Source organism: Centropristis striata, chromosome 21 (genome assembly GCF_030273125.1).
Source record: "Centropristis striata isolate RG_2023a ecotype Rhode Island chromosome 21, C.striata_1.0, whole genome shotgun sequence".
Classification (NCBI taxonomy): Eukaryota; Metazoa; Chordata; class Actinopteri; order Perciformes; family Serranidae; genus Centropristis; species Centropristis striata.
Window position 1 is genome coordinate 25,440,652 of NC_081537.1, and position 137,702 is coordinate 25,578,353.

At 36.9% G+C, this 137,702-nt stretch overlaps 5 protein-coding genes across 6 annotated transcripts; all 5 read left to right on the forward strand.

Moving 5' to 3' along the window:
- The first annotated feature begins 3,596 nt into the window (after nucleotides 1-3,596).
- On the forward strand, nucleotides 3,597-25,394 carry LOC131959411 (protein FAM171A2). Of its 2 annotated transcripts, none has more exons than XM_059324605.1 (8): nucleotides 3,597-3,760; nucleotides 10,663-10,890; nucleotides 12,511-12,603; nucleotides 13,625-13,783; nucleotides 16,096-16,275; nucleotides 17,442-17,555; nucleotides 18,295-18,442; nucleotides 18,600-25,394. In XM_059324605.1, the coding sequence occupies exons 1-8, from the start codon at nucleotides 3,664-3,666 to the stop codon at nucleotides 20,089-20,091; spliced, it is 2,511 nt and encodes an 836-aa protein (XP_059180588.1). In that variant the 5' UTR covers nucleotides 3,597-3,663; the 3' UTR covers nucleotides 20,092-25,394. The 2 variants fall into 2 exon arrangements, with proteins under 2 accessions (XP_059180588.1, XP_059180590.1); XM_059324607.1 differs by having other exon boundaries at nucleotides 18,295-18,421.
- Nucleotides 25,395-27,233: 1,839 nt separating this feature from the next.
- On the forward strand, nucleotides 27,234-48,888 carry grnb (granulin b). The gene is made up of 17 exons (XM_059324907.1): nucleotides 27,234-27,418; nucleotides 27,669-27,737; nucleotides 29,179-29,319; nucleotides 30,242-30,388; nucleotides 31,328-31,441; nucleotides 32,363-32,504; nucleotides 33,408-33,517; nucleotides 34,481-34,610; nucleotides 34,698-34,789; nucleotides 35,385-35,535; nucleotides 37,496-37,593; nucleotides 38,710-38,943; nucleotides 41,250-41,486; nucleotides 42,660-42,962; nucleotides 44,114-44,368; nucleotides 44,935-45,183; nucleotides 46,264-48,888. Exons 2-17 carry the CDS (start codon nucleotides 27,735-27,737, stop codon nucleotides 46,405-46,407), a joined length of 2,550 nt encoding a protein of 849 aa, XP_059180890.1. The 5' UTR covers nucleotides 27,234-27,418; nucleotides 27,669-27,734; the 3' UTR covers nucleotides 46,408-48,888.
- Nucleotides 48,889-56,727: 7,839 nt separating this feature from the next.
- On the forward strand, nucleotides 56,728-74,429 carry LOC131959126 (mitogen-activated protein kinase kinase kinase 14). The gene is made up of 14 exons (XM_059324232.1): nucleotides 56,728-56,818; nucleotides 57,699-57,774; nucleotides 58,475-59,291; nucleotides 61,050-61,184; nucleotides 61,283-61,412; nucleotides 62,470-62,598; nucleotides 64,886-64,990; nucleotides 66,599-66,762; nucleotides 66,842-66,992; nucleotides 68,971-69,489; nucleotides 70,837-70,943; nucleotides 71,590-71,710; nucleotides 71,948-72,048; nucleotides 74,074-74,429. The coding sequence occupies exons 1-14, from the start codon at nucleotides 56,728-56,730 to the stop codon at nucleotides 74,236-74,238; spliced, it is 2,811 nt and encodes a 936-aa protein (XP_059180215.1). The 3' UTR covers nucleotides 74,239-74,429.
- Nucleotides 74,430-86,226: 11,797 nt separating this feature from the next.
- Nucleotides 86,227-96,161, forward strand: arf2b (ADP-ribosylation factor 2b). The gene is made up of 5 exons (XM_059324569.1): nucleotides 86,227-86,359; nucleotides 89,725-89,882; nucleotides 90,925-91,035; nucleotides 93,481-93,605; nucleotides 94,304-96,161. The coding sequence occupies exons 2-5, from the start codon at nucleotides 89,735-89,737 to the stop codon at nucleotides 94,463-94,465; spliced, it is 546 nt and encodes a 181-aa protein (XP_059180552.1). The 5' UTR covers nucleotides 86,227-86,359; nucleotides 89,725-89,734; the 3' UTR covers nucleotides 94,466-96,161.
- A 1,609-nt stretch (nucleotides 96,162-97,770) lies between these two features.
- On the forward strand, nucleotides 97,771-123,186 carry grb7 (growth factor receptor bound protein 7). The gene is made up of 15 exons (XM_059325385.1): nucleotides 97,771-98,290; nucleotides 101,792-101,957; nucleotides 103,697-103,823; nucleotides 109,729-109,885; nucleotides 109,969-110,090; nucleotides 111,162-111,236; nucleotides 111,971-112,108; nucleotides 112,217-112,327; nucleotides 114,086-114,184; nucleotides 114,278-114,361; nucleotides 114,462-114,578; nucleotides 114,959-115,016; nucleotides 115,126-115,213; nucleotides 116,905-116,998; nucleotides 120,202-123,186. The coding sequence occupies exons 2-15, from the start codon at nucleotides 101,797-101,799 to the stop codon at nucleotides 120,346-120,348; spliced, it is 1,578 nt and encodes a 525-aa protein (XP_059181368.1). The 5' UTR covers nucleotides 97,771-98,290; nucleotides 101,792-101,796; the 3' UTR covers nucleotides 120,349-123,186.
- The last annotated feature ends 14,516 nt before the right edge of the window (nucleotides 123,187-137,702 follow it).

Sequence of the window (137,702 nt, forward strand, 5' to 3'; positions counted from 1 at the left end):
CATTAGAGCGATGACGTGTTGTTAAAGAACGTGTGGCCATAAATGTACTTCTGTCTGATTGAAACTATATTATGGTGTCTTTATATCAGACTAGATGCTAAATAAGTGCCTTTATATTCTTACCTTCCAGTCCATCAACATGTTTTCAGACCCAAACTGAATCTGTCTCATGCAACTAAAGGATTTATGTGATAAATGTGAAATTCCAGCGAGCTACAACTTTTTGGGAACGATAAATCTGCAAACACCTCCCGTTATTGCTGCCAGGAGGAAAATATTTGAGCAATATGACAATTTAATTAAATACTAAAAATGATAAATCTGAGGACCAGCTGCTGCAGCAGAGAAACCTGGACGAGTCTCTGATGTGAGAAACAGACCTCAGAGGAGAGTTCAGTCCACAAATAACTTCGAGATGCTGCTCTTCTTCAGCTGCCAAACAACAACAACAACAACAGGAGCTTTTTGTCCCTGAAGAGAGAAATAAACAAACAGAGACACATTTTAATGCATTTATTGTTAACTTTTCATTCTAAATACATCTGGGACAAAAGTAGCAACACAATGATTATAAAGTAGAGGTTCTGCATAGATTTTACTTTGCAAGCATAATTGTACTGTACTTTGATTTATTTAAAAAAGATATGTATTTTTTTTTTTAATGTTTGCAGGAAATATTTGCCCACACGTGACCAGGGTAATGAATGCCTAAAATATGAAATAAAATAAAATAAAATGAAATAAAATAAAATAAAATAAAATAGAATAAAATAAAATAAAATAAAATAAAATAAAATAAAATGAAATGAAATGGAATGGAATTGAATTGAATTGAATAAAATAAAATAAAATAAAATAAAATCAGATTAAATTAAATTAAATTAAATTGAATTGAATTGAATTGAATTGAGGTGAATTAAATTAAATGTCTCTCTGCTGTTAATTGCATAAATGCAAAACTCAAAAAGGCAGAAATATTGTAAGAAATATCAGATGAATGTGTCCATTTTTTTATTCCTGCTAAAATAATAAATAATATTGCACAGAGGAATGTTTCTCCACCAACTTGTGCCCACAAACTATTTCATTTACTCAGTTTACAGTTTATTTATTATCTCGTCTGTAAATTTAATCTGCACACGTAAAAGTTTTATTCGAATTAAAGCTCCGCTCTGCCAGGAAAAAACCTCTTCAGGAAAAATTCTCTTCAGGAAACCACAAATTAATTTATTTGTTTTCTGATCTTACAGTAGTCAAACTGAAATACTGAGAGTTTAAAATTACTGCGACAGCTAAATAAAATACTCTCTGCAGCACCGTGACGTTACCTCACTGCTCCAGATAATAACCACAGAATATGTGAAATTATTGGGCTTCTGATGAGTCAGCACGTCTTTACTTTAGTGAGTAAAAACTATGTATGAAAGAATTTAATGTCTTACAAACTGAAATATTGTGCATAAAATGCAAAACTCAAACAGGCAAAAATATTCTAAAAAAATATCAGAATTTCTTCTTGATAACAACTTTTAAATATATTTGGTTTGAATGCAGGACTTTATCTTGTAGAGGAGTATTTGTACTTTTATTTCAATAAAGGAATACTTGTTCCACCTCTTTTCAGCATGCAGGGAGAATTAATCTACTCAAAAAATATATTCATTTTTAAAATGTTTGCATATTTACCCACATTTGACCATGCAGTGTAATGTAAGGAGGCCTAAAAATAATAAATAAATAAAAAAATAAATAAAAATGCATGCAAATAAACAATGCAACTCAAGCTTATTAGTTCAAACAGATTTTATATATATATATATAACATTTATAATATTCATATTTTAATTTTATTTTATATATTTATTTATATATTTATTTTATAATATTTTATTTTAATAATATTTATATATATTAATATTTACATATAATATTTTTAAAAACATCAGAATTTCTTCTTGACCACCAATGATAAAATGAAAAACAACATGGTGGTGATTTTATTTCTGCAAAAACAATTAAAAAAAAAAAAATCATATTGTACAGAGGAAGGTTTCTCCAGCCAACTTGTGCCCATAAACTATTCAAATTCTCAGACTTTATTTACTCAGTTAACAGTTTATTTATTATCTCGTCTGTAAATTGAATCTGCACACATAAAAGTTTAAACGTTTTATTTTAATTAAAGCTCCACTCTGCCAGGAAAAATTCTCTTCAGGAAACCACAAATTAATTTATTTGTTTTCTGATCTTACAGTCGTCAAACTGAAATATTGTTCATAAAATGCAAAACTCAGACAGGCAGAAATATTTTGATAAATATCAGAATTTCTTCTGACCACATCTTTTACTCAATAAGGTTTTGAATGCAGGACTTTTAAACTTTGCAGTAAAGAATCTGAATACTTCTTCAGGTCAGCATGCAGGGAGAATGAATCTACTTAATATATATATATATATATATATATATATATATATATATATATATATATTAACATTTTTAAATGTTTGCATGAAATATTTGACCACATATGACCAGTGTAATATATGGGAGCCTTAAAATAAAATAAATAAATAAAATGTCTATGCATAAAATGCAAAACTCAATTAGGCAAAGATACTGCAGGATTTTATTCTTGCAAAAACAAAAACAAAATACTGTACAGAGGAATGTCTGCAGCAAATGTGCCATCAAACTGTTTGAATTCTCAGATTTTATTTATTTATCCTTTATACTGTTTGTTCATTATATTGCCTGTAAATTTCATCTGCACACATAAAAGTTTAAATGTTGATTGAGTAAAGCTCTGTTCTATTTTTTCTGAAGGTCAACCTGAAATATTCCAACATGCATAAAATTTAAAACTCAAACAGGCAAAAACTTAATACTTAAGTATGTTTGAATGCAGGACTTCATATATACTGTATATATAAAATATAAAATAAATATCAGAATTTTTCTTGGCAATCACTGATAAAATGAGAAAAATGTGTCGATTTTATTCCTGCTAAAAATTTAATTAATTTTAATTTAAAACTCAAACAGGCAAAAATATTCTTAGAAATATCAGATTTTTTTCTTGAAAATGACTTTAATAATAACAATAACAATAATGAATAAATAAATAAATAAATGTTTTCAATGCATGACTTGTACTTTTCTATTTTATGCATATTGCAATATGCATAACATTTAAAACTCAAACAGGCAAAAGTATTCTTAGAAATGTCAGATTTTTTTCTTGAAGACGACTTTATTATTATTATTATTATTATTATTATTATTATTATTAATAATAATATTAAATAAAATAAATAAATAAATAAATAAATAATAAGGTTTTCCATGCAGGACTTTTACTTTTCTTCCAGCACTAATTGAAATAAAGCAGAGGAAGTGTTTTTCAGAATAAGAGCCGCTGTTCCTCTGCAGCTCAGCAGAGGGAAACGTTGCACACTTTCCTCTCAGCTCAGACAATAAAAACAAGGCAGAGCCCACACACACACACACACACGCAGACGGCAGCAGCATCTCAGCTCTGCCTGTTCAAAGCCCGAGCTAAATGTCTGAGCAGTGAGCACACACACACACACACACACACACACACGCTGCAGGAGCATGGAGCCATGGCCGCCGAGCTGCTGGACTAGACATGTAGTTTAAGGATGCCAGCCAGCTTCTTGTCTCGTTTGCTGCTGTCCGTGTGGATCTGCGCGGTGCGGGAGGCGCTGGCCAAATCTCTGCCGGATCAGGGAGCCTCCGGTAAGCTCCGGGCCGTGCGGGGGGATGCAGCAGCAGCAGCAGCAGCAGCAGCACAATGAGGGATGGGAGTGGTTGCATTTTTATGGCTTTTGTCGACAAAAAGCGTCGATGTTTGCAGCGGAGCGCTCTGATCTCTGCAGCCTGACAGCAGACCGGCTCCAGGGCTCGTTTATTAACCAGATCCGCTTTATAATGTTGGTTTGAAGGTATATTATTATTACTATTATTAATATCCATGAGGGGATATACACAGTGCTACTGTACAGCTGTGAGATCAGTGAAGGCCTTAGATACAGACAGGCCTCCAACAACAGGCCGGACTGTTGTTTTTCTGCAACAAAGACAGTGGAAACATGAAATATGTGTTATTATTTGAGACAAAACTCACATTTCTGCATTCAAAAAGACCCAATAATATATTAGCATGAATAAACAGCATGCATGTCGTTGCAGCTGCAGCATTAAAGCTCCTGTGTTTATATTATGGTGTTTTTTGAGGGCATTATGTAATTAAATTGCATTATTTATGCTTCAAGCTATTTAGAGATGCATGGCTGGTCGCAGGCAGACAGCTGACTGTAACTGAGTACAAGTACTCTACTTTTACTTTCACTTTGTGATACTCTGTACTTGAACCGACTGAAAACTGGGCTGAAACCAATAATATAAAATCATTATTATGAGCCGATATTAACAGATTTATCAGTATGTATCACTATATGTTGTCTGATATTAAAGCTTTTATTTCCCACAATATGTAATGTGAGAAACAATGCTTCAGAAATAGTGTAAGCCATTTAGTTCATTTTTATTTATTTAAATTGGCAGAAATTGGTTAATATTAAACATTCAATTCTGATGTTTATTTAACTGATGATATATTTTTATTTATTATATTTTCAGCAGTTCACTCATTTTTATTTAGCTATATGTTTTATGTTTATTTAAATGTTTTTAGCATTTTGACTTTTACTAATAATTGTATTTTATTTATTACATTTTCAGTAATTTGATACTGATGACACAATTCACATGTTTATTAACCTATTTATTTTATTTAAATTTATTAAAATTGTAACCAATTCACTGATACTGTGCACACAATACTGATTTTTATTTAGCTTTTTCTAGCTATTTTTGATTATTTTATTTTTGTATTATTGTGCAAAGCTGCTTCCAATTCATATTTATTTTTTTTTATTTTTTTTTAGGAAACAGAGATTTATAACTGTTTACATATGATGTTCTTTGTACTTTCCTAGCATTCCTATAAAATTAAAAAAATCAAATAAATTAAAATAATATGAGACTAAAAAATAACAATAAAAAAAATAAATAATGAAGAAACAAAAAATATTTAATTGGACACAAATCTGTGCTTCTACGTGTCATTGAGTATTTTTTTAGGTCGTAGCATTTTTAAAAATAATCAACTTTAATTTGACAGTTTTAGTTACTTCACAGACAAGCAAAACATGATCAACTTTTAAAATATGATGTTTTTTAATGCTTAAACTACAAACTGTTTATGCAATTCCAGAACAACATGAACAAGATGTTTACACATTAATAATCTGAGAACGTATTAATGAACAGGATTCATTTTAATTCAACTTTTTTACCCTCTAAATATCTCTATCTGCTGATATTTCTTCTCTTTAGCCTGGTGTTTCTGCTGCTAATGAAGCATTTCTGTCTTCTGTTTGTCTGTTAAAGATAATTCAGATTAAACTGAATAGATTTTGCTTCCAGCTGCAGCTGCTGATTACATCGTCAGTTAATTTACACCTCGAGGCGTTTTACAACAATCAGCACTTCTTCTTCTCCAGAGCTGCAACAACTCGCAAAGAAATTATTGTCCAAAGAAATCTGCAGATTATCAAACAGCAGCAGCTTGACAAGCTGAGGAGTTACAGGATGAATCAGCTAACAGGAAACCGTCTAACGGGAAATATTCTCGTAATCCATTAAGAGTTTATGGTTTCTGGAGACACAAAAGATTGTTTCATGAGCTGGTCAATTCTGAGATATTTTTTTCATCTATATAGTGGAAAGAAAACATCCAAAATACACATTAAAGTGTTTATTTACTAAACTTTGTCTATTTGTGTCTGTAGATTTCTACCAAATTTAGCAAAAGTTACATAAACACAAAAGTTACAACATTAGATAACGCCTCATTTGCATATTTAAACATAAAATTTCAGAAAACCTGTAATACAGAAAATAATTATCTTAATATCAGTAATCAGTTGAGGAAGTTTCATGGTGATATCTATTTTAATTTAATTATTTTTAACTCTATTCACCTGTAGTGTCGTGCAAAATAATAAATAATGATAATAATATATTTTTTTCTCCACTTCAGCAGCGCTCACATTTATCAAACTTTCCAGTTTTATTTATATTTATATTGTGAATTTTCTGTACAGAGGGCTTTGTTCATAAATCTGATTTATACATCATTATTAATAAAAACATGGTGCAAGTTGTTTGATTTTTAATGTAGTGATATAGTGAGATATATGAAGTTCCCACTGTGAAAACTTTTGACTCAACAAAATGAAACAACAGTCTGGCTTTATCCAATGTTCAGATTTCTCTTCTGGAAATGTATGAAAATTTGCATATATTTAACAAGATATTGCCTGATTTGCATATTTAGATCTTTAACTTTTAGTCAACTTGTAACATGAAAAAAAGTTGTATTTTTGTAAGTCATCAACTGGAGAAGTTTTATTGTTTGTTTTGCTGTTTTTTTTTTTACCCCATTCACCTGCAGTATTACAATATATATCACATTTTACAATAAAATATTTTTTCTCCCCCTTTACGGCACTTACATACACAAAACTTCACAAATCCTGTAATCATTCATAGCCTGATTTATACAGAATTGTATTCCTAAAAAACATGGAGAATATAGATTTTTTATGGCTTTTGACTGATTGAAATTGAAAATTTAATTTTTAGGAAAACAAAATAATATTCTAGTCTTAATGTGAGTCATAAACTGGGGAAGTTTCATGGTGATAAATATTAATTTTAAAAAAATAATTCCAGCCTCTGGTGGTAAATAATCACTTGTGCTTAATTTTCACTTTTTTCTAGTATTTTTTAAACTGAAGAATTAATCAGTAACTCGAGAAAAACAGCAGATTCATGAATCAAAAATCATCAAAAATAACATAATAATCACATAACAATAATAATAATAATATCTGCAGCTTTGTTGGACTTGTATAAACCAGTGATGATGCAGCAGTAAAAAGATGCTCTTACTGTTTATTACATTTCAAGAAAAAGGACAAAACCTAAAAGCTGAATCACTGAATTCTCACAAACCTGCAGTATGAATGTGTGTTCTCAGGATTAATCTGGGCTCAGAGAGTTCTGGAGGTTTTAGTCTGAGCTGAATTTATATTCGTCTCTCTGAGACCTGATGGGACTCTCTGTGTTTCTGTCAATGGAGGAAACACACACACACACACACACACACACACACACATTCTTGTACTTCTATCTTTGTGAGGGCCCTCATTGGATTTTTCATTAGTTTTAGTTTTAATTTCGTTGCGATTTTTTGTTTTCAAATCAGTTAGTTCTAATTCGTTTTTTAAAGTGAGTTTGCTAGTTTTAGTTTAGTATTTATCTTTTGAAATGCTTTATTTTATTTTGTTTTTTAATTGTTTTGTTGTTAGTTTTATTTTTTTGTAATGGGGTATTTGTTGTGTGGGAGATAAAGAGGTCACAGTAAATTTTGCCTTTATTTCCTTTGTCTGATCCATCTTCATTATGGATGAAAAAAGTTGACAAAGACGAAAACGAAGGACATTTTCACTAAAATTTCAGTAAGTTTTAGTTTGTTTGTAACCTCACAATACAGTTTCAGTTTCAATTTTAAAACTCTCATTTTTATTTTTATTTCAGTTAACCATCACAACTAAATGCCCAACATTAACCCTAACATAAACCTACTTGTAACCTTTAACCCTTAAAACAAAGTCTGAAATCTCAAAAAAGCCTTTAAAGAAGTGAGGACCGGCCGAAATGTCCTCACTTTGCAAAAATGTCCTCACTCTGTTGGTTAAAAACGTGTTGTGGTCCTCACTATATAGGAAGTACAAGAACACACACACACACACACACACACACACACAGTGTTTATGATGAGAAAGCAGCTATTAGTGAGTGAAGTTTGTCACGAGGAGGCCGGAGGGCGAGGGAGGCTTCAGAGTGAGGGAGGGAGCAGAAACAACAAGCCAGCTTTTTGTGTTACCATGGCAACATCCCCAGCGTGACCCACATCCCGGCGTCCGAGAGCCGAGAGGAGAAACAAAATGTTCTGGGGCTGAAAAACACACAGAGAGGATGAAGAGCAGACACAGAAACATCATCATCATCATGATTATCCTACAAAACACAAGTCAGCACCAGAGAATCACCACGGAAACACTGACAGAGAGGCTGGGGGCGGGGCCTGTTCATTCCTATGGAAGTGGCACATGAAGCCTAAACAGTTTGACGTCTGTGTGTGAAATGAACCGGAGCTTCTACAGACGAGAGTTTAAACTGAAGCTGAATCGTTCTTGTTCCTTTAACCCTCCTGTTATGTTGTAGCTAATTTCAAAAAGCTTATTTTTTGTTACTAGGCAGGAAGTTTAAACCCATTTAACAATTCTAATCCGTTAATAGGGTGTCCTGTATTGCATTTAACTTGTTCTGACCATATTTCCTAAACAAATTAAAGTCACAATTTTGATATATGTTATGGAGTTGCTAACAAAAGGCAAACGTTTGTTTTTGTTTTTATTTACTATTGATTTATTCTTATTTTGTTACTCAAAAACAAATCTGAAAACTTAAACAGCACTATTAACGTCAAAATTTTTGATAAATGTTGTGGAGATGCAAAGAAAAAGGCAAATTTGTGTTTCTGTAAGCAAAAAATTTGTCTATTTTTTATTTTAAAATAAGAAATATCATAAACATAAATACCATAAACGCCCAATGTAGCGTTTATGTCACATCACAGATCTTTGACATTTAGGGGTAGAATTTTTTTTAAAACATTATAAAAAAAACATTGTCTGTGGTATATCCCCCATAATTTTCCTTTAACGATTACTGGGTCTGGGTTCTTATGGGTTAATAATTTCATTTAAAAATAGTTAAAAGTATTTTTCAGGGTGAAACTTCTTCTGCTTGGCTTAATAAGTGTAATCAACTGATGAAAATGGTTCATTTCACATATTTCCATGTTTATATTACATACAGTCACGGAAAAATATATCAGACCACCTTGTTTTCTTCAGTTTCTTGTTCATTTTAATGCCTGGTACAACTAAATAATAAAAGGCTTTTACTGTGGAGGCCAAATCGTTAAAAGAGACAACATATTTACCTCTTTATTGTTGTTATTTCTGATATTATGGCGTGTCTGGGTGACTTCTTATTGTTGATGTCCAGTGAATCAGACAGGGATTGTTCTTCTCTCCCCGGTTGGTCTGCGGTCGGCTGCTGGTAGTTTCACGCTGGTTTCTCGTCATTCTGAAGGTCGTTTAAGAGAAAGTGTTCGTGCTGCTGCATAACGATGTCGTCCTTGTGAGACAGCTGAGGGTGAATGGAAAAATTAAGCCAGAGTCTGCTTTAATACTGCAGTAAAATACTGTTTGTTTACTGCAAAACTGTCAGAAAAAGTCTCTTTGTTTTGTGCTGAAACAAGCTCAATTGATCATTTACAGATAATGAACAAAAACCTACAAATTTGATCATAATTTAAGTATTTTATGAAGTAAAAACTGCAAAATATTCACCAGATTTTATCTATCTATAGCCAAAAAATTTTATATTATATGGAAAATTCAACTCAAATTATTGAATGTTTTGAGGTAGTTTTGAGCAGGGCGGAAGTTGTTTAAGAGGTTTATGCAGAAAAAAGTAGAGAAAAATATTAATCTGTAAAGTTTTTATTGCGTTTTTTTGGAAGGGGTCGTAAATTAAAGTGGGCCCAGAGGGTTGACAAAAAACAAAAACTTTATTTTATTTTATAATTTAAGTACTTTATAAGGCAAAAACAGCAAAATATTCACCAGATTTGATCTATTTTATCTCATATCCAAGGCTAAGATAAAAACAAATGCCCTAGCCAAAAAATATCTATTATGTGGAAAATAACTCAATTTTTGTCTGTTTTTTATTCGTCCTCAAATTATTGAATGTTGGGTCGTTTTGAGCAGGATGGTCTATGCTGAAAAAAGTGGAAAAAATATTATTTTTGTAAAGGTTTTATCGGGTTTTTTTGGAAGTGAACATTTTCAGCCCAAAAGGGCCTGAAAGGGGAGTAAATTAAAGTGATCAGAGGGTTAACAAAAAACAATAACTTTGATTATAATTTAAGTATTTTATGAGGTATAAAATGCAAAATATTCACCAGATTTGATCTTTTTGATCTCATATCCAAGGCTGTGATAAAAACCAATGCCCCACCCAAAAAATATTTATTATATGGAAAATAACTTAATTTTTGTGTATTTTTTTCAGTGACATTCTGTAATCAAACTAGTATTTTAAGGGTTAAAATCCTCAAATTATTGAATGTTTGGTAGTTTTCTGCAGGACAGAAGTTGTTTAAGAGGTTTATGCAGGAAAAAGTAGAAAAAAGTATTAATCTGTATAAAATTTTATTACGTTTTTTTGGAAGGGTTAGTAAATTAAAGGGATCAGAGGGTTAACAAAAAACTATCTTTGATTATAATTTAAGTATTTTATAAGGCAAAAACAGCAAAATAATTACTTGATTTTATTTTGCAAAATTAGAGAATTTATTATAGATTTATTTTTAATGAATTACTATTATTAATATTATTAATATTATTATTACTGTATGTATTTTATTCCAGAGGTGCAGATTAAGGTCCAGGTGTTCGACAACAGCGACCTTTCGCCGCTGGCCGGCGCTCAGGTGGTCGTCCACGGCAACCAAAGCCTGCTGGCGTCCAGCACGGCGGGCAGCGATGGCGTCCTGAGGGTCAGCTTCCCGTACCGCACGGGATCATGGGTAATCATCACAGCCTCCAAACAGGACTACGTCACCAACTCGGTGCCCTGGCACTCCAGCCGCATCCCCCGTAAGTCCCTATGAGAAATAAAACACAGTTTATTACGCAGGAAGAGCTGAAAAATCTGCCCGTTAACAACGACCTGCTGCCGTCTGATTGGCTGCTGCAGCCTCTCACTCTGAACACAGAGATTCAAGAGTCAAGATGTTTATTTCGCTCTGTTTAGATGATTACAGACACATTACATACTTCAGCTGTGAAGAGCTGCTAAAAAAAATAATTGAAAAAATAATATTACAAAAAAGACAATAAAAATAAAATATAATAACAAAATATAAGACGCAAGAAACAATCATTAAAAAATAATTAATATAAAAATATATTTAAAATATAATGAAGTAAAATATGATATATATAATAATATAATAATATATAATATTATGATAATATAAAATAACACAAATATATGAAATATAACAACATTTTACATAAAAAGTAAAATAAAATATAGTAACAACATATAAGAACTAATACAAAAAATCTAACTATCATAACATATATAAAATAAAACATAATATAGTAACAAGAATGAGTTGATGAAAAAACAAAAAAAAAATATTCACAATATAAAAGATATATAACATATAATGACTTATTTAATATAATATATTAAATAATACATATTTATTATTATTATACTAAGTCACTCTTATATTTTCTTTTATAACAATTTTGTCTTCCTTAGAACTAAACCCAATAAAAAATATTACAATAAAAAAAACAACAATATAATTTTAACAATTAAACATATATAATAATTAAAATTCAAAGCTATATTGTCACGACTGGTTTAGTTACTTTACTTTAAGATTAAGATTTAAATTCTAATAGTAATATTGATGAAAGTCATACAATTTAATGGATTCAGCACAGTAAACGCCATAATAAGCAATTCATTGTTTTTAAAATCTGCAGTTAAATCCAGAGATTTCTCTTTGTAACAGCACAGAAAAACACAAATAGACGATAACGAGAAGTGGATAAACAGAGAGCCTTTAACCCTCTGGGCTCTGAGCCTATTTTGGCCGTTTTTGAATAATTTTGATTTTGCCCTTCATGTACCACATAAAAAATGTTTATTATACCCATATTTGGTATCCATTTTTCTTCACCTATATGATCTGACAATGATTTTCTCACTTTAACTTACTTGATCAACATATTGAGCCCAAAAATCATGAAATCCGAGTTGAAAAATGATACTTTTTACTACAATAAAAACCACAAATATGCTCAATGAACTGTTTTGGAACTTGAAAATGTAAACATAGTATACAAATATGAACATATAAAAAGGTAAAATTTAAATATAATAAAACTATATACAAAAAAAGTCCCATAAAAACATGTATATTTATAGGCGTTTTTTTTCCTTGTTAGCTGCAACTCTTCAAAACAAGCTATGTGGGAAATTACACAGAGAGCTACACAAACGCTCGTGTATTTCTGTACTATCAAATTAAAACTATCATATCTTTGGTTTTACATGACCTAGGAATGTCAGTGTTGAATGTTTTTTAGGTAAATGTCGTGTGATCTGATCAGGAAGCCACGATCACAGACCCCAGAGGGTTAAACTGAACTCCTGTTTCCACCTGAACGTTCTGTTTTTATTCTTTCTGTCTCCAGTGTACGCCTCAGTGAGCCTGTACCTGCTGGTCCAGAGACCTGGGACTCTCATCCTGTACGATGACGTGCTGCAGGTGCTCTCCGGCTCTCCAGGTGAAGACAGAAACACATTTATCTCTGCAGGAATCTGAATATTAAATCATAAATCGTGCATGCTCACTTACCCTGTCGTTCCTCCGGTCTGTGAGGGATTATTAGCTCACTCTGAGGAGTTTTAGCAGGCCAGTTTTTCAAATTTATGAATCTCAGCCGACAGTTTAGACGTGTTGTGAAGCAGTTGATCTATTTTTGGGATCTGAGAACTCAGTTTGACCCTTGAGCCGTTCTGCTGTCATCACCTCTGAGTGAGTGTGTCTGCAGCAGTGAGGACAGATTCACACCTCCTCCCTGTCTGTCTGTCTGTCCACTCAGCTCCATAGATCTCTCCGCACAACATTTGGATGACCCCAGTTATTTGCTGCTGCTGTGACCATGGCAACAGCTGCAGCTCAGCCTCACTCTCCTCCTCTATCTGTCTCTGTGACCCGTTTTCACCTTCTGAGGGATGAGACGTGGCGTGTTCGTGGTTGTTTTCATGTAACAAGGCTAATATAGAATATAGAATATTGTACAGAAATATTGCAAATAGGATAGTTAATATTTAGTTTTGATTTCTTGTATTATAATTTCCCAAAATCTGTATATATAGTTCTTACCTGACATGTTATTCTCTTTAGTCTGCTTGTGCTTGTGTTTCATTAAGCTCCTGTAATCCACATCATTTTTGTGTGTCCGTTTACTGTATATATATTGGGTCCTCGCGCGTACCTCTGCCCGTTTGTGACTGTTAATGGCAGAGGTAAGCTGCATTTCTTTCCTGTGTATGTCCGTTAATTGACCATTATGCTTAAATGTTGTTTTAAATGTCAAAATCTGTAATATACTTTTGTACATTTGCTTTGGAGCTGAAGTTGAGGGCAGGACTAACTGGAAATTGTTTTTGTTAATTGTATCTGTCAGGCTGTGAGAATAAACGGAGATCGCCTCCAACAGGAAAACTGGTCTGAGCGTCAATTTTACACAACGCAGAGTAGCCTCCACTGGTTACACTCAGACTGTTTGTTTGTTTCTGCAGGAGGTCGTAACCAGCCGCTGGTGCAGCTGCAGAGGAAGTCGCTGCAGCTGCCGTCCAACTCCAACTACACGGCGCTGTCGGCGGCGCTGACCACGGCCAGGACGCAGTACGAGATCGGAGGGTTCCCGTTTCTGCTCGGACAAGAGACCAACAGCTCAGGTGGGAAAATATCAGTCAATCAATCATACACATACAAGAGAAATGTAAAACAAAGTGCTTCACATACAAAAGGTAAAATAATAATAATAATAATAAAAAAACATAGAAACAAGCAAACACCCTCAAAAACAAACACAAACTGAGGGAGCTCCATCTCAATGTAGCAGGTTAGAAATTAATTAGATAAAATAAAATAAATAAAAATGAAGTAAGATAAAATAAAAACAAAAGTAAATAATAAAAATAATGATAATATAATAATAATAATATTAATCTTAATAATAACAATAAAAAGTAAAGAAAGCTAGATAAAAAAGATGAAAATAATAAATAATTAAAAAGTAGAGCATGATTTTATATATATATATATATATATATATATATATATATATATATATATATATATATACTAATGTATAATCAATCAATGTATCAATTATTCAATAAAAGAGAAGATGTTGTAACACTAAGATGCATGAGCAGAAAAATATTTTATTCAAGTAAAAGCCAAATTAAAACAATAAGAAATTAATTAGATACAATAAATAAAAATAAAGTAAGGCAAGATAAAATAAAAACAAAAGTAAATAGTAGTAGTAATAATAATAATAATAACAATAACAATATTAATAATACTAATATTAATGTTAATAATAACAATAACAATAAAAAGTTAAAAAAAAAGCTAGATAAAAAAGATGAAAATAATAAATAATTAAAAAGTAGAGCATGATTAAATATATATATATATATATATATATATATATATATATATTATATATAAACTAATAAATAATAGCAAATAAATTATTAGATAAAAGAGAAGATGTTGTAACACTAAGATGCATGAGCAGAAAAATATTTAAAAATGGTTCAAGTAAAAGCCAAACTAAAACAATAAGTCTTGAGTTTGCTCTTGGATGTATCTGCTGGTGGAAAGAAGTTTGTGGACAGCAGAAGCTGCGTCAGACCTTCCTGTTGTCCCTTATAATCTATTATTATCTATTATTGTTTTAATGATAAGACATATTTGATAGCATTTAATTGGATTGTTTTAAATAATTAATGTAAAGAACAATCTTAAATTGTAGAGTTTGTGGTTTTAACTGGACAGAGGTGTAAATTATTTAAAGTAAAGGCTGTAACGGAGGTGTCAAAATTATGCACGACTTTCAGATTTTAGCATCATTGTTAAAAAAAACACCCATCAATGACAGAAAATATTCTGTCAACGTGACCCCTGGTGGACAGATTTTTGTGTAATTTACAAGAACATCTAGTCCCTGAGTTTCTGTTGAAGGGAAATGTTTTTGTTGGAGCATATGAAGATATTTTAGACCATAGATCCGTCCTTGATGACCTCTTAGGAAGAAAAAAATAAAAAATAAATAATTTGCAGTAAATCCACAGTATGTTTTACAGGCTGCATGTTTAAGTGTCATACAACTCTACAAATTTAATTTCTTATTTAGTTTTTAAAATTATTATTATGCAATATTGGCTATTGCAATATTCACATATCCACACATGCAGTAGATGCAATATTTGTTTTAATAATTTTTTTTATTTCTTTTTTTTAGAAGCCTTGGCCTACAGGTCAAATTTACAGACATTAAAAAATGTATTTGTTTTGTAAAGATCCTGGCTAAAAAATTACACCAGGATCAATTCAATATATTTTTTTTTCAATGAAATGGAGAATATTGATGCAAAATGATCATTACTTCTAATATCGTGAATCATATCATGGTTGCAATATCTGTCAAAATAATTTCAATTAGATATTTTTTCAAAATCGTGCAGCCGTTCAATATCCTCCTGAGACCCGGAACAAGAATATGCTCAATAATTATGCTCTCTTTCAATAATCTTTTCTGCATCACACAGTTTTTTTTCTGAAGTTTTGAAAATAGTTAAAAATGTGTATTTTGAAAGGCTTAAAAAATTAAAATACAAGTGAGGCATTCTTGCCGAAAATCTATTTATATAAATGTCATTACAAAAGAAAAATAACATTAAAACAATTGAAATGACCTTTTTTCCTCTTAAATATCAACATCTTTGTCTGAAATCACTCCCTGTTTGCTCCCCAGTGCTCCGTGTTCACATGACATCATTTAATCTGCAGAATCTTCACATTTCAGTCACAGAATGATGATTCATGTTTACTGCTCACTGAGAGAAATACTCAGCATTTAATATTTACTAAAGAGAGAACGATGAAGTCATGCTTCAGCCTCAGAAGTGCTGACTCATCAGATCCTTTGACTGTACCGAGGCTGACGGAGTGACTCGTGCTGACTCGTCCTCAGGTGCAGAGACGGGGTGGACGGACCTGACGGCTCTGGCCGTGGTCAGCATCCAGTTGTTTGATAAAGACGGCAGCTCCATCCAGGTCTCTGATCCGATCCACGTCTCAGTTCCGCTGCCGTCTGACACCAGAAACAGGATGCCCACCAGCGTCCCCGCCTGGCTCTACCAGCCCAAGACTGGTAGGAATATCTATCTAATATCTACAGTAGTGGTCGACCGATACAGGTTTCTTAATGCCGATACCGATTATTTTGACATCAGTCTTAACCGATGCCCGATGTGTGCTGATGGTTTTTTTGGGCCGATATTGCCTTTTCTCCCTCCATTTACATGACAAAAACGACACAATGATAACAAATGTTGCACAAGTCTCAATTTAAACAAAAAAAGAAACATTTATTAACAAAACAAACAAAACATATTAACAGTTGGATAGCAAACAATGTGGATGTTGTTATAGGCCTCGAGGTGGTGGCGCCTCAGATGATCCACATATTTGATGTGTTTTTCTTTTTTCCGGTATCAGCAGCAGCTACAAGTAAAAAGCGCAAATATCAGCCCGATATATCGGTCTACCTCTAATCTACAGGCACAGAAATATATATTTTACTACGTTTTTATTATTGAGGTTTTAGATTTTCTTGTCAATGTTTAACTGAACACCAACAAGATGTTTCATGACGTGTTTTTTTGTTGTTGCTCTTTTTACATTTTACTCATTGTGGCCTTGTTTTTTTTACTACAATATAAAATCTATAAGTGCTGCAGCTCTATGGAATCATCACAATCATGGCTAAAAGTGGGAACAACTCAAACATGTCTTTGTGCAGAATAACACAGTTAGAATGACAGAAATCATACATACAAAAAAAAGTAAAATGGACAATTGAATTTCATTAATAATTTATTTTACAAAAATTGTATCCAATCTGAGTTTATCCAATTTTTTGTCATGTCACTGTTGGTTTCAGCTGAGTCATTAATGGCTTCACAGTTACACTAAAGAGAGCAGAATTCAATGTTTTTATAAGATCCATTTAGTGTAAAAGCTTTAATTTTGGCAAAGTTTAAATGAGACATGTAAAATAAAAAGATTTAGAAGAAATATCACGTTTCTGAGCTTAGATTTGCTTTTATTTTCATTAAAATCTGTAAAATTATTTCTTTTTCCTGAGAGAAGCATTCATCATAACTTATTTGTTCAAGCACGGTCAGAAATGTTGAAAATCAAACAATAATTTCTGTTTTTGCAGTTTCTGCCTGTGATAAAAGGCTTATTTTTCTCAGAGGGTTAAACTGTGTGCAGCATCAGGAATACCTGGTAATAATGAAGGTTTCCCTGCAGGCCTGTGGGTCAGGAACGGGACAGGCTACATCAAGAAGGACGGCTCTCAGTTCGTGTGGAACGTGGTGGTTCCTCAGATGGGATACTGGTTGGCTGCCTTCCCTTCTTCTGCAGGTACCTTCCTCTCCTGCTGGCTGTGTGTTTATCTGCAGTGTTTGACAGCAGATGTTCCTGTTGGTCCCCAGAGACACAAAACACAGAAAATCACACTGTAATGAAATGTGTTTACTTCTCAGAGCCACGTGTTAAAAGAATATAATGAAACTGTGAGAGGGGAAGGTTTTACCTGGTGATATTCTGGTGAAGATTCACATATGTGACATTTGTTCACTGAAATAGGTTAAATCACATAACAATAGAACATTCCTCTTGGCAGGATGAGGCTGATGATGTTCTGTACTTTTTTTGGTGTTAATATAATAATCCCCATAATAACAAATAGTGTTTTTTCTTCTCCCTGCAAGACATTGTTTTGCAATATGAAAAATTAGCCAACAGGAATTTTTGCAACCCTCTGCTGGGTTCTTCCCCTGGAGGAAAACTTTTTTGCATTTTATAGTTAAATGTATGATTCTGGTGCACATTTAGAGGAAAAAGCCACTGACACACAGATTTAAATCGACCTTGTCTTACTTGACATTGCATGTACTATGAATTTACTATTAGGCATGCAAACAATGCAATGTCCATCCTGAAGCAACCTATCATACAGCCTTATTTATGAGCTACTTTGACTTTTCTTCACCAGGAACCAAAGGGTTTGAGACTGAGTGGGGACGTCAGACAGTGTTGACAAAAAGGCAAAAACAAGAAATGATTCTTAGACGTCTTTCTGCTCTGATTTGTCTTGCAGGACTGGGTCTGTCCCATCCAGGCCTGAGGGACATCACCACCTACCACACCCTGTTCCTGCTGTCCATCCTGGGCTCTCTGGCCCTGCTGGTGCTCATCCTGCTCTGTGTGCTGCTCTACTACTGCAGGTGTGGGGAGCGTAGGCGCAGGTCTCACATTTAGGTTTCTATTCATAGCAAAAATGACAGAAATGCAACGGTGGTTTTGGTGGTGAAAAGTGCAAATTGTGGGTTCGGACTCTTCTAATCCCAGCAGTCAGCTGCTGTTTCTGTCGTTTCTAACCTTCAGTGTTTCTTTATATTTCAGACGGAAATGTTTGAAACCTCGCCGCCAGCAGGGGAAACCCCACGCCGTGAATCTGAACGGTGCCAAGAGAGACCAGGGCACGTCCACATCCCGCCTGAACCTGATCTGTGGAGGCCACGCCGAGTCCGACCCCTCCAACGACAAGTCTGAAATGTCTCCGTCCCGAGACTACCAGAGCTCCCGGGAGGACCTGACCAAACACGTCCCGGCTCACATGCTGCGACACGCCAAGGGAAAGAACGCGTCCGGCCCCCAGCGCGGCGAGAGCTTCCCCATGAAGGTGACCCGAGCCACCGAGACCAACAACCTGGACAACCCGCTGCTGCACGAAGACTACAACCGCAGCTACAGCCCCATGGAGGGCAAGGAGTCAGAGTACCACCGCCACCACAACGCCAACGACAACCGAGGGTACTCCTCCGACCCGCCGTCCCCGCCGCGCTTCCAGGGCTACGTGCCGAGCCAGTCCGACAAACCACCCGAGTACTCGGCCACGGCGGCGGACAGCCTCGCCCGGCCCACGTCCCTCAACACCCAACCGGGCCAGATCATCTTCTGCAGCTCCATCGACCAGATGAAGGAGAACATGTACCGCAGCATGGTGCCCACCCTCGTCATCCCGGCGCACTACATGCGTCTTCCCTCCGAGTTCTCCAAGGACGGCAAAGACGGGAAGGACCAGGACAAAGATGGCGCTCAGATGGGCGGCGGCCAGCAGCACCATCACCACCACATGAAACAAGGCCAGCAGCAGCAGGGCGGCTCCCAGGGCGACGACTCCGAGGACCCCAGCTGGGCGTCCGACTCGTCCGGCGGCCCCGTGACCATCCCGGTGCTCTTCAACGACTCCACCATGGCGCAGATGAATGGCGAGCTGCAGGCGCTGACGGAGAAGAAGCTGCTGGAGCTCGGCGTGAAGCAGCACCCGCGAGCGTGGTTCATCTCCCTGGACGGACGGAATAACGCCCATGTTCGCCACTCCTACATCGATGCTGGGAACGACCTCAGTGGTGGCGGTGGAGGCGGGATCGGCGGGTTCTTAAGTGGCCCCGGCAATGCGTCCCGAGACATCAACCTTGAGCCGCCGCTGGAATCCCAAGAGCGCAAATCAATGATGAACCGGAAGGGCAAAGACGAGCGCTGGGGGACGGGAGGGCGGAAGGGCCACGGCGTGAGCAGCAGCGGCGGGAAGTGCTACTCCAAGCTGGCGTACCCGGACCACAGCGAACCCAGCAGCAGCGAGGGCCGCCCCGTCTCGCCCGAGGAGAACTCCCTCACCCCGCTGCTGGACGAAGGCCCGTCGTCCCGAGGATCCACCATCCCGCGGAGAGGCCGCAGCCGCGTGAACAGCAGCCGCAGCAGCAACAGCGAGAACCGGCGCGACTCCATGACGAGCCCCGAGGACGACCCCGACGACAAGGACGAGAACAAGAAGAGCCCCTGGCAGAAGATCGAGGACCGGCCGCTCATGGTCTTCCACCCCAGGAAGTAAACTGACTTTGAATCATTTAAAAGAAAAAGGCGGGAATCTTTCCACACCAGTAGAAGCGAGATGTTTTCACCGAGAGAGATCACAATAAGCACAACCACGCTCCACCGGCTCGTCGTGTCGTTCGAGGTGCTCCGGTTCCTCTCGTCGTCTCACTGTCGCTTTAACCTCCCGAGATGATCTGTCATGTGCTGAAACGTATCCAGTTTATCGTGAATTCTGTCACCTACCACGCCACTGAACCATCGTCTGAGCCATGTATACACTGACTGTGGAAATAGCCATTTTATAGAGCAAAATATAAGAATAAAGCACTTACTAATGATTGGATAATTGAGGTTTTTATGGGACTGATGAGTTAGATTTCCTCTCTGGACTTGAAAGGCACAGATGAGCTCTGTTTGTTTCTCCCTGCTCCTAAACTCTCACCAGAATAAGTTTTCTTTACAGGAAACAGCTTCCCAGAGCGTGAACGTGTCGGGAACTTATCAGTTGTGCTGATTTTTCTCTAAAAGTTTCCTGAGCCCCTGTGACGGATTAATGCGATCTCTAGAGTCCAGCGTGCGACTTGCATTTTGCTCCTTCAGGGATGAACTTGATTTCCTCTCTCTCTCCTGTGCTGTGTTCATGTGTTCAAACTACTTATTCAGAAATGTTGAGCTTCATATTAACGTCATCCTTCTCTGTCGTTGAGTTATTGCCAAAATCTGGACTTTAAACACATTCTCACTCCAAACTGGTCAGATACAAACCATTTGTCAGCGTAAGATATGAAGAATTCTTCAGGGTCGGTCTCTTGTTACAGGCACAGTGGCTTTTCAAAATAAACTTGTGTATTCAAAGTAAACATACAGTTAGAAGGGTTCCCACAATCGTAAAAAAGGTGGAAAAAATCATGAAATTTCAAATCTAATCTCAAATTTAATCCTTGAAAGTTTTGGAAAAGTTGTTGAATTTATTTGTAAATAACTTAACGTATCTATAATATGCGTTGATGTGTAACAATGTTTACGTTTACCATTTCAATTTTTTTCTCACGTTCTGTCTCAGCCTCCTTTCTCAGTCGATAAAGATGCATTAAACATAAATGTTTGTGATGCTTCAAAAAGATGTTGAGAAAAAAAACATTAATAGCATAAATACTTACTTTACTGCATTGTTTTGCAGACTTGTTTCAATATGAGTATATGAGAAATTTTGTCTATTTATGGACCAAAAGTACTTGGTTATTGTTTAGAAATAACTTCAGGGTTCGGGTTGAATACCTGCTTCCATACTACTGGAAGCAGTCATGTAGGTGACGTAGAACATGATGTAAAATTACTTCTGCACACTTTAAACGGACTTTTGTGCTCTTTATACTACAAAAGTTGTTCCAAACGTCTAATAATGACTCGGATGGGTTTATATTAGGTGTGTTTCCATCCAACTCTTTTTATGCCATTTTAAATTTGTGCATAAAGAAACCTGTGTGGAAAAGCTGTGATTTCAATCAAAGTTTTTAAATATTGCAGAAAAGTTTTGACACTTTGCCATGGTGGAATAGTTTGTGCACTGATTAAGGAAAGTCTCCAGCCGGTTGTGCTCGTAGGCAATTTTTTATCTCACATTTCCTTCCAGTTGTCACCATTTGAAGTTCAACTGGCGCTCTTTTAATCATGTCATCTTGTTGTGCCCTCTTCTTCTTTAATGGTATGATGGTTTCCAAGGTTTTCTGACTGGATAAACTAACCTAAACAAGCATTCATTCCGTCAATATTCTTGAAATTCTAATCAAATTTGAGCTACATTTGGCTGTAAACCTGGCTGCTGGAGTTAATGTGAAGCCCCAGATGCTGGAGGCTTCCTTGTGTCTTACCTTAAACGGACTTTTGTGCTCTTTATATTACATCAGTTGCTCCAAATGTCTAATAATGACTGTTGGGTTTACATTAGGTGTTTCCATCCGACTGTTTAATGCACATTTTATATTTGTGCATAAAGAAACGTGTGGAAATGCTGTAATTTCAATCAAAGTTTTTAAATATTGCAGAAAACTTTTGACACTTTGCTGTGATGGAAGAGTTTATGCATTGATTAAGACAATATGTGACAAAATGCAATGAAAACAGATTTAGCTAATAACTGATGATGTGCATCAGGCTCTTACATTAGTCTCCAGCCGGTTGTGCTCGCAGGCTAATTATTGTGTCATATTTCCTTCCAGCTTCCAGTATTTGAGGTTCGACGGGCGCTTTTTTAATTATGTCATCTTGTTGCGCCTCTTCTTCTGATATAGTGTGTTGGTTTCCAAGGTTTTCTGCTTGGAGAATTGAACTACGAACTAAAACAAGAACATTTTCTTGAAATTCTTATCAAATTTGAGCTACATTTGGCTGTTAACCTGGCAGCTGAAATTAATGTAAAGCCCCGGACACTATAGGCTTCCTTGTGCTCTTGTATCTGACAATGAGTTTCCCTGCCGAAGTGTCTGTATCTGACAGGTTCGGAGTGAGAACGTGTCAGGACTTTCTGCCTTTCTCTCCTGTTGTTTATCGGTCGACAGAGACTTCTTTGCGATTTCTGCTGTGTAAATAGATTCCCAGACATTTGAAAGAAAGGTTGCATGCATATGAATGTATGAAATAAACCGAAGGCACCTAAAGCCCCCCACAGCTCTCCGGGTTCCTGCAGACAACTCCCACCCCACCCCCAATCGCCAAGAAACAGCGAGTCTAAACAGCAAAAGCACCACTTTACTTGAAGACTTGCCTGTTTAATATTCTACTGAGACCTACAGGGGTTGTTTCCCGACAGGGCCTGTACCACTTCTCTCCTGTAAGTGCCTTCTTTCCCAGAGGATCGGGTGATAGGCATGCAGGTCACTAACGAAGCACACTGCACTGTGGTGGGAACACGTCACTCTGGGGAGCATGCCTGCCAAAACTGACAACTTTTATTGCGGCTGTTGAGTCCTTTAATATCTTAATTTCTTGTATCTATCCTCTTTTTCACCAAACTTGTAAATGGTACGATGAACTATATGAGATTTTATGTGTATACAATGTGCATGTAACCTGTAGAATAGGGTGTTTTTAAATGAAAAGGTTTTTCTAAATTGATCCAGGATGTTTGGCACAAAAATGTGACGCACTGATGCATTGAATCGTGTTGCCAAAATGAACTCGGTTATTATGAAGGACGGAGGCTTCCAGAATCATAAATAAATAAATGATTCAATTAAATAATTTAATTCCATTAAAATTTACCAAAATAATATAAAAAATAAATGTAGCCATTCATTATAAATAATTTAAAAAAAATCAAAAGTGACACAAATTAATAATTAAATGTAATTAATATTTCAGTTTAATTTATTTCTTCTTGTATTGATCAGTAAATATATGTATTTATTTATTTTAATTTTTAATTTTGGTATTTATGTGTTAGTTTGAATAATTATTTTCCCGTCATTTATTAAATAAATATAAATAAATAAAATACAAAAATAAAATAGTATTAATAAATAAATAAATAAATAAATAAAAGGGATTTTTTAAATTAATTAAGTTAACTACAAATAAATAAAATTAAAAAAATAATATTCTTTTTAAGCTATATGGCTTACTGGCTTATTTAAAGAGCTTTTTTAAATTCATATTTATCTATATTCTGGCAGCTCCCGTCGTCCACAGGTTACATGAAGAAACACTGAACTTTTCTCTTAACCCAGTTCTAACAAAATTCACTTCCGGTCGTAAATGTTTACAGAGAACATACTGACCAACACGCATCTCCAACACGCATCACCATCAGGCATCAGCAACACGCATAACAAACACGCATCACCAACACGCATCACCAACAGACGTCACCAACAGACGTCACCAACACACATAACCCACAGACATAACCAACATACATCACCAACACACATCACCAACATGCATCACCAACACACATAACCCACAGACATAACCAACATACATCACCAACAGACGTCACCAACAGACGTCACCAACACACATAACCCACAGACATAACCAACAGACATCACCAACACACATCACCAACACGCTTCACCAACACACATCACCAACACGCTTCACCAACATGCATCACCAACATGCATCACCAACACATATTACCAACATACATCACCAACATACATCACCAACAGGCATCACCAACAGACATAACCACCAGACATTATCAACACGCATCACCAACATGCATCACCAACACACATTACCAACATACATCACCAACAGACATCACCAACACGCATCACCAACATGCATCACCCACACACATAACCAACAGACATCACCAAAATACATCACCAACAGGCATCACCAACAGACATAACCACCAGACATTACCAACACACATCACCAACATGCATCACCAACACATATTACCAACATACATCACCAACATACATCACCAACAGGCATCACCAACAGACATAACCACCAGACATTACCAACACGCATCACCAACAGGCATCACCAACACACATTACCAACATACATCACCAACATACATCACCAACAGACATCACCAACACGCATCACCAACATGCATCACCAACACACATAACCCACAGACATAACCCACACACATAACCAACAGACATCACCAACAGACATCACCAACACGCATCACCAACACGCATCACCAACACGCATCACCAACACGCATCACCAACACTCGTTGCCAACAGGCATCTACTACACGCATCACACTGCCTCCGACATCCAACAACTGTGACTGAATCACAACATCCTTCAGATAAAAGCTCACCACTGTAAAACTTGAAGATGTTTTTTGGTTTTCTTGGTTTGATTCTGAAGTGAAGGCTGTATAAAGGTCACGCTAACTCGTTGGTCCTTTCCACCACCTGCTTGCTGTTCATACGCCGTGTCAGTCGGTACAAACTGAACATGTGATGTAACTCAAAGTCTGAAGAATAACCATGACGCCATGAGGCGATTCCTACTGAACTGTCGTGTCCACTGCTGTAAATGTACATTTTACTGGGACCAGATATGGAATTATTATTATTCTGAGTTGTGCAATTGTGGCTTTCCTCGCTTGTTTTTGTTTTACATGAGATAATCTGTAATTTCTCGGTAGATTTTTGTGTGTTTTGGACGGAGATTTTACACAACAACTGAGAGGACACGGTCGATGTTAAAACAGTTTGTTGGAGTTTTGAGGACTGTAGATCATCTGCTTCATCAACCTGGTCAGGTGTTTGTAAACTGTAAATTGATTCTTTCTGTACATGAGACAAAATAGAAATAAATTTGTTCCCACGGTCAGTCAGTGTCTGTCATTTATTTTGTTTGAAAGAGAATAAAGCTATGTGTTGAGAAATTACTGAAATTAAACACAAGATAAACATAAAAAACAGCCAAAAGACCTGACAAAGTAAAGACTGATTTTAATAAATAATAGAACAGCAAAGTAAAGGCTGATTTTATTCAACAATAGTACAAAGGCTGACAGGATTATTTATGGGGAATGTGATCGTTTATATTCTCAGACAAAGGAGGCTAAGACAAGTTAATTTGTACATTTCAACAGGGCAGTTAACTGTAAATTGTTTGATGCTTTACATATTTTTTCATGCAAAAACATTTCATGATTACAGCTTCTCAAAAGCTACAACCTGATTTTCATCAATGTCATAAAATGAGCAATAACCACAATATTTAAGGTGCAGCAGAACTAAAATCCCCCGACACATAAATTAGATATTCATGGTAGAAGCTGCTACAGCTATTGTTTTGGGATAATCTGCTTTTTATGTAATTTATGTGATTTTTAGGCAAATATTAGACATATTTACCAACTCAAAAAGTGACTATTCTCATCATTTCTACTTTCTTCTCAACATTATATATATCAACTTTAAGATAAGATAAGATAAGATAAGATAAGACTTTATTAATTCCGCAGTGGGGAAATTTAGTTGTCACAGCAGACCAAGATACAGACACATAGATATAGAAAACAGAATAAATAATATTCCATACACATTATATACATACATTTCTGCTATTTGGCATTAATTATTGATATACATTTTTTGTGTTTGTTTGTTTTCCTTAGAGTACTTTTACTTTTTTTTAATTTTTTTTTTACTTTTTCAGCATGTTAAATAGGTTAAATAGGTTGGTGCATGTAGTATGAACATCAATGAATAAATATATTGAAATATATGCAGGGATATACACAGTATAGTATAGTTAAGTGATATGTGACATATATAATATAGAAAAAATACAGAAGGCCTAATATAGACCTAATGTCGTTGGATGTAAACAGAGATAATATATTCTCGAAGTGCATAATTATTTTTTTCCCCTCCTCTCACCACATATATCGTCACCCTGTTAAAATAATCGGCTAAGTCATTTTTTGTCAAAATTGTTATTTTTGCTTAAATCATCTCCTCATGAAAATCGCTTACATCCTCAGTTGATCAGATCATGTGATTTTACCCCTTTAAGAAAATGGCCTATGTCAAGTGTGTGACTTAAGCGGATTTATTATGCCTAAGTCAAAATAAAATGTGACCTATTTTTTGAACATGCCTTTGTGACTTAAGCAAGATATGGTAACACTTTATTTTGAAGGTGTCTACATAAGAGTGACATGGGCGTGTCATCAACATGACATAATACTTGTCATGTCATGTTTCTGACAGGCTTGTGTGACTCTTATGTAGACACCTTCAAAATAAAGTGTTACCATATCTTGCTTAAGTCACAAAGGCATGTTAAAAAAATTGCCTAAGTCATTTATTTCTCTTAAGTTACATAATTTACACACAGTGTCATTACTATGCCAACAGCCATCCTTTGTTACATCATTTTTGAGTGAAATGATCAATAAATGCCATGTGTTACACTTTTAGTGAAGTTTTTTGTGTTTCCTGCAAAACTTGAAAAAATTAGTTAGGCGATTATTTTTAACAGGGTGACGATATAGAAAAATACAGAAGGCCTAATATAGACCTAATGTGGTTGGATGTAAACAGAGATAATTTATTCTCGAAGTGCACAATTATTTTTCCCCCCTCCTCTCACCATATATATATTTTTTTTATCCTTTTTTTGTTTTGTTTGTTTTGTTTTGCAGAGAAATGGTGTACTGTGCCTTTAAGAGCAGCCTGCTGAGTCACGTGTGAGCACGTCATGTGATGGTTGAATTGTGAGTTAAAAAGAAGAAAGAACAGCTTCAGTCTTTATTTCTCTGTCCTCTGAATGTTCACCGGCCAGCAGCTGAAACTCTGCACATATATGTTGACCGGTTGGACTCATCGCACCGAACCTACCGGGTGAGAACAACCAACCGTTTTCAGTTAACCGTTAACAGTCATTCAAACCGGCTAGCCTTATTGTTAGCCACCTAGCATGCTAAGCTGACTTGTTTTTCTGTAGGTTAGCTCGTTTGACGTTTCATTTCTGTGACATTTAGCGAAAAGTTTCTAGTGTCAAGTTTTTATACGTCAAGTACGATATTTAACATGATACTGCTGAGTGTTTTATCATAGTATAATGCTGATTAACGATGTTTTTGTTTTATAGGTTGTAAGAGGAGTATGCAGCACAGAGCTGTTTGTTAATAACAAAACTACAAGTCACCTGCTAATAATGGTAAATACTCTCTCTGTTACACAAATGACTCATTATTAATATATAAACTACACAGATGGATAGTTACTGAGTGTATGCACTAAGTTACTATCCACCTATGTAGCTAATATATTAATGATGAGCAAAAATATGACGTTATTTCCATTTTCTGCCACTTTCCACCTCTTCTTCACTACATTTAAAGGGGAATATCACACTTTTTACTCCACTGTTAATTCATCTATTGCATTTATTTGATAACTTAAATTGGTTGGAAGGTTTTGATTAATAACACCATATCTAATGCACTCTGTAAGATGTTTTATTAATGCAGCAACTGATGATTATTTTTCATAATTTTCTGCATTGATTTTGTTATTAAAAATGTAAGAAAGTCGTGAAAAGTGTCTATCAGCTAAATATAAATATATTCATTTAAATATGAAATAATACAGAGAGATGTTGAAAATCTCCACATTTAAGAGGCTAAAAAAACAGGATTTCTGTATGAAAATGTACTTTTATGATTTATGGATTATTAAAATAGTTGGGGATTTTTTTTCTGTTTCTGTTACATGTATTAAAGATTACTATCATTATTTTTTTTCTATCATTTTTCATTTTTTATTTCATTCATCTTTCTTTTTTGTATTTTATAATTTATTCTGGTTTTGTGTTTTTATCACATTTAAATCTATTTTTTATTTCACCTGTTTTTACTATAATTACTCTTCTTAAAGCTCTTTAATGTTTATTTTCTTTAACTTTAATTTGAATTATTAATTTCTAATTGCATTTTTTTTTTCTTTTTCATTGATTTTGTGTAAAAGAAATTTTAGAAACATTACTTTTATGTTTTCTCTGGTTCTTTTGGTCTTCGCTATCAGCTTGTTATCAGCTTGGCGATCATCTGTAAAACACTTTGAGCTGCACTAACCTGTATGTAAAGGGCTGTAGCTGTACAAAGAAAGTAAAATTGATAAAGGGAATGGGAGATGAAGTCCCAATTGGTTTAATTCATGATGTGCCCAAAACACACACATGAATAAATTATACTAAATACAGTCTTTACTTTAGGACTATATTCTGCACCGTGTAACCAGAAAAAGTGGAGCTGGACTTGGACTTTTGGCCTTGTATACCACTTGTTTGGGGATTTGAAATGCCAAAGAGACGTGTGCTATATATATATGCATAAAGAGGACATGAACTTTACAAGAAGAATGTGTTTGTTCAGTGTGGAAATCCAGTTTATCAGAAAGAATTCTTGCTGAGCTGCTGTACATTCTTCTCTTTGTTCTCCTTCTCCGCAGCGACTTTAGTTTCTCTCAACATAAAAAAAATGCAGAAACCATAAAGATTAGATATATTTTACTGACAATAGTTCAGGATCTTTGTATGTTGCATCATGCTGCACTGCTGACTCTCCTCTCCTCTGTCTCCTCTCCTCTCTCCTGTTCAGAAGCTGCAGATGGGGCTGGTGTTTCTGGCTCTGCTGGGCCTGAGCTCAGCTCTGGTCTGTCCTGATGGAGGCATGTGTGAGGACAAAAACACCTGCTGCAAGAACGCTGTGGGAGGATACGGCTGCTGTCCACTGCCACATGTGAGTTAAAATACAATTTGCAGCTCATTTTATACACTGAGTTCAAGTTTCACTCACTAACATTATCACACATGAAGAACATTTAGGCTCATTGAACCCACAGGAGTCTCAGCTTTCTAGTCAGACCCGATTTATGCAGCTCACAGACTGTTTAGGGTCCCCAGGATGCACAAAGATTCACACAAAAGAGGACACAATAACACATTTTACTGCAGGAGAAACACTGCATGGGTTCTGACCCAAACAGCTTCTGATGAAGTGCATAAAGTGGACATGTCAGGTCTAAAAACAGCCCAAATATTTAATAAAGTATCATATGAAACAGAGAAGAAAAGCCAGGGGTCCTGCACAGGTTTTTGTCTTGTTGTCTCTCCCAATTTATGCAGCTCACAGACTGTTTAGGGAGCCCAGTGTGCACAAAGATTCACATACAAAAGGAAATGACAAATTTATAGTTTAGCTTGCAAAAAACTGCATAAAGTGCATGTGTGTAAACAGCATATATATATATATATATATATATATATATATATATATATATATATAATTTCTTTCTGATATCTTGATGGCTGAGGTAAAGTACTTCTTAGAAAATTGCCAACTTCTTATAAAAGTAGCAGGACCTGACTGATTTCCTTAGCTCTTCTAGTTTCATGTGATATCAGTATCTCTGCAGGCCGAAAGATAGGAAGTCGGCCGACAAGTTGACCGTAAAAAAACATTTATTTAAGTCAGAACGACAGCTGACAGATAAGATAAATCCGATAACAGCAGTTTTTTTAACTGCTGTGTCAAGAATTTCATTTTTGAGCAGCTGAAATTTCAACAATGACTTTCAGGGACATCGTGACCTGGATGACTGAGAATCTTCAGAAAATCTTTCCATCTCTCACGATCTCTTTCCTTTTGAAACCACCTGCAGGCCGAGTGTTGTTCAGACCATCTCCACTGCTGCTACGAGGGGACAATTTGTGACCTCGTCCACGCCAAGTGTGTGAATAAGACTGTTTCCCTGCCCTGGATGAGACGAGTTCCCTCCAAACAACAACAGGCCCTGCTCGTCCCTCAGGTAGCTCATCCAGTCAAAAGCTTCTTGTTCTCCTGTTTACCGTCTCTTCTGAGCTCATTAGACTTTAGTTTTGTAGGAAGTTTGAGCTGTTTGCACTAGAATCTATGCTGCATAAAGTTCATCCTTTAGACGTCTAAAGTGTGATTGTGATTGATTGAATGTAGGTCAAGTAACACATTCGACCCAAAGACTCCATTAAAACAGCTGCATTTGCACTTTGTTTGTTCTTATCTCTCTTTTTACTGGAATCTTACATAAAAACATGCACAATAAGCTTTTATTGAAGTGCACTTTTAGACCTTAACAAGTAAAGCGCAAAGTGCAAATTCAACTAAAGAAATGAGCAGAAAAAAAGCAGAAAGATGCATCAGAAAAGTGCATTGTGTGTAGTTTATATTTCTTAAAACTAAATACTAAAATAGCCCTGACTATACAGTCATGGAAGAAATTATTAGACTACCCTTTTTCTTCAGTTTCTTGTTCATTTTAATGCCTTAGAACAAGTTAAGATACATTTGTTAGGACAAATATAATGACAACAACAAAAATTGCCTTTCATTAATCTTTTTATTCCTCTTCTTTTTCATTATCTAATTTATCATTTATTATTATTATTATTATTTAGTTTACAATGTTAAGTTATCCACTATAAAACATATAGACATGTAGATATTTTGCAGTATAAAGACTATATGTAAACAATGTAAATGTCTAAAAAAATCCTGCTATGAACTTTAAAAAGAACTAAATACTAAAACGACTGAAATGTACGATATTTGTTGAATTATATTTGTATGAAATGAAATCCTGGATCTTTGTATTTTATCTTAATTCTACATGAATTTCTGCAGTCCTGGCATTCACATGTTTCTGTTTGTTCTGTGTGTGTGTGTGTGTGTGTGTGATTGGTATGCGTGGTGTGTGGTGTGTGTGCTGCAGCTCTTGGAGAGGGTAAAAGCGATCATTTGTCCTGACGGAGAGTCTGAGTGTCCGGATGAAACGACCTGCTGCCAGCTGCGGGACGCCTCCTGGGGCTGCTGTCCGTTAGAGAAGGTGACACACAGGAGCTGAAACACAAAACCAGAGAAACTCTCACTCAGAAACATCACATGGTGGAGCAGCGAGTAGAGCTTCTCCTCTAGCTGCTGTGCTGCCGCTTTATTATGCAAGACTAATTCTTCTTAGTTTATATTTAGAGCTGTTGCTTTGAGTTCGAGCTGTTCCATCACCAACTGGACAAGACAAGTATGTTTGAGGTTCAGGAATAACTTTCTTGTTCGAAATCAAGATATTTCTGCTTCTTTTAGTGGCTGAGCAACACATCAACTGGAAAAATGTATCAGCTGGAACTTAGCAATGTATCTGTCAGTCTGAAACTAACAAGAAACCTGCAGTACAGAAAGATATGTTGGACATAATTTGACATAATCACATAGTTTGTCAAGCAGAGAGCATTAATAATTTAGTTTTTTTAACTATTAATTGTTAATTGTTCCATTTGGTAAAATCTCGGTCACAAATCTTTGACCAAGAACAAATTTGATTGATTCTCAACATTTGTTTTTGTTATCTGTTCATGGTAATAAAACATTAAAAATGCAGTAAAATGACCCTAAAATATATATTTGCTTCATCAAAAATGTTGGTGTTGGTCATTTTTACTCGGTGCTTATTTGAAATACCAGCTGATCATTTTTTATTTTTTTTATTTACCTTTAGTCAGGTGGGAAATGGTTTTTATGTAATTTTACACACTCAACAGCTTCACTGTTCACAGAGCTCATGTTGAAGAGAAAAAAACATGTGAATGTCTAATATCTGCATCTATTTCTCTGCAAACAAATCTTTATTTTAACAAAAAGTTTACAATCTGGTCCTTCTAAATGATGGTTTTCTTGTCAGACATGTAATCCTCTCCCACTCTCAGCGCTCAGGCACACTGACAGTCTGAATTAATGTTCCTCTACCCGACAGGCGGTGTGCTGTGAAGATAAACTCCACTGCTGCCCTGAGGGAACAAAGTGTGATCTCGCCCACTCAAAGTGCACCTCGTCCTCCCTGCAGTCCGTCCCCATGCTGCAGAAACTCCCCGCCAGGAGGAGGAGCAACCAGTCAGGTGGGGAGTCTGTATGAACAGGGTTGTGTACTTTATGTTTTAAATGGCAAAAATATATTATTGACCACTGAAATCCTTGTGTCACTTTACAGTTATATGCTGATGATGCTGTACTAAAAATGAATAATTGATGATGATTTGTCTCTGCTCTTTAGGTTTCTATATATGCAGATGATGCTGTACTAATAACTAATGTTTCTTTCTCGGGTTTTCAGGTTTCTCTGTGTGCTGATGATACTGCATCTATAAATAATGATTAATTATGACTTTTCTTTGGTCTTCTCTGATGATGCTGTACTCATAACTACTGTTTCTTTCTTTGCTCATATTATATGCTGATGATGATCTACTAATAATTAATAATTTATTATGATTTGTCTCTGATTTAGGTCTCTATATATGCAGATGATGCTGTACTAATAGTTAATCACATTTCTTTCTCTGATTTTCAGCTTTCTGTGTATGCTAATTGCTAATTATGACTTTTCTCTGGTCTTTAGGTTTCTATACATGCTGATGATGCTGTACTGATAACTAATTAATTTCCTTATCTGCTCTTCATGTTTCTAATTATGTTATTGTACTAATGTTTCTTTCTCAGGGTTTCAGGTAATATACCTGACATCGTACTACAAATGAATTACTTTTTGATGATTTTTCTCAGGTTTCTATATATCCATGTCAATTTAATTATATGCTGATGATGCTGTACTAATAACTAATGATGAGTCTTTCTCTGGTCTTCATGTTTCTGTATATGCTGATGATATTGTACTAGTTACTAGTGATGTCTCCTTCTCTGGCCTGGTTTTTTGAATGCTGATGATGCACAACTAACTAATGTTTTTTCTCTGGTCTTCATGTTTCTTTATATGCTGATGTTTTTTCTTCATGCTCCTGCAGCTCTTCCAGTCGGCTCAGTGGCCTGTCCTGGAGGAAAAAGCAGCTGCCCTGAAACTTTCACATGTTGTCTGCTGACCAGTGGAGACTACGGCTGCTGCCCGTTCCCTCAGGTACATATCACCCTGTTTCAAAAATATATATTAATAGTAATTAGTTTGTTTATTGACAGAAACTTTTCATTTTCTGTTATCTTCTCTTTATGTCCTGCCAATATTCTCTGATTCAACTTGTTAAATGTGTATATTTGCTGTTTTTATGTTGGTATAATTTTGCTTTGGAATTTAATAATTTGCAATCACAATACATTGTATTGTATTGTACTGACATTGTAGTTGAAAAAGATTGGAAAAGTTATTTGCAGCTGTAAACACACTGTTTCATGAGAATAGGTTTTTCACTTAATGTGCATTTAAGATTACAGCCTCTTGTTGATTACTTTGAGTTAAAACAAAAACAACTTGTTAGTGGATGCTATAAAATCACAGCAGATTAAAGTAAAGTTTTACCAGGAAGCTTTTTTATTATATCTCATTTATATACACTTTATTTAAACTAGTAAGGATCTGAGGTTTCCCCTATTTACAGTGACGACAAGTACATTTACAGACGGTACAGAAATACAAATTCAAAATACAGATAACAGACAAGATCAGTAAATAAGTAAAAATGCAGTTTAAAATGACCAAAGCTACAAAACAGCTGCAGACAGTTGGAGGCAAGTCTACAATCAAGCTACGAAATTGAAAAACTGTTCTGGGCGTTCGGGGCATTAAAACAAAAGGCTGACTTTCCAAGTTCAGTCAGCACATTTAAATTAAATCTTCAAATCGTAACGTTCCAAACTGTTGTTTTTATTTCTCAGCTGCACAGAGATTCCCCAGGTCTATTTCCATTCAGGATGCAGAAACAGCAACTTAAATGTTTTTGTCTTTATGTGAATGAATAAAGGTTTATGATGTGAGACTGAAGCAAACACTCTCATACTGTATGTGCATATAAAGATGTTTTTTTGTGTCCTCAGCTACTAAAACTACAAACTTTAACCCTGTGTTTGCTGTGTGAACGGTGTGCAGGCCACGTGCTGCAGCGACCACCTCCACTGTTGCCCGGGCGACACGGTCTGTGACCTGGAACACAACGTCTGCAGGTCAGGAGAGACGAGCATGCCGCTGCTGGAGAAGATCGCTGCCGTACCGAACGATGGTGAGCAGTTATGACTGAAAATATACATTAAGGTTAAACTGTGTCCAAGAAACAAGTGATGATAATTTTTATCTCTCGTCCTGTCAGTTGTGTGTCCAGACGGAGAAACGGCGTGTCCCGACGAGACGACCTGCTGCCAGATGAACAACGGCACATTTGGCTGCTGTCCCATGCCCAATGTGAGTAATCTGGATACACACTGATGTCAGATCAGGACCTACAGTTTAGACTGCTCAGAGTCCTCTTCCCTCTGTGATTTTATTGGGGTTATTTTGGTTGAGTTCATGTGTATGTTCTAAAGATACAGTTGTGCTTTGGAAAAGATAAGCTGCACCACGAAAAACAAGCTTGACAAGTTTTGGAAAATCTGGAAGGTTTCCTGTAATTTCCTTGACAAAAATTATATTGAAGTAGATGGCTGGAATGATGAGCTGAACTGAAGATTTATTTCTCTTCATTTCTCTTGATTTAGTATACACATTTAGAGGTGTGTGTTGTGGTTATAAATGTCCCCCCCCCCCTTTTTATCTCTCTCTCTCTCTTTATTTCCCCAGTTATTTATTCATTCATTTTATTTTTATCATCATTATTGTTTATTATTTTTCTTGTATGTGCCTTCTTGTTCTATGTTGTTCGCCGTTTGTTTGTACATTAACAAAATGTGCAGTAAACATATGTTTTAAAAAAAGAATGTAGAACAGCTTTATTCCTGTTTCTGCTGACCTGCAGTGGATCATGAGTGTCCTCCCCTCTCTTCTCCTGTCTCGTCTTCAGGCCGTCTGCTGTTCAGATCACATCCACTGTTGTCCTGCAGGCACCCAGTGTGACGTCGTGCACAGCACCTGTAATTCCGCCCTGGGAGAGACGGCCGTGACCACAAAGATCCTCGCCACCGTGACAGAGCTGACGGTGGTACGGAGCAAAGGTCAGAGTCACCAGATAATAATCCAGCTTGTGTTTATGTTCTTCTTCCTGCAGCTGAATGCTTCAGTTTCACCTCAGAGGTTTTTTACCTTCCTCTGCTGAAAGTGGAAAGTTTCTATGTGCTCATTTTATAATCCCGTCTTCAGCGGTGAGCCAACAAACCTAATCTGTCACATCACAAATAGTTTGGAAGTCAATCCTCGTCCAATTTCCAACTTGCAAAGTGTGGAAACTTTAAGCCTCCTGAGCAAAAACACTTTGTAATAAAAAAAACCTGTCGTCTAGCAGTTCAACTTATATTTAGAGATGTTTAATGAAGGAAAAGGAGTTGATCTGTCATTTCAGAGATTTAACAAGATAATTCAACAAATAAACAAATTCATATTCAAAGTAGAGCAACTTAAACACATGATAAACATGTCTGAAGGGATCTTAGGATAAAAATTGACAGTTATTATTAAGTATTGTATATTAAATTTGTCTTTATTTGTTGTCTTTTTAGTCTAGCTTGTATCATTTTTTTGCTCTAATTTATTGTCTGGCCTGCACAAAATATTTCCAGATTTTTTAAAATTATTTTTTATCTGTTTTATTATTATTATTATTCTTATTATTATTATTATTATTATTATTATTATTATTATTATTATTATACATTTTATATGCCTTAAATTTTGTCTTTTTATTTAGTTTTCTTTAGCTTTAATCTTGAATTTATTATTATTTTTTTATTGTAAAGCAGCCTTGGGTTTCTTGAAAGGCCCTATTTAAAATGAAGATGTTATTAGAGTTAGTAGTAATAGTAAGCTTACAGTCAGTAAAGTAAAAAAAGTTTTTTTTAATATAAGGTTACTACCTCTTTATTGTGAACTTATTTGGGGGAATAAACACATAAAACCAGATCCTGAAATTGAGAAAGTCCATAAAAATGCAGAAAATACTTTTTTTTTTTTTTTTTTTTTTTTTTTAGGGTTCTTAGGGAAAGTTTTTAGTTTGTGTTCAGTGAACCTTAAGTACAATGTTTACTGAGTCAATGTGCTTAAAATCTGACTCAAATAAATTAAGTTTACAGTATCTGCTGTGGTACAACATGGGAAAGGTTTGAATTATCTGCATATGACATTGTAAATATCTGCCATATTTTCCATTTTATTCCTGTTATTTACTCTGAATCCCCACTAACGGTGCGTTCAGACCGGACGCGTAGCGAATATTTCGCGCGACAAGATTACATACAAAGTCAATGCAAACACGCGAATAGACGCGAATTTTTGCCGGCGGCGCGAATCGCGGGTTTCGCGCGACGCGAATGCCGCGATTGACGCGAATGTCGCGTGGCGAATGAAACAACGCGAATTCGCGTGAGTTCAATAAATTCAACTTTGGCGAAATATTCGCGTGACGCTGTGTCGGGACAGCCTATCAGCGTTGAGAGTCTGGACGACAGTGTCCGAGATACATACATGAGAGAGAGGAGAAAAGAGGCAGGAAGGAGGAGTGGGTCGGCAGGAGGGACAGGAAAAAGGTGGAAGTACTCTGCGGTCCTCTCTCCGTGCTGAGTGCGCCTCCGGATGATGTCACTCACCCAGACACGACGGCGTGTTTTCCGACGTATCTCGGACTTCCAGAGCAGGTACAGGGACGCTATGCTTGTCATGGTTGATGACAGAATGAAATGGAGGCAATTATTTGGCGCTAAATAGTCTCTTTGGCGAAAATTCGCGTCGCGTTTACTCGCGCGAGTGACGCAAATTAAATTCAATTCAATTCTTGCGCATCAACTCGCGCGAGTAACGCGACGCGAAAATTCGCTACGCGTCCGGTCTGAACACACGGTAAGAGTTTCCACCTTGAGTATTCCAGGAATCTTGCAGCCCTGATCACGAGTCCACCACAGCTAAAGGACTGTTACTCTGCTCTTTATTCTAAAGTTTATTCTCTGATGATAATGTTTGTTTCAGTCGCAGCCGTCCCCTGTAACGACTCTGTGGCGTGCGCCGACGGGAGCACCTGCTGCAAGTCAGCAGAGGGAGAATGGGCCTGCTGTCCACTGCCAAAGGTACCAGCACACACACACACACACACACACACACACACACACACACACACACACACACATTCCATCTGCAGAGATGTGTTTTTTATCTGTCAGTGACTTGGACAAACAGCCCGTCTAATCTCTGCTCTGTAACACTGAACACTGACAGAAAATGAGTTTTGTTGCAACACTTCAGTCAGTTAGATAAATGCAAACTTGTTTTCAGTCTCAGCACGTTTTCCAGTTTCCTTCTCCTCAGTGTGGAGGAGGAGGAGGAGGAGGAGGAGGAGGAGGAGGAGGAGGAGGAGGAGAGTTCTCCTGCAGAGGCCTGTCAGGATAACTCTTAGTCATGGTGTATATCCTGGGTTTCAGCATGAAACGATGTTAGATCGATTAATTGAACGACGACACAGTATTTGCCAACATCACAAAGTCTGCCACGGTACAGAACAAAATATGTTGTTGAACACCATTGTGCTTCTAGGGAATTTTTTTTATTTTCAAAAAAGAAAAATATATTAAATTGGAACCATTCATTATATTCCTAAAACATCATTATTTGTTGACCAAGTTTATGATGAAAGATTAAAGAAAGCCACAATCAGATGGTTGGCAAAAATGGTGATATGCATCGATGCAGTTGGATTCTTCACGATGAATCGATACATTGATGTATAGTTACACCCCTGTTTGTTGGATGATTTATTGTCCCAGAAATGACTGTAATATTATTGTAATTTTAACACCAATTTAGGTCACTTATACAGTATAATGAGAATATAGCAGGAATAAAATGCATGTACAGCCTTTCAAAGAGCAATTCACTTTTAATTCTTAAGAAAATTCACACGAGTGTGAAAAAAGTATTAAAATCTCCGCGATAAATAAAAAAAGAGAACAGAAGTGATGTTTTATTCCTGTTTGCTGTGAAAAAAGCTTCCAGCTCTTTTAATAGTTTGTAAAAACTGCTGATATTATCAAGGAAACACGACAGGAGACACTCAAGGTCAGACACACTTATCATGCTCATGTCCAGATATCTTACAATAAATGCATATTGTTATTATCCTGACAGGCTGCTCCTGCACAGATGCATGTTTTATTAGTGCTGAATATCAGATATTTGTGTCCCTGCAGGCCGTGTGCTGCGAGGACCACCAGCACTGCTGTCCCCACGGCACCACCTGTAACCTGGCCGCCTCCACCTGTGACGACCCGGCCGGTGGCAGCGTAATGCCGTGGCTCAGCAAAGTGCCCGCCCTCCCCTCGCCGGGAGAGAACAGCAAGTGTGACCGATCCACGTCCTGTCCCGGGAAATCCACCTGCTGCAAGACTGAGAGCGGAGGCTGGGCCTGCTGCCCCCTGACCCAGGTATTAACCCTGTGATGCACAACATGGGTCTAAAGCAGACCTGGGCATTGGGCGGCCCGCGGGCCACATCCGGCCCGTTGGCTGTCCTTGTCTGGCCCGCGTGAGTTTACCAAGAAATTAGAAATCAATATAACCGCAGTGCTTTTATTTTGAAAAAAAATAGCAAACATTATCATTAGCACTACAGCTAACAAGCACTTTTACTATAGTTAAGACAACAAATATAGCCACTAATATATATGGCAGCATAAAATACAAACCTGTCAGCCAGTCACTATAGAAGCCTTTTTCATACTTTTTATCAACTTTATATGAATTACGACGCACTCGTTATTATTTACCGTTCGTTTTTTCATTTAACCGTTCTACCGGTTATTTCCTGTCAATACCTTTCAAAATTAAAGCACCCGTTTTACACTGGACGACACCTTTTCAAAATAAAAGCATCACAACATTGTAAAACACCTTGAAAATGTACAAACATGAAAAACAAGCTATATAATACAAAAACATAAATAGGAACCTTACTAAAGGTCATTTACAGTTGTGTTTGAAATAAATGGAAAAGTGATACAGTGATTGGAGTATATACTACTTTTTACTGCTATATTTGATTTACTCTACATTAACAGTCTCATCATAACATGTGTTCCTATCAGTAGCAGCTCAAAACCAGATAATTTACTATATTTTATAAAGCGATTACATTAATATTGAGCAGAATTTAGTTCCGAGTTTTGGTCCGGCCCCCACAACCTTCGTGGTATTGGTCATGTGGCCCCTTGGGAAAATTAATTGCCCACCCCTGGTCTAAAGTGATCCGACTAAGTTTTTTTATTCTATATATTTGCAATAAATTAATTTCAGCATTCAGTATTGCAGGTTTTCCTCAAATAACTTGTTTGTGATCATCATACATCCTAATTTTTTGTTTTCATTTCTTACTTTTTGAATAAAAAAACTTTTTTTTTATCACTACGCTTTTAATGCACAAGGTCATTTTTGACCCATGTTGTGCATTAGAAGGTGTTTATATGTTGTCACTAATTTAAAACCTGACAAAGAAGACACAAATATTAACTATCCTATTTTGTTAAATTGGTGTTTTTCCAATGGAATTTATTATTTGGTGGCTCTAATAAGTCTCAAATGTTAAAATATGTGATTTTCCAATGTAATCTGGTGGTTCTAACAACTCTTTTAAAGTTAAACCTTCAAAATAAGACAAACATAGTTACACATATACTCAAATTGTTAATTTAGTGAATCACTTTTTGTATCACTATGCTTCTAATGCACAAGGTCATTTTTGACCCGTGTGTGTAAACTTGATGTAATAATATAAAAACTATTTTTCTTCATAAAGTATGAAAGGAAAAATGGATATAATGATCTGTTGTAATAAAAGAAAAACATATTCAGACACTCAGACAACATGAAATAACATGGGGAAATGAATGTGGGTCATTTTTGACCCATGTTGTGCATTAGAAGGTGTTTATATGTTGTGCATCAAAGGGTTAACAGCAGCAGAGAGACGAGGCTGCAGACTGTCAGCAGGTTATAAGAGGTTCAGGAGCAACTCTCGTCTGTGTTAGACAGACAGAGAGTCAGCAAAAGCTTGATGCATCCTGACAATATAAAATATTTTAATACTTAATCTTGCATAAATGTACACCTTGTTGCAAGTTAATTAGATTTATTAGGAGAAGCAGACTGAAAGGATGCCAATAGCGGGGAAGAAAACAACTCCCATGATCCTTTGCTACTTCATGACATCACCAAACTCCGTCTTTTGTTTTAATTTAGAGACCCCTCGCAGCAGAAAATTACATATTGTGCCTTTTTATTATCATTAACATTTTATCTACATATTAAAATATTGGATGCATGTTTAAAAACTGCATCAATATGTGAAATGTTCTTTTTAAACTAGTAGTTTTTAATTTATTTTTAGTGTGCTTAAGTGAAAGTTACATTCGTTAACTAGCTTTGATTTTAATTTAAATTAAAATGTAAGTACACAACATTTTAATGCAGAAATGTTACTTGTTGTACCTTTTTAAACCATCAGAACTTTAAATGAGTGCTTCCTGCAGGCGGCCTACATGTAGAACAACACTTATCACAGGTTCTTTTAGTTTTTATTATAGTTTTATTACAAACAAAACAGTAAAATAATATTCTTAAATAAGCATGAAAGTGAAAGTGAACATGCAGGTGTTTCACAGGGTTTGGTTTTGTGCTTCAGGAACCAGTAAAACCTCCTGTATGAGCCTGTATTGTTTGTTCCTGGTCCTCTCCAGGCCGTGTGCTGTGACGACCACGTCCACTGCTGCCCTCACGCCACCGTCTGCAACCTGCAGGCCGAGACGTGTGACGACCCGTCGGGGGTCTCCCCGTCGCTCCGCTGGCTGGAGAAGGAGCCGGCTCTGACCTCAGAGGTGGAGGACGAGAAGTGTGACAAGGAGACCATGTGTCCCGGAGGAACCACCTGCTGCAAGAAAGACTCTGGACAGTGGGCCTGCTGCCCCCTACCTCAGGTCAGGACTCCTCCTGCAGTGTGGATGTGGGGGGGATTTGGCTCTGCAGGTCAAAAGATCTGATTTCTGTGGGTGTGTTTGTTTACGTGTCAGCTGTAATCGAGGTGTAAGGAGTTATTCTAGGTCTCCAGGATATAAAAGTCCTGTTAGATAACTCACCGCTGAAGCACTTTGAACCAGGAGAGTTTCATCTCTAACTGAATAAAACAGCAATCATCAGAATAAAACATGAACTGTGAGAAAACCTCTTGTTCTTTGATTAAAAAGGAGAGAAATGGGCCCTCTGACACCATCCACCACAGCCACAAACTGTAAAAACAGAAGTTATCATCGAGTTTTATAATTTCTGTCGGCCGTTGTGCAAATACTTTATGTGAAGAACGCTTCCAACAGGAGAAGTAACCAAATTAAAGCTTAAAATTGTGATATTTCATTTAAATTTCGCCAAAAATGAACATTTTGCATTAACCTGATCCTGTAAAAAAAAAATTGATTCCGAAATGTAGATTAAAAAATGCATCGATTTCAGAATGAGTATTTGTATTTGCAAAGAGTTACCCAGTTCCTGCAGTTTGTATTCAGTTTAATCGGTCGGTAGGGTTTTCAAATCTTTGCATGAGGTTTTATAGCCTTTTTCACAGCATCTCACCTTTTTTTTTTTTTTTTTTTTTTTTAATGTTGCAGTGAAACACGATCTCACAGTGAGAAAAAATGTGAGGGGAGTAAAAAGTGCTCAGAAGCTGCTTGTTGGGGTTCAAAGGGTTAATGAAACTTGGAATAATGTGTCACTGTTTCCGTTCTTTTCTCCTTTTTCCCATCAGTCAGTGTGAGTAATGCTGCGTTCATGCCTGTGACTTGCATTTTTTTTGCATGATGACACTGACTGCAGAATCATTATTATTATATAACAAAGTAGAAATCATTGAAACTCATGTAATCAACCGGGAGAAAATCATTTAAACACCTCTTCAGCAGCAGCTCTTTCCTCTTCATGTGCTGATAATGGGAGACATGATGAACTGAAGGATCACAACAGATGTGTTTTTGTGTTTTTGGACGTAGAGCAGCAGGAATGTTTCAGTTCTGCAGGACATTCTTTGTCTCGTGTGTCATTTGTTGGAGGTCATGTTGCGTAAAATCTCTTCCATCTGTTATCTTCTTCTTCTTCTTTAGGCCGTGTGCTGTAACGACCAGGAGCACTGCTGTCCTAAAGGCTACAAATGCAACGTGGCGGAGCAGACGTGTGACAAGCCGGGCGCCCTGAGCCTGCCCTGGCTGCAGAAGATCCCAGCGCTGCAGAAGGTCCCGGCAACGCTGCAGAAGGTCCTGGCGCTGCAGCAGGAGCCCAGCAGGACCGTTTCCGCTCCAGCTTGGCCGGCCAGAAACATGTGTGACGCCCAGACCAGCTGCCCCCGAGACACGACCTGCTGCTTCATGGACGAGGAGCAGAAGTGGGGCTGCTGCCCTCTGCCGAACGTACGTCAATATTAAAGCCTTTTTATCTTTACAATAAGTTGCTCTGATGTTCTGAGAAAACAAAATTGTTTGCATCGTAAAACTGTATATTAATATTTTCCCATTTATAGTCAAATCTTTTATCATAACCACCAAATATGAATCCATTTTCCAGATTTAAAAAAATAATGTTTTATTGAATTAAATTTTTTGAACACTGAATGCTTGTGGAATTTTTTGTTCACAGCATGGAATATGTCAGTGATTTTAATTTTATGTTCAGATTTTTTTTTTTTTTCTTTTAACATCCACTTCCTAAAATGTCTTACAAAATACAGTTAAGATTATTTTCCACTTTTACAGTTAAACTCAAATGTTTAACCAACATCAGTCCTGATTAAAATGACCAATTTTTTTCAAATTTATTTTCAAATAAAATACAGAAAAACATTTTTTTCTCTCTACTAAATGCTAATTTGAGTTTTACAGTGATTTTTTTTTTTTTTAGCATTGCATTTTTTTGTGCCAGATTTTTAAAATTTTTAATCCCACTTGTTTCCTGAGAAGACAAAAATGCGTTCCTCTTAAAAGCAAATAAAAATTTTGATAACTTTAAAAATTTGCATTTCCAGGAGGAATTTTAAATGGAAAAAAAAGGTTACTTTTATTATTATTGTTATTATTATTATTATTACTATTATTATATAAAAAAAACAACAGGTTAACGATGATCACATGCAGGGATGGGCAACTGGAGGCCTCATACGGCCCGCACCCTCATTTGAGCATAAAATCTTTAAAAGTGAAGTGTAAAAATGCACAAAATTACTGCAATTAATGTTGGTCTGCTGTTCTTGCACTGAAAGAAAAAATCACAGTGAGTGTTTTTTTATTTGCTTCATACCTTTTGTATTCCCATTTATACTGTTATACATGCATTTGAGCATGAAATATGTTAAGCTGCTTTACTGTTAAAATATTTAAAATAGCAGTTTCATCATATCTGGTTAAGTGCACTGTCCTATATGTGGCCATGTGGTAGTGACGATGAAAAATTGTGGCCCCTTCCCAGCATTTAAGTTGCCCATCCCTGATCAAATGGTAGCAAAAAAAAAAGTATTAAATAAAAGGAAAAGATGAGTGTTGATAATTGAGAGTTGTTTTCTGTTCAGGCGGTCTGCTGTAAAGACGGGAACCACTGCTGCCCGAGCGGTCACACCTGTGAGCCTCACCGCTCCTCCTGCTCCAGGGCTCGCCACGAGGTCATCCCCTGGTTCACCAAAGTGAGCGCCACGACGGAGCCTAAAGCCACGCCCGGGCCGAGCGCCGTGACGGACGTCAAATGTGACGACAAGAGCAGCTGCGCCTCCGGGGCGACCTGCTGCAAACTGCAGACCGGAGAGTGGGGCTGCTGCCCGCTGGTCAAGGTCTGAACAACACTCACTCAGTGTTTATTATTATTATTATTATATTTCATATTTTAGTAACTGTGAGACACTCAGTGGATTTTGAAATTAAAGGAATAATCACAAATCAAATTTAAGTGACTGAACGCCTGATTTGTGTTTTCATACTTCCACTGTTGCTGTTTTTCTTTAAATGAAAATAGACAAAGTGAATTATTTTATGCGCAACAAAATTGATTTTGTTGCACAAAATTTTTTTTTTGCCAGAATAAAAAATAAGAAATATCACTTACAGCAAAACATCACGCCTCTCTTTAAGGTGTATTACAAATGATCTGTTTTTGTTCATTTTAAGATTAAATTAAAAAGAACAAATGCTGTAATACTATTCTATATATCTCTATTTCTATACTCTTTGAAAGGGTTTACTTGCATTATTCTGCTGTTATATGTATCATATCAGTGGCATAAATTGGTCCTAAAATTACAATAATATTGTATAAGTCAATAATTTCTTGGACAGCACATCATCCAACAGACATGCTGACGTTCTCTGCTCATATCAGGTTGTGAACTCTCGTCCTCAGGCGGTTTGCTGCGCCGACCACGAGCACTGCTGCCCTCAGGGCTACAGCTGCAACATGCAGACGGGAACGTGTGAGAAGAAGAGCGGCGATGAGCTCGTCCTCTCCCTCCCGCAGAGCAGAGTGGTACGGCCCGAGCCCAGAGACCCCGAGGACGTACCATGTGACAGCACGGGGGAGTTCCACTGCCCGAAGCACGAGACCTGCTGCAAGGTGTCTGCTGCAGCGTGGGCCTGCTGCCCCTCGCCACGGGTACGTCACACCATCACAGGAGAGGAACCCTCTGAAACACAACCAGACGCTTCACTGCAACATATAAATCTATAAGTCCGGCAGCTCTGTGGAATCAGCACAATCAGAACAAGTCAAACGTGTCTTTGTGCAGAATAATAACCAGAATAACCAAAAAAAACACACTAAATTATCAGAAAAGACAGAAAAAACAAACCAAATAAGACACAAAATTACCACAAAAACACAAAATTACAAAAAATGACACACCAAAAAAATTACAGAAAATTTTCAAAAGACACAAAATAACGAAAAAAGATGTTAAAATACCCCTAAAATATACAAAAATACCAAAAGACACAAAATTACCATAAAAAGACACAAAATTAACAAAATAAGACACAAAATTATCCAAAAAAGTTGTAAAAATGCGAAGACACAAAATTACCAATAAGGATACAAAGACGCAATATTGCAAAAAAAAGACCGTTTTCTCCACATATTCTCAGTAATGTCATGTTTCCAGCCTCTCCTGTCCTCTCCTCTCTGCTCTGTGTAAACAGATTTTCAGTGAGACAGTTGGTCTCAGCAGAATCAAGCATGTCTTCAGTGTCTTAGGAGCAGAATTTAATGTTTTTAACAGGATCTGGTTAGTACAAGCACTTTATTTTAAATGACACATGGAGAATAAAGAGATTCTGACACAAATATCAACATTTAACACAGGTTTTGGTCACTTTTTCTCACTGAAACTTTCATAACCTATCAAGGACCGTCGGAAAGGTCAAACTCTGATGATAATGTCTGTTTTTACAGTTAAACTGTGAATTTCTGGTGCTTGTTTTCAGTCCTGCCGGCTGGATTAATATTTGACCATTTTACAGTGAAACTTCCTGAGGAATGTGAACATTGTGTCACCTGATCCAAACAAACTGCAGCTTTCCTGTTTTCTGCCTCGTTGAACTCTGTGACCCATTTCAGAAATATATTATGTTGTATCATTCTTTCATGCATTTTTTTTTTTTTTTTTTAGAGCAATCAGTTGAATCAGATTTCTCTCTGCAGCTCATTTAGTCTAATGCTGCTCTCCGTCTCCTGCAGGCCGTCTGCTGCTCCGACTCCAGGCACTGCTGTCCCTTCGGCTTCTCCTGCGACCTGACGTCTGCAAGCTGCACCCAGACCCAGCTCACCTGGGACTCTCTGATCGGGGACAGAAAGAAAGACTTTGTCCCTCGTGGACTTTAATCCAGAACACACAAAAAGGTGCACAGATCTGCTTCCATCTAGATCCCATTACATCCATCTGCAGCTCAATAAGGGCTTTTATTCTCTCCACTCCCTGTTGGTTTCCTCATCCATGGAAGTGCATTTAACAAGCGTGTGTGTTTGTGTGTGTGTGTGTGTGTGTGTGTGTACACTCCAGAGTGTGTGTGTGTGTGTGGAGACGATTACAATGAAGTAGATGCACTTTGTAAGCAGGTGGTCAGGTGACAGGACGTGTTTTGTGTTGCATCATGATCTCAGTCCAGCTGCTGGATTTCAACATGTGAATGATAAAACCACGAGAACACTGGGAACATACTGTGTCTCCGACAGGACCCCTTTAGTGTTATTCTACAGTCATTGAAAATTTATTAGACCATTGTTTTCTTCAATTACGTGTTCAATTAAATGCCTGGTACAACTAAACTACATTTGTTTGGACAAATATAATGATAACAACAAAAATAGCTGATAAGAGATGATATCTAGACATTTCCATGGTTTTTCTTTATAATGATTTTGGTTATTTTAGCAGCTCTTAAATTAAACTTTTATGAGCTATTTTTGTTGTTATCATTGTATTTTTCCAAACAAATATACCTTTAGTTGTACCAGGGATTAAAATGAACAAGACATTGAAGAAAACAAGGGTGGTCTAATCATTTTTCCCATGACTGTAGATGATAAAACCATGACAACAGTGAGGACTTACTGTGTCTCTGAAAGGAAAACTTTAGTGTTATTCTATGTTTGTCTTCTTGTCGACACGTTCCAAGAACAGACCAACCATCAAAGTGTTACTGTGTCTCTATCTGACTCAAACCAGAGCCCACTTTAAACCTTTATATTTGTGACCTTTTAAAATAGGCCACAAATATATAGTTTAAGTTTATTTTCTGAGTGTGGGAAACGATTAAAAAAAATACAGCCATGGAAAAAATTATTAGACGACCTGTTTTCTTCAATTTCTTGTTCATTTTAATTGTTATTTGTTTGGAGAAATATAATGACAACATCAAAAATAGCTCATAAAAGTTTAATTTAAGAGCTGATATCTAGACATTTTCCATGGTTTTCTTGATGATGATTTTGGTTCCCACACCTGGAAGATAAAACTTAGTCAGGGAGCTTTTATTTCCCCGTTTGTTGTTTTTATTTGCAGGTGATTTGAAGGGTTGGTTTGTTTTTTTTTCTAGTGGGGTTGCATGACGTTCTCATCCATAAACCAGACTCCATTCACAAAAACAGTAATTTTACCTTTCTAGTCTACTGCTGCACCAATCAGTTAGTTTGTGTTATTGTTAGACTTTGGGGGTTTTAAAGCGTTAATTCAGCTTCACTAGAGATTTATGAGGCTTTGAGTCACCTGTTAGTGGATATATTCTCTGTTGGTTTTGGTCTTTTCATGGTATTTGTCGACTATAAGAATTTTTTTTTTATCCCACTTATTGTTCTTCTTTGAGTGCCCGGCTCCATTTCTGGACAAAAAGAAAAACATAAATGTCCTTGCAGCTTTACTGCAGGCAGAATGATAAAAATAACTCCTCACATCTGACTGAAGGAGTTTCTAATGATCGTTATATTCTTCAGAATTCTCTCTTCAGTTGTTGAATTATTTGCTTGTCTTTGTCGATTTTTATTTCATCATGTGTGATTGACTAAAGGGTCCAGGATAAACCGTGAAGACATATTTAATGTTGAACTGTTATAGAATTAGTTTCTTCTCATTTTTATCTTTAGGTTTTTTTTGCTATGCACTTAATTAAAGTGACTGAGTGTCGGACAGCTTGTGCCTTCTGTGATTCACCTTTTAGAGGAGCCGCTCGTTCACAATCAGTCCATCGATTTAAAGAAGTTTTTTGCTTTTGTGGATGTTTTGCACAGCTGAGGGTAGATTTCTGTAAATGCAGGCAGGAAATAAGAGCCGAGCACTTCTTATAGGGATAGTTTGGATGTTTTAAAGCGTGGTTGTATGAGGTATTTATCCAAAATGGCTCAGTTGTAGCCTAACTTTGGAGCATTACTTCACCCCCTTCTGACATGTTTGGTACCAAAACATTCATTAGATTACAGTCTCAGCTTTCCAGTCAGACCAGATTTATGCAGCTCACAGACTGTTTAGGGACCCCAGGATACATACAGACCACCAAAAAAAAAAACTAAAAAAAAACAACAAAAAAAAACCTCTGTCGTGAGGAAACATGGAGGCCAGAAACCTGAGACTCTGATCTGATTTTGAGGGTTTTTTCATGTTTCCATCCATTCTCACTGCAGCAGCTGATTCATGTCGTCATTGAGTGGTTTCTATCTTTGACAGATTGTATAAATCCTGCTCTTGAATTCTGTAACTGGGTGGAGTTTTTCTTTGAGGGACTTTCTAGGTCGCGAGCAAATTGTAATTTTATTAAATCCACTTTTTAATGAATAAAGATTGGATCCACCTAAGAATGACCTCACCATCCACATCCTGTTGTCACTGCTGCTTTTAGACTCTTGTCTTGGGTCATTTATGTGTTTCTTTTGCAATTTTTGGAGCCTTTTAAGGAAGATGTTACTCCAGGAAGGAAGAGAAGAGGAGAGAGAGTGAGGGGAGAGACATGAGAGTGAAATAAAGTTCTTCAAAATATCAGCTTGGGTTGATGTGATAATTAGATCCAGTGAGGTCATCCTTGAAGTTTATCAGTTGTCCACCAACACAGGACAGAGACACGAAGACTTCAGAGTTTTGGGCTATTTAGTCCGTTTTTGACCCCTTAGTCCTTTTATATAAACTTTAAAATGTTTACCATGTCATGTTGGTATAATTTTCTTCAGCACAACCTCACCTAAAATTGTTTTTTTTTACTCCAAATCTAACATCTAAGGTAAAAAAGAGGAGAACATCTAGTTCTATATGTTTATATACTAAATATATTTGACCTTATCTGCTAAACCAGAGCTGTAGAGGGAAACTAATGGCAGGAAACACGCTGCTGAAGGATTTATTTGGTGCTTTTGTGGACTTTCGTAGACTCCAGAGGATCACCACTTTATATTTTGTTTGCTTGATTTGTGCAAAAATAGAAATACTATTGTGGTTTTACAGGAACTTACACTTTTAGATTCTTGTCTTGGTTAATTTTTGTGTTTTGTTTTGTTTTTTAAATTTTTGGAGCCTTTTAAGGAAGATTTTAATCCAGGAAAGAAGAAGAGGGGGAGGGAGGAGGGAGAGTGGAATAAAGTTCTTCAAAATATCAGCCTGAGTTGATGTGATAATTAAACCCAGTGAGGTCATCCTTGAAGTTTATCAGTTGTCAGGATGTGCAGCAGTCACAGCCAGCCCACACACTTCCTCTGTATCCTCTTACCCCCTCCTCCTCCTCCTCCTCCTCCTCCTCCTCCTCCTGCTTCTGTAGCTTCTTAGTCATCAGAAAGTTGTTGTGACAACGGAGTAAATAAAGGAGAAGGGTGGAGACACTGTGGGGGGTTCTGTCCCACTTTGCTCTCTCTCTCTTTCCTGCCCTCTGCTGGTCAGAAACAAACACGTCGGCTCTTCTGAACACAATGAGCAACACATGTTTGAGCTCTAAATGAGGTCAGATCCTTCGGTCCTGTGAGGCTCCATTGTTCCAGGCTGCAGGACGGTTACTTCTGTGAAAGACCTTTAACAGACTCATGTCTTTGTGCTGCTGGAGTACAGAACAGAGCGCACTTTAAATTAATCTACATAGTTTATTTGACTCTCCAGCCTGGGAATTACGTCAGAAGTTAATGCAATTTAAATGTTTTAAATTTAAGGTCTTTATTTTTAGCATGTGCACAACAAATACAGAAGCAGTTGGTAGCAATCAAAATGTCACACACATAAATAAATGCTAGTAAAATAAAATAAAGTAATTCAATTTTAGCTCCTTACAATAAAATTGGGAGAAAGTCCGCTTTCCAGTCAGACCCGATTTATGCAGCTCACAGACTGTTTAGGGACCCCAGGATGCACAAAGATTCACATACAAGAGGACACAACAACACATTTACTGCAGGAGAAACACTGCATGGTTTCTGTCCCAAACAGCTTCTGATAAAGTGCATAAAGTGGGCATGTCACATCTAAAAACAGCACAAATATTTAATAAAGTATCATATGAAACAGAGAAGAGAAGCAGCCAGGGCTCCTGCACAGAGTTTTGTGTTGTTGTCTTTCCTGATTTATGCAGCTCACAGACTGTTTAGGGACCCCAGGATGCAGAAACATTTACATATAATAGGGCAAAATAACACATTTATAGCTGATGAGAAGGGATTTCTGCTCTAACTGCATGAGATTAGCATAAAGTGGGCATGTCTCTAAAGACATCTCAAGATCAGAGGTCAGGCTGAAAATGACTAAATTGTAGCTACATTGTAGCTTGTACTGTTTCGCTTTGTCATCAGATTTTGAGGATTACGTTTTTTACTCCCCGTGAATATTTGTAAATGTTGGTTCCAAATCTATCATCGAAGAGGTAAAATGAGGAGAGCATCTAGTTCTATATTTTTATACTAAATATATTTGACGTTATCTCCAAAGCCAGAGCTGTAGAGAGAAACTGATGGCAGGAAACGCTGCTGAAGCTTTTACAGCGCTTTCGTGGACTCCAGAGGATCACCACGTTATATTTTGTTTGTTGAATTTGCGCAAAAATAAAAATACTTTTGTGGGGTAACAGAAAGTTACACATTTGAGTATGAACTGTAATTACTCCCAGCTAGTTCCAGGCTTTATGCTAAGCTAAGCTAACCTACTATTTGCTTTCATATAGCTTCACATTTACAGGAAAGACATGAGAGTGTTGATCTTCTCCTCGAACTCAAAAATATCAAACTATCCACCAACCAGCAAGTGGATAAGAGGTAGTTTAATCGTCTTTATCAGCATGAATTATGAAGTATTAATGAGTGTTTGTGAGTAAATAAAGACGCTGTTTCTAACCTCTGGGAGGATTTTCAGCTCTATGTTTAGCAGAACTGACCCACCAACAGCTCAGAGCAAAGAAGTGACAAAAATCTTTGACGTGTGAGCAAACTGTGTGTTCAGCCTCACGATTGGTCTACAGCTGATCCATTCACATGTTGCCAGGGAGAGACACACACTCACACACACACACACATACACACACACACACACACACACACACACACACACACACACACACAAAAACACACTCCCTCCCTGCTCTGGTATTCTGTTAATTCCCAGAGGAATGTTTAGATTCTGGGCGTCTCTGAGTGGGACAGATTGTTGGTGGACAGGAAGTCAAACAAGAGTTAACAGGTGTTATCACTGTTTTTTATTTATTCTAGGAGATGTACACTTTAAATCGTAATATTATATACATTAATCAAACTCAATCTAGGAAAAAAAAGTGCATTTCTGATTGATATTCTTTAAAATATTCACTCTTAGAAGTTTTTAAGGATTCAAACCTGTACATTTCTGAGAGCAAAAACTATTGTGATTGGTGTTCACTCAGGTGAAAAGTTTTTTTTTTTCAATGAATTACATAATAACTACATTAAGTACTTAATAAATGTGCTATTTCAGAACAGTTTGTATCTATAAAATACACCAAACCCCCCCCCCCCCCCCCACATTTTGAGTTTAGAAATCACATCTTTCTTACGATTAAATTATGTTTTGTTTTAATTGGAAGTATTTATTTACATATATTTAATTATAACTTGTGTGTCAAACACGTTGATGATTCTTAAGAAACAATGAAAGCTAAAAGAAATTGAAAAGATTTATATCATAACCCACAGACCAGATTTGCAAAAATCCTCCAGCCCATATAACCCAATGGGCCGTTTGTTCCCACACACAAACTTATCTCCCTCACTGCTGGCAGGAGATCGTCACGTCATTATAGCTGAACCTAACGGTCGCTGTTTAAAACACGTCACATTGTGTTTAGACATCAAAAATAAACATTTTTGGGAGACTAAAAAACTAAAGAGTCAGTCAAAGTCCTGTTTGTTTGTCCCATCCAGTCGAATTTGAGCAGACTTTGTTGTTCTTTACACTCCGTTTTTGTCGCTTCATAACTACAGCCACTAGAGGGCCACACTTAAAATACACAATCTCAGATTTTGTTGTCCTCCATTGTCTCTCTGTGTATTTATTTATTTATTTATTTATTTAGTTTGTTAGTTATTTAGTTAGTTACTTAGTTGACTAGTTAGTTAGTCAGTCGGTCTGTCGGTTGATTGGTTAGTTAGTTAGTTAGTTAGTTAGTTAGCCAGCAAGTTAGTTAGTTAGCTAGCTAGCTAGTTAGCCAGTTATTTGGTTAGCTAGTTTGTTAGCCAGGTAGTTACTTAGTTAGCTAGCTAGCTAGTTAGCTAGTTAGCCAGTTATTTAGTCAGTAAGTCAATCAGTTAGTCCGTTCCTAAGTTAGTTAATTAGCTAGTTAGCCAGTTATTTAGTTAGTTAGTTAGCCAGGTAGTTAGTTAGTTAGTTAGCTAGCTAGCTAGTTAGCCAGTTATTTAGTTAGCTAGCCAGTTAGTTAGTTAGCTAGCTAGCTAGTTAGCCAGTTATTTAGTTAGTCAGTCAGTCAGACAGTCAGTTAGTCGGTTCGTTCGTTAGTCGGTTCGTTAGTTAGTTAGTTATATAGTTAGTCAGGTTTATTTTTTCTTTTGTGCTTGAAAATGTATTCATGCTCATGATGTCAGTTAAATTTAGTTTTTGTAGTTTTATTATCTGTTATTAGTTATTATTTAAATGCGGTGTTAGAATGTACCTACATGTAAGTATATTTACTCAAGTATCAGACTTCAGTGCAATTTTGAGGTACTTTTGAGTATTCCCATTTTATGTAACTGTATATTTCTACTACATCTGAGAGGTAAATATTATACTTTTTAACCCACTACTTTTATCTAACTGCTTTAGTTACTTCAGATAATCTGCAAATTCAGATTATTTATACAAGCAGTTGAACTACCCAGCTGTGTTTGCTCCCAGTGGTGAAATGAAACTAAGTACATTTACTCTAGTACTGTACTTAAGTGCAATTTTGAGGTACGCGTACTTTCTTTGAGTATTTCCATTAATGTAACTATATACTTCTACCACACTACATTCAGCTGACAGCTGAACCATGAAAGATCAAAAAATGATTACACATTTTAAACAATTGTTTCAGTTAAAATAAGCCCTACCTGGACAACAGTGAATGCTGCTGACAGAAATCTGTCCAGTAATATATTTATATATAATAAAATAATCCAATAATATATTTTTATATATAAAACAATCTGCGGTGAAGTAATCCGAGTACTTCTTCCACCTCTGTTTGTATGTCAATGAAATTTAAATTACATAAACTGAACTTAGTGACACATAGAGAGGGCATCTGCAGGATCCATTCAGAGTGTGTGTTTGTGTGTGTGTGTGTGTGTGTGTGTGTGTGTGTGTGTGTGTGCGCGTGTGTGTGTGTGTGTGTGTGTGTGTGTGGACCAATCAGCAGGCTGCGGGGGCAGAAAGCCGGTAGGTCACAGTTGGACATTTAACACACAGAACGAACAGAAAGAGACACACAGAGAGACAGACAGGAGACTCTCTGCTTCTTCTTTTTCTTCTTCTTCTTCTTCTTCTGTTTTCTGCAGGATCTCACCTGAACCTGAGACACACACTCTCTGAGGTAATGATCTCTGCTCGGCTCCGTTTACCTGCTGAAACTTTAAACCTTCAGTCTGATCGAGGAGTCACACAGCAGGCAGACAGGAAGTCAGCGGTGCACCCTGGGAAAACTCCTGCAGTTTGACACCGGCTGTCTCTTTATAACCAGTAAATATCTAGTATTAATATTATTATTATAGTAATTTTTGGTTCCAATATAATGCTCTTGTGTAGCTCTATGTTCTGTTCTTTCTTGATTTTAGTTTAATATAATCAGGGAGATCAGTAGAAAGATTTTTTTTGTCAATTAACTGACTCACTGGTTGTTTTGATCTCAGTTGACTAATATTTATTGAGTTGATTTATCATTTTTTATGCTTTTTGAATGCTGAATAACTTATTTCCGAGCAATTTATGAGTAGATCTCTAGTAAACACAAGATTTAAAGTGATGCTTTTGCAGGATTCTTTGTGTATAAACACAGTTTTAACTGCCAATCAATTGGTTGACTAATATTTCACTGTTACAGCAGCTTAGAGCACAAAAAGATGAATATAATGTGCACAAAATTATGCAAAACTTATCATTGTAGAAAACTTGTCGTTATGCAATAGTTGTCAATTTTATTTTAAATGAATTTGAGGGTTTTTACTGGACTTATATACATGTTTAATGTTGTCAGGTGGACACTGTGCAGAACTAAATGTTAAATTAAATAACTAAAGATCATCTAAAGGTTGAATATACCTCTTAATCAATACTTGTTGTTTACTATTATTAATATATCTCTATTCTTATTATTGGCTTTCACTGTTTATCTGTATTTTTTAACGTTTTTGTGCTTCTGCAACAAACACATTTCCTCCCTGCAGATCATTTATCTTTATCTCAATTTCTGTACATTGTGTTTTTAGTTTTTGAGGTTTTATTTCCCCATCGATCCTCTTTCACACTAGTTTTATGTCAAACTGAACTCACATGTAGATCTGAGTTTGTTGTCACAGTTTCAAACGTTTTCGAAGAACAGACGTAGTAAAAGATCTGACAAGTTCTGCAGCAGGACACCAAGACCTCAGGACACTCTGTGTGTGTGTGTGTGTGTGTGTGTGTGTGTGTGTGTGTGTGTGTGTGTGTGTGTGTGTGTGTGTGTGTGTGTTGGCTGTCATCATGGTGTGTGTGTGTGACTGGGACAGCTGGCGGCTGCAGTGGAAGGCATGCGGCTGCTATTTATACTCGCCGTGCCAGAATCTTTGCTGGTGTCTGTTCATTCACGCCCGGACACACAAATACCACTGAGTCCAACCAGAGCGGGCCACAGAGAGATCACATATATCAGATATGTCAGATATGTCAGTTATTACAGTTATTACGGTTAAATCGGTGTGAAAACAGACGCTAATATTATCACAATTACTGACAACCAGGCTGTAAATATTCTGTTCTCTGTGTGTTGCTGCCTCCTCAGGCAAGTTATATATGTTGACAGATACATTAGTGGGAAGTAAAATAGACAAAACACATTCACATTATACAATATATACAAAAAAAATCATTACAGGTGCATCTCAATAAATTAGAATATCATAGAAAAGTGTATTTATGTCAGTAATTCAATTCAAAATGGAAATAACATATTATATAGATCCATTACACACATAATGAAACATTTCATGTCTTAATTTATTTAATTTTTTTTTTATAATTATAATGATTATGGCTTACATTTATGAAGACCTAAAATTCAGTGTCTCAAAAAATGTGAATATTACAAAAGACCAATTTTAAAATGAATGATTAATATGTGAATGTTGGCCTCTGAAAAGTATGTCCATCTATATGACTCAATACTTGGTTGGTGCTTTTTGACCTGAACTACTGGAAATGGACTTTTCCATCAAATTCTAATGTATTCAGATGCACCTGTATATGAACATAATTAGAGGTGGAAGTTTCTGGCTGATGTCAGTTTGTCACATTGTTCCAGAGTTTAATATCTCAACAATTATTTGATAGATTGTCCTTAAATCTTGTACATATATTCATGATCTCCAGGGGATGAACCCTGATTAGTTTATTGATCTTGTGACTTTCCATCCAGCGCCAGCTACAGATACAGTAGTATATATACAGTCACGGAAAAAAATATTAGACCATGGTTTTCTTGATAATGATTTTGGTTATTATCCAAAAAACGATGTTAAATGTTTAGATATCAGCTCTTAAATTAAACTCTTATCAGCTATTTTTGTTGTTATCATCATATTTGTCCAAACAAATGAATATTTAGTGGTACCAGGCATTAAAATGAACATTTTTAGATGTTTGTCCTGTAAATCTTTCTTTCTTTGGTGGACATTTCTACATTTAGAAGGTTAAAACATGCCCAGATGGCAGGTGCTTTCCTCAAAGCACTGTGTGTGTGTGTGTGTGTGTGTGTGTATGTATACTGTATATATTTCCTGATGTGTTGTCTCTCCTCTCTTGCAGCTCTCTCAGCGTGGATGCACCGCGGCAGAGTCATGGCCATCCCCCGGATGTTTAACTCCAACACGCCGTTCATCATCGTCACCGGAGGATCCGAACTCTCGTTTCTGGGCAAAGAGGACGAAGTCTGCGATGAGGAGAAGGACTCGCTGGCCCAGGCCATCGCGCCTCACCTGAGCCGAGTCATGCAGCACGGCACTGCCAAACACCTGGTCCCCACAGGGCGCCACGCCCTCGAGGAGAAGGCCTGCCTGTCCATCGTGGCCCAGGCAGAGAGTAAGAGCTGCACGTGAGACAGTGAGGCTGCAGGTGTTTTATCTGTGTGGATAAATCATTATTGGTCCTGAATAATGAAAATGTTTACTTGATGGATTTTAATACTCTTGAGTCCACAAAAGCACCAGCACATTACTTCTTCATGACGTCACGATATAAAATCGAAGCAACGTTGAGCCGTCAGCTTCCCTCTAAAGCATGGGTCTCAAACTCGAGGCCCGCAGGCCAATTGTGGCCCTCGTAACGATATTTTGTGGCTCCCACCTTGATATGAAAGTTTAATGTGAGTTTTATATGAATGGCACTTTACCGTGTTGTGTGTGGAAGGTCCCTTTAATTACTTTTTTTGGTAATTTTGTGTCTTTTTTTGTAATTTTGTGTCTTTTTTGGGTCGTTTTGTGTGTTTTTTTTGAGCCCAAAAGAAACAAACAAAAAAAAAATGCTGATCCAGTAAGTCAAAGTGAAAAAATAACTATCAGGTCATAAAGTGGCAGAATGAAAAGCATTCAATAACTGACAAAATATCCCAAGACTCCAAAGGGTTAAGGGTAATTTGGGAATATAAAACGCCAGGGGAGAGCTGCAGGAGGATGGTTTGATCTTCATATTATAGTGCATTTTTGCTCATTAATTAACAAGCTGCATCGTTGTGAGTTTAATCCATAAAAACTCCACTGGTTGGCTGGTTGGTCCACTGGTTGATACAGTATGGACATTATAAAACTGCAAACTTTTGCAAACTGTCTTCTCATCTGACTCTCTGCTTTACTTTTGCTTAAAAACCTTCTTCTCTGGCTTCTTTGTAGTATTTGTCTGAATGTATTTATGTTTCTGAAGAGCAGTTTCTCTAACGTTACACTTGAACATTTCTGTGTTCCAGGAGAAGACTTCCAGGAGTTCAGCCCCACAAACACACAGAGTCCTTACTCCAGAGCTCAGCTGCTCAGAAAGCACAGGTACCTCATCATAACTCACTCCACTAAAAAATAAATAAATACAGCTGTGAGAGCACAAACATTTTAAAGACCCTGTCCATAAAATAAGACATCATACGCCACTTCAATATGAATCAGGTCCATCAGAAAAATTGGAAATATAATGCTGTAATAAACTTTTTTTTTTTTTTTAATAAACCATATCTCCTGAAAATGATGTTTCCATGCAACAAATTTGCTCTCACTTTTCAAGGGAAACATATTTTCTCCTAGATTAGAGCTGCAGTTTAAACATGTGGTTAATGTTGTGAAACGGCTGCAGATTGGTTAAATTTAGGCAACAAAGATACTTTGTTTTGTTTCAGAAAGATCATGGATAGAATGAGTAATATTACAGTCACAGGGAGACACAAACTGTGGTCTACTGTGGTGTAAGTCCTGTGTTTTCTCAACTATCCATCCACCCCAAACTCCTCCAGTTATGGACATCTGCAGACGTTGAATACAAAAAAATATATGTGAAAAACTGAATGTGGGACAAAAAACATTTCCCTTGATACATAATTGACAATGCATTTTAGTTGCATGGGAATTTTAGGAAACCAGGCTTAAGAAATCTACAAACAGGAACTTTTCATAACTTAATTCAGTGAGTATTGATCCTAAAAGCTGCAGAGCTTCAGTTTTACCCGGAACGTCTCGTGTATCTTCTAATCAGCAGGTCTCTCATTAAAGACACAGCCGTCCTGAGCGACTCGGAGGACGAGGACTTGGACGATGCTGCAGCGCTGCCGCTGCACCACCTGCAGAGGAAACAGCGCCGGAAACCCAGGAGACGGGGCCAGGAGGACGGGGAGGCTCCGCCCATCATCCAGGGCCTCTGGGTGCAGGAGATCGATTGGCTGAAGTCAGCCAGCAGAGAGATGACATCATCAGCATCATCAGCAGCTGAAATCATCCCGCCGCCTCCGCAGTTCACTGACTCAGCCTCACACCCCTGCAGCTGTGCAGATGTGTGTGTCACAGGGTCTGAGGACCAGGACCAGGACCAGGACCAGGACAGACCAGCAGAGACAGAGGACACATCCAGCTCCGACAGCAGAGGAGACTCGGACTCGGAGCTGGACTCTGAGTCCATTTACACTCATGAGAGTGAGTCAGACTCGTCCTGCGCTGCAGAGGACGCCACACAGACACGTCACGGTTTAGGACTTGAAGCCAGGATGTCAAATATGACCTTTGACCTGATGCACGTGTCTGGTTTCACCTCCTGCTCTCCTGCTGAGTGGGAGTCAGACTCTGCAGACTGTGTGGGAGCTTCAGACTCGTCCTGCTCCCACAGCACTGTGAACACATCACACAGCGCCTTCGGTTTCCATGACATCAGTGATGTTGAGGCGGTTCTGGACGGCCTGAGAGGCGGAGTCACACACATACCAAAGCTCTGTGTTTCACCTTTCTTTAGAGATTTGATTAAACAGACTCTGAACGACTGGAAGACCAGCACGCCTGTCAACGAGGGACTCTTATTCCATCATGTGAGACATCACTTTATGCCTTTAATTCATGAAAAACAACTCCTGATGAGTTCAAAGTTTCAACCAAACACTTTTATCAAAGCCACAATCAGTGATGTTAAAGCAGCAGTGGACAAAAGTATTCAGAGTTTTATTTTGAAGGGGTTTAGTTTCACACTTCCATTAAGATCTTTGAAGACTCACAATAGACAAATTAAATTAAGAAACTGGTCGTAATCGAAGCAGTAGAAGCCAAGATGAAGCCAACATACAGAATTTTTTGTCTCTTTTTAGGGGGAGACGGCAGGTCAGCAGTAGATGGTGGTGTACATCATCTGAAAGCTGGGACCTGAAGACTAATTTGAGATACTCTGTGTCCAGTATTGTCGTATATATGTAAAAGTGTGTTTTGGTTAGACGGCTATGTTGAAGTTTAGGGTTTAAAGGGTTGAGAACTTCATGATATAAGTATAAAAAGATGATTCCAATGCTCAATTATGTCTCATAAGTCAGTTCAGCAATTTTTAGCTTGACATCATTTGTTACACAGATTTGGTGGTATATTTGAGCCATTTTTTTCCGCTTGAGAATAGATAAAATGGTCAAAAATCCCTCCAGAATCCCACATTCAGACACCAAGACCTTGAGGAACACCAGAGAAAAGTCCATGCACTTGTGTTCTGTTACCTGCTGAGAAAGCCCCTTATTGTGAATCTAGTGTGGCAGCCATCCATCCTCTGAATCTGAGTCTCTAGTTTGTGGTTGTAAAGTTTCATGAGGCTGTGACTATCCTAGAGGTCACAGCAGCTCCTTTTATACACTGAGCTCAAGTTTCACTCACTGACATCATCACACATGAAGAACATTGGGCTCATTGAATCCACAAGAGTCTCAGCTTTCCAGTCAGACCCCATTTATGCAGTTCACAGACTGTTTATGGACCCCAGGATGCACAAAGATTCACACACAAGAGAACACAATAATACATTTTACTGCAGGAGAAACATTGCATGGGTTCTGCTCCAAACAGCTTCTGATAAAGTGCATAAAGTGGGCATGTCACGTCTAAAAACAGCACAAAGATTTAATGAAGCATCAGATGAAACAGAGAAGAGAAGCCAGGTTCCTGCACAGGGTTTAGTCTTGTTGTCTCTCCAGATTTAAGCAGCTCACAGACTGTTAAGTGACCCCAGGATGCACAAAGATTCACATATAATAGGACAAAATAATGACTGCATGAGAAAAACTGCATGTTTTTTTACTCGAACTGTATAGGATTTGCATAAAGTGGTTATGTCTGCAAAAAGAGGAGACTCTTTTGTACCCATAGAACCCATTCTCATTCAGATATCTTAAGGTCAGAGGTCTAGAAACTGAAGAAACTCAAAACTCAAATAAAAATTCTGCTTCCTTCATCCCCAATAATGCAACAAACTAGTAGTAGCAGTATAAAATAGCATTAAAATGAAACAAACCTTCCACTCTGACACCCTCCTTTGACTACAGTGTTGTGGATAAAAGTAGCGCTTCATTCACTCAGGAGGAACGTTTCCTGTGAACATAATCCAGACACAGATTACATTTGTCAGCACAACATAATTGGGAAAACACTTTAGCACTATATAAACATCTCATTTTCTAGTGTTGCATGTGGAGTCGAGTTTCTGGCCACCTGTCACATCCACTCAGTCCAATATCTACTGTTATTACAGCTCCTCTGCCCCTGATTGTGTTGATTTAGCCTTAACCTTCTGTCTTTGTGTCCTTCTGTTCCTCCAGCGGCTGCAGCCCGACAGCTCTAAGTACCAGGAGGGAGAAGAGTACAGAGTCCTGCAGCATATCCAGAACGGCTCATACGGCGACGTGTTCTGTGTCCAGGACAGACGGACGGGGTTCACATGTGCTGCCAAGAGGGTAAGCCAAGAAAGAGTGAGTCATTTAAAACAAAATGCAGAAAGGCACCACCCAGAGCTAGAAGTGTTACTCAGCTCATTGTTCTCCGCTGATCTCAGATTCCACTGAGTCACTTTAGCAGCGAGGAGGTGAGCACGTGGAGCGCTCTCAACTCTCCTCGTGTCGTCGAGCTGTTCGGGGCTGTGAGGGAGGGCCCAAACATCGTGCTCTTCATGGACCTGAAGCCAGGTAAACTCCCTTTAGTCTCCATCAAGAGGCAACCTCCGGGTCTGAGCAGTGAGGCCTTAAGCTGCATTCTACCAAAGACTCCAGCAGGGGGGCGCTGACGATGGCTGCAGAAGCATTTGGGTCCATTCATTTCAATACAAAATGAGAAAACTTCTCACTTGATTTATTACCTCAGAATGTTTTTTAGGACAACACTATAGTCTCATTCACTAGTAAAAAATCTTCTTCAAGACAACCTGATATTAATAGTGTAAATAATGGTCCCACTGAGAAGAAAATAAAAGATAAAGAATCGTATGATTTGGGGCGTGGCCACCTTTGATTGACAGGTCACTAACAAGATGAGCCGTCATTTGGAGAGAAGCAGAACAATGCGTATCCACGGCAACGTGTCAATCAAGTTTTATATATATATATATACATAGGTAAATAACATACATATTGTTTTTGGTTTTCACTAGACAAAATTAACATCCATTAATGCTCCAGTTAATGCTAACATGAATTAGCAGCGGCTTCACTCTGTCAGGTTGAGATGTAGGGAGGCGTGAAGTCAGTGTCGTCAGATCTCACTAATTCCTCCACAGTCCAAAGACAGTCATGGCAAAAAATGATTAGACCACTTTTGCTCTTCAATTTCTTGTTCATTTTAATGCTTGGTTCAACTAAAGGTACATTTGTTTGGACAAATATAAAGATAACAACAAAAATAGCTGATAAGAGTTTCATTTAAGGGCTGATATCTAGACATTTAACATGGTTTTCTTGATAAAAACCAAAATCATTATCAAGAAAGTTAACAAGAAATTTCAAAAAAGAAGGCTGGTCTAATAATTTTTTCCATGACTGTTTCCAGAAATAAGATGGCGACGAGTATAACTCCAAACTCGATTCCTCAAACGGTCCACAAACCACCGGGTGACCTCATGGTCATTGTGTCCTTTATTTACACAGTCTATAATCTCCATAATAAAGAACACAAATACTTTACTTTTTACTCACACTTTCAGACAATGAATTGCAATGTTAAAATGAGGATTTGTTTGTATCTCTCCAGCTTGTTTGGCTCAGCTTCTGAAGGAGATGGACTCGCTCCCAGAGGATTTGGCCCTGCACTACCTGCACCAGACACTGGGGGCACTAGAGCACCTGCACCACAGAAAGGTGCTTCACCTGGATGTTAAAGGTGTGTTTCAGAGCTCATGAGAGTTCAGAGGGTTTATTACCAGCTGCCACAGTGTGAGGCTTGTAATGTGTGTGTTCGTGTATTTCTTACATTGTGAGGACCGATAGTTTTCCCTGAGAGTGAGGACATTTTTTGGGAAGTGAGGACTGTTTGAGGGTTTAGGCTTGATTCTAAGGTTAAGGTTACAATTAATTTAGGTTAGGGGCTAGGGGATGCATTATGTCAGTTATGGTCCTCAAAATGATAGAAGTACGATTTTTGTGTGTTTGTGGACATGTTTTACTCATGTTGTGAGGACATTGATCTGTTGACACAGTCAGGTTGTGGGGACTCATCTTCCTTATGGGGACAAAATATAAAAAAATTTAGGATATAAGCTAGTAGTATTTTTATTACTCCTGGTACTAAATTAGATCCTGCTGATAATATTTCCATATTTTTTAATAAAGTGCTTTAACTGTCCCTTTTTTTAAACAATTTTCCAAAAAATAATATATAACAATAAGGCATTAAATTAAAAAGAAAACAAACATAACAGACACAACTTTCCCTTCCAGGGTTAGACTGAATCCTGCAGTAACACAAAAAAAAAACAAGGCTACAAACATTTCATACACAGTAATAATCAAACCTCAATTGTATATTTGCTTTCAACCTTAACTTTTTTTATTTCTATTTTGCAAAGTGAGCTACACATTCTTAATTCCTTGTCACAACCGTTCCATACGGTAACTCTTCAGCAGATACTAATTTATTCTTTATGATCATTGTTGTTGTTGTTTTAAACCCACAGCACCTCCTCTTATCTTCACCTAATTTCATACTGTTTCTTTATTATTTCAGATAACCCTCTGAACATTATCTGTGATGCTAGATCAGCAAATTGTAAAGCATGTACACCAACGCTCAAAAGTTGGGGGTCAACCAGAAAACAAACTGTTTTATTCATGAAATGAGTTACAGAATTAGTCGAAAATACAGTAAAGACATTGACATGGGCAGAAATAATAATTTTAACCTGTACAAATCTCCAGCTTTACCTCCAGATCCTTAACCAGCCTGAGGAAGGATCATTTTATTAACATGATGCTCAGGTGTTTTAATGATTAATGAGCCTTTAACAATATAAATGTGGATTAACACAATATGCCACTGGAACACAGGACAATATATAATAGATATTTCATACGAAAATCAGCCGTTTCCAGCTTTAATTGTCATTTACCACATTAACAATGTCTACACTGTATGACTGTATTTTAATATAAAAATTTTTACTTTTCTTTCAAAATAAGGACATTTCTAAGTGACCCCAAACTTTTGAGCGGTAGTGTAAGTTAATAAAAAGTGCGTTGGTTGGTTTACAATTACCTGATGATGTTACAGTTCTTATAGCTCTCTTCTGCAGCATGAACTATAGTTACGTGTTGGTTTTGTGTTACCCCCACACTTGTAATGCAGTATTTTATAGAATATTTCGGTAATGCTTTACATTAAGGTCCTTGTAATAACCATTAATTAAGTAATAAGGCCCTTGTTAGTCCTTACAAGATGCTTATTAACATTATTGTGTGTTTATAAGCTTATATAAGTGTTAATAATGGCATTAAAAACACCCATGACCCACCCATTATGTCTTTGCCATGCCTTTATTAATCTAATTTTGTTTGTTTATTGATATTAAAATATACTTTATTGCTCATCTATTATAAGTTAACTATAAGTTAACTATGCTTTTTGCAACTACCGGATCTAAAGTGAGAACAATGCCTTGTTACTTGTTAATTAATGGTTATTAAGGACCTTATTATAAAGCGTTACCAATATTTCTTCCAGTACTGGTGTCTAGTTAACTTGCAGTCTTTGGGCTTGTTATTTGCATGCATGTGGATTAAGCTTCAGCAGCAGATTTGATACCATCAGCAGCACTCTGAGGGGGGTTTTGGGAGCCTGGAGCTGCTGGTTCTGCTGTCGGATCACATCCCCGGTGTTGGTACTTAATCCCAGAGCGACACCTCTCCCCTAAACCCTCTAATCCTGCTGAGAGGATTGAAGGGGAAGGGGCTCGCTCACATTCAGCCCCTCTGCGTCCTTCTGTGTTCACTTAGCCAACAAACAGCAAATGAACCGGCTGATCAGATCACGTCTTTATTTAAAAGTGTATAACTGTGGTTAAAGTCTGCAGCTCTGCCCCTGTGAACCGTCTGTTACTCACTCAACTGTTTCATAATGAGTCCAAATGAAAACAAGCTGTCTCTCTGAATCCTGTCTGTTGATTTTATTCCAGTTGACAATGTGCTGCTGTCTGCAGACTGCAGAGACACATTCCTCTGTGACTTTGGCCTCTCAGAGACTCTTGATGACAATGGAGTGAGCAGCGGCGCGTTCAGGGGTGAGTGAGTTTTACACGTCAGCACGAAATCTGCACTGAATCAAACTCACATGATCACAATATTACATTTAGTTACTTTAAATAGATAATATAATAATAGCAATTTAGCTTGGGATAAAGTTGTATTTTATCTTAAACAGGACAAAGAGTTATGTCCACCTTTTATACATTTATTAACAATCAAATTTAGCTGTAATTATACTTTTATATACTGATAAAAAATAAGAAGCCATGACTCAAAAGGTCACTGATTCTTAAAAAGTCTCATATTTGTATTAAGATAAGATAAGATCAGATCAGATATTCCTTTATTAGTCACACCTACTTAGTCACACCTACTTTGTAAAACTGTCTGAACAAAAGCTATTGTGGCTATTAAATGCTAACTCAATAATGTCAGTGATCTGTGGGTTAACAGGTTAATTAACAGGTTGGCAGAAGGATTTTCTAAAGAAGTGCAGAAGTCTAGTTTAGTCTCTGAACAGTTTAATTACAACATGCTGAAAGGTTTTTATGGGAGATTTGCACAATGAGGCCAAAAATAAATATGAAATAATCTGTCCATCCCAGATTTAAAATGATTCAACTCCATAAACAAGATGGTCTTAAAGGTGTAAAGACTGATGACATACAAGAAATAGATTTTAAAACACACTTAGTGTCAAAGTAACTATTAAACTACACTATTATAGTTTATAATACACATTTAAAATGCACAGTCAAGTCAAGTCAACTTTATTAAACAATGCTGCCATATGTGCAGGACATACAGAGAATTGAAATTGTCTTTCACTCTTATCTCTGGTGCAAACAGCATAAACATGAAATATAAAATATAAAATATTAATGTAAAAACATATATACAAACAAAAAGACAGTGGCAAATGTGGAAGATGTAAATCTTGGGTCTCAAACTCACGGCCTGCGGGCCAATTGTGGCCCTCGTGATGATATTTTGTGGCCCTCACCTTGATATGGAAGTTTAATGTGAGTTTTATATGAATGGCACTTTACCGTGTTGTGTGTGGAAGGTCCCTTTATTGTGCAAGCTGGAGTTCTGTTTCACTTGTTTCTCTGATAACGTTAACAGAAACAACCGTTTATTGTCTGCCGTGTTGTTGCTACCGGAAGAAGTGGAAATGTTATGTAATGTAATTTTGTGTCCTTTTTTTTGTAATTTTGTGTCTTTTTTGGTAGTTTTGTGTCTTTTTCTATTAATTTTGTGTCTTTTTTAGTAATTTGTGTATTTTTTGGGTCATTTTGTGTCTTTTTTGTCATTTTGTGTCTTTTTTTAAGTAATTTTGTGTCCTTTTTTAAGTAATGTAGTTTTTTCTGTCATTTTGTGCCTTTTTTTTTTTTAGTAATTTTGTGTCTTTTTTGGTCATTTTGATACTGCCTCCAGCGGCCCCCAGGTAATTTGAGTTTGAGACCCGTGATGTAAATAGTATAAATAGTATAAATATAGCGGTATGAACAGTATAAATATGGCGAATAGTATCACTATGGCAATATGGCACAGTATAAACAGAATACAGTATAATAAACGGGAGTGTGATTATCAAGACAAGATGTATGAGAGATGAAACTGAGTTTGCTGTGTGTCTGCAGGCGCGGCCCTCCCCGGCACAGAGACCCACATGGCGCCCGAGGTGGCGGGCGGCGAGCGTCTGAGTGTGAAGGCGGACGTGTGGAGCAGCTGCTGCATGCTGCTGCACATGCTCAACGGCTGCCCGCCCTGGACCCGCTACTACTCCCCCCCCCTCTGTCTGCAGGTCAGTCTGCTGCTGCTCCTTCAGGTGAGGCTCTGCAGAGAGGGAGGAGAAACATTAACGTTGATGCGTTTGTGTTCAGATCGTGACCGAGCCTCCGCCGCTGTGGGAGGTTCCCTCCAACTGCAACAACTTCACGGCCAAAGTGTTCAGAGCCGGCCTGCAAAAAGAGCCGCAGAGACGAGCCACGACCAAGGAGCTGAGGAGGAAAACCACCAAGGCCCTCAGAGCAGGTCCGTGAAATACTGTTACTGCTCAGGGATCTTCTCACAATGTCTCAATTATTATATAAATCTTTCCTTCATAGTAGAGCAACCTTCTAAATTAAGATAATGTGCTTAACAACATCAAAACAAACTACATTACACTAAACTACAGGAAATTAAACCAAACTGTCAAAGTCACGCCCTGTCTCACAATGTTGGAATGAAATATGATTAATAAATTATGCATCTTCCCTGTGATTTGAATCCACTCCCGAATGTAATGGGACCTTCCTTGACCCAGTTTCATGAAAATTGGGTCAGTAGTTTGCAAACATGACCTGCTTGGCAGAGGTAATAACAATATCACACGATACTGGGACAAAAATTAGGAAAACAGGGGCGCCTCCGGTGGCACACCTGGTAGAGCGCATTCCATAGAGGGGATGGGCAACTTAAATGCTGGAGGGGGCCACAATTTTTTATCAACACTACCACAGGGTCACATACAGGACCGTGCACTTAACCAGATATGATGAAACCGCTATTTTAAATATGTTTACAGTGCAGTAACTTAACATTTTTCATGCTCAAATGCATGTAGAACAGTATAAATAGGAATACAAAAGGTTTGAAGGAAATAAATTACTGTGATTTCTTTTTTTTACAGTGCAAGAAGAAGTTAATTGCAAGAAGTAATTTTGTGCATTTTTACACAGCACCTTTAAGATTTAATGCTCAAATGCATGTAGTTGTACTGAGGGCCACTTCAAGTGAGGGTGCAGGCCGTATGCGGCCCCCGGGCCTCCAGTTGCCCATCCCTTCCATAGAGGCTCAGTCCTCGTGGGCGGGCGGCCCAGGTTTGAATCTGCACGCTTAATTCAACCAATGGCATTAATTGCTCAGCTCATTTTGCATCCAGACATATTGCTAAAAATCTTGAAATATTTCCAAGAGATGCAGGAGTGAGTGAGAGGGATTTTTGGTGAAAATCTAAATATTGTTGTCACAAAGAGATGTGATACAATGTGTTAAGTAAAATAATGTTACTTTGGACTCCTGATCCTTAAGCTGAATCTATAATAAGATGCAGGTCGTTATGAGATGCTAGTCTGGATTTAATAAACCTGGTTTGGTCCTGATCACTGAGAGGATGCATACACTATAACTAAGCTGCCAAGACTTTACAAACACATATAAGTGCAGCATATCAAGGTCTGCAAGCTAGAAAAACAAGAAAAATACATTAAAGGAAACACCACTGAAGCGAATAACATCTCAAGAGGGAGCAAGTATACGGAAAATATATCATATTGTCCTGAAAATAGGATGCAGGATTGAATATTGAGGCACCCCAAACCTAGTTTTCATGACGTGATTGTCTAAACCAGGGGTCTCAAACTCAAATTACCTGGGGGCCGCCGAAGGCAGTATCAAAATGACCAAAAAAAGACACAATATTACTAAAAAAAACACAAAATGACAGAAAAAAACTAAATTACTTAAAAAAAGACACAAAATGACCACAAAAAAAAGACACAGAATGACAGAAAAAGACACAAAATGACCAAAAAGACACATAATAACATAAAAAAACTAAATTTCTTAAAAAACAAACAAAATGACCAAAAAAAGACACATAATTATTGAAAAAGACACACAATTATTTAAAAAACAGACAAAATTACCACAAAAAAAGGACACAAAATTACAAAAAAAACACACAAAATTACAAAAAAAAGTAATCAAAGGGACCTTCCACACACAACACGGTAAAGAGCCATTCATATAAAACTCACATTAAACTTTCATATCAAGGTGGAGGCCACAAAATATTGTCACAAGGGCCACAATTGGCCCGCGGGCCGCAAGTTTGAGACCCATGGTCTAAACAAACATATAATGTCTGTTTTTTTAGGTGTATCAACGTATAACCTTTAATCTCGAGTAGATTTCTATAGTTTTTGACATGATCTGCATCTCTGAAGCCTCTGAATGTGCTCCTCAGTTGGAGGTTTGAGTCCCTGGTCTGTGAAGAATGCCTGTGAGAAACTGCAGCACAGCCAGAGTCAGACTGAAGTCAGCCCACCTCCACCTGCAGCCCCCATGGCCTGGGTGAGCCCCTGGAGGACCACCGCGGGGGACGAGGACCACTGTGACTGGAGAGACGGGGACTCGGACCAGGACCAGGACTCTGAGGTGGAGACGGACTCGGTAATCAGGGAGTGGGAGCCCAAACCTCTGCAGGACGCTGCAGACTGGAGCTCCGGCTCCGACTCAGAGGTGGATATCTACATGGCAGAGGAGGAACAACAGCAGGAGAGGTGGCTGAGGAGTGACAAGGACTATGAGGGGGACTGGGAGGAGGAGGAGGAGGAGCAGGAGGAGGAGGAGGAGCAGTGGGACTCCTCCGTGTCTACAGAGTATCTCCGAGCTCTCAGAGGGATTTTCCCTCTGCTGCAGAAAGGCCAACAGACGACTGAGAGCTGTTGGGGATCAGAGCCGGAGCTGGAGCTCCTCCGAGACGGTGAGTCAGAAAAACTCTAAAGCGTTTTTACGTGTCCAGAATGCAACATTTATCAGGATGCTGCAGTGATTATAAAGCTTTTTATCTCTGCTGCATATTTACAGGAACACGGGGTTTTTACCGGTCTGTCTTAAAGAACTTTGTCTATTTTACTCATCAAAAATGTTGTAATACTAAGCTAAAAGTTGTGCAACCACTTCAGTGTTTCCTAAGAAGCTTAACTTGGGTCTGAAGAGGTAAAACATCTGGAGGTTAGGGTTAGAAAGAAGTGAGCTCCTGCTGTGTTCATGTTCGCCTTGGATTTTCCTGTTTCCAAAGTTTGGAAATCTTTCTTTCAACTTTGGTGCATTCATGAGCTTTAAGTCAAATGTGTTTTTATATCTTAGAGCATTAAAACGACACGTTTATTCCCTAAGACTATAACAATGTTGGTTAACATGACTTGTCATCAGGGTTAAAGCTAATAAATACATTTAATAACTAATCTAGTTCACTCTGTTAACATTTATAATCTAACACTACTACAAACTACACCTATAACCTATTTAAACTTACTTGTGTGCAATTTTTTTTTTAATGAAATACGTGAATTATTAAAAAAGTTTGTTCCCATTAACCCAACATTTGCTTTCTTCTGGCATCTGTAATTTGACGCCAACCAAAATTTCGCTGTCATTCCAAATCCATAGTTGTTCTAAAGTGATGAAAAAAACATGTTCCTGATTATTCCGACTCCACTTCAGGCTTCAGTTTAAATTAGCTACTAACACACACACATCCCCAACCAAAACATTGGTGGTCAAGTTGCATTGTGGGTATTGTAGGCACCATGTTTTGACAAGAAGGAGAATGCTTGGAACAAAAATAGACATTTCTGGTTCTGCTGCAGTGATTTGAACCTTTTTTTGGGTCAGACAACAACAGATGACTGAGTGTAGTGCTGAATCTGTGGAGAACTCTTTTAATGCAGAACTCATAATCTCTGATGCATCTGAAGGTTGAATGAGTTTCTGTTTGCTGTGTGGAGCTTCACTTTATCTCCTGCTACATCAGCTCCAGTTTCACTCCTGAAGCTGACAGAAAGAGTTCAAAGCATCTCTGACCCTGAACACATCACACTGTGTTCTTCTGAAACTGGCTGCTGTGAACTTCAAAATGGAGTTCAGAAAAGTATTTTCTCTTTTGGAGCGATATTATAGGCAGGAAACCACAACTGCAGCAATGGCAGTTTTACCTGTGGAGCACCTGGGGATTTAGAAACAGATTAATAGATATGTTAAATTCTAGTGAACTTATTAAAGTAAAGGACTGATGAAGAAACTGATTTATTATATTTTCCTCCACCAGACGTCCCGGTGGGCACCAGGATGCGGACCCCGTCCCCCGAGCCTCGAGACGACCCTCCGTCCTGCTTCAGCTGCTCAGACTCGTCTCAGCTGGATGCCTCAGAGAACGTGTGTAGATGTTTGTGTTTGTTTGTTTTCTATGAGATCTACAGAAAGAAATATCTTTTTTTCATTATGCAGTTTGAGAGAAAAGTGAACTTTCTGTGTTGTAAAGTTGTAAACTTATTCACTGTTTCAACAGTTTCTGCAGCTACAACCTGATTGTCATCATGTCATGTTACAACATCCTCTCTTTTATTTATTTGCTATTATTTATTAGACTATATATATATATATATATATATATATATATATATATAGTTGTATGAAAAGTGCTATACAAATAAAGTCTGGTTGATTGATTGAGAAATCCCCCGACACATGAAGGGGAAATATTCCTGGTAGAAGCTGCTTCAACTACTGTTTTATAATAATCTGCTTTTATGTAATTTACATGATTTTATAGACAAATAATAGACTATTAGTATTGAGGAGAATCAGATTGTAGCTGAAGTCTTCTTTACCAACTCAAAAAGTCAAAGTTTAGTCAAGTCAAAATGTATTTATAGAGCACATTTAGAAATAAATAATAATAAACTTTTTTCTCAGGTGCATAATGAATTTTCCCTCCTCTCATTATTTGTTTTCCTACCTGTCCCTGATCCTCTTCCGTAGAGATTCCTCCTGACACTTAAAACAAACTTCCTCTCTGCAGGACTCTGACCGCTCCTCTGACGACCTGAGCTCTGGAGTCTTCTCCTCCTGCAACAGTCAGACGGAGGGACGGCTGGAGTGGCTCGCCTCCGCCAACCAGCCGTCCGGTTACTGCTTCGAAGGTACGGAGATGGAGAGAATATCAGCAGTTATTCTCTGCTTTATGATGTTATTAATTCATCTGTGTGTTGTGTGTATGTGGGGATGGGAGGGGTGGGTTTTCTCATTTTTATTGTCTGTTTTTATTCGTATTTTTTGTAAATCACTTTGTGTTGCATTTATATGTATGAAAGCGCTATTTAAATAAAGTTTGTTTGTTTGATTGATTGATTGATTGAATGTGTGCTGTGCTGCTGCAGGTGTTGACATCTGGATCGAGAACGTGCAGGGAGAGTGTCTGAGGATCAGAGAGCGCCGGCAGGTCAAGGTCGGACACGTGGCCATCGGGATCAGTGACCAGGTGAGACACTCACTGATTGATCAAATAATGATCAATTCAATTAACTCAATAATCAGTGGGGGTTTGTTTACAGAGGCTGGCTCTGACTCTCAGGTCTTAAAAAGTATAAAAAGTAGTGATCTTTAAGTGACATGATCTCTTTTTTGGAATCCTTCATTCAAATCCAATTCATAATTTTTTTATTGGCACAAATGTTGAAAATCAATATTGAAATATTGGCAATATTGAAATCAATAATATCAATATTGCCAAAGCACAAGTACAACTTTTTCCAAATATTTGGATAATACACAAAAACAGTCAGCACAATATAGCATCTGATACATTGATATATTGTCTAGTCTCTATTTACTATTTTTTACATTTTACACACACACACACACACACACACACACACACACACACACACACACGCACATATATTTAAGAATCAATAAAACAGGTTTCATAAAATATATATAGAAAAAATAAAATTGATGTTTGTGTGAGACAAATCAATGACAAATATACAATTCATTAAGTAAATTAAGTAAATAAAGACACAACAACAATATATGACTGAGTCAGCTGTGATAAAGTGTAGTAGAGGAGTGTGTGTGTGTGTGTGTGTGTGTGTGTGTGTGTGTGTATGTGTGTGTGTGTGTGTGTGTGTGTGTGTGTGTGTGTGTGTGTGTGTGTGTGTGTGTGTTCTGTGTGTTGTCTGGTTTTCTCTTGCTGCTTCTGTGGCGCTGATACTATGTTCAGCATTCCTTCATTCAACATCCATAAATATGAAAACGAAATATCTTTTTAGTCAGTGTTGCTGCCAGAAAGGCCATTATAAGGAACTGGCTTCAGCCAAACACTCACTCTGTTTATAATGGTACAATATAATTTATCATCATAAAAGAATCACTTTCTCCCTGAAACTGGAAAGAGTCTTTTTAAGATCTTTCTCCATAATGTCCTCACAGAACACAGGAGCTGCTCAGAAAACAACAGACGACATTATGAGTCTGACTCTCCTCAGTGTTTGATGTTCAGAGACATGTTTCTGATATCCACATCACTGTAATCAATTATTCTGTAGTCATTTCATTTTACTTAGTATATTTGATAAAATGTATTAAATATGAATGCATCATGGATTTTGAGGCAGTTGTTTAAGTAACTTTAATATAAAAATGTTTGAGATAGAATCTACTTATTTTGATCACATTAAATATAATTTGCATGTGTATGTAATTCTAAATCAAGAGAATTTTCAATGAATCCAACACAATAGATTTAGTCAGTTTTTAATTGACAGGCACTTCCTGTTAAGTTGTTATTAACTCAACTTGTAACATAGTTAGATTTAACCCTTTAACTTCAGGTAATATTTCGAGAAAAAAGTTGCAAATGTACTAGATTCAAGTGGCAAATCTACAAGAAAAAAGTTGCAGATTTAAGAGATTTAAAGTGGCAAATCTGCGTGTAAAAAGTCACAGATTTACGAGAAAATAGTGGAAAAAAAAAAATTCTCCCAGATTCACCACTTAAAATCTCATAAATCTGTGCATTTTTTTCTCGTAGATTTGCCACTTGAATCTCGTAAAAAATTTTCTCAAAATATTATTTTCGTATGTTTTGTTTTTTTTACACATTCCGGCAGTATGTAATATCCTCCAATATTCTCTAGGGTTGAAATTTGGAATTTGCAAGTATTTCAATGAGTGCCCTATTAAGGGTTAAAGTGGTGAATCTGGGAGAAAAAAGTTTTTTTTTTTCCACTTTTTTCTCGTAAATCTGCGACTTTTTTTGCGCAGATTTGCCACTTAAATATCTTAAATCTGCGACTTTTTTTCTTGTAGATTTGCCACTTTAATCTAGTAAATTTGCAACTTTTTTCTCGAAATATTACCTGAAGTTACCAAATATAGTTCTTTGCCTGATAAAGGGTTAATTAATAATATTGCGTGCAATCTGTTGCCTCAATTTTATTGAGTAGCTATTGTTTATCTTTTTTTTTTACTGTGATGATGATCCCGTCTCTCTCTCTCTCAGGTCTCTGGGAAAGCGTTCACTCTGGAGACTCTGGACAGGAAGACGGTGTCCTTCGAGCAGGAGGTGAGGGAGGCGTGTCTGTGGCTGCGCTGCGTCCCCGCTCCGGACCGATGTCAGCGCTGGAGGTGGAGGGTCCGGGACGGGAAGCTGGAGCTCAGAGAATGAGACCCAACTGTCAACTGTCTGCACTGATTCAGTCATTGAATATTATATTATAAAGACATGAGGATGTTAAAATACCTGCATGAACCCAAAGATGAGCTGCTGCTGCTGCTGCTGCTGCTGGTTCAGAGACACCAGACCTCTGGACACAGACAGACTTATCTTTTTTTTCCCGGTTTGTCTCTTTGTAGCCCTTTTTTGAACTACAAATTGACATTTTTTGGTTGTTTTATGTCTCTTGGAGTCAATTTAACAGTAATGTTGTCAGTCTTTTGTCACCACATTGCTTCATTTTTTTTTTTTTTGGTCCTTTTTTTGGGTCATTTATGTCTTTTTTTGGGGTTGTTTTTGTGTCTCTATGTGTTAATTTTGTGTTTTTTTTTATTCATCTTGCATCTCTTAATCTTCAGTTTGGCAGATCTTGTCATGTTTTATCTTTTTTGGATGTTTCTGTGTCACTTTGTAGTCGTTTTAACATTTTTGACATTCTTTTTGTCCCTTTGTGGCCTTTTTTTAACTAGAAATTGTCATTTTTTGGTTGTTTTTTGTGTCTTGTAGTCAATTTAACAGTGATTTGGTTCTTTTGGTCCTCTCGTTGTAATTTTTTGGTTGTTTTTGTGTCTCTATGTGTTAATTTTGTGTCTTTTCTTAATTCATTTAGCATCTTTTATGTTCATTTTGGCAGTTTAATCTTTAACAGTGTCTTATAGAGACGATTCTTCTCATAACTGGATCCTAAAATCCTAAGATCCTTATTTTGATTTGATTAATGTTGAACACGGTGGTGTAGGGGTTAGCAGACAGACAGACTGCTGAATCTGTCTCTAGTTCTTATGCATCTTTTGTGATTTTGTGGCTCTGTGAGGTGATTTTATGCCTATTTTGTGTCTCTTTGTAGTGATATTATGTCTTTCTTTGTGTGTGTCTCTGTGGTTATTTTGTGTCTTTACTTATTATTTTGCATCTCTTTGTTGTCATATTTTGTCTTTTTGAGACATTTTAGCATTTTTGGTAATTTTTACTACAATATTTTTGGTTGTTTTGTTCGTCTACGTAATTGTTGTCATTTTATGCACTGCAAAAAAGCAATGTCTAAAAACATGATAAAAACACTAAATCGAAGGGAAATGATCTTGCTGCATGGACAGATAATTTCACTCACTAATTTTTTGCTACAAATGGTCACAAATTTTGTCATTTTGTATCTCTTTGTTGTCATGTTATGTCTTTTTTGGGATGTTTTTGTGGTTGTCTTGTTTTTGTGTCTCATTTTTTGGTCATTCTTGTAGGCTTTTTTTAACCACAAATTGACATTTTTGGTCATTTCGTGTCTCTTTGTCGTCATTTTATGACTTATTTTGTTGTTTTGTGTGTTTATATAGCTTTTTTTCAAATAGTTTGTCATCTTTTTGCTTTTTGTCTCAGTAATTTTGATGCTTTGTCAATCTTTTAGTCCCATTTTTGGTCTGTTCTGTGTATTTTTTGTTTGTTTTTGTGACAGATTTTTCTGGGTAAATTAGGACAGCTGGTACTTTTTTTGGTAGGAACTTGATATTTGTGACTTTTATCAGTGAGATGTGATTTTAAAGCTGATTTCTTATTTGTAAATATGATTTTCTATATTTTTATCATGTCCTGTTATAAGCCTGTATGTTTGTTTCCTGGAGTTTGTCATGTTTGAAGTGAATCTGTGTCATGATGCAGTTTGACCCTCAGGACTTTAATACTTGAACCTTACTGAGATTTTATATCTTAATAAATAAAAACCTCAGAGGCTAAAAGCTGCTGTTTCTGCTTGTTTTACAGTCTTTGTCCACCATCAGCAGCTCGGCCTGTTGAACATTAAAGCTCCAACAAAGAAAGTTCATGTGACTGAATCATGTGAGGATCAGGATCAACACCTGATCACATCACATGATTCACTCTCTGGTTTCTCAATTTCATTTTCATTTTTTAACAGAACACGTGACAAAACCACACAAACTATATGATTATTAATTATAATAATTAAAATTAAGTTATTGTTCAATATGCATGTGAAAAGTTTCATTGGTAACACTTTACAATAACCATCTAACTGATGTTTACAGATGGTTTATAAACCAATTATTAACCATTTACAAAGTGCTATACATATTTAATCTTTAAATGTTTTCAACCAATTTCTTAAAGGTGTATGAATCATTTAAAAATCATTAACATACTTAATATGGTGTTAAAAATGTTATAATGAGTGCAACTAAAATTATTAATAAACTTTTGATTATAATTTATTGGTTTGTTAATGGTAAAATAACTTACATTAATATACCCTCTATTTGTCATTTATAAATGATGTAGTTAATTAAACATTAATAAATTATGAATTTACCATTCTAAATAGCCTATATACGGTTTATAAATGACGATTAAACATTAATAAACTATCTGTTTGCCATTTATAAATGATGGTTAATGTAAGGTGTTACCGTTTTTTTTTTAATCTGATTTAAGAAGCTTAACTTGTTTCACACTCTACAATCAAAATTATTTATTATTTGATTATGATCATTGTGTCATTTTTTTGTTTTAGCTGTTTGATGTGCAACTGATATAACAACTTTATGTTCAGTTTGACAGATCCTGTCATGTTTTATCTTTTTTTTCCGGATGTTTGTCTCTTTGTAGCCCTTTTTAACTACAATTTGACATTTTGTGGTTGTTTTATGTCTCTTGTAGTCAATTTAAAGGTAATTTTGTCATTCTTTTGTCACCACATTGCTTAATTTTGTCTTTTTTGGTCCTTTTTTGGGTTGTTTTTGTGTCTTTATGTGTGTTAATTTTGTGTCTTTTTTAATTCATCTTGCATCCCTTAATCTTCAGTTTGGCAGATCGTGTCATGTTTTATCTTTTTTCGGATGTTTCTGTGTCTCTTTGTAGTCGTTTTAACATTTTTGACATTCTTTTTGTCCCTTTGTGGCCTTTTTTAACTACAAATTTTACATTACATTTTTTGGTTGTTTTGTGTCTCTTGTTGTCAATATAACAGTAATTTGGTTCTTTTGGTCCCCTTATTGTTGTCATTTTGTATTTTTTGATCATTTTTTTGGGTCATTTTATGTCTTTTTTTATGTTGTTTTTGTGTCTCTATGTGTTAATTTTGTGTCTTTTCTTCATTCATTTTGTATCTCTTTATGTTCAGTTTGGCAGTTTAATCTTTAACAGTGTCTTATAGAGACGATTCTGCTCATAACTGGATCCTAAAATCCCAAGATCCTTATTTTAATATGATTAATGACCTGAGTGCAGATAAGTGGATAAGGATAATGAAAGAATGAATAATGCTGAAAGAAGAAGTCGGAGGTTTTATGCTGCGTCAGAATTCAGAGAAATGAAACCCAAAGTTAGTTTAGTGGTATTTTATCTGCTGTTTCTATGACTTTGTTGCACTTTAAATATTTAAATTCTACTTTCTTTGTGTTTCTATGTGTAAACAGAAGCATTTCACCAACAGAATTTCTTCTGATCTGAATGAGTTTTACTTGACTGCCGGCCTTTTTTATAACCTATATACAAGATAAATGATCTTACACTTCTAAATCTACAGGGTTTTTTTTATCTTGGTAAGAACCAAATAACTTGCAGGTCACTCTGCTCAGGCCAGTTCATCGCTGCTTGCAGCTTTAATTTATCTTGTTTGAAGAGTTAATTTCTTGTTTTAAGCATTCTTCACAAAATCTTGTCAAGTGAAATTATCTGTCCATGCAGCAAGATCATTTCCCTCAGATTTAGTGTATTTATCTTGTTTTTCGACAACAATTTTTTGCAGTGCATAAATGACAACAATTTACAACAAACCTATTTATTCTCCTTGGCGTTCAGTCCCAGCTAGGCAAGAATCCTTGGCTTTCTTTTTACTTTTTTTACCCTTTTATTTGTCTTTTTTTACTTTTTATCTCTAACTCTGTTTTGGATTGAGTTTTTATTACTATTTTATTATTTTATTGTTTTACTGTTTTTAGTATTTTATTGTTTCATTGTTTTTATTTATACCTATTTGTGTGTGATTTATTCTATTTTAATAACTGTACAGCACTTTGGTCAACTGAGGTTGTTTTTAAATGTGCTCTATAAATAAACTTTGACTTGACTTGACTTGACAAAAACAACCAAAAATATTGTAGTAAAAATGACTAAAGACGGACAAAAGAATGACCAAAAATGCTAAAATGTCTAAATGCAAAACATGACGACAAAGAGATGCAAAATGATAAGTAAAGACACAAATTTACCACAAAGAGACACAAAAAAACACAGTGCAATGTTGCTTGTTTGTTTTCATAACTAATTTTTCCTTTCCAATACAACAAAGATTTGTTCAAAAAGTCATTTTAGCTTCAAATATTGAGTCAAATAGCAATATTTACTTGAGTTAACTCCATTGTTTTTGTTGTCTTGACATAAAATTCTTTTGTAGCATGAACACTCAAATATTTAAGTTGAAACAACAAGTTGGCTTTTACATGTGGGGGGATTATGTGGCTGGTTTGAGTCCTCAATGATCCACCAGCCTGGTTCTGCAGCTCCTGGAGTAAATATCCTGGAGGCAGGAGGAGGAATGTGGAGCTCCCAGCTCACTGAAGCAGCTCCTCCTATAGTAAATATTTAAACACGGCCCACTACCTTCAGCAGCTAACTGCACATTTTTACTCTTATTTCCTGCTCTGGCCACAACATGACACTGCTCCACCTCTGAGACATGATTCCATATGTGAGGACTATAATAAGAGGAGATCCCTCTGGATGAAAACAGACAGGACGGTGATCTAATAACTGCAGCAGCTCCAGGTCACGTGTTGGTGTGTAAAAGGATCCGTGTTGACTCTCTGCAGGTGTCCGGTGGCTCAGATATTACAAAATGTCAACACAAAGGATAATAGAGGGCTGACTCCTGCTTCAAACAGCTGGTTACACAACAAGACACAAGCTTTGAGTTCAAATGTACAGAATGAATGCAACTTTTAAGTCAAGTCAGTTTATTTATGAAGACTAATGTCACATTTCATAAACTCTCAGTCTGTTCAGATCATTATAGATCAACTAGAAGAATCATTCAGCTCCTTGATGCATTAACCCTTTAGAGTTTTGGGCTATTTTGTTGGTTTTTGACTCTCACCTATATGACCTGATTATTATTTTTATTTTTTTTGACTTACTGGATTAACATTTTGAAAACAAAAAACATACAAAACACACACAAACACACATAAAAAAAACACATAAAACCACAAAAAAAACACAAATAAAAAGACATAAAAAACAAACACACAAAAAACACACAAAACACACATAAAAACACACAAAAAATACACAAAAACACACAAAAAACACAAAAACATGCATAAAAAACACAAAGAAATATACATTAATGCACATTGCAAAATTTGGAAAAATCTCTGCTTCAGTAAAATCATGTTACACCTGGTTGAGGTGGTTTTTACCTTTGCCGAAAAAGAGTTTATGTGCTCAATGATTCTGATTTAACAAGAAAAAACATGATTAATTTGAAATGCAGGGACAGTAAAATGCAGCTTACATTAATGCATCAATACAAATAATCTGTTCATATATTAAAATATATAAAACAATCTGAGTGGGTCCATTCTGCATAACGAATACTTTTACTTTTGATACTTTAAGTACATTTTGATGCTGATACTTTTGTATTTTTACTGAAGTAAGAGATCTGAATACTGTGTCTGGAAATATGTGGTGTTCACTGGAAAGAGAGGAAATGAAAAACTGAAAAACAACTGTTTTCTAGCAGATTCAAGAGGGTTTTAACACACAAGCACAAAAACATTTAAACATCAACACATTTGGAGATACATGATTTTCACTGAAGTTCAATATTTACCTGTAGTGGAAGCTTAAAGTGGCATTAAGGGGAAAATACTCAAGAAAAGGTATGTGAACCTCACGTTTATACTTAAGTACAGCACTTGTATGGAGTGTGAAGGTGCTGGTTGGGGTTTAGGTCAGACTGGGAGCAGCATTATCTGGTGGAGCTGCAGGGAAACTCAGTCGAACTGAAACAGGAAAAAGACAAACATAAACTGTTGACACACAGTTGGAAACAAACGATTGTCTATTGTAGTGTGAAGTGGTGCAGGACCGAGCCCGAGCCGTCAACTACACAACAGTTTTAAACTGAAACTGAGAGAAGCAGTGTTTCGTCATAATATTATGTTGCAATAGCCTTCTATGAAAGTAGGAAATCATGTTAAGTTGAACTCAAGCATGTTACATTTTTTTTTTTACAACCGCTATGACCCGTTGTTCAATACTTTTATTGCTTTTTCAAAACTCTTCACACAGTGACCACAACATCAGCCTGTGTGGGCGATACAATTACAGTTTTTTTTCAAACCATACAGCATTTCCCATACAGCAATAGCTGTAGGGACCAGTGCTGCACTACTGTTATACTGTGGATTTTTTCTTCTTCCTCTTCTGGACGCAATTTCGTCCCGCTACTAGTCCTACAACTTTAAGAGTTGCAGGACAAATTATATATCAAAACATGCAGTTTGATCGGGATTGGTGTGCTATTACTTTTCTCTACAGAAAATATAGGTCATATAGTTTTTTATCAATCCCTGTTCAATGACCATGATCATTTTTGGAGAAATTCTGAGATTATAATGGGTGTGTATTGCACGGAATGTTTGTGTCACAGTGTGTGACATCATCGCCAGAGTGCAGAGGGAGAGAAAAAACTGTCAAAAAATAAATTTGTCTTCTCACTCACAATCCTCTGGTAAAGCTGTCAGAGTTATAGTTTGGGCGTAGGACGCATAGATGATCCACAGACACGCACCAACAGCCTCATTGGCTCCCATATTAAAAACGCAGGAAGATTTCTGAAAAAGGGAGATGTAACAGTTTTTTTAGATCGCTCTAACAAAGCTATTTTTTCATTTTTCTTAAAAAAACAAACATATGTAGACGTTCAGGAAGAACCCAGGACGCTCAAAGTGAAGTCGGATCAATGATAGGTATTATGGTTTTGCCAAAAATGCTTTCTGTTCGAGGCCAGAAAGTCTGTCCACATGTCTGTGATTTTACAGTTTTTTTTCAATCGCTAACAAGCGCTTACCCATACTTCAGATATTTTTTCTAAACTCTTAACACAGACTCACACCTACAAAACACAATTGACCAAATGGATAATTTTCTTATCAAAAACACATTTTGTTAAATATATACTAACTCTTCATTTCAAAATAGAACACATCTTTCTCTGCACACACTAACTTTACCAAAAACACTGGAAATCTGACTCAAAATGAAATTATTCTGTCAAAGAATAACACTTGTTTTCACTTCACAAGGTACATGCAGTCAATCAAAGTACACCAGGTTTCAAAATACTGGCTATTGTTGACATTACAAATAGTGAATAGACTTTTTTGTTTCAGTTTTACAGGTATTTGCATGCAAAACATGCAATCCACGGTTTTTACACTAAATTTCTTGGTTGGGAACTGTATGTCCACATGTAATGTTCACATTCAAAAGCATTCCAGTAAAAAGCAAATCAGTTTGTTTTTTCCTTTACTGTTTACAGTTTTTCTCAATTGCTAAAACAATAGTTCCTGTTGTGTGAATCGATTGCTCGGTTGTCTAAACTCATTCCCCGAATCAAACATCCTTTGGACAAAACCATAAACTATCTTCATCTAGTAAAACACTATTTGCAGATCTCAGTCATTAGGGCCTCGGGGCAATCACACTGAACACTGGTCCCATACAGCAATAGCTGTAGGGACCAGTGCTGCACTACTGTTATACTGTGGATTTCTTCTTCTTCCTCTTCCGGACGCAATTTCGTCCCGCTACTAGTCCTACAACTTGAAGAGTTGCAGGACAAATTATATATCAAAACATGCGGTTTGATCGGGATCGGTGTGCTATTACTTTTCTCTACAGAAAATATAGGTCACTTAGGTTTTTATCAATCCCTGTTCAATGACCATGATCATTTTTGGAGAAATTCTGAGATTATAATGGGTGTGTATTGCACGGAATGTTTGTGTCACAGTGTGTGACATCATCGCCAGAGTGTAGAGGGAGAGAAAAAATTGTCAAAAAATACATTTAAAAACTGCGCTCCAGGCCGCAAATTCCACTCTACAGAAATAATTTATACATAGAAATGTCGGAAAATTTGTCTCACAATCCTCTGGTAAAGCGGTCAGAGTTATAGTTTGGGCGTACGACGCACAGATGCGCCACCAACGTGCACCAACAGCCTCATTGGCTCCCATATTACAGTAACATAATTCTTCTTCTTTTGACACAAAATACACACATTTTACACATTTAAAATTAGCTTTAACTCCTTTTACACACAAGCTCAATCAACCAAAACAGTAGATGTAACTGATGAATTTTCAATTGCTTTCACACGGTTTGTCTAAACAGAAAACCCTCTTTACTCTACTGAAAGTAATTTTCATTTGCAATACAGTAAAGTGTTTACTGCAAATCCTGTCATTTACTGTCTTCTTCTTTCATAAACATTCTGTAAAGCTGCTCTAAATGGCTCGTTCACTTCGAACAAATTTCATGCCCAACAAATGAAAAATGAAGAACATCATCACAAACATTCATTTACATTTATGATCAATACAATAATCTGTTGATTGTAAAAGAAAAAGGGAAAAAAGTCGATTTGACACATGCCAAGTGATTCAGTTTGTGTTATTCCATCAGTTGTCAGTGTTTTTTATGACACTGTGCTGTGACTGACTAAATGTTTCTGTTGGAAGACAACGTGTGTCAGTGCTTTGGCAGATTTGTATGAAACTGTATGAAAGCAATTGAAAATTCAACAGTTAACATCTACTGTTTTGGTCTTGATTGAGCTTGTGTGTAAAAGGAGTTAAAACTAATTTTAAATGTGTAAAATGTGTGTATTTTGTGTCAAAAGAAGAAGAATTATGTTAATTGTATCACCCACACAGGCTGATGTTGTGGTAACTGTGTGAAGAGTTTTGATAGAAGTGATAAAAGTATTGAACAACGGGTCACAGCGGTTGTAAAAAACTGTAATGTGGACCCCAGGAAGAATAGTCTTCATCTCTATGAAGACTAAAGGGGATCAAAGGATACAATAAACAGCTCTGTCCACAAACATTTGGCCCCAACGTCTATATAGAAACACAAAAGAACAAACTGGAGATTTAATCTTGTGCAGGAGAACAGGTTGCACCTGATATGAGTCTTGCATTCCACCCACCTGGTTCTTTTTCTCCTCAGGAGGAAATGTTGTCATTTCACAACAGCTTTAGATGCTTGAGTAAGTTTTTCATCTCCTCTCTGTCCAGTGAAAACCTCGTATCTCCAGATGTAGTGGAAGAATATTCAGATCCCTTACTGCAGTAAAAATACTACTACCACACTGTAAAATTACTCTACAAGTAAAAGTCCTGCACTCAAAACTTTAAATACTCAAAAGTATCAGCATAAAAATGTACTTAAAGTATCAAAAGTAAAAGTACTTGTTCTGCAGAATGGACCCACTCAGATTGTTTTATATACACTGTAAAAAATGTTTGTTGAAATTACAGTAAAACACTGTCAAATTGTATCAAAAATAGGGCGTAAAGTAAAAAATTATATATCACCGTAGTAGACACTTAATTACTGTAAATCAAGGAATAGTACAAAACTTAAACTGTAAAAATATATATAATAATATAAATATGTAAAATTAATGGAGAAATACCATAATGTCACAAATACACAATTACCCTAAACATAACAGGATTATTCAGTCTAAATTACAGTTTTTGCTGATATTTACATTTAAATTTACATTAGGAAAGCCACTCATTGCATTTTTTATGATGAAGTTCTGGCAACAACAGCTGCCACTATTTTACTGTAAATTAAACAGATTTTTAAAAAAAATTTTTTACAGTGAAGTAAAGTAAAGAAATTGGAACCTGAATATTTTTTATAGCCAAGAAGGTTTTCACATGTAAGGAATCATTAATGTACACATTACAGTAAAAAAACAGTATCTAGAAATTTTGAAAAATAAAACAACCAAACATTTTTAAAAATATAAAGAGTAGAATCAATCTGTACAAGCATGGTGTTACATCCAAGGCCGCAGTAAGAAAAAATATAAAAAGAGCAAAAAAACACCCTAAACAGCTTGTTTTTAGGGGTTAAATACATTTAGATTAAGTAAGGTTTTAAATGCATGATTTTATTTGTATCAGAGTTTTGTATCACAGTGTGGTGTTAGTGTTTTTCCTGCAGCCCAGGGCCTGGATGTGCCTCCCAGAGTCAGTCTGTTGTTGCACCGAGAGTCTGAAACTTGAATAAACTTGTGTGCGCTTCACTTCCTAGCGAGGCCGGCTCTATGCTGGGGCAAGAGGGGGGCGAGCCCCCTCAAATAAATGTTTTGCCCCCTCAAATCAAAATTTTATCTATCTATCTATCTATCTATCTATCTATCTATCTATCTATCTATCTATCTATCTATATATATATATATACAGTACAGGCCAAAAGTTTGGACACACACCTTCTCATTCAATGCGTTTTTCTTTATTTTCATGACTATTTACATTGTAGATTCTCACTGAAGGCATCAAAACTATGAATAAACACAAATGGAATAATGTACTTAACAAAAAAAGTGTGAAATAACTGAAAACATGTCTTGTATTTTAGATTCCTCAAAGTAACCACCCTTTGCTTACTAGAATATAAGACATGTTTTCAGTTATTTCACACTTTTTTGTTAAGTACATAATTCCACATGTGTTCATTAATAGTTTTGATGAATCTACAATGTAAATAGTCATGAAAATAAAGGAAACACATTGAATAAGAAGGTGTGTCCAAACTTTTGGCCTGTACTGTACATTACAATTTGACAAAATTATCTGCAGTAGCGGAAAAATCCCCCGAAAAAGGGACACAAGATACACGATTGTTAGTTGAAATCTGGATGAAGGAGGTTTTATTTTATTTTATTCATTTATTTTATTTTTATTTTTCAGTTTCCCCCCCTGAGGGTTTGCCACCTTATTGTGGTCAGGGGGTTTGCGTGTCTCAGTGACCTTAAGAGCTGAAGACCAGCAGGAGCCTAGTCTTCAGGTCTGAAGGTAGAGGCCTGACAAAGTGCAATCCTCTTCTCCAGGTTGGGGTTGGACACATAGACCAATGAAGAAAGCATTGTTACTATACGCACAGAAAAAAAGGTGCTGCATGATGTGTCCACATGATGCCTCCTTCACATTTCTGACTGCCCCCTCATATATGCTGCCTTGAACCGGCCCTGATTCCTCGACATTTTGATTATTTCCAGCTGCTATCTCTAGAGACGATGCCACTTTCAGTATGCTTTTGCAAAACAAAAACGATGAACTATGTTGCAACGTTATCCTTTGTTTAGCAAAATTTTTCATCCACAAGAATAGAGTTCTGAAATCATCCCCCACATGTATTATCTTCATGAATTAATTCAAATTATACTTAAAATCTCTAACAATTCTAACAATAACAAAGGCACAAAAATTATATGATATATTGAAATGTTCCCACTGAAATGAACAGTTGAAACTAATTCGAATCCCCCTTACTGAAAACAACATTTAGACTGTTTTATATGTATTTTATTTTTGTCTATTTATTTTTGTATTTATTTGAATTTTATCTCAACTGCTCTGAATTTACAATATTGATGTTGTTATTATAAGTTTTACTGTTGATTGATGTTCACCTAGCATTCTTTCTACACTTATGCAAGGTATGTTCTGTGGAAAAACGTGCCAGAAATGTTTATTTTTGTAATTTTCAATAAAGCCTTGAGAAAAAAAAAAACAGGAAAAAAAAAACTTCCTCGACATTTTGTGCAATGTGCACATAAGGATGTGGCTCCGCTGTGATTGGTCGACACGACGGCAGGGGCGGGCCTTCGGCGGCACCGTTCGCACTGTGATTGGCGGAGGCTTGATAGTGGGACGTGCCCGTACGCCGGTGTCTCCCCGGTTGCGCAAGACGCCATTTTGGAGTGACAGTGAAAGATAACGGAAAGATCGAGAAGCTGTCTTTTCTAAAGGTAAGGACCCGCACAAACTCGCCGTTTCTCGTCTTAAAACGTCTCATTATGTGGACTAACTGCCGCTCGGTGCGAACGACTTGGTTTTTTCTTCGCCGTGTTCGCCGCGACGTCACGGTGTTCGCTCGGTGCTGTGACGCGGCATTAAGCTAACGGCTGCTCCGGTTAGCCGAGCAGTTCCTGTAACGGTAACGGACGGATGAAAAGAGCAGCTGTCACTGTCGGTTTACACAAAAATACCGGACTTATAGTCCACCCGCCGCCTCTTAAAACACGATAGAGCTACCGGTAAAACACGGTGTCGCCGTGTGTTGTAACCGCCGCGGCTCCTTTTCAACCGTCAACGTCCGCAAAATTGTCGCCGCCGCTAGCGACAAGCTAACCGAAGCTAACAGGCTAACAGAAGCTAACAGGCTAACAAGCTGAAGCATCCGCCCTTAGTGGAGCTAATCTGCCTCGACCATAGACTCAAACTGCTCTTTCTGTGAAGATGTTTCTCATTTATTTTGGTTCTAAACTAAATTATGGGAAGATATTTGTAACCTCATTTGTCCCTGTGCTTTGAACATATCGTCACACTGTTAAAATAATCGTCTTGGTCATTTTTGGTCAAAATTGTTGGTTTTTTTGTCTAAATCAACTCATGATGCCGGCCACCTATGGTAAAATCACCTCCATCCTCAGTTGATCAAATCATGTGATTTTATCCCTTTAAGATAATGGCCTATGTCAAGTGTGTGACTTAAGCAGATTTATTATGCCTAAGTCAAAATAAAATGTGACTTAGGCAATTTTTTGAACATGCCTTTGTGACTTAAGCAAGATATGGTAACACTTTATTTTGAAGGTGTCTACATAAGAGTGACATGAGCGTGTCATTAACATGACATGGGATGTGTCATGAACATTAATGACACTTTGTAGTAACATTAATGCTCATGACACTTGTCTTGTCATGCTTCTGACAGGCTTGTGTGACTCTTATATATCAATCACAAACCTCTTCTTGTCTTTGAAAATTAAACCAAACAGTATATTAAGTATATTAAGAAATCTACCAACGTGAAAGCTATAAAAAAAACTTTGAATTTATGTACACTTTACAATGTTTTTGTAAGAAAGGTTGCCTCTGTATTGTTGAAACCCCCTGACGGCGTTTTGTTGGTGTATTGTCTTGTATTGCACCATGTTAAGTTAATAAAGTTTAAAAAAAAAAAAAAATCTGCCTCGACTTTTAATGGCCAGATTACGCCACAATATTCTTCTCTTAACGTTTAATCAATCACAGATCTTTACCACATGTTACCTTTATATTTTAGCCGAACGGACACCAGATTCTGGGCCTTTTCTTTGAGGTCGAGGTGTTGTTAGCCTGCTAGCGTCTTGTGACGGCTCACACACACAGTAACATGATCCTGCCAGCTGGGACAGACAGGCCTCTCTTATCTCTGATCGCCTGGTTTTCCACTATATCCGGGTTAATGGCGCTGCCTGTGGATATATGATCATTTCTTAGCGACACGTTTGTTAGATTCCATCGTAAATGTTGTGAGTTTAACAGCTGTTGTTTATTTATTAGATGAGATTAAACTTTATTGTCATTGCACAAGTACAAAGCAACGAAATGCAGATAGCATCTAACCAGAAGTGCTTAAGCAGTAATTAATTTAATCATAGTGCAATATATACAGGAATGAAATATATTAAAATGCAGACCTAACTGTACAGTAGTGCAAGTATATATATATATATATATATATATATATTTATATATATATACTTGCACTACTGTACAGTTAGTTCTGCATTTTTATATATATATATATACATACATAGACATACACACACACACACACACACACACACACAGTAGTGCAAATGAAGGTGATTCATTATGTTCAACAGTATGTGCGCTGTAGATGAACAAGGTGAAGGTGCAGTTTATTTATTTTGTTGAATTAAGGTTTGTTAATGGTTGATTTTGTTGACGGCTGTTAAATGGTAACCATTACCATTAGCTTAAGTAAACATCTCATTTGTGTTTCCACCATGTTACATTTATTATGGCTCCTTGTTGGTTCCAGCGAAAACCAGCCACATAATATACTGATGTCATCAACCTGCAGTGGTGGAGGAAGCTTTCACATATTTTTTTTAATTTTTTTTTTCCAATGCTTTTATTGAAAATTACAAAAATAAACATTTCTGGCACGTTTTTCACAGAACATACCTTGCATAAGTGTAGAAAGAATGCTAGGTGAACATTGATCATCAGTAAAACTTATAATAAAATAAATATTGTAAATTCAGAGCAGTGGAAATTAAATTAAAATAAATAGACAAAAATAAAATAGTCTAAATGTTGTTTTCAATAAGGGGGATTCAAATTGTTTTAACTTTTCATTTCAGTGGGAAAATTTTTCAAGATGTATGATTTTGTGCCTTTTGTTGTTAGAATTTTTAGAGATTTTAAATACAGTTTGAATTCATTCATGAAGACAATAAATTTGGGGGATGATTTCATAGTATTCACATATTTTACAATACTGCAGTAAAAATACTACGTTCAAAATCTTGCTTAAGAACAGAAAGATTTTTAAAAATTGATCCCGAAGGAGATTCCTGTGTCAGGGATTGCTCAAAAAAGCACTTCATGAATAATAAAAGCAAATGAGTAATAATTACGGTGGAACATTATAATAACAATAAAATAAAGATTAAGATATTAATAATTTTGGCAGTGATATGATGTTGAAAAAGTGCCAAAAGTAAAATCAGTCATCATTGAGAATGGTCCATTTCAGAATAATATTTTTTATATTATTATAAATATACTTATTATTTTGTTAATCACTTTGTCACAGCTAGTCAGGGTGGCGGCTAATTTTTAATAACCTATTCTATCATGTATCTTTATCTATTATTTATCACAATTTATTAGTTGGTTTTATATTTTTGGACCTATCTGAATTTGCAAGGTAATTAAAGTTAGAAAATAAAGGTAGTGGAGTAAAAAACAATACAGTATTTCCCTCAAATGTAGTGTAGAAGTATAATTAAATGAATAATAAAATGGATTCAGTAAAGTACAAGTTCCTAAAATTGTATTTAAGTACAAAGTACTTGAGTAAATGGTAATGATAGTAGTAGTTGATTCTACTGATATCAACCTTTGTTAATCTATCTGTGTCATTATAGCCTGTCCAACAATGCTGACATATTTAACCCCAGTATACCAGTCTGACTGACTGGTGGTTGTCTTGGTACAGTTTTGTTTCCTCCTTTCCTCTTGGCGTGTTCTACAGTGAAACTGAAACACTAAGACGTTATTTTTCCTAACCCTGCTTCCTTCTCTTCTTCAACAGCTTCGTCACCATGGGGAATATGTTTGCAAACTTATTCAAAGGCCTGTTTGGCAAAAAAGAGATGAGGATTCTTATGGTTGGGCTTGATGCTGCTGGAAAAACAACCATCCTATATAAACTGAAGCTTGGAGAGATAGTCACCACCATTCCCACCATTGGTATGGAGATCTTTTTATTGTTCTACAATTCCATCACTTTGTATATGTCTTTTTGTGCTTGACCATATTTCACACAAACTGTTTTTCTCTTGATTCTAAAATTTGTAAGATATGTTCAGATTTTTAAACAAACACACACCAATGAAGTGAAAGTTTTGATGTTTTTCAAAGGTATCTATGTATTGTGTTGAAGATATCTACTGAAATTGGTCTGCCAACATAGCCCCGGCCTGTCCTGTCGTAATAGTAATACCACTAGTGCTTCGAGATGCGATAGTGAGTCACTGAAGCATCCAGTCTGCCCTACAGGACAGCAGTTAGCAACTTTAGTTTACATCTAAAAAAATAAAACTAAAATGAATATTTAACATTACACACAAACTGGTTCAGTCCCAGAATAATTAGCTTCATGTCAGTGGAAATGATTCACTTAGCAGAGCACACAGAGACCAATAGAGCGGCAGGGAGGAGTCACAGGCCATGTGAGAGGAAGCAGAATGGAGGCGGGCCAGTCAGGATCCAGGCTCGGCTCAGAGCAGTTTAGTATTTGCTAAACGGCATCTCAATGACCACTTGCTTGTAAACAAGCTAGACAACATGAACCACCGTGCAGATAGCTGCATTATGGTGAAGTTCTAATAAATCGACTAATATTTTAAATGAAACAATCCCATAGTCCTATTTGTTTGTCTCACCAGCTTGGTAAATCCTCTGTTGATCTCTGACTCTAATTATCATTAAATTGTTAAGATCCAAACATACATACAGTGTCACTACACATTGATTGCTGTGATGTAATTGTGATAATAAAGGCTTTTTAAGAGTATGGAAATGTATGGTTCCTAAAATTGTTAAAATTTTACTTTTAAAAAGCTGTGACGGTTGATAGCCAGCCTTGTGATGAGAGTGTTAAGGTTTCATTTAGTTTGTTTTATCCCTTTTAATGCCTGACATGTTGGCTTTCAGCATTAAAAACTTTCAACTGTACAAACCTTTTTCAATAATTTCAGTGATTCATCCGTGTTTCTCCTCTTCTCTCCAGGTTTTAACGTTGAAACTGTAGAATACAAGAACATCAGCTTCACAGTGTGGGATGTGGGCGGTCAGGACAAAATCAGGCCGCTGTGGCGCCACTACTTCCAGAACACTCAAGGTGAGGAGGAGGAGGGTGTTTCTATTTAACCAGCCGTAGTGTCAGTGTACATTACAGCCTATAGGTGGCCTCATCGCTGCTAAAAGATAATCTGTAAATTATTCAGTGACTCACACACCATTGTTCTTTTCTCAAAGGGCTTATTGTGTCACTCCTCTACTATTTCCTGAAATTGAATTTATCAGAATATGTGAAGACACTGTGGGATATACTGCCCAGTGTTTCCTAGTAATGATGCAACCAGCAGGTCAATACTCAGCTGAAATGTTACAGTTTTATGTTATAGCTGTTATAGCTGATGGACCAGCTCCACTCAGACCACCTCTGGTCCTTTATTCAGCTCCTCCTCGTTCTCTTTGCACGCACCAGACAAACACCCAGCTGCAGCAAACAGAACCATCCACACACTGAGCATCCAAGTGTGAAATTGAACGTGTGAATGTCTTTCATAATGATAGTTGGATACAGCATCATCAATCAAATAAAGTCCAAAAAGTAATCCAGGAACACCTTCAGAATATACTGCAGTTTTCCAAAGCACACAGAGATGCCGATGCTGGGTCTAGCTTATATACAGCCATGGAATAAATTATTAGACCACCCTTGCTTTCTTCAATTTCTTGTTCATGTTAATGCCTGGTACAACTAAAGGTGCATTTGTTTGGACAAATATAATGATAGCAAAAAGGGATCTTAAGAGTTTAATTTAAGAGCTGATATCTAGACATTTTCCATGGTTTTCTTGGTAATGATTTTGGTTGTCATCAAGAAAACCATGGAAAATGTCTAGATATCAGCTCTTAAATTAAAATAAATTGAAGAAAACAACGGTTAATAATTTTTCCATGACTGTACGCTGGCTCATAATATCACAACCCTGAAATAAAACTTAGGAGTCAAAATATGATTACAGGGATCAAGAGGAAAGATTTTATCTGTATTTTTTCTGACCTTGACTGACTCAGGCCTTTTTAAAACCCTTCAAATAAAATATCCTTCTCTTCTCTTTGGTTGAACTGCTAATTCATGTCCATACAAAGACCATAATAACCTTTGAGTGTTCACAATGCTTTTGTTTTCAGAGGTCACAAGCCAAAAAGATTGGGACCCACAGCTGTATTATGGGAAAAATCATCAAAAATATAATTGGAAAGCATACAAAACTGGCAGTAGATACCAGACTTCTTATTCACCAATCATTATTTACTTTTTAGAGATGGCCTTTCAACCTGCACCTTTCTGCCTCTGAATTGCTAGAAAAAGCACAAGGTCTCCTCTTTTTAACTTTAAAAGGAAACACATGCAGAATAGTTGAGATACATTTGTATTTTCTGATGGTTTTAAAAATCTTAAAAACAATAGTGTAACACTTTCCAGTTCATCCCATACCACAGAAAAAGCCGCAGGAACTCCCTGGTTTTAGAGCTCATGCTTTACTGCGTATTGATGCTTCTGTTTTAGTGATATTTGGCCCACAGCAGAGGGTCTGTACTTTACCAGAGTGCTGCTGCTGCCAGCTCCTTTACAGGCTACTTTTCATCAAAAATAGTATGCTGTGTGATTAGGAAGTTACTGGACTGATGTCACCTTTACCGAACAGGCTGACTCATAAATCAGGAAGCGTACAAACCCTTGATTGACCTGGTCACCTCCTTCTTTATGTTTTTATCAAAGATCAACACATAATCACAGTAGAGGCAGAGAACCACAAACTGATATGTTTCACTGTGAATCTCATTGTAAAATCATAACGTCTGAAGCTGTCTGAAACCATCAAAGTGTTTTAGTCTTTTGGTTTGATAAAACATTCACACTCAACACACCTGCAGTTACCAAGCGACGCAACTTATTTTAAAAATAGCCGTTTTCTACACCTGACTGAAACGAAGGAGGCTAAAAAGAGAAGTCAGGAGGTTGTATTGCGTCATATCATCGAGGAACAACACCTGCTGTAAAATCAGTAGGTGGCACATAATCATAAAACACCTGAACAGAAACTGTTCCTTTACTCGTGGCCCCGTCTGATGTAACCCAACCAGAATGTCCAGCTCCAGTTACACTGCCCACGCTTGTTGTAGCGCAATAATGTGACGCCATATGACCCAGAGACTCTTCCTCTTTCTAGCTTCCTCCATTACATTTTGAGTTGTGTACAAGACTTTTCTCAGTTGTCATGTTAGAACCAGAGTTTGGGGTCTCACTCATGAGTTCTACAGACTAAGTTTTAGCTTTTTTTTTTTTTTATAAAGGAGTCAAAGAGACTTCCTAAGAAACTGGAACAATTTGTACAGAATGAATTATCCAGGGAACAAATGAAAATCTTGTGATCTGTGAGGAGAAAGTACTGGAACTGGAAGATAAAATATTACAAAGCAACCATCCTGTGTTATATTAGGGATCTGTGTATTTATTGCTCCTAACAGTGAGCTGTGTGTGTGTGTGCAGGGCTTATCTTTGTGGTGGACAGCAATGACAGAGAGAGAGTGAACGAGGCGAGGGAGGAGTTGTCCAGAATGCTCGCTGAGGACGAACTCAGAGACGCTGTGCTGCTCGTTTTTGCAAATAAACAGGTATGGTCATGTTTCTTCTATTAATCTATAATAATCCGAATGTACCTTATGTATCATTTAAACATTTTTTTGCTAACATAGAAGACAAAAATGACCATCTTATAAAACTGCCATGAAATGATATATTAACATTATATTCTGCTTTCACAAAGTTTAGTCTTTAACCAACATCAGTCCTGATCAAAACTACCAATTATTTATTTTTAGAATTTTAACCATTCAAATGCCAGTTTGTTTACATAATATAATTGTCATCTCTAAATAAAATGCTCGATGGAATTTTATTTTTTCACATTTTGCAGTAGGTAATTGATCAGGAATAGTATTGATTATGTTGCCATGTATCAAATACTCCAGAGCTCCATGACACAGCAGCAATAACTCGAGTGGAAACCAGGAAAACAGCATGCAGATAATGTTTGCCCCATAGGGTAAACATGAGAAAATGACTCAATCTGGTGGAAAACACAGTTTTGAAGCAGGGCTCCAGCTGATATAACTGCATGATTTTATGCTGTAATAGCTCTGGGATCCAAAATTGTGGGGGATGTTTTTGTCCTTAACCCTCTATGGTACGCATAATGATGCCAGTTAGGTTAGTTAGTTATTTTAAAAAAAATGTCCTGGTGATGCAGGAGGGTTAAACTGCTGTCTAGGTGTCCAGGTATGTATCTAACAGGCTGCCGTCTCTCCTCCAGGATCTCCCTAACGCTATGAACGCTGCAGAGATCACAGACAAGCTGGGCCTCCACGCCCTCCGCCAGCGCAGCTGGTACATCCAGGCCACCTGCGCCACCAGCGGGGACGGCTTGTATGAGGGCCTGGACTGGCTCTCCAACCAGCTGAAGAACCAGAAATGATCCATTCCACCAGTTTTGATTTTTTGTTTGTTGTTTATTTTTTTCTGTTCCAACACAGCGGCAGCACCGGATCCAGGCCCCCTCTTTGCTCCCATCTAACCCAAGTTTCAACCCCAGCTCTTTCTTTCAAGAACTTCCTCCATTCCCTCCTCCTGCTTTCTGCCCTCGTCAGTACTCTTTGGGGCTCTAGCCTGTGCTGCTTGTGTGTGTGTGTGGGCGTGTGCGTGCGTGTGTGTGAGTGTGCGTGTACCTTGTGTGTTCAGCGAGTGTGTGTGGGTGTGAAGGCGTCTCTGTGTATGTTGGCTGGGATCGGGAGTAACCCTGGCGTGCCTTTTACACACCTCCTGTGGAATCAGCAGTCTGGTTTTCAAGCCCCTTTCTCCATCCACCAAACTCAGCCTCTGCCCCACTCAGCCTGCCCCCACTCCAAGTCTTGCACGGCCCCCTTCTCCCCCACCCTTACTCTCCAGAGGAAGCATGGTTTTCATACGGCAAAGAAAGAGCAAGGGTGCAAGCTCTCCTCCCCTCCTGTAGTATATATCTATGTTAACTAGAAGACGTTCACCTGATGTAGACTGAATGCTAAATGTTCATTTTAAACTCGTTTTGATTTTGAAACCTCAAACCCACCAGTAAGAGATTCAGTAAATTGCATCTTAACCTGTATCAGGTCGAAGCAAGGCAAAAAATAGAAAAAGGAAAAAAAAAACGCCCATCCTCGATCATTCTGGTGTCATTTGAAAATCATGCTGTTTGTTTTATTATTATTATATTGGAATATAACAGATTATTCTTAGCAATGGTTCTGCAATGAACACTACCTTTCTCCCCCACCAAGCGAGACCGTGAAGCACAAAGCAGGCCCACGTTTAAATTCTAAACTACTTTAAAATTCAGATCCGACACAATATGCAACTTCTAAATTAGTTTGGGTAGCTGGTATTTGATTCCTTGGATTAAATTGGATTTCCTTCAGTACAATTAACAGCCATTGTGACGGTGTTCTACTCCTGTAGGTCACAGAAGGTGTTGGGCATTCACAGACAACATCCGGTTAATGAGACGGTGTCCTGATACATTCACAAGCTTCACATGTTATTCCTTTAAGAGATGTTACATGTGTTTTTTTTTTCTGTAACTAGTTTTAGCATTTCTATTTGTACTTTGACTGCTGAACCAAATGCATTTGAGCAGTATGACAAATCCTGTATATCAAAGTAGTGTAACCTAAAGGGCCAGAAAAAAAAAGGCTTTTTCTCACCAACGGTTGGCAGTTTTACTTTGAAATCTGAAAGCATCCAGTGTTCTAATTTTCCTGGTTGGGATGAAGGATTGGCACCAAATATGAAGGCTCTTTAACTGTGAAGGGTCCAGACAGGCATAGCAGGCCGCTGGCTCTGCTGTCTGGGCCTTGACAGGCTATCACACATTATTGCTCTGCATTCTTCATGACTGAACAACACAACAAGTACTGTGTCGGCGACTCGGCGGTGACGAAGGACTCGGTGGTAGACCTGGTAACGGGGAATGGGAGTGTGCAGGTGATTGGTCGTGAGAGGCGGCGGGCGTTCAGCGTCGGACCGTGTGGGGGTTAAGCTGGCACTTCTGTCGAGAATGATTGTAAATCTGTACGTTCCCCTGTAAACTGTTTCTGTGGGGATTTCCTGAACACATTAATAAACATGATTTGATCCAACAGTTTGTGTCAGAGACTTTTCTTCAACTAGAACTGGCTGATAAGACCATGTATCAAGTGAAAGTGAGACAAAAATGTTGATATTGTACGATATTTATAAAGATCACATTCTACAGGTGGATCTCAGTAAATTAGAATATCAGAAAAGTTTATTTATGTAAGTAATTCAATTCAAAAAGGTGAAATAACATACAGAATGACACATTTCATGTCTACATTTAATTTCTTCTGTTTATGGCTTACATTTAATGAAGACCTCAAATCCAGTGTCTCAAAAACATATTACAAAAGACCAATTTAGAAAATATGTTTAATATGGAAATGTTGGCCTCTGAAAAGTATGTCTATATGACTCAATAGTTGGTTAGTAAAACTACAAGTTTTTGTATCAAAATATACTTGCATAAGGATCTGAATCTGAAAGTAACTAGTTACAGAATTGATATAAAAGCCAAGTTTTTACAGGTTGAGGCAAACCTTTAAAAACACCACATTACAATTCAAATAATAACCAATAACTTCTCTGTTGTGAGGATTTCTCTTCCAAAATTGCTGATAGAGGATCTATTATTATATCTAGAGATCAGGTGAATGACTGTCAGCATCAGTTTGCAGTATTTAGTTTTCTTCTCCGTCCTGCCAGAGGAAACAGCAGCTGGAGAGTGAAACTTTGCCTCCAGGTTAGTAATTATTAGAATAATAATTGCGTCATTACATCGTTACTGAATTGTGCTTTGATGTTTCTGCTGCTGCTGCCAGAAACCTCTGGGCTCTGTAAATATTTAACCGAGGCTGAACTTGTGGTTAAACTTTACTCAGGTCAGAGAAACCAAAGAAAAACAGGTGAGTCACAGTTTCACTCAGATCCTCAACCAGCAGGTGGAGACAAACAGCTGTTTATATGTTTTAATGCTCAGTTTCAATAAAATATAACTGATTATTAAAACAGGAATATAGATGTGCATCATATATATGACATGTATGTGTAAAGTGTTTTGTATTACAGAAATATACTTTTTTATAGATTATTTGACAGGAACAGAGAAAAAAAAGTAAATTATTTGCCTGGAATGCCAATATTCATCCCTGACCACATGTTAGAAATGCCCTATAATAATAGAATAAGATGACACATCTTCTCAAATTCATGCATAATAATAATAATAATTAAGGTTATTTAAAGCACAATCCATGCATACAATAATAGGGCTGCAATTAAATATTATATATATATATATATATATATATATATATATATATATATATATAAATAATATAAATCTAGAAATACACATGGAGAAAATAAATAAATAAAAAAATAATGCATGTTCAGCATTATCACAAACAACAAAATAACAACAAAACAAAAAACACATTATACAGAGTCACACAAGCCTGTCAGAAACATGACATGACAAGTATCATGAGCATTAATGTCACTTCAAAGTGTCATTAATGTTCATGACACATCCCATGTCATGTTTATGGCACGCCCATGTCACTCTTATGTAGACACCTTCAAAATAAAGTGTTACCATATCTTGCTTAAGTCACAAAGGCATGTTAAAAAAATTGCCTAAGTCACATTTTATTTTGACTTAGGCATAATAAATCTGCTTGACATAGGCCATTATCTTAAAGGGGTAAAATCACATGATCTGATCAACTGAGGATGTAGGTGATTTTACCAGAGGTGTCCAGCGTCATGAGGAGATGATTTAGGCATCAAAAAACAAAAAAGACAAAAATTGACGTAGGCGATTATTTTACCAGTGTGACGATATGGAAATGTTGTTGACTTGAACTACTGGAAATGGGCTTTTACATCATATTGTAATGGATTGAGATGCAGCTGTAGTAGTTGTACCTGGTACCTTTCTTCACCGTGAACCCGCTGCCCCGCGGTCTCGGGGAGGGAGGGGCGGGCTTACCGAGCACACCTGACGGCCAGACCCCGCCCTCCGACCCGGTCTGCTCAGATCATGTTGTTTGTCTCCGGTAGTCCTGGCACGGCACGGCATCCTGTTTGTGTTTCCACACACTGAGGACAAACACGAACCCTGTAGAGCATCACAGTCTGGGGATGGCGGACAGCTGAACCCTGCTACCGAACCGCGCTACATTTACAGGTAGGTTCTGTCCGCTCCGGTGAGCTCCAACAGGTGCAGGGCTGCTTTTAACCGCCAATATAAAGGTCATAAAAAGAAATGGTGTAGCCGAAGTTAGCCGAATATTTCTTTGTGTTGGTTTCAACATAGTAAAAGTGTCTTTATGTCCTCGGAGCTTTAAATGAGGACAGAGAGGGAATTTCCTTCATTTTCAGAATTAGGTTTTGCCGCTAAAACTACATCTGCGTCAGCTTCGATTCTAGGCTTCTAGAAGTACCAGGAGTTAGTCTGGTCCAACGTTTGTTTACAGGTTAGCAGTGGTGGAAAGTAACGAAGTACATTTACTCAAATACTGTATTTTCTAGACAAAATATAAACCAAAAAAATTCTGATTTTATTATGAAAATAAGACTTTATAGGTAGATAAGTATAAGTAGGCTATAGTCCCCGATATACTTAAAATAAATAAATAAAAAGAAATTAAATTTAGCCTTTCAAGCTCTTCTAGGTAAAAGTGATGTAGGCCTACAAATTAATGCATCAATAATCCAAAATCAATAATCCAATGATATACTATAAATTATTCTGAAATGGGCCATTCTGTATCATGAGTACTTTTTCTTTTGGTACTTTTAGAATATTTTGATGCTCATATTTATGTACTTTTTACTTCAGAAAACGTTTTAATGACACAAATTTAATTGTGACAGTTTTTATTGCTATTTTTTTTTTAAATTAAAGTTTAAGAGCAGAGTACTTTTTTCCACTACTGCATATAAGCAGCAACATGTGCCAGAAGAATTTCATTAAACTTATGATTTTCATATTTTTGTGTCAAACAAACTTACGCTTGTGATGGCCATTATTCACAATTTCTGATATTTTATAGAGCCAGACAGATGTGGGAATTTTTGGACCTATTTTAAAGCGGAATACATTACTGATACCTGATATGGTGGCCAATAATAAAAAGGTTTTGAGCTGGTATAAAAATTACTTTCTATGTAGATTTTGCAGAAGGCTGCTTTTTTAAGCAAATAACTTTATTACAGAATATTTAACATTGTTATACAATTATTAGATTGTTAACCAGTTCTTGACATTCACATAGAAAAAAATAATAAATTAATTAATAATATATTATTCATGTTCAACATCAGTCAAATGCTGACCATTTAAAAAAAGAATAAATAAAAATAAATAGCTAAATAAACATTAGTGTATGTTTAGTATCAGCCAATTGCTGACCTTTTAATAAATAAAATAAAAACTTAATAAACTTAATATACATTTGTGTATGAGTATCAGTCAGATCCTGAACTTTTAAATAAATAATAATAATAAAACAGCTATGACACCATTTTTTAATTACCTGAAGCATCACTTTTTACGTTTTAAATTCTGTAAAAATAGGTTTTTATATGCTTGTATCTATTTATTTACATATCAATATTCGGCTTAAATTGGCCTTACCAATAAGTCATTCTTGCTCTAGAAAATACTTCCAACATGTTGAACATAAACCTTTTAATTTCTGTCTCATCTGAGCTCGAGGAAACAGGCTGCAGGTTTTAATAGACTCCTTTTCATTCTCTTGTGCACAGAAGCTTGTGTCGTGGCGACTCTTTTCTGTTAACACACACTTTTTAAATTTGATCCACAGCTGCTGAGGAGATTTTTTAAACCACTAACTCCTTCATGCATGCAGAGTTTTATTGTTGTAAACAGGTGATGTTTTCCACCTGCTGCTGTGCGTGTGTGTGTGTGTGTGTGTGTGTGAACCTGCAGGAGCTGCACGGTAATAATAAGTCAATAATGTTACAACAGTGTCTCCGGGAGCTTCTGCAGCAGGACTGGGAGACATTTGACTCTCTGAAGCCAGTATTTGCATTAGTGAGGCCTGTAAATACACAGGTAGAGCCGGCTGTTCGTGTAACTGCAGTCACATTAATGATTAATAACAATAACACACACGTCAACAAACAACGATGCAAGAAAAATTACGCAGAAGTCACACCTTCACTCCTGAAAATAGACTGAAAACATGTGGAACAGAGCCAGAGAAATATTACATGCACACGCACACACACACACACTTCATAATAACAACACCCTGAATGACAAAAGCAAAGCGTGTCTGCTTTCATTCTACCACATGACAATAAACTACTAAAGGATTGTACATTAAGTGTTTTTGATCTTGCACTTAATATTATTATTTTGTCTGTGTTTATTCTTCTGTCTATAAGCAAAACGAGGGTTAAGTTTTGTGGATTTGTCAGCTGTTGATATAAAAATGCAGTTTATATTCTTGTTATATGTTGCAGGCTTTTAATTTATGAACATTTGATATATAAGCAATAATAATGAGTTCATTAAGGACACAAAAATACTGCCAAATTATGCAATAATGCCATATTTTCTTCATTTTTGAAGCTGCTTTTGTGGATTTTGAGCTGGTCTTGGTGAAACCGTTTTGCTCGGTGCACATGTCATGGTGACTCATTAGCAGCAGGTTGTAAAGAGATAAATATGTTTCTTCAGATGAGTGGAGCTAACATTAACAGAAGCACATCAATCATTAACAGGCTCGAAGGTGTATGCTGCTTCTGCTTATTAATAATTACAACAGTGAGTAAAATAAAGGATCCCTAGACCAGAGGTTGAGCTTTTTGTTAAAGAGTAAAATCATTGTGTTGGACTAGAAACAGCTGCTGTGTGACTCTCCATTTATGCCAGACTCCACTGACAAAAACAGACATTTTACAGTCTCATAAAATGCTTCATTCAAAGTCCACAGAAGGGGAATTAAGAGTTGGTGATTGTTGGCGCAGGAGAACAACTCACCCAGAGGGTTTAGTTTCTTTTTAATGATTGCTGATATATTTAATCTCATCACAAACTTTAAGAGTAATACCAGATGAGAAGAATTCAGAAAACACAATTTTTTGTCATCACTTTTTTTTTTTAACAATCATAAAATTACTCTTATTAACATTATCATTAGGGGTTAGGGATGTGTTTTATTTGATCTATTTTTTAAAATATATATAAAATATTTATTTATTTTTTCAGTTGGTTGTGAAGTACAACATTAACTTATTTTTTATTTTTTAGTAATTATTTATTGAAATGTATATGTTTCTGTAAAATGTATTATTAATTTAATTTATTTTTCCACATTTATTTAATTAGGGGCCCGAGCAGGCAACGACCTGCGAGGTCCCTATTGTATTTTTATTTTATTTTCTGATTAATTATATTAAAGTTCAGGAAAATCAACTAATAACGTTTATTTATTTATTTGTTTATTTATTTATTTATTAAAGTCAATGAGTAATCATGTTAAATAATCTTTTTTTTAATATTGAGCAAAAAATAAACGTGATTCTAATTTTTGGCATAATGAAGCACACTGAGCTGTCAGTGTGTCTCCTCTGTGTAAATGAAGGTAAAGGCAGTGTTTGTGTGTTTGTGCAGAGCTGCAGCTCAGCTGGTTAAACGTGTGCCTGTCCCCGTCAGGTACCATGATGGAGGTGGCCGGTCCATGGACTGAAGTGTTTGAGGCCTCGGAGCTGACGGAGCCGTCTGAGACTCTGCTGGGCAGCTCCACTCTGACTCTGGCTCCTCTGGTGGCCGAGTCGCCGTCCGTCCGCCGCTCACAGCCAATCACCATCACCCTGAACAGGTAACAGCCAATCACCATCACCCTGAACAGGTACGACCAGCAGGGGATGCTGACAGCGGCTGCAGAAGCATTTGGGTCCATTCATTTCAATTTCAAAACAAAATGAGAAAACTTCTCACTTGATTTATTACACTATGGTCTCAATCACTAGTACAAATCTTCTTCAAGACAATCTGATGTTCAGGGTTCGTATGGGTGCTGGAAATCCTTGAAAATGCTTAGATTTTAATGTTGTATTTTCAAGGTTTGAAAAGTGCTTGGATTTTGGATAAAGTGCTTGAAAATGCTCGAAATTCTTACTGTATTTCTCGTGCAATCTGACTATAGATAATCACATGTTCAATGAAAAAAATAATGAATTGAATATTAAGATTAGCAAACTGTACTTTTGGTTGTTAAAAGTGTGAAACCATCGCTATGATTGAGTGAAATCTCCCCCTTTTAGCATGTAAGTACTCATCTAAAACATGCAACTTACAACCGTTGTTAGGTACTGGAAAAGCTTGAAAATTGACCTTGAAAGTCCTTGAAAAGTGCTTGAATTTGACCACTCAAAAAGTGTATGAACTTTGGATGTCAATAGTTCTAATAATGGCCCAATTTAGAAGAAAATAGAAGATAAAGAATCATATGATTTGGGGCGTGGCTGCCTTTGATTGACAGGTCACTAACAAGGGGAGCTGTAACCAGGAGAGAAGCAGAACAATGCGTATCCACGGCAACGTGTCAATAAAGTATATATATATATATATATACTATATAAAAGGACGTTTAGCGGTTTGGTGTCATAACTTTGACCTTTTCACTGTATTTTCACTTAATGACAGTTTTTTAAAACATTTTGTTCATTAAAAATGTACTCGATGCCTCAAATGTGCCACAAACCAACGGGTGACGTCACTATGTCCATTATTTATACAGTGTGTGGTTACAGCTCATCACCATCAACCTGAACAGGTAACAGCAGCACGTGGAGCAGCGTGACTCACTGTGGGCAGGGCGCTCAGTGACTCGACTCATTGACTCTCAGTGACTCGACTTATTGACTCTCAGTGACTCGACTTATTGTGGAGGAAGTTTCTGTGGAGAAGTGCTAAAGTGTGACTGCTGGTATCTCTGTCTGTCTCGCTGCCCTGAAGACAAACTCAGCGTGTTTCCTTCATGTGATGATGTCATTATGTCAACAGTAGAGCTGCCAGATAAATGTAAAAAACACCATAATTACTCACTATTATCTAGTAAATGGCTTGTTTCTCTGGTGATAAAACACAATGCTTGCTTTGCTTTGGAAAGGTGACACAAGAAAGCGAGTTTTCTGTTTTTTGTATCACATTTCTGTCTTTGTTTGGGACATGATATATAATAACAGAGTTTCACAATGAAATGGTTTTATATTTCATGTCTCTGAGCCTAGCTTACAGTTAAATGAATGAATAGTTAAATTGTGTCACACTCACACTAATTTGGAAAAAAAAAAGTGCGCTGGATTCATAACACGAGTATCATTATGACAAAACATAAAGAAAAATTGTCATTTTATCTTGATTATCTTGTTTTCATATACAAACTATACTTGTTATGCTTTTGCTGCTGGTTTTGAAGAAACGAAAATCTAGAATATGAGCAAACTTTTACTTTATTCGCATGTCTTGGTCAGTTTCGTTTTCTGGTTCTGACCTGTTTTATGTTTATGACCTGTTTTTATATGTATTTTTGTTAATTTCTGACTCTGTCTGCAGGTCGAGGGGCGTGGCCTCCTTCTCCTCCTCCGTCCCGTCCATCCCCAACCCGTTCCCGGAGCTCTGCACCCCCTCCAAGTCTCCGGTCCTCATCAGCTCTCTCCCAACCCCGACCACCAACAAACACGTGAGTCAGAGACGAGATAGGGACAAATCTACTCAACTCTTAGTTTAATCAGGAAACTTCACTGACTTTATTTTATGTCCGTCACACACACGACAGACCTTTTACAAAACTTTGAATTTGAGTGATCAGGAGGCACTTTTGATGCTTCATCTCTAATTCACAGTGTCTGTGATATTCAATGAGATGCTAATTTTAGCTGCTGAATAACAGGCTTAAAAAAACTTTACTTACTTCGAAAAAAAAAGACAGCTGAGTCTTTTAGGCAACCAAAATGTTGCAGTTATTTTTTATTGACTGAAAACCTATGAAATAACAATAGTTGCTCCGACCTAAATCCTCCCGTTTTATCGTCTTTTTTTCGTCTCTAAATTGAACCATAATTTACTAAATGAACATCATGTTGTATTGAAGAAGACTTGAAACTAACGATTGAGACCATAAACTCAGTATGAGAATATTTACTGTGAACAAATCAAGCGAGAAGTAGACTCATTTTCTTATTAACTTGTGGAGTCGCCCCCTGCTGGACGTAAGAAAGAATGCAGGTTTAAGGCACTTCTGCATTGGATTCACTTTTTACAGAATATGGAAAGATTACAGGCTTGGGGTTTTTCTGCAATCTGTCTGTTATTTTTTGCATCATTTACCAAGAGCTAACACCCAGAAACATACGGAAAACAGTAAAAATAATAAGAAAAGAGAAAATACAGGATTCTGATTGAGAGGGATTATTTTTGTATTGTTTGTATAGAAATATTTAGTATTTTTCTGTGTCAACAAATCCCACAAAAAGACCAAAACATCCTACTAACAAGCATTGTGTGTGTTGCCAAATGTGTGTTAATCCGCCACTGAAAATAGTCCCTCACAGATGTTTCTTACAGACGTCTGAGAGACGTTTAATAAGCTGCAGTGACCAGCTGGGAGGAAATGACTTTTCATATTTGTTATAAAGTCTCCACATTGTTGGCTTTTCATGGATTTATTGTCAGTCAGATAAACGTGGAGTAACGGCACGTACATGTGTCTGTTAGGACACGTACCAGCTGTCTGAGGCTGAGCTCTGACAGCTGGATCAGCTGCTGGATCCTCTGAATGTCTCAACCTGTCTGCTGACAGAGCAGAGAGTCCTTCTGACTGACAGAAGAGTTCAATGTCTTATTTTGACTCTGTAACGTGTGTGTGTCTGTGTCTCTGTGTGTTTCTGTGTGCACCCCATTATTTAATCACTTTATTATATCGGCCGATATCGGCGTGTTGGCCAATGTCCAATTAGTAGTTCATTTTCAAGGCAATATCGGCCAATACCGATAAAATCGTGCATCCCTAATTAAAATGTTTACCAAAGAGGTTAAATTTCAGTAACTGAGTTGACAACAGGCTTTATTTCCTCAGCTGACACTGTATCAACACGGTTGACTGAAAACAAGAAGCCAGACAGAAGCCAAGAATCTGTCAGCTGACAGACACTCGTCATATTAAATGAAGCTGGTTTTAAAACAGACAATCCAAAATATTCAGACTAATTTTAGAGACAGAGAGGCGACATCACAATACTGTGTGTGTGTGTGTGTGTGTGTGTGTGTGTGTGTGTGCTTTGGTTGTTTCTGCAGCTGAATGTGTTTGACAGATCTGTCCAGCTGTGGGGCTGCTTTGTGTTTTTGTGAATCAGTGATTATTCTCTGAGAAAACCGAAGAACTACAGGAGGGAAAACCAAAGCAACTACAACTTAATAGAACAATAAAAAAAGACACGTGATACTAGGGGTTTGCCATATCGTATCGTTCACGATTATACTGGTATATTTTTTTAATGGGAAAAAAAAATATCATATATATATGACATGACATCATATACATATCATGATATTGGCAACATTCCTACTTCTTGTTGTAGTGGCGTAAGGGTTTCCCATTAATGACCTAGACTGTGGCGGCTCCAGAGTCTTAAGAGCTGCGCTAATGTCACATTCCAAGCTACTGAAAGTATATCTACACTTCCTGGACCCCAGAGATGGTTATTTTTATTCTTTGCTAATACTCAAGAGTCAGTTAAGATTTGCAATTTACACTACATTCAGATTTATGATTGATTTTTATTTTGTTGTACGATTTTTATTTATTTATTCAGACTAAAAAATAATTTCAATATATTTTTCAGTATTTTTTAATATCATCAACAATATCGTTATTGCAAACATACTCTGAAATATCGTGATAATCTTTTACGTGATTCGTATTTTAAAAGATCAAAAGAAAAACAATCTGGACTCAAACCAACACACACAATTATTTTTTCTTCCCTGTTGTTTTATTTGTGCAGCTTTTGGGTTGAAAATCTGATTGTAGATACTTTAAAAAAAGTATATATTCATGTGTACATGTGTCGCATTTACAACAATGTTTCTACTCTATATGTGCTAAATGACTAAATATAAATGTAAATATGTAGCAGCTAGCAGGGCCGTTTCTAACATCCCACTTTTTATTTCATGCACTCATGAATACACACCAAACCTGTATCATGTCCCATATGCATAGAAATACCAGAGACCAAATGTTACTTTTTACACATAAAGCTATTTTAATTTTACTTAGTTGCATTGTTAACAAAAACATCTAAACAAGCATTGAAGCTATTGCATTAAAATAATGCAAGAAACAAAGACTTTCTGTCCAGGAGGGTCCACATTAATTCAGGGGTAACTCTAACTCATGTTCCGGAAGTGAGCAGGAAGCGAATATTTGCAAAGAGCCAAATAAAGAATTCACTCCCTGTGGGAAAACAAATTAGCAGGAGCTCAACTTTGTAAACTCTGAGCTGCAGAGTCACAGAGGTGTGTGTGTGTGTGTGTGTGTGTGTGTGTGTGTGTGTGTGTGTGTGTGTGTGTGTGTGTGTCTGTGTGTGTCTGTGTGTGCTCAGTTTCACCTGGCTGCAGGTTTCTCAGTGACCCGTGATGCTCACACAGTGTCTCTTCCTCACCAACACCAGAATCTCTCTGCTCTTCACTTTACATTTTCCCATCACAAAACCACAAACCACAACAACTTAAACAAACTTTAAACTGTGTTGGAGTAATTTCATTAGGTTTGATTTAAATAAACATGCACCGTCTGACTTGTTCAGTCCTGATATCAAACCAACACCAGAAGTTTTGGTATCAGCTGATACAGAGCACAGATCTTTATTTCTGTAGAGTGGAATTTGCGGCCTGGAGCGCAGTTTTCAAATTTATTTTTTGACAATTTCTTCTCTCCCTCTACACTCTGGCGATGATGTCACACACTGTGACACGAACATTCCGTGCAATACACACCCATTATAATCTCAGAATTTCTCCAAAAATGATCATGGTCATTGAACAGGGATTGATAAAAAACTATATGACCTATCGAAACGTGGATTAATACACCGATACACAAGACTTGTGTCTACTGTTTAAAGTTTAAATGGAGTCTCTAGGTGAAATTATGCCGGAGAAGTAGACGTTTAAAAATCTACAATTATTGTTCTTTTTCGCTCATTTTTTGTCGGCCGTCCCATTCATTTCAATGCAAAATTTTGGGCAGTTTTTCGCGACTTACGTCGCGAAGAATTCGTATTCTGTAGAGAAAAGCAATAGCACACCGATCCCAATCAAACCGCACGTTTTGATATATAATTTGTCCTGCAACTCTTCAAGTTGTAGCAGTTCAAGTGAGCAGTTCTTCTGCCAGTTATTTACCTGATAAATCAACTTATTGTTTAGTACAAAAAAAATGTCTGTTTAAAATGTTTTCACAACCCAAACGTGATCTATCTGGAACAGTTTGTTTTATCTGACCAGTCTAATAACCTGAAGATATATATAGATCATTTATAATCACAAATGATGAAAAAAACAAGAATTCTGACATTTGAGAATCAAAATTTTGCTCAATATGTGAGAAAAATTATCATTTAAGTCATCATTAATTATCAAAGAGCGACTTTGAGGTTCAAACTCTAACTTCAGCTCTGCACAATAAAAAAAAAAGTGGGTTTATAGGTCAGAAAACAAAAAGTGAGTGATAGAATCAGTGTGTTAAGGATCAGCAGGTTAAGTGTTTCAGATTAAATAAACCGACAGAGTGAGTTTGTGACCCTGAGATAAAGTCAGAGTGGCCTGACGGATATTGAGCTTCAGGAATGTTCTCCTGGTCGATACTCTCGCATTATTATTTGTCCGTCTGATGTCATACACACACACACACACACACACACACACACGCTCGTTGGACCAGTCGGGACTCGTTGACTGACAGACGCAGGTTTCTGTTCCTGGTCAGACCGGTTCGTTTTCTCTGAATCCAGACGACGAGTCAGACGTCATGAACACCCTGACCCCTGAGTCACCTCACACACACACACACACACACACACACACACACACACACACACACACACACACACACACACACACACACACACACACACACACGTGTTGTGATGTCGCCTCTCTGTCTCTAAAATTAGTCTGAATATTTTGGATCGTCTGTTTTAAAACCAGCTTCATTAAATATGTGACGAGTGTCTGACAGATTCTTGGCTTCTGTCTGGCTTCTTGTTTTTTAGTCAACCGTGTTGATGAAGTGCCAGCTGAGGAAATAAAGCCTGTTGTCAACTCAGTTACTGAAATTAAACCTGTTTGGTAAACATTTTAATAGTGGTTCAGCCCTGAATGTGTGTCCACTAAGTGTGCTTGTTTTTGCCTTTGACAGGCTGAGATTGTTAATTATTATGTTATTATAAGTGTCAATAAGTGTCTGACATTATGGTTGCAACGCTCTCGCTGCACCAATTAAAAACCCCCCACAAAACAAACAAAAACATGGGTAAAATACCTTTAAAATTCAAATTTTTAAGTGCAACTTTTTGTGGTTTGTGTGTGTGAAAGCAACTAGAATCCAGTGGTGATGCCAAACTGAATGAAAACTAATATGTAAAGAAAGGATAGGTGGATGGATGGATGGATGGATGATAGATGGGTAGATGGATGGATGAATGGATAGATGGATGGATGATGGATGGATGATGGATGGATTGATGATGGATGGATGGATGGATGGATTGATGGATGGATGGATGGCTGATGGATGGATGGATGGATGGATGGATTGATGATGGATGGATGGATGGATTGATGGATGGATGGATGGCTGATGGATGGATGGATGGATGGATGGATGGATTGATGATGGATGGATGGATGGATGGATGGATTGATGGATGGATGAATGGCTGATGGATGGATGGATGGATGGATGGATGGATTGATGGATGGATGGATGGATGGATGGCTGATGGATGGATGGATGGATGGATTGATTGATGGATGGATGGATGGCTGATAGATGGATGGATGAATGGATAGATGGATGGATGATGGATGGATGGATGGATGGATGGCTGATAGATGGATGATAGATGGATTGATGATGGATGGATGGATGGATGGATTGATGGATGGATGGATGGCTGATAGATGGATGGATGATAGATGGATGGATAGATGGATGGATGGCTGATAGATGGATGGATAGATGGATGGATGGCTGATAGATGGATGGATAGATGGATAGATGGATGGATGGATACATGGATGGATAGATAGATAGACTTTATTGATCCCAAACTGTGTGACTGTGTTACAGCAGCAGCAAAACTTAAAACACCAACCACCTCATACAAAATATTGAGCGGTACATAAGAATATTGAAAACAAACTATCCAAAAACAACTGTACAACAAACAAGTATACATACTAAAAATAACTGTACTACTTTATATATGTTGCAGAAAATAAATTGTGTGGTAGAAGTAGGATTTGAAGTAAAATTCTGACATTATTAGTATTGTCGTATCTTTATTCCTCCCTGCTCTCAGCTGATCAAGGTGTATGGAGAGGACAGCCACAGCCGCTCCGTGTGGGTTTCCCGGGCAGCGACAGCCAGAGACGTGTGCCACCTGTTGGTGCAGACAGCTCACTGCAGCGACCAGGAGAACTGGGCTCTGCTGGAGCTGCACCCCACGCTGGGCCTGGGTACCACTCTGCTTTATTATATATGAATAAGAATCAATAAATGTGAAATAAACCGGCTCTAACACGTTCTCCTGCCCCCTCAGAGAGATGTCTGGAGGACCACGAGGTCGTGCTGGATGTTCAGGCCACCTGGTCTCTCAAAGGAGACACGAGACTCGTCTTCTGCAAAAACTACGCCAAGTACGAGTTCTTCAGGAAGCCGGTGGTACGCAGCACACACGGGGTTAACTCACTAGCAGCTTTAGACGACAGGGAGGAACTTAATGATTGACAGGTTGCGTGCTGGTGCAGACACGTCGACTTACTGCCTCAGGTATTCTATGAGATAATTTCTCTCTGTCGCCGCGGTAACTAAACAAAGTGACAGGTCACATCCAGAACGGGTTTGGTTGACCCTCCCCCTGAGGTCTGTGTCAGTGAGCCCACACTGCCTCCACCAGGCCACAGGGGAATTTAATTACTGATTCAAGGCATAAAACTAGTTTACACTTCAGACATGTCATGTGATTAATGCAAACAGGAGCAACTAATATTTACATATATTTAATTCTCTTTAATTATCTTCTTTTAGGAGATGGAAAAAAATCAAGTGTGTACATATGTATTAATGCTGCTTATATGGTACATTGTCAAAACCCAGATTAAAAGTAAATTTAATATAATAATAATGAGACAACAAATCATTTTAGGCCAAACTGATTGTTCATTCAACAATTAATCTGCTTTTCTAAAATACTAATTATTTATATAAACATCACATTTTGGTCAGAAAATCAAAAAAATCCTGTATAATAATAATAATAATGATACAACACATAATTCTTCTTCTTCTTTTTCTTCTTCTTCTTCTTCTTCTTCTTCTTCTCCTATTGTTCTTAAATATATATAAAAATAGACGGAAAAAAAAAGATAGAAAAAAGCGAAACATGGGTCAACAAGTGATCTCTGCTGTCATTTGCATACTTTTCTCTCTGAGCTCAGGAGAACATTTGATCTGTTGGTTTTTTTGCACGCGTGTCTCACTTTGCATGACATGACAGTTTACATAAGGATTTATTTGCGCACTCAAGTTATTATGTTTCCTCTGAATACATATTTAAACAAACGAGCGTGTCCTGCAGGGTGTGTTTCATCATCTGCATGACCAGAAAACCAACAATCAGGATCTGATGAACTGAACATCACAAGATCGCAGCAGGAGCAGCGTCTTTAACCGGTTAATAACCACCTTCTCTCTCTCTCTCTCTCTCTCTCTCTCTCTCTCTCTCTCTCTCAGCTCTTCTTCCCAGAGTCCATGATTTCTGACAGCGCTGATGTCAGCAAAGGGATGACATCATCAGAGCTCATTCAGGTAAAACGACTGAAAAACAGGAGCCTCAGTCACCAAACACTCATTGGCAGACGGTAGAATGGTTAAAGTGCCATTTAACCGTATTCATTCAGATAGTCTGAAAGTGCAGGGAGTTTTTTTAATGATTTCTGTAACTTCACATTGAGGGTAATGAGGGGGGATCAAAAGTAATTTTTAAAAGATGATTTATTTCATGAGAAATTTTAGCAAAATTTGATATCTGATTTTAATTCAGTTTTACAAACGTAACTTTACTTAACCCTTTATAGGGCACTCCTGGAAATTGAAAATGTCAACCCTGAAGTGTTATTAGAGGATATTACAAGACTTTTTGCAAAATGTTTCATTTTTAAATCGAGGTCAATTGAGTCATTATTATATTATTATAGTCTCTTTCCCACAGCAACCCTAAATAGACAATAACACATCATTTGCATTCATCACCACTTTATCTTTTACCTTTAAACTATTTATTATCTTTTTAGACTATTTATTACATATGCGTAATGTCTGAATGTCTTTTTTAAAGCACCTTATATGTGAGAAGCACATGTTAATTTAGTTAGATACTTTTTTAATACAATGACAATAAAGTTACCAAATATGTTTTTTTGCCTAATAAAGGGTTTAACTAAGAGTTTATTTGCTAGTGACTGTTTCGCTGTAACTGTTGTACACATGAGAATAAAGAACCTGAACCTGAAATTCAATGATATTGTCCCTCTGTGTGTCAGAACCTGCTGCAGTCGGGGGCGTGTCCAGAGATCCAGGGCTTCCTGCAGGTCAAAGAGTCGAGCCGTAAAGCCTGGAAGAAGGTCTACTTCTTCCTGCGCCGCTCCGGACTCTACTGCTCCACCAAAGGCTCGTCCAAGGTCAGACAGCCAGACTCCTGCACCAGGAGACATAAACACCAGAAACACCAGCCCCTCTGTCACTCTATGTCCTCTAAACATGTCTGTGTCTGTGTGTTCTGCTTCCAGGAGCCTCGACACCTGCAGTACGTGGCCGATCTGGACGATCTGAACGTTTACACGGTGGTGAACAGCCGCAAACTGTACGGAGCGCCTACAGACTTCACCTTCTGCATCAAGGTAACGCTTCATCCAAGCTGCAGCACAGGAACAAGTAGGGTTGTCACGATACTAAGATTTTCAACTTGATATGATACCATTTTCGATACCACAAGGATAAAAACAAAGACCCCAAATTTATCAGAAATATTTTTCATCAACAAGAAAAATGCAGCATGTAAAAATGAACAGAACCACAGGTTAAATATTTATAATAAAAAAGCAGTTGAGTAAAAAGAAACTGCAACTATGATAACAAGCTTCAGGTATGAGGTAGTGCAAAAATTGAATAAATACAATAAACAATTATAACAATGTTTTGAGGCTGTATGCTGTGCACGGGGGGGGATACAACGTTTTAGTATCGATACTTTCTCGAGTATCGATACTTTTGACAACCCTAGGAACAAGTTCTCACAGAGACAGAACATCATGTCAGGAACACAGAGAACTCTCCAACCTCAGGCTCTGTGTGTGTGACTGTAAATCATTGAGTGGTGTCGTTGAGCTGTACGTGGCTGCAGGTTCTGCTGCTCTGACATTGATCGAGGACCTCAGACTTTGTATAACTTGAGGGGACATCCAGTGAGATCATGCACACCTGCCGCCTGCTGCAGCACAGATTTATGTCATCGCAGAAATCACAAAACATCCAGTTCCAGTTTGTACGTCGTTACACGTCGTTGCTCCGGGTGCAGCACGCGACACCTGACGAGTTTACAGGCTCGGCAGCACGTAAATGTGATGCTGAATATGCAGCTGCAACTTAAGAAAACACTTGCAAATACACAAAATGCAAGCAAATTGAGAAAACATTTTCATCATCCTCATCAATTTGACAACACAAGTGCAGCATTTAGAAAAAGCGCTGCAAAGACAACAACACAACAGAAGTGTTTCCAGAGGACACTTTAAATTGCTGCACACGTCTGGACACGCTTGTGATATTATCACCTTGTTTCAATATTATGATAATTTCGCATTTTAACGTTAGCGGCTGATCATAGCGTGCTATCGTTAGCCGGCGATCGATAGCATGCTAAGGTAAGCAGCTGATTATAGCATGCTAATGTTACCCGGCAACCGATAGTGTAGCTCTCTATCTATCGCCGGCTAACGTTAGCCGGCGATAGATAGCGGGCTAGCAAGACCAAGACCAACTTGGTTTCGTTGAGAGAGACCAATTAAAACTTGTATCATTCATTTATTTGATTTATTTAACTGTAATGTGATTGATACGAGCTAGTGGGCTTATAGCTATAACGCTTATATATCACTGTATAACATGCAAATATCATTATCATTATCTTATCTGTGATAATATCACATGCGTGTCCAGACATGTGCATCACTTTAAAGTGTCCTCTGGAAACACTTCTGTTGTGTTGTGGTCTTTGCAGCGTTTTCTAAATCTGATCAAACTGATCAAACTGATGAAGATGTTTTCTCAATTTCCTTGTGTTTTGTGTATTTGCATGTGTTTTCTTAAGTTACAACGCTGTGAGCTCTCAGGGCCACCGTAGGTTATGGTCCACCACTTTTTGTATTTTAGAGGCTCAGTCTTAATGCTGCAGTGAGAAACTAGACCACCCATATCCTGATATCTTGTCAGAAAAGAGCTTAAATATCGCTTCAAAGTTCAGTTTTGCCCATCTCTATTCAGTAAAAAGTGATGCTCAGGTGATTTATTTAGATTTTTTTTTTTTAAGTTTAGAATGTGAATCATCTGGGATTTTGGATTTGTTGTAATAAACCTCTTGTATGTGTGTGTGTGCGCAGCCCTCCAGGAACCCGGTCCGAGCTCAGGACCTGAAGATCCTGTGTGCTGAGAGCGAACAGACACGGACCTGTTGGACGTCAGCCTTCAGACTCTTTAAGGTTTCTGTCTTCTCCTTTCTGACTTTATCTAAAGAGTAAAAGAAATCTTCTCCACCTTCTTCAGTAACTCCTTTGTTTTATGTGTGTGTTCAGTACGGGAAGCAGCTCCAGTGTAACTACCAGCTATCCAAGTCGGCGCCTCGCAGCCTGGAAGGAAACAAACTCTCAGATGGAAAAGTGAGACGCTCCGACACGTCACATGACCAGATCAGAGATTAAAGAGAGAGATTAAAGATTCTGTCGTCTCACGTTCTGATGTTTGTTTCTCTGAGAACAGTCGAGGTCTGAGGCGAGTCTGGTGGCCATGGACTTCACCGGGAACGCCGGAGGACGAGTCATCCAGAACCCAACGGAGGCCCAGAGCGCCGAGAGGGAGGAGGGGCAGGCCTGGAGGGTGAGGAGGGGGAGAGAGGGAGGAGGGGGAGAGAGGGAGGAGAGGGAGGAGGAGGGAGAGAATATGGGTTAGATAGAAGTATGTTAGACATTTACAGTATGAATATGTGTAACAAGTACAAACAATATGTTGTATAAATGTACTCTATATATATATTGTGCTGTAGTGTAATTAATATAATTTAAAATTCTTAAATATTGATATTGAAAATTGCATTAAAATCTAGATTCAACATTTTAGTGAAAGGATATTCCAAAATAACAATGCTGTTACAAGACAACCTGCAGAGATAACATCATGTTGATATAAACCAGTTTGTTTTCTTTAAGCAGAGAAAGTGAAGCAGATAAACTCTGATCTCGTGTCTCTTTGTGCTGCAGCGGAGAGAAGCCCTGCGCTGCAGTCTGCCCAACCTGAACTCTGGAGCCAGACCCTCCTGTAAGTCCACATGAGAGGGGACAGACAGGGTCCTGATCCTGATCCTGATCCTGATCCTGAACTCTCTCTGCCTGCCTGCTCACTGTCTGTATCATGTCTGTGTCTGCAGCCGTCCACCAGTCCCAGCCCTGGTTCCATGGAGGCGTGTCCAGGAAGGAGGCGCAGAGGCTGATCGAGAAGCAGGGCCTGGTGGACGGGTGAGTGCACCTGAACTGCAGAAAAACTTTTTCCTCAAGGATGCATTTATGGCTTTTCAAAATCACAGTAATATAAATAATCTATAAGTCCTGCAGCTCTTATATAGCTCGTTATAGAGTTTGTGGCTGGTTAGTCTTCACTCCCTTGGTCTCTTTTCTTTCTTTTTTTCCTATTTCTTTTCACCATGTAAACTGTACGGCCCTATATATCTGTACAAATGACTGAATGACTGACAGTAAATGAAAGATGTATAGGTAACACAGTGGTAACTGACTATTTTTCATTTTATTTTATTTTATTAATTTGATTTAATTTAATTATTATTATTTGTATTTATTTATTATTATTATTATTATTTTTTAAAAATCTTTAATTTTAATTTATTTTGTTGCATTCCTTGTCTGCATGCTATGCTATTTGTTTATTTTTCCCCTTTTCTGTGGTTTGTCATGCGAGTGCTTTATGTGGGGAAAAAATAAAATAAAATAAAAAAAGTCCTGCAGCTCTGTGGATTCAGCACAACCATGAAGAATGGAGAACTCAAATGTGTTTTATGCAGAATAAGTTATAATTTCATATATAATTAAAAACATAATCATGTGTTGCATGCTCCACATGCTTTACATACTGACAAATTAATATTTTTGCAACCTCTCTTGACCTCTCCTCTTTGCTCTGTGTAAACAGCCTGCAGGTCTGTCCAAAATTCACAGATTTTTTGTCACGTGTCTGTTCATCTCAGCAGAATCGTTCATATCTTCATAGTTGCACTAAAGAGCGCAGAATTTATTGTTTTTTACAGGATCTGGTTAATGCAAACGCAATATTTTTGGCTTGATGAAATATTGCTATGTTCAACCTTATATTATATATATATATATATATATATATATATATATATATATATATATATATATATATATATATATATATATATATATATATATATATATATATATATATATATATATATTATTTTTTTCTGTTGGAGTCGTTCTTCACACGTGATTCATTCAAGAACTGTCAGAAATGTAGATTATTGCATGCTTGCTTAAATGTTTTGCATAATGTAATATATCTCAATAAGTATGCATGTTCTTTTCAAATCAAATAGCCTTTATTGTCATTATATAGTCAACTATACAACGAAATTGAGAGTGCCACTGCTTAAGGTAAATAAACAAACAATAAAACAAACATTATGAGTAAAACATAAAAAAATGTGGTAGAACACTGAGGAAAAACAAGGATGTGTTATGTAATAAATAAATATATAAAAATGAATAAATGACAACTGAAAATGCTACAAAGTTATAGGTGAGGTTGATAGTGTGTCTTGCACATATTAATTGTATTGCACATATCAGTTTTATTGCACATTTTAATTAATTTATCCTGTGTGGGTGTTTCTTTCAACATGCATTAATAAAATGCATAAAAATGCAATAAAATGAAAAGTTGCTCACAAAAAAAGGAACCGTCAGAAATGTAAAAATGTATCAATCATTTCTGTTTTTACAGTTTCTGGCTATACTAATTTGGGTAATTTGGGGGGTTTTGAAAACCTGCTGGCAGGCTGTTGTTATATTATATTATATTATAACTATATAATTACATACTAATCAGTTAGTTACAGCATGTTTCCATGTGAAAATGTGTTAATAAACTGTAATCTGAATTGCTTCTGCAGGATGTTTCTGATCCGTGAGAGCCAGCAGCACGCTCAGTGCTTCGTCCTGTCGCTGTGCTACAAGCTGAAGACCAAACACTACCTGGTGATCCCTGTGAGTAGCTTCTGTTTTCACATTCCACAGACCAGACAGCAGTGGTGGGAAGTAACTAAGTACATTTACTCAAGTACTGTACTTAAGTACAATTTTGAGGTACTTGTACTTTACTTAAGTATTTCCATTTTATGTAACTTTATACTTTTACTCCACTACATTTAGAGGCAAATATTGTACTTTTTACTCCACTACATTTATCTGACAGCTTTAGTTACTTTTCAGATTCAACATGAAAAAATACCATATATTTAATATGATTACACATTTATACAATATAACAGTGTATTAAGTAGTTAAAATTAGTTTTTTCCTTATTGCAGTACTTTCTCTGTTGTATTCTCCCTTTTTCTTAGAGGATATGGGACAATGGGGTGGGGTGGGGGGAAGGGGGGAGTTATTGTGTACACTTACAGAATCTGCCAAATGTCAATAAAAAAGATTTTTCAAAAAAAAAAATAGTCCTATCTGGACAACAGTAAAATGCTACTTATATAAATGCATCAATATAAATAATCTTATAATATATTTAGAACATATAAAACAATCTGAGTGGGTCCATTCTGCATAACGAGTACTTTTACTTTTGATACTTTAAGTACATTTTCATTCTGATACTTTTGTACTTTTACTTCAGTCAGTTTTGAATGCAGGGCTTTTACTTGTAGTGGAGTAAATTCACAGTGTTTAATTAGTACTTTTACTTAAGTAAGGGATCTGAATACTTCTTCCACCACTGCCAGACAGACAGCCGTATGTCACACAGAACTGCTGACACGGTAACAGGTTAAACACCAATAATTAGATACCATGTCCCTTTCTCTTTCTAACCACACAAGGCAGCAGATTAATCAGCAAAGGTCCATATAATAGAAGAATTAGAAGTAATGGTAAAAGTTATAACAGTGAAGCTAACAAGCCGATAGCACACGTTAGCATGGTGAGACATGCTAGCAGACCAAGGTAACGCTAACTGCACATTCTTTACTGTACGTAATATCACAAAGTAGCAAAGGACAAACTGGTGGCACATTTGCTGTAGCTTGGTCACGTATAGTGGGTCTGGCTCCAACCACAAGAATCAGTTTCGAGGGAAATCCGGCGTTGAACTGACCCGTGTTGTGTTGGTGAAGCAGTCAAGGGCAAAATGGTTAGCACAGACTAACGTGTTAGCGTGTTAGCAGTTTATGGGTCACAGAGAAAATGTGCAGCTCAGAAACAGATGAGACATTTTTATTCATCCTGCATTTATTTATTTATTCATTTTTTTTCAGAAGAGGAGCTACAGTTTATAATGAATGAATTCAGTAATTTATTTATTTTAAGAAGAGGAACCCCGGCTTTTAATTTATTATTTATTTATTTTTTCCGAATTGGAGCTCCAGTTTTTTATTAATTAATTAATGTATTATTATTATTATTATTATTATTATTTTCAGAAGAGGAGCTCCAGTTTTACTTAATTAAATAATTTATTTTATTTTTAAAATTTCTTTAAGGAGAAGAGCTCCAGTTTTTAATTTAGAAATTAATTGATTTTATTTTTTTTATTTCTCCAGAAGAGGAGCTCCAATTATTAATTTATTATTATTATTATTATTATTATTATTATGATTATTAATAATAATAATAATAATAATAATGATAATAACAATAACAATAATAATAATAATAATAATAATAATCTTTAAAAATAAAATAGAATAGTATAATAATAATAATAATAATAATAATAATAATAATAATAATAATAATAATAATGATATAACATATTTGATTAGAAATAATAAATAAATAATACAAGAAATACAAGAAACCTGTATTGTTTAGTTATCTAGTTACTTTTAGTGATTTTTATTAAATTTTTACTATTATTAAACTGTATTAATTTACTGTGAGCAACAATAGATCTTATTATACTTATATACATAAAGTCTATGTTTATCTTTTATTTACAATCAGGAGGAAGAAATGTTTTTTTTTTTTAAACTGAACTTTATTCATCACTTGGTGTGTCCCCGCCCTCCGGGGCCGTCAGCTGACACAAATCAAACCCACCCTGTCTGAACGTCACGGTTTGTTACATGAAAGTGACCAAAGAAAGAGACAGAAAAAGAAAAGAGCAGCGGAATATTTCACAACTCAACAAACATGTTTGTTTTGTTTATTTTGTTTATTTACATGTTGTCATCGTGGTCCGGAGGAGCTAACAACAGTGTTTAATTAGTACTTTTACTTAAGTAAGGGATCTGAATACTTCTTCCACCACTGCCAGACAGACAGCCGTATGTCACACAGAACTGCTGACACGGTAACAGGTTAAACACCAATAATTAGATACCATGTCCCTTTCTCTTTCTAACCACACAAGGCAGCAGATTAATCAGCAAAGGTCCATATAATAGAAGAATTAGAAGTAATGGTAAAAGTTATAACAGTGAAGCTAACAAGCCGATAGCACACGTTAGCACGGTGAGACATGCTAGCAGACCAAGGTAACGCTAACTGCACATTCTTTACTGTACGTAATATCACAAAGTAGCAAAGGACAAACTGGTGGCACATTTGCTGTAGCTTGGTCACGTATAGTGGGTCTGGCTCCAACCACAAGAATCAGTTTCGAGGGAAATCCGGCGTTGAACTGACCCGTGTTGTGTTGGTGAAGCAGTCAAGGGCAAAATGGTTAGCACAGACTAACGTGTTAGCATTAGCTGCTGCAGGAATCTGGTTGTCATAAAGCCATTGATTCCTTCTATCCTCCTTTGGTGGGAGGGAAAATAGACTTTTGTGCTCGTTGTTGCAGCCAACAACAGAACATTTGGCGTCTCAGTCTAAGCTTTGACAGCTCTAGCTGAGTTGCAATGGCGTCTGAGACGGACTGGAAGCAGAGGCAGGTGGGAGCGGTTAAAGCCTTGATTGACTGCTTTGGGAGTAATTATTCACCGATTTACACTAATGACAACCGAATCTACACACCAACGAGTGGCAAATTGAAACGGCCCGTAGGAGGGCCAGCAGACCAAGGAGGAGGGGGGAACAATGCAGGGGCTTCAGCTTTCCACATGCACAGGTCTGGTTGGCTGAAGGATGACTGAAAAACATATGTATAGGCCAGAAAAAAACACATTTTTCACAATAGGGGGCCTTTAAAACACACACACGTCTTTATGGTGCGTCCTGACTGGTGTGTTTACTGTGTGCAGTGTGAGGAGGGCGGCAGGAAGTACTTCACCATGGACGACGGTCTGACTCTGTTCATCGACCTGCTGCAGCTGGTCGAGTTCCACCAGATCAACAAGGGGATCCTCCCCGTCTGCCTCAAACACCCCTGTGTGTGTGTGGCTCTATGAGTCCTGCACAGCTCACACACCTCTGACAGTCACAGCTGAACTTAAGAGAGAGGGGCATCAGACTGTTTTATATCTGTTAAAGGGGAACTCGGATCAAACTGTTTTAGAGACTGTTCACCTGAAATTTGACAAAGTTTGTGACCAGAACGACATGATTTTCTTCCTTGGAAACAGACAAAGCACATGTGTCAATCAGTGCGTCACATGTCTACTGGCTCTGATTGGTTGACGTTTTATTTAAATGCATTTTGTGCCCCCCCTTTGAAATTGAAAAGAGAAGTTACAGACTTCATGCACATTTACAAGTTAGTCTGGCTAAGTTGCAAGAATAAAATGCAACATTGCGACAGATGGCATTGGCGTTTCTGACATTAAACATATTTGGCGTCCTTCAGCATGAAGCTTTCTGCTAACTCCAATCTAAAGCCGTCTGAGCCTCCGTTAGATGGCGACAGTAAGAGCTCTCTGCACTCTTTGTTGGAAAAAGAAACTAAAGTTACGTAACAAACGTGCTTATTCGAATCCAAACCACCATCTTTTCCTAAACCTGACCAAGTAGTTTTTGTTTGAAATTCACAACTTAAACAGGACAAATCATCCGTGTACGTAACAAACGTGCTTATTTGAACCCAAACCACAAACTTTTCCTGAACCTGACCAGGTAGTTTTTGTTTAGAATTCACAACTTTAACCACGTGTTTAAAACTGCAACCCAGTGCATCAAAAAGTGACGCCAAGGGGTCCTGACAGAGCGTTCTGAAACATCAAGATCCATCTGTGATTTGTGATTTGCAGAAGCATAGAATGACAACATTTTATTCTTGTGACCTGGTTATGGTCAACCAGCAGTTCCTCCTGAGTTCTAACAGGGAAAATTTCTTGTTTTGTCAATGGATTCTGGTGGAGAAGATGTTGTTGAAGTCTGTGTGATGGCAGATTAAAGCAGTGAATAATGTTCATGACTGTAGTAATAAACTGAGTGTGGCTAAGTAAACCAGACAGCCCTACTTAAAGACCCAACACTGGCCCTTTAACCAGCTGATGGAGAGTTAGTGTGTGTGTGATAATGCTATCAGAGCTGTTAGACTCCTGGGACGTGTTGCAGCATATTGTGCGCCCCTCCTCTCTTTAGTATTTTTAATTATTCCGACTACAGACACTGGCTGGGTTTTTATTTTTAATTAACGAGCTGCCGTCCCCGTGGCGACGGCTTAATTACCCGTGTTGGACAGGCTTTTAGTGCACTTTGATTCAGATCCTCAGAGCCGCTGGAGGTCGAGGAGGTGCAGAGTGAGGAGGAGGAGCAGGAGAAACGAGGAGCACTGAGCCAGTGTGGCCACCGGGGGGCGCTGTGAGCCAGCGCACCAGAGGGAGTTAGTCATTTTTTTTCTCAGCTGTAATATAAGAAATGTCTTTTTGAACATTGTGATATTATAATGATGAGAAGGCCCCAGGTCGCATCATGTAGCATTTAAATCTTCTGACTGTGGAGGTTTAACTTCTTGTGTGTGCCTTCAAAGGAATCTCACACATTAATTAGAACCAACTGAACTTTCATCACTATGTTTGCACAGTAAAGGTGACGGGAAGCTGCATTTTCTCCTCATGCAAATGCATAATATAAACAAGTTTTATGAGAGAACATGAAAGGTTTTTATCTTGGCACTCAAAACAGTGGACGGACAGATTTGGCATGTAAATAAAATTTGGCATTAAGAATTAAGAAAAAAGGAAACATTGGCACTAAAAAAGGTTCCACTAAAAATAAAACCCAGACATAAAGAATATATATATATATATAAAATTTATTTTTGCTATTATTTATTTTCTTTCACAACAATCTTCTAATTTTTTTCCCACTAAAAATAAAACCCAGACATATAATTCACACTTTACAGACATTTTCCCCCTATTTTTTCATTTTTTTACTCTTTTAAAAAAATGTATTTATTTGAACTTTTGTCACTGTTTAAGCCTGGAGTTGAGGAGGCCAGGAGAGATTACTTTCCATATAATCTGCATATTAAGCTCTGAAACACTCAGCATCTTAAAAATAAATAAAAAAATATATTGAGGAAGAAAATAAATCAGAACAAAATCACTAGAAATCACATCAGGATGTAAAAATAAATAATTAAAATAGTATATAATCATTTTTAATTCCTGTTTGGTTGTTTCAGTGAAACTTCTGTTGAGTGCCATTATTTACTTTTTTAATGCCAAATTATAATTATAAATGATATATTTTTTTAAACTTACTGTCACTGTTGTAGCTGTGCAACTTCTAAGGAAGATCTGAAGATTTGGTTGAAGCTTGTAAGAAGACCTTTAGTTTAGACTTTTTTTTTGTAAAACTTTAGTTTACAGGACTGTAATTTAATAATAAATCCTAATAATTCACTGGAAGTCTACTGCTGGATAAGTATAGCTGAAAAAATAGATATTTAAACTTTAATCTTTAAAGTTTTATTGTCAAAAATTCATCTGACATCAAATGTATATATAAAAAAGTTCCCAATTATAAATAAATGTTCCTGTAATAAACTAAATTACATATTTTATTCCATGAAACTTCTTGAGTTTCAGATATGTTTGTTTTGTTCTTGGTGGCTGTAAAATTGTTTTCTTTGACTTTAAATATTTGCACTTAATGTTTGTGTTTTATTATGAAGATCCATTTCTGAAAATGTCAACATACATTATATTATATATTAATTATTGTCATTGTTCATTCAGTCAGCGTTTACTGTTGTTTTTTTTTAATTATATAGGGTTTTATATACTTGGAATATTTTGTGCCATTTTCAGATGTTTTATATGCTGAATAAATAATTTCATATTAAATGGAGTTTTTCTTTCATTTCAGCATACAAGAACCCTTAAATCTGTACTGAGATACATTTCTTTAATTTGGTATTATTTCATTTTTTTTTTTAATGTTTATAAGGACTATGACTAAATATCTTCATGAGTCTGTTTTCAACAAAAATAATAATTTATTATATTTTTTTATTTTTCTTTCAGAACAAAGTCATAGCATGGTTTAGAATAAAAACAAATAATGATAATTTACAAAGTAAATAAAATCCTAATGTAGAGAAATATATGTATATAGAAAATACAATTCAAAATCCATGTCCCTCTCTGCTGCTCCAGTTTATTGTAAAATTATATATTAATATATATATATATATATATATTAAAGATTAAATATCTTAGTCTGTTTTCAGCAATAATATATTTTTATTTTATATTTTCCCGCCAGAAGAGAAAACTAATGTAGAGAAATACAATTTTAAAAAACAAAACAATTTAATCTTTTAATTAAATTGAATGTCCATCTGTTACTCTTCTGCTCCAGTTTATTGTTAAATAATATATTGTAAATTAAATCAGAAATATATATTTTACACCTGCCAGTAAAAAAAAATAATATAGAGAAATATTATATTAAACATACGATTTAATCTCTATATCATACTCTGCTGCTCCAATTTATTGTAAATATATATATATATATCTTAGTCTGTTTTCAACAACATTTTTTTTTTATCTAGCACCTTTCAAGGTCACAGCATTAATTACCATAAAAACAAATAATTATTATAAATTAAATTAGAACTTTATACCTCCCAGTTGAGAAAAATAATGAAGAGAAATAAAAATGTTCACAAAATACAATTTAGTCTCATTTGTTACTCTTCTGCTCAAATTTATTGTAAAATTAATTTTTATACTTATATTTTTTGACAAACTTTGCTTGAGTTTAATTTCCCCACTGGGTATGAATCCATATTAAAGCTTCAGAGGAACAGTGTGTGAAGAACGGAAAGTCTCTGTGATTTGAAGGAGCAGATTATAAACATCATCAGCCTGACAGGATCCTGATCATCTGATTGGTTCAGAGACATAAAAGGCGCCTGAGGTGATGTGGCGTCCTGACAGTCGGACAGATCTCAGATCCTCCTGCTGCTGCAGGCTCTGACCGCTCCGCTCTGTGTGTGTGTGTGTGTGTGTGTGTGTGTGTGTGTGTGTGTGTGTGTGTGTGTGTGTGTGTGTGTGTGTGTGGTAACCCTCTCCGCTGCATCCCTTTCTCTGCGGATGAGGTTGCCATGGTAACTAATTTTTCTGGCCTGGATGTCCAGGTAAATTAAAGGGTGAAGAGCAGACACACAGACAGTTTATGGGTCACAGAGAAAATGTGCAGCTCAGAAACAGCTGAGACGTTTTTATTCATCCTGCATTTATTTATTTATTCATTTTTTTTCAGAAGAGGAGCTACAGTTTATAATGAATGAATTCAGTAATTTATTTATTTTAAGAAGAGGAACCCCGGCTTTTAATTTATTATTTATTTATTTTTTCCGAATTGGAGCTACAGTTTTTTATTAATTAATGTATTATTATTATTATTATTATTATTATTATTATTATTATTATTTTCAGAAGAGGAGCTCCAGTTTTTAATTAATAAATTAATTTATTTTATCTTTCTTTATTTCTCCAGAAGAGGAGCTCCAATTATGAATTTGTTGTTGTTGTTGTTGTTGTTATTATTATTATTATTATTATTATTATTATTATTAATAATAATAATAATAATAATAATAATAATAATAATGATAATACTAATAATAATTATCTTTAAAAAATAAAATAAAATAGTAGTAGTAGTAGTAGTAGTAGTAGTAGTAATAAAATAACTAAATAATAATAATAATAATAAAATAATAATAATGATATAACATATTTGATTAAAAATAATAAATAATACAAGTAATACAAGAGTCTCTATTAAGTTACTTTTAGTGATTTTTAGTACATTTTTACTATTATTAAACTGTATTAATTTACTGTGAGCAACAATAGATCTCATTATACTTACATACATAAAGTCTATGTTTATCTTTTATTTACAATCAGGAGGAAGAAATGTTTGTTTTTTTTAAACTGAACTTTATTCATCACTTCGTGTGTCCCCGCCCTCCGGGGCCGTCAGCTGACACAAATCAAACCCACCCTGTTACAGTGATTGACAGGTCAGCGACAGGTGACTGACAGGTGAAACAGGTGAAACAAACCGGCTGAACGTCACGGTTTGTTACATGAAAGTGACCAAAGAAAGAGACAGAAAGAGACAGAAAGAGACAGGAAGAAGAAAAGAGCAGCGGAATATTTCACAACTCAACAAACATGTTGGTTTTGTTTATTTTGTTTATTTACGTGTCGTCATCGTGGTCCGGAGGAGCTAACAAGCTAACGGTGAGTTCAGCCTCTGTTTGTTGTTTGTTGTTGTTTTTAGCTCATTAGATGTATTTAATGGAGTTAATATTTATTATTTGTTCAGCTGACTCCCGCTGCGGAGTCTCTGTGTGTATTTGTTGTTGATATAAGATTAATTGTTGGTCAGTTAATTGTTGTTTTCTCATTAAATCTGAGAAGGATTGTTGTATTTATCATGGTGGTGATGTTGTTGTTTTAGTTTCCTACTTGAATAGGGTCATTATTTTAACTCATAGATATTACCATGGAACTTGCCCAGTTTGTTATTTACATTAAGATAATATTTGTTTTTGCATTACAAGTTTTCTGAAATTTGATGTTTAGATATGCAAATGAGGTGTGAACTCATTAAATATGCGCTAATTTCCAAATTTTTCCTGAACATAGGCTATTAGATTTAACTTTTAGAGCTGAAAAGTTCAGGAAATAAACAGAAAAATAATCACTAAATATTTCACTGATGACTGTTTTGAGTCATTTTGATCAACTATTTTGATAACTTATTCATCATTAAAGTATTTTTTCTTGCAAGTTGACAGAAAATGCTGTTTTCAGCCTCTTAAACCTCTTCTCTGTTTTATATCACATTGAAGTAAAAAAAACAACAAGACATTTAAAGACAACACCTCAGACATTATACACTATTTTGACCAAACAATTAATGGAGAAAATAATTTGCAGATTAATTGCTAATACTACTTCTACTACTTCTTCTTCTTCTACTACTACTACTACTACTAATACTAATAATAATAAAAAACTGTATGTATACAGCACTTATAAATATACTCAAAGTCGCTTTCCATAATTCATAGAAAAAAATAATAATACAGAAAACAAAAGCAGAAAACAAGGAATTTAAAGACATTTAAAGACACCTCGGACATTTTTCACTATTTTGACCAAACAATTAGTGGAGAAAATAATCAGCACTTAACCGTTAATGAAAATAAATATTAGTTGCAGCTTCATTCACAGTCGTCAGCAGAATATCTTTGGTTTGTTCCGTTTGTTTGTTGGACAAAACAAGAAATTTTCAGCCTTGGGGCTCTGAGAAACTGTGATGGACATTTTCAGCTCATTTCTGACAATTTATAGGTGAAATAAAGAGATAATGAGCAGATTAATGATGAGTTGCAGCTTTAGTTACAGAACATAAACGGTCTCTTGTGTTGGTTTATTCTGCAGACAGTTTGTGTGATTGTTCAGCTCCTGCAGCTTCTTTCAGTTTTCTTTCAGTTTTTCCTCTCAGTTTCCTCTAGTTTCCTCTCAGCGCTCAGCTCAACCTGTCTGAGTGTCTCTTTGTCCTCTGAACGGTCTGAATGGTTTGTGTTGTTGAACAGGTGTGACCTCGCTGCTCCTCTATTCTACCTGCTGCTGTGAACAGACTCTGAGCTGAAGAGTCTGAATGCTCCAGATATGAGAATATGTTCGTGTTAGTGCTGCTTATCAGCCCGCTGGAGTGTGGAGGTTTCTTTAGCTCGGGCACAAAGCATGCTGGGAAAAGGCTGCGGCGCCTCCGGGACTCTGAATCAGCAGCTCCAGAGAATGAATGAAGAGATTCTCCACCTTCAGCTCACAGTTCAAACATAGAAAGTGAATAAGAAGCTAAAGGTCACAGCAGAGAGTGGAAAAAATGGACAAAAGTGTTCGTTTCAAAAGTTAAAGTATTCATAAAATACATTTAAAGTTCCCAAAAGTAAAAGTACTCACTATGCAGAATAATACATTTAATATTATTGGTGCGTTAATGTTGCAGCTGGTGAAGGTGCCGCTCAATTTAATCACTTAATATACAGATTAATAATGTTTTCTGTTTGATATATGAAATTACACCATCATTTATTAGTTGTTTTATATTTTATTTTAGGCTTGTCGTTGATATTGATATTTATGATTTATTGCATGATTGCACATAGTTAATCTCTAATTAATCACATTGTTTGTCTGTTCAAAATGCACCTGAAATGGAGATGTTTTAGTCATTTTCAAGTATTTAAAACTCAACACAAGAGTGGGCAAATATGTTTTCTTTATACAGATGTGTGTGTGAGACTTTAAATCTTGTTAGCAGGAAGCACTTCAGAATAATTGTATTGTTTTCAGTCTTTTGTTTTAAACTATAAAATAAATGAACATTGGAGGAAATGCAAAGTTAACAAAATTTTAAATAAAAAACAAACAAATTAGATACAGAAGAATGCATCCCAGTGATCCTATTTATATTTTTAACTTTGCAATACAGATGCAAGATGCATATCTGAGAAATAGCTTTCTTGAAAAATAGTCAGTAAGGGGGTGCAGACGCACTTTCAGACCTTTGTGGAGGTAGATAAGATCGGTTTGACGTAAAAGAATCGGCCGATCGCCGATCCTGCAAAATTAAGGAAATGGGTGCAGCCCTATAATACAAATGTAAAGTGCAGGTGATGATCATTTATTGTCCAGAGTGAATATCAATGGTTACTTCCTCCTCAGTCATCAAAGCTAGTTTGTCATGCTGGAGTGTCTCATGGTGGGTAGATGTTGTGGGGGCGGCTATCTGCCGCTGGCGGAGCGGCACCGAGGGGTTCGCTCATACATAAACATACAGTCAACGGGACTTTACAGAGATACTTCTGGAGCTGTCAGCCCATCTAGATAGTTTAGTAGAAGCAGCAGCCTTTTGAATAGTTAATTTGTGTAATATTCAATGGATCCTGCAGCACTCAGCAGACTTTATGTTGTTAGTGTGGAAAAATGGTATTAGACTCATGATGTTTTAAACCAGGGGTCTCAAACTCAAATTACCTGGGGGCCACTGGAGGCAGTATAAAAATGAGCAAAAAAAGACACAAAATTACGAGAAAAAAACACAAAATGACAAAAAAAAGACACAAAATTACAAAAAAAAAGACACACAATGACCAAAAAAGACACAAAATTACGAAAAAGACACAAAATGACTGAAAAAACACTACATTACTTTAAAAGACACAAAATGACCAAAAAATACACAGAATTACCAAAAAAGACACTAAATTATTTGAAAAAAAAGACACAACATGACCCAAAAAAGACACAAAATGACCAAAAAGACACAGAATTACCAAAGAAAAGACACAAAATTACCAAAAAACCCCCACAAAATGACTTAAAAGAAACAAAATGACCAAAAAAGACACAAAATTACCAAAAAAGACACAAAATGACAAAAAAAGACACAAAATTACCAAAAAAGACACAAAATTACCAAAAACAGTAAGTAAAGGGACCTTCCACACATAACACGGTAAAGTGCCATTCATATAAAACTCACATTAAACTTTCATATCAAGGTGGGGGCCACAAAATATCGTCACGAGGGCCGCAATTGGCCCGCGGGCCCCATGTTTTAAACAATAAACATTTACAGCACAGTGAATTGAATCATGTCTCATAGACAAATGTGCAGACAAGCCAACTGCAGGAAGTGACAATGTGTGTTTTGCATGACAAGTATCTGACCGGCTGTGTTCCCAATCCACGTTCTACTGTTTCTTTGAAGTTTCTCTCACTATTCTGTAATGTCTGTTTCCTGTAAGTTAATTACATTAAGACACGACTTCATCTGTAACTACCTCCTGTCCTTTGATCATGTTAGACTGAAATCCTGTATATAAGTACGGAAAGTTTCTTTTCTCGGGAGAGAACGTTGAAGAACTTTCTCTCCGTGCTGCACCACACTAAAGGCTTTGATTGATAACACTGGCTGGCTGCATTTTTTTTCTTCAGAGATTCAGAAACACTCTCAATATTTTGGGAAGAAACTGCAACTGCATTAGAAACTTCTGAATCGGAGCAGGAGGTTTAATATGAGTGTGATGATGCTCCACAGTGATCTGTGATGGTCAGTTTATTTAGCGGCTCTCTGGAATGCAGAGCAGCTCCAGCCGTCTGTTGTTTCTGGTTCGTGGCCACTTTTATCCTCCAGACTGGAGGGAAATGTTGATCTGAGGCCTCTGACGGCTGAATCAGGCCGCTGCAGCACCTGATTACTGACGAGCTGCTGCCAGACTGATGGAGCTCTGCTGTTATAGCAGGAAACACAGAGATCAGTTAGCAGAACATTAATCTGTGAGTCAGGTGTATAATCATGACCATATAAGGAGCTTTATGAACCTCAATGCTGAACACCCCAAACTTCAATTCTACACTGAAAAAAATTGGAGTGAAGTTTACTTAAAAAAAGCTAGGCAAGTTTTTCCACACAGAAAGTGTTTGTAATCTTTACTCAGGCTGTTTCTAAGTAATATTTATTTGATATAACAACTTTTTTTTCATGAAAATATATAAGTAAATTGCAGATTCACTGATGTCCCTCAATTACATTTTACTTGGAAATATCAACTAATTAATTAATATTAATTTAATATTATTTGGAATGAATGATTCAATTTACATACAAAACTGAGGACACATAATAACAAACAGTCACTAAGTAATGCACTACATGAAAAACTGCTATTTTAAAGTAAAAGCATTCGTATTTCTTTGTATAATCTATATAGATGATTGAAATAATAATTACAGGGCCAAAAAATCTTTTTTTTCAGTGTATCAAACATTTGCCAAATCTATAAATAGAATAATTTACACACTTTTTTAAAAACCTTTTTTGTTCAATGAAAGTCCAAGCCATATTTGTAATTAAAACCATTGGTTGCATTTCTTTCTTTCAATTCTTCTTTGTTTCTCCAGACAAATTGTGGCTTGTATATGACTTGGTATTGGCTTGCCTAAGGTAATGTGTGTGTGTGTGTGTGTGTGTGTGTGTGTGGTCAAAAACTGTATGTGCTTCCGGCTAGCACTGAGGCACCAAAGATTCATTCCTATTCAAGCCAAGAGCGCTAATTGGCTCTAACAGATATTATTTCAGGTGAATTTTTATGAAGATATTTTTATATCTACAAGGAAACAGTAAAGTCATGATGATGCAGTATTTTAATGGAGAAACAGTTTAAGGACAAGAAACAAACAAATGTATTCTGAAGTGGCTTGTACGAGTAAAATACAAGAAAATTGACGCATTCGCCAGTTTTCTCTACGGAACAAAGATCATTAGTGGTCCAGACCTGCTGTAGGTCTCGTGCAGTTTTTCTCTAATAGATTGTATATTTAACTACTTTTAAAGTGATTGAGTTTGAAATAAAGTTTAAATCCATCTAAAATTATAAATTACAAAGTAAGAGAAAGTTCACATAAGAATATTCTTGCATGAAGCCCTGTGCAACTATTTATTTTATTCATATTTGTTGACATTATTACTTTAATACTTCACAGGGAAAGTATGAAGTCAGAATATTTCTATTAAAATGTCCACTAATAATTCTAATATAATAATATATAATAATTTGCAGATAGGAAATGTCAAAAAACGCAAATCACTGTTATGGATCAGAATGTGTTGTTAATCTCTGAGAGAAAACATCCATGAACCATCTACATTTATATTTGTGGGACAACAAATTAAAATGAATTCAATAACATAGAAAAACTATAATTCATAAGAGACGTGTGCTCTCGTGTTGAAGCACCTGAACAAGTTTTTTTGTAAAGTTTGAGTGTTTGAAGTGGAGGTGAAACTCTGAGCTGAACCTGCTCGTTATTCCTGCAGGAGCTCGTTCCTCTTCTGTCGGCACATTTCTCCTCCGATTGATTTTCAGAGTCAATATCTGAGCTGAGCTGCAGAACCTCCCAGGGTTCACTGTGACTGAAGTAAGAAACATTTAGGAAACTCTACAGCAAAGTCTCTTTCCAGAAATCAGAGATAACCTGCAGACGTGCTGTGAGCAGTTTCATATTTTCTGTCTGGTATAATTCCTGCAAGGAGGAGGAAAAATGTGTTTTTTTGGGTGAACTGGCCCTTTAAATGTCAGATAAACACCCAATAATAATATAAATCCTTCACATGCAAACCATTCTTAGCCAAGTGCACACAGAAATAATGTGCAGGGTGCATAAAAAAAGATAATTACTAATAAAAACATGTTAATAATAATCAAAAGAAGGAGCTGGCTCATAAATTAGTGATTTTGGGGGCTGCAGGGAGGAAACGAGGCGCCGTGCTGCAGAGGAGGAGGAACCATCGAGCTGCTCCTGTTTACACTCATTAATTCTATAATGAAAGGATCATTTTTTTTCTGCTGCCAGCAGCTCAAAGTGAGCGCTGAGTTATGGAGACATTGTGTTCTGGTTCTGTTATTGATAATTCCCTCAGCTGCTGAAGAACAGTGCTCACAGAAAAAATGTATTTATTTATTGTGGGTAGAAACAATTAATGCTGCAGCTAGAAGCCATAATCAGGAAAATAAAGACATGAAAAAATAGCAGATAATTAATATATATATATATATGAGGTTCAAACAGCAGTCAAGAGACAGAATACGTAAGTGCATGATCAGATCCATATTTCCCATAGGGTTATATGCTGAAAAATTAGTGATGCACATTGTGTGACCTTGATAAAGGAAAAATTGTAATTAAGTAGGATATAATATAAAATGCGCTGAAAAATAAGGACAAATCTACATCCAGAAAAGCATTTTTCAATATGCATTAGTCACCAATAAATCGATTTAATGTATGTTCGAATGGACAATGTTTAACATGCTCAGTCCACTCTTTTTCTTCAAAATAAGGTGTTAACACAAGATTTGTACAAACTACATGTGTAGCTGATGGTTTCACATGAACAGATGCAGATAAAGAAATAAAAACACAAACACCGCAGTTTGTTGTCAACGTGAACCAACACAGTTAAACATGTATTCATTTGTATCGTCAGCATACGGCTTCACTTTTCAGTTTTTTGCTCTTCATAAAAAAAGCTCAACTTAAATTCAGTCAAAGCGTTTCACTAAGAGGCACAGAATAAAATCTAACATTTATATAATTATGATAATATAATATAAAGTAGTGTTTTGTGTGTGCCTCTTCTGCTCTTAATAATATTGATAAAATATCTTAAACATATAGTCATAAATTTACTTGAGTATCATCTCAGGAATTATGGATCAAGAAATCTCACTAAAATGGGAGGGAAGATACTTTATTCTTTGATTTTGCTATGCAGGAAAAAATAAAATCCTGACAATGAATATTACATTTTTAATTAAGGAAAACTCTGATTAAATACAGACTTAAAATTACAAAATTAAAGCATATTTACTGGATCAATTTGGAGAATTGACAGAATTTAAGCCCACATTTGTATTCCCTCCTGTCTTTATGTGTGAGCTTTTGTTAAGTATTTTATTATAAAAGTAAAAATTAACATCTTAGAATAATTCCTTTGTCTTTTTGTATTTTTTTTTCCAAGAAAAAAAATGTATAAAAATTGTAAATCGTGTGTTTATTGTTTTTTTAAGGCCATAATTTTATTTTTAAGCCATAATTTTATTTTCAGGCCATAATTTTGTCAATAAGCCATAAGTGTATTTTTGGCCCATAATTGTATTTTTGGGACTAATTTTTATTTTTGAGCTGTAATTTATTTTGTTAGGCCATTTTTTAAAAATTATTTTTCCGACAATTTGTTTTTATTTTTATTTTTTGGCCATAATTTTATTATTAAACTATACTTTTATTTTTAAGCTATACTTTTACTTTTAGGCCATCATTTTATGATTAAGCCATAATTGTATTTTTATGCCATAATTTAATTATAAGTCCGTCTGCCCTGCAGGTGGCTGTTGGGTTCTGCAGCTGCGTTGAGTCCAAACTGCTCGTTTGTCTCTTTGTCGTCTTTATGAATGATTTCTTTAAAACGCCGTCCAGCAGAGTCATTAAAAATGTGTCCAGTCAGACGAGAAGTTGATTAAAACAACGCGGTGTTTACCTGACCCACTTCAGCCTCATAACTCACATTGCTCCAGACATCAAAGTGTCCGTCTGCTGATTTGTTGTGAGAGATAAAAATAGAAACGACTCAATTAAAACCAAACGAATGACAAACAAAAGGTGTTCGAGCCACTTAGCAACAGACGAACAGCAGCTCGCTCCGGCTCTTTCATCTGAGTGAAAGCAGAGAGTAATTAATGACAGAATATGTTGCAGATTGATTGGATGATATGAGTTTTAATGCTTTAATGACAAGGTGTTTGTAATTCAGCCTGGCTTCACACTGAGTTCCAGCAGGAGATCAGGCTTCTAAAGCTGTTGTTGGAGTAATTAATTGTATCAAGGTGTGAATGCAATTACTATGAAGCGTTCTTTCATTTGATTTCCTCTAGAAGTGCTCTCCCTCTCTTTCTGTTTCTGTGTGTCCTCACTCTGCTCCGTGTCCTCCGGTCCCCAGTCCTGCACCGCTCCGACCTTTTAAAAAGCTCCGACCGGAACCAGAGCGTCACCTTCAATTACGTCTGAATCAATGTGGAGTCGACCTGCGCCGACCCGCTAATGTAAGACCAACGACCTGACTGTACACGTTATAAAGCGGCTCAGGGCTGCTGGCAGCACACTGAGACTGTTGAAATAACGCGGTAGCTGCAACAAAAGAGCTCCGTGTGTTCAATTAATCATATTTAGGGGATAAATGGTTCTCAGAAGTCAGACTTTCTGTCCATTTCTAGTTATTAGAGCTCTGTTTTTTCATCCTGTGTTACACAGAGTTTACGCTGTAGTCTGTATGTTAGTGCTCTGTTCATTAGAGGTGGGCGAAAAAATTGATACAGTATAGTATTGTGATATTTTGAGTGGCAATAATATATCGATTCATGGCCGCCAAGTATGGATATAAAGTAGATTTCTGACCCTGAAGAAAGGCAGAATGTGTTCTTTTTTCTTTCTAGAAAAATTGGGACACAATGATTTAGTGGAAAACAAATGAAAAAAGAGTGCAGTGATTGGACTGATGGAAAGCTCAGTGTCTCAGGGCTTTGTGACTGATGATGTGAGTCATTAATATTCAGGGGGAAGCCCTCATTACAAGTTTTAAGAGACAGCAGCAGCAGCAGCAGCAGTGCATTCAGAAAAATGATGGAGAAGATCTACGAATATTTAAGATTCTGCAGACTCAGCAAAGTTGTTCTGCATTTTACTGAACATGATTTGATTACTGTTCATTACAAAATAATATATATATATACAGTACTGTGCAAAAGCCTGTTTTGATAAAGGACGCTTTTATTTTGAAAGGACCAAAAGAGACTTCCTGTCGATCATAAAACTAAATCAAGTGAGATTAAACTGTAAAGACATCAAGGAGTTCAAAGTTTTATGTTTTAACCCCCGAAGAGGCACAAGGTTAGTTTTCACATCTGCATATTTAAATGTGTTTTGTGTTTAAATAAGTTTTAGATCAAATTAAACTCAGTTATTCATGCTAGCAAGGTTTGATACAGTAAGCTAGTTTTGCTCCAATTAATCCTCTTGAATTTCTGTGTGTTTTATAATTATTATTGCAACTTTCAGTTTGCAAACTGCAGCTTTATCCAACTTAATTCTCAGCTCATTAGCTTATTGACGTACGGCCACAGAACTGAACGATCGGTGTGTTCCAGTTCAGTGACACTGATATGCAGTTATATATGATTATTCCCATCCCTAGGCGGGGCAGAGCCAGATCACCTGGTCCCACATCAGGACTCTGAAATGTTCAGGAGAAACTCACAGAGGAGGAGATATCGCGGCTTGAAACAGCATCTGAAAGGGGCTGTAGACGGTTAAATGTCTGAAAGGTGTGACGGGATGAAACAACAGATACAGCCCGAGCCTAACTGAATTGATAAAGTTAAATTGATACCCAACCTGATCATTTATTGCCCTTTTTTTGACACCAAAGCTGAACCTGAGCGTTGTTTTCTCTCTCTCTCTCTCTCTCTCCCTCTCTCTCTCTGTCTCTGTCTTTCTGTATAAAAGTTCCTGCTGCCTGTTTGTGTCCGTCCTCAGAGAGTCTGATCACGTCTCTGCTGTCTCCCAGCCTGAACTCGTGTCCCTCTTCTTGACATCTGGCAATTTCCAGGAACGTCACATCGGTCTTTTTGAAGTCCCGCACACCTGTCCTCTCCCCTCAGTCTGTGGGTAATTGCCGCCACTCCGTGTGATGTATGCGCCGCTACTGTACGTGTCCGCGTCCTCCATTCATTATTCAGCTCCCCGGACGGCCGGGCGCAGCGAGGAGCAGCTGCTCCCGCTGTCACCGGTCAACCAGCAACCCATGAATCTGTAATTATCCTGTCATCTCTCTGTCCCGCTGCCTTTTCTCTCTCTGCTCTGTGTTTATTCCTTCTGTCTTCATCTGTCTGTTTCCCTGCAGAGCCTGTCAGTCATTCAGCCTGGCAGCATGTACACCTGTCACCCCTCTCACCTACCTGTCCTCCTTCTTTTACCTGGACAGGCTCTTCTAAACAGCTTCCTCTCGGCACCATCTCAAAGAAAGATGAATGTTAAAATCGATGGATAGATAAATGGATGGTTAGATGGATGGTTGAATGGTTGGATGGATGGATGGTTGGATGGTTGAATGGATGGTTAGATGGATGGATGGATGGTTGAATGGATGGTTAGATGAATGGTTAGATGGATGGTTGGTTGGTTGGTTGGTTGGACGGATGGTTGAATGGATGTTTAGATGGATGGTGGGATGGTTGAATGGATGGTTAGATGGGTGGTTGGATGGTTGAATGGATGGTTGAATGGATGGTTAGATGAATGGTTAGATGGATGGTTGGTTGGTTGGTTGGATGGTTGGATTGATGGATGGTTGAATGGATGGATGGATGGTTGGTTAGATGGTTGGATGGTTGAATGGATGGATGGTTAGATGGATGGTTGGTTGGTTGGTTGGATGGATGGATGGTTGGTTGGATGGTTGGATTGATGGATGGTTGAATGGATGGATGGTTGGTTAGATGGCTGGATGGTTGAATGGATGGATGGATGGATGGATGGATGGATGGATGGTTGAATGGATGGATGGATGGATAGACACATACATACATATACAACACACAGTATAAGCATAAGAAAAATCAGTGTGTATATGAAGGTGCAAAAAGGTAAGACAAGGCAGTGCAAATACGAGTTAAAAGACCAGCATTATATATTAAAAATGGGCTAAATAAAGTGACTGAATGTTAGCGGGGGGTTTGGCAGCTCAGTGATGGATTAAACACAGCAATAGATAAATAAATAAATAAATATGGGCATTAGAGTGTACAATGTAAACATTGGACTAAAGATAACAGTCGATAAAAGTGTAAAAGTGCTTATGTGTTAAGTGTTTATGAGGGAAAACATACTGAACACTCAGGTAAACATGCAGTAAACATTCAGCTTTCTCCCTGCTCTAATGTTTCACCTTTCCCTCTTCTCTCCGTTATTACAGCACCTCTGTTCCCTCTCCTCAGGGTGCGCTTCGTCCCCCTCTGAGCTGTGACTGAGTGTGTTAATTACCTCACCAGCTCTATGGAAAGGTGCCGAGGATGTCGCCACACAAATGATTCTCAATGAGATTGCGGGAGAGGGAAACCAAGGCTGAGCATACATCACACTGATACTGTTTTCTATTACCCACCTGTAGCTCTGTGTGTGTGTGTGTGTGTATGTGTGTGTGTGAGTCTCTGAAGGGCACAGGGAAGACACTCTGGAGCATTATGAGCGCGGGAGCGTCCGCCCTCTCAAGGCCCAGCAAGCGCTATCTTTAATTTATCGCTATGTTTTATTTACAGGCGAGTCAATTCAGGCCACTGAGCAACAAACAAGCTGGTATCGACTCGTGTGCAGCGTCCACTGATGTCTGTCAGGACGCTGAGCTGCACAGTGTCCACTTATTCTTCTCTTATTCTGTCAGGACAGAGCAAAGATCAGAGTCTCTGTCTCTGGAAAACTTCTCTCTCTCTTTGATTCTGTTGTGTCGTGGCTGAACCAGAGAGTGACCTGTGATAACTGATGACAGTGCAGAAGTGTTCTGAAATACTGTGTTTTTGCTTATTGAGATGTCATTTTGTGTGGTATTTATAAGTGCATTATTTATAAGGTTTCCAAAGTGCTGCACAAAAAGATAAACACAATAAAAGCAAAATGAAAAAGATGAAGTAGACAATAGAACG

Coding starts and splice junctions, on each gene's coding strand:
- LOC131959411 (XM_059324605.1), top strand. CDS start 3,664: ATGCCAGCCAGCTTCTTGTCTCGTTTGCTGCTGTCCGTGTGGATCTGC. Junction 3,761..10,662: donor GCCGGATCAGGGAGCCTCCG/GTAAGCTCCGGG, acceptor ATTTTATTCCAG/AGGTGCAGATTAAGGTCCAG. Junction 12,604..13,624: donor GGTGCTCTCCGGCTCTCCAG/GTGAAGACAGAA, acceptor TTGTTTCTGCAG/GAGGTCGTAACCAGCCGCTG.
- grnb (XM_059324907.1), top strand. Junction 29,320..30,241: donor GCTGCTGTCCACTGCCACAT/GTGAGTTAAAAT, acceptor AACCACCTGCAG/GCCGAGTGTTGTTCAGACCA. Junction 41,487..42,659: donor CCTGCTGCCCCCTACCTCAG/GTCAGGACTCCT, acceptor CTTCTTCTTTAG/GCCGTGTGCTGTAACGACCA.
- LOC131959126 (XM_059324232.1), top strand. CDS start 56,728: ATGCAGCACGGCACTGCCAAACACCTGGTCCCCACAGGGCGCCACGCC. Junction 66,993..68,970: donor CACCAAGGCCCTCAGAGCAG/GTCCGTGAAATA, acceptor TGTGCTCCTCAG/TTGGAGGTTTGAGTCCCTGG. Junction 70,944..71,589: donor AGCTGGATGCCTCAGAGAAC/GTGTGTAGATGT, acceptor TCCTCTCTGCAG/GACTCTGACCGCTCCTCTGA.
- arf2b (XM_059324569.1), top strand. CDS start 89,735: ATGGGGAATATGTTTGCAAACTTATTCAAAGGCCTGTTTGGCAAAAAA. Junction 91,036..93,480: donor CTACTTCCAGAACACTCAAG/GTGAGGAGGAGG, acceptor GTGTGTGTGCAG/GGCTTATCTTTGTGGTGGAC. Junction 93,606..94,303: donor TCGTTTTTGCAAATAAACAG/GTATGGTCATGT, acceptor TCTCTCCTCCAG/GATCTCCCTAACGCTATGAA.
- grb7 (XM_059325385.1), top strand. CDS start 101,797: ATGATGGAGGTGGCCGGTCCATGGACTGAAGTGTTTGAGGCCTCGGAG. Junction 103,824..109,728: donor CCCCGACCACCAACAAACAC/GTGAGTCAGAGA, acceptor CCCTGCTCTCAG/CTGATCAAGGTGTATGGAGA. Junction 114,185..114,277: donor CAGCCTTCAGACTCTTTAAG/GTTTCTGTCTTC, acceptor GTGTGTGTTCAG/TACGGGAAGCAGCTCCAGTG.